This window comes from Bufo bufo, chromosome 10 (assembly GCF_905171765.1).
Source record: "Bufo bufo chromosome 10, aBufBuf1.1, whole genome shotgun sequence".
Classification (NCBI taxonomy): domain Eukaryota; kingdom Metazoa; phylum Chordata; class Amphibia; order Anura; family Bufonidae; genus Bufo; species Bufo bufo.
In genome coordinates this window covers 109948310-110092488 of record NC_053398.1, presented here as the reverse complement: position 1 = coordinate 110092488, position 144179 = coordinate 109948310, and the positions used below count along the sequence as shown (strand labels likewise).

At 44.0% G+C, this 144179-nt stretch overlaps 1 protein-coding gene and 1 long non-coding RNA gene across 2 annotated transcripts; one reads left to right on the top strand and one right to left on the bottom strand.

Annotated features, from left to right (window-relative positions):
• Positions 1-62364: 62364 nt before the first annotated feature.
• On the bottom strand, positions 62365-139298 carry LOC120981025. Its single transcript, XR_005774607.1, has 3 exons — positions 139259-139298; positions 62649-62764; positions 62365-62477 (listed from the first exon to the last, which is right to left on the bottom strand). It is a non-coding gene; the product is annotated as an uncharacterized LOC120981025 (long non-coding RNA).
• On the top strand, positions 98260-103690 carry LOC120981024 (leukotriene B4 receptor 1-like). The gene is made up of 2 exons (XM_040410477.1): positions 98260-98334; positions 102439-103690. Exon 2 carries the CDS (start codon positions 102488-102490, stop codon positions 103508-103510), a length of 1023 nt encoding a protein of 340 aa, XP_040266411.1. The 5' UTR covers positions 98260-98334; positions 102439-102487; the 3' UTR covers positions 103511-103690.
• Positions 139299-144179: the final 4881 nt, after the last annotated feature.

The following is a 144179-nucleotide window of genomic DNA, read 5'->3' as shown; positions in this document are numbered from 1 at the left end:
CCTGCTGCATAGGTTCAGTTATTAGGTTTACCTAGAGCAGTAGGGCTGAAGGAAGGGTTGCTGTTCCCCTTTTTCTATTAAAGAGGCAAATGGGGGGAGGGTTTTTAAGCTTGGATAGGTTGGGGTCATCTGGGCAGGGTGGGGGGGGTTGCCTGATGTTACGGGCGTATTCAGGGGCTCTTGCTCTAATGTTTGGAAGTTGGTATGAATGTGTGAGTGTATGGCTTGGGTGGTGCAGTGACTTCTGGGATTACTATCTCAATAGACCGCCATAATGTCCGTTTGTCGGTTTGTCTCCTGGAATGTCAGGGGTCTCAATGACAAAATTAAACGGTCTCTGGTCTTTAATTTTCTACGAAATCATAATCCTGACATTCTGGTATTGCAGGAGACACATCTTCAGGGGCGAAAGCTCTTAGCGTTGAAGAGGCCCTGGGTTGGTTCAGCATACCACGCGGTATATAATTCTAGAGCCAGAGGTGTGTCGATTCTGGTGGCGAAATCCCTTCCCTTTCAGGTGTATTCTGTGCATACGGATATAATGGGTCGTTTTGTGATTCTCCATGTGGCAATCAGGGGCATCGATTACCTTCTGGTGGGCCTTTATGTCCCCCCCCCTTTTCGTAGGGATATACTGGATGAGGTTATGAGAATGGTAGCATCTATGCCCCCGGCACCTCTGATTGCCTTTGGGGATTACAACGCGACTTTGGATCAGTCACTGGATCGTCTTCGCCCTAGTGATACCCATAATGAGGCGCTAAGCTCCTGGGCTGATGTATTTGATTTAACGGAGGGTTGGAGGTACTTACATCCGGGGTTGCGCCAATATTCCTGCTATTCCGCTTCTCATGTTACGCTTTCACGGATAGACTTAGTTTTTCTTAGCAGAGATCTATTACCCTCCCTGACGGTGGCTGATTACCTCCCCCGAGGTATCTCTGATCATGCTCCATTGTTAGTAGTTCTAAAACAACCTCTAGCGCCGGTGGAGAGGGTATGGAGACTCAATAGTAAATGGCTAGAGGTCCTGCCTGTTGTTTGGAGTGTACAGCAGGGTTTGAAAGACTATTGGGAGTTCAATGAGGGCTCAGCTAACCCGTTGATAGAGTGGGAAGCCTTCAAAGTTGTGATGAGGGGTACTCTGATTCATGCGATAGCTACGTATAGGAAGGAGATGAGGGCTACAAGGACTAAGCTAGAGGGGGAAGTAGTAGAGAGAGAACAGGCTTTTATTACAAATCCGGATGGAGAGGGTCGTAGTTTATGGGAGGAGGCCCAGAGGAAGCTCAATTTGCACCTAACAGAATATACCCAGAAGAAGTTATTGTATCAAAGGCGTGTAATATTTGCTGATGGTGATAAGAATGGGAGGGCTTTGGCGTTCCTGGCCAGGACTGAGTCGCCCCAGACGGTGGTCCCACACATTACTTGCGGGGATGGCTCAAGGGTATATCAACCGGAGGACATATGTGAGCAATTTGCTCAATTTTACAGGGACCTGTATAGCTCCAAAATTGCGATGACCCCAGATGAGATCCGGTCTTTCCTTCAGAACATCCCCCTTACTACATTGGCTAGAGAAGACAGTAGCTTTTTGGAGGCAGCTATTGATGTGGGAGAAATTAAAGCGGCAATCAGTGATATGGCAGCAGGGAAATCACCTGGTCCGGATGGGTTCCCAGTCGAATGGTACAGACTAGACGTTGAATTGTACTCTACACGTCTACTGAATCTTTTTAACTACGCACATGATTCTGGTAGACTGCCTCTATCCTTTGGCGAGGCTACCATTGTGGTAATTCATAAAGCTGGGAAGCCTCCGGACCACTGTGCATCATATAGACCTATTTCCCTGCTGAACACCGATGCCAAGATCTTAGCTAAGATCCTGGCCAAGAGGCTTAATCAGGTAATCTTATCCATTATTGACCCTGACCAATCTGGTTTTATGCCCGGGAAAACAACGGATATCAATCTTAGGAGGTTATTTACGAACTTGCAGGTCAGGCATGATAATGCAGGGTCAAGGGTCCTAGCATCTCTCGATAACGAGAAAGCCTTTGACTCGGTAGAATGGCATTTTATTTGGGAGACAATGGCCCGACTTGGTTTTCCTCACTCCTTCATTCAATGGGTCCAGTTACTGTATCAGGCACCTTCAGCGCGCATCAGAGTAAATGGGTCTCTTTCCCGACCATTTAAATTATACAGAGGTACAAGGCAGGGTTGTCCCCTGTCCCCGTTGTTGTTCGCTCTGATAATGGAACCTCTTACTCAATTGATAAATAATAGCTCCTTGATAGAGGGGTGGACGGTGGCTGGGATACAGGAGAAGGTTTCGCTATACGCGGATGACTTGTTGGTGTACTTAGCTGACCCTGGCCCATCCTTAGAAACTTTGCTAGATGTGGTGAATGGATATGGTAGGTTCTCAGGGCTACGAGTGAACTGGGCTAAATCGAGCTTATGTATAGTGGACAGTGAAGAAGCGATAGAGATATCTCCAGTATCCCCCCTGAAAGTGGTAGACAGCTTTCTATATTTGGGGATCCACATACATAGAGACCCTCGGAAATTTTGCCATCTGAACCTGAGGCCCACTATGGAATATGTCACACGCAAGTTGGAAGCATGGGAAAATCTCCCCTTGACTTTAATAGGAAGGATCAACATCTTTAAAATGGTGTTACTACCGAAACTGTTATATATATACAGAGCGGCTCCAGTGAGGGTACCGAAATCCCACTTTGATGTCATAGATAAGGTTATGTCCCGATTCCTATGGTGTCATCGGAACCCTAGGATAGCAAGGAAGACGTTGAAGGCATCCTACTTGCAGGGTGGTCTACAACTTCCTGACTTATATGTTTATTACATAGCGACACGCCTGATGTATGCTTCCTGGTGGATTAGAGCAGACTCCAATAATCCGGCGGTGGTGCTGGAGGCGGCGTTAGTGGGTTCGTATGAAGCTCTAACAAACTTGGTCTACAGGGGAGGTGGTTCTTTGTTGAGTGGGACGTACACAGAAGCGATGATAACGGTTATAGAAGCCTGGGCAAAGTTTGTAAATACACATATGGACACCCAAGCAGGGGATATCTGGTCTCCGTATATCCCACTATGGCGTAACAGACATCTCCCTGAGCTTTTACACTTACCAGACTTTGAATTTTGGCCTAGGAAGGGGCTTAAATATCTGACGCAGCTATTCCAGGATGGGGTCTTTCGCTCCTTTGGGGATTTGCGGTCGGACTTCCTGTTGCCACAGACGAGCTTTTACCGGTTCCTCCAACTGAGACACGCTTGTGAGAAACAGTTCCACTCCTTGTCCCTAAGCTTGGAGTGTGGTCCTCTGGAATCGATAGCCAGAAGGAAACAACCATATAAACCAATTTCTTCCTTTTATGGTGAAATTATTAAAATGCAGGACTCTCCTATCCAGCGATCATTTGTTAAGTGGTCGGTGGATATCCCAGAGTTGGAGGATTCTCACTTGGAGGAATGGCGTCTAGGGTGGAGGAGGTCTGTCGTGAGCTCTCGAGATCAACTTATTCAGGTCAAATGGATGCATAGGGTGTACCTGACTCCGGTACGTTTATATCAGATGCGGCAGATACCAAATCCTGGATGCGACAGATGTGGAAGCGACAGAGGATCCTTTTTCCACATGGTTTGGTCCTGTCCGGCCTTACAAAATTATTGGAAGGGGGTGTGTAATTTCATTAATGTTAAACTGGGTTTACCAGGGATATGTGATCCTATTGTTTGTGTTCTGGGGCTAGTTGCTGATGCGACTCCTTCCAAATATTGTAGAATTCTCCTACGGCTCTTAATGTTCTATGGTAGGAAGAATATACTCTTGAACTGGAAGCCTCCCAAGTGTCCCACGATAAGCCAATGGGTACAACTAATTAACAACGATCTCCAGATGTACAAGTTGACCTATGAAGCGAGAGGATCCCCTGATCGGTTTGACAAAATCTGGGGTATATGGGTACAGGCGGAGGGCACAGTTTGAGATCCATTACTGGTTGGGGCTGTGCCACCCAAGTGTGTGTGTGGATGTATGGATGTGAGTGGGTGTGAGCAGACATCTATTTCCCTTCCTTTTTTATGACAACAAGAATGTTTTGTATCCAAATGCATTTAAGTCTCTTACTGTCGTATATTATGACACTGATGGAATTGTCTGATCTTGCTCACGTGTATGACTGTATTGCAGTATTGTTTTTTCCCTATGGGATTGTTGTACTATTTTAAAAATGTTAAATAAACGCTATTAAAAAGAAATCAGTTAGTGGCCTATTTTTGTCCAAAACAAGAAATATATACGTAGTTAACTTTTGATGTTATTTACACTGAAATCATTTCGTTGCCAATTTCAAACCCTTTAGTTGCTCAGTATCTCAGTAAAAAAAAAGAAAAATATATTTGTTGCTTTTAGGGGTGTTTTAATTAACTCTGTGGCCTAATCATACTGCTGCTGTCACCTCCACACTTTGTCATTTTGCCACTCTGTGGCCTCCTGATGCTGCCGCCACCTCCAGACCCTGTCATTGTGCCACTTGGTGGTCTCCTCATGCTGCTTACACCTCACCACTATGTCATAGGGCCACTCTGTGCACTTCTCATGCTGTTACTACTCTCCCCACTCTATGACGGGGTCGCTATTGTCCTTATTTGGCTTTCTTGAAATCATTTCTGATTGGTCAGAAGGAAGGAAAAATGAGACGCACAGCGAATCCTGTCTGTGTAGCAGCTGTAAGGCCTGTATGGTCGCAGAATTAGCTTATGATTTGGTAGTCAAAAGCAGGAGTGGGTACAAAACACAGAAGACATGCAAATATTACCTCCACCTGTCATCTCTGTTTTAGATCCACTCCTGTTTTTTTTGGCATTACCAATACTCATGGATTACTGAGCAAATGCTGACCGAGTGAAGGTGTATGCTCCCCAGACAGGATCTGTTTTTTGTGGGTTATAGTTCTGACGGATCAGAGAAAGGCCAAATTAATCTATGACGTCAACAAAAACTTACTGCTGACACCCTCTCCACTCTCTGATGTCTGTAGACATCTATGTGGAATCAGCTGATGAGGGTGTAAAAGGAGTGCGCTTCCTCTTGACACTAACATGGACCTGTAAGGCTGAGTTTAAACTTGAGTTACAGTATTTGGTCAGTTTTGGTGAATTTAAGTATACTTTCTTATAATTTTAATCAAATTTTGGTTCAATTTAATATTAAATATTTAATGAATTTACTAATAAACATTATATGTTGCCCAAGAAAAGAGAGAATCGGTCAGTCTTCTGTTTATTCAACGACGTGGTGTTGCAATGGAGAAAGCATGCAAAGAAAACAATTACTCTCCACCTGTAACGAATCCTGTCAAGATTGCTGCAAGTGGGGTATTGGCTGCTCATCGACCAAGATACCTCTGGGGGAAACCTGCCTGGCATGAACAGGCCTCCAGTAGCTATAGACAATGAGAAGACAAAGCTTAAAGATAGCTTGGAGCCCGGAAGAGTAGCGAAGTTACTCAAGAGTCAAACCAACCAACCAGACCCTGGTCTCTTCGTCCGGTGAAAACATCACGGGTTCCCAGTCATCATGGAAATCAAAAGGAGGGCATGCCGTGGTGCATGGAGATGGAGAGGGTCTTCTCATTCCTCCTGCACTATATGGACGTCTCAGAAATGAATTGCTGACACCCTCTCCACTCTGTCGTTTGATAGAACAGGTTCTGTAGACATCTATGTGGAATCAGCTGACGACGGTGTAAAAGCAGTGCGCTTCTTCTTGACGCCAACATCGACTTTTAAGGCTGAGTTAATACTTGAGTTATTTGATCAGTTTTGGCCCCATGACTGCCCAAATAAGTGAAGTGTGCAGTGATTCTAATAGCGACTCCTGCCATCTGCATGTCATACTGAATGACAGTATTATTTCACCTCAGCACACTCCCTATGCGTGTTACTGCAAGGCACAGTGTTCTACACCCATATAAAGGCTCTATGCAGCCCGGAAATAGACGTTTTGAATCGCGATTCGTCGCGAATATATTCGGATCTAAGCAAATTTTTTCGGAAAATTCAGCGAACCAGCCAAATCTAATTTTCTAATCATTAGGGTGACAAAAATTGTACATATTTTTTTTGGGATGCCAGCTAACTCTTCTCTCACTGCTTAGGAGGGCTGCATAAAAATTTTCAGTTTTCTAAATGTCCTAACATTTATATTCAATAACCTTTCTATACTGTTTTGTCATGTAAACTCATTTACATAAACATGGGCATATGGGAAAGACATGCAAATTAACAGAATCTGCCTTGTTTTTCAGCTGAAACACTATTTGCATGTCTTTCCCATATGCCCATGTTTATGCAAATGATTTTACTTGACAAAACAGTATAGAAAGGTTATTGAATATAAACGTTAGGACAATTAGAAAACTGAAAATTTTTATGCAGCCCTCCAAAGCAGTGAGAGAAGTGTTAGCTGGCATCCCAAACATTTTTTTTTTACAGGTTTTGTCACCCTAATGATAATGATGTAGGTGCACAGGTCCCCCAAGCCATCCAACTCAAATCAAGTAACTTTGAGGCTGTAAGACTCTCTTCTGTTTCACGGTCCACTGGGGCTCCTAGGAATTCTTGTGGGGCTCAGCCTGCAGGTACCCTATTGGAGTAGCAGGACAGGTCATGCGGATTCTTTGGTTCTGACGCCTTTGCGGGCGGATGTGATTGTGTATCCATGCTGGGCTGCTTGAGAGGAGGGTTTTCAAAGGGTTACTCGGTTGAACATACCTGCATCTTATTCGCTACGCTGGCTGCTGATGGGAAATATACCTGTACATAAACTCTAGTAGATTAAAAGACAGGCATGGGTTAAGTGATCAATGACCAGCCAAGGCCGCACAAGTGTAAGGGATTAGGATAATCATATGGCCTATGAGGAATAGACACATGGCACTCAGTGATTGGCTAGCAGGTGTTTAAGAGGTGATCTCCCTGCCTGGTCAGTGCCCACTGTTGTTTTGACAACCCGGGTGTATGTTGCTGTTCACATTCTTCCAGACTATCTGTGCATGACCTCTGACTTCCTCAATCCACCTCTAGAGACTGCCTGTGGGAAACTTCTATACGGAACAGTTTCTCTCGTGTTGGACCTCGGATCGGACCCTGGAAACTTCTCGTCCCTAGGTACAACGTTACACGGACTATTTCTGTGCATATGGACTTTGGCCTGGTCTGGCCGTCCCTTGTGAGTTTTCCTGCACAAGTTATTATTTGGATTGATTACCTGCATATGATTTCTGGTCTGGACTGTACTGCTGTCATTTAATAAATCCATTATTGTTTAAACCCTGCCTGGTTGTTTGGGGTTCTGCACCATTACAGAGGCTTACTGGCTCTCAGATGAGAGCTGGTCTTGAATGTCTCATTGCACACAAGGCTGCCATTGTAAGGTATGCTGACTACCTGTCTCATGAATAGATTGTTGGCTTGCACATACCCAGCTTTTGGCATACAGCCTTTGTGTGATTGTCTGTTACATGTTGTCTAATGTATGTTATAGGTAATGATTTATTTTAAAAATAAAATATAGCCTCTATAAAAAGAAATGATTAATGATAGGTAGGAAAATATTTATAATAAAAGTTAATTAATGATAGTTTAAATAATAACTATAAAAAATAAAAGTATGGGTGATAGCATAATAAGGATAAAGAGAAGCTATATAAAATATGTGGAAAAAATATTATAGCATTATCTAGTGATAAAAAAAAAATCTAGAATATTCGCGATTACGAAGATATAGCAGAAAAGCCCTGCCATATTCTTAAAAAAAATAAATAAATAGCATTTTATGTTCATCCCTTTCCCAGCGGCACTAGTCCAGTCCTTGCTGCTGCTCATTTACAAACTGCAGCGGAGATGTGCTGGTACACAGCAAACGTTAGTCTGCTGAGGACAGTGGTTGGCAGCTGCAGTCATGTGCCATATACCAGCAGGTAGTATATATAGTAAGCACTATGGTCCCAGAAAAGACACGGTGCACGTGGGCAGGTACAAACCAAAGTAGTTGGACAAAAAAAACTGGCACTCCCTGATAAGATGCGATTTAATCTTCTTTTATTCCTTAGCGTATATAAGATTGCATTTTTGGCCTGTGTGTGTGCCTGTCCAAAACGTGTCCTGATATGCACTATGGAATAAAAGAAGATTAACAACATCTTATCAGTAACAGTACTAGGCGTGTATGCGCCATATACCAGCACACTGCCGCTGCAGTTTGTAGAACCAGACTCCGCAGAATTTTTTTATTTTAGACTATTACAGGGCTTGACTGAGAAATGTAATTATCTCTCATAAGCTCATTAAAGAAAATTTGTAACCTCCCCTGATGTCTATGTTTTAGTAATGGTCATTTATGAAGCTGAAATACGCGTATATTAGGCGTATTTCAGGCGCAGATTACAGCGCAACGTAATCTGCAACTTTCTCAGATCACACCAGGTTTAAAAAAGTCGGCGGGGAAGGGGTCCGTCTCATTTACCATTTTCTACGCCTGTTTCCGCCTCTTCATAACTCCGGTGGATCCAACGCCAGGTATAGTGGTTTATTAAGACTGGCGCCTAAAACGCCGGTTATAATAAATGACCCCCTAGATGCCTTCCCCATGGAATAACAATTCTCTAGTATCTTTTCTTGTAAATGTATGTTGTTATTATTCATGTAAGACATTTACGGCGAAGTCGCAGATAGCGCCTGACATTTATGCGTATTTCAGTATAATAAATAACCCCCATTATCCTTTTAAAAAGCATTACTTTAGCATCATACTGTGGCACACATAATACCTGTAGCTACCTAGTAAGAGGTGCAAGGACTACGTGCGCTGCCATGTGAATGTGACCTTTTCTGAGGCCACATGAGCGGCCGTGTGCTATCCATGTTTTTTGTGGTTAGCACGCAGAACCATTCAATTCTTTGGGGTCATGCACACATACGGGATTTTTGGGGATCCTTCTGGCCATTCTGCAAATTATAGAACATGTCCTATTCCGGTCTGTACTGCCGTACTGGTCTGTATTGATGGGAGTTAGAAAAATGCGGAATGCACAAGGAAGATATCCGTTTTTTGCGGACCTGTAATATGTATACAGACCTGTGCATGAAGACTGACTTTGTGAGCAGTGCATTTTTTTTAGAGTTCTTTCTGCATTTTTTTTAATTAAAATGAATGTTTTAATCAATTATTTTGCTTTTATTAAAATGTTAAAATTAAAGATTGGTTTATAATTCAAAAAAACCTATAGAAAATAAAAAAAAAAAATAAAAAAAAACTATAGCTGCAATAAAGCCTTACGATGTGTGACCTATAGCTGAAATGCCTCTTGTTACCTCTGGAGCACAGCAGATGGTGCTAGTGTAGCAGGCACTGCCGAGGAACGCATTTAGCCAGGTCACATTGAAGACACTTTACACCATTTTATCACTTTCGGTGCATTGCTATTAAAACTTGCAATCCCGTGCAAATACCAGACATAACAAGCTGCGGTGTAGCAGACGTTCACTTTACCATCATTCAAGGCTCAACCTAAATGTGAAAATAAAGTCCTGTAATTGCAAGAAGCATACAAATAAGATATATAGTGTTGTTTACAGTAACTTTAGAATGTCAATTTTGAAGCAAAAACAATAGTGATAAAAAAAATTGCCCTTTCTTCTTTGTATTTTATAGTAGCGTTTGTCCTAATATTCCTTCTCCCGTGAATCAATATCGTAGTCCTGGGTATTAGATTCCAAATCATGCAGCCGCTAAGGGTCCCAGCTCCACTGTTAAAGGGAGCTGGGCCCCATAAAGGAGATGGATAGTAAGGCCTCAACCATATTTTTCCCCAGACCTGGAGTTATCTGCAATATTTAATGTGTGAGGAATTGAGTCAGCACAACCTGTCTGTAGGTGCAGATCACTATGGCGAAATACATATACAAACGGAAAATGCAAATGTGATCGCACTCTACATCCAGTATTCTGCCCTGCCTCCATGCTGGATAAGACATTGGTGTACATTTTGGCCAAAGCGTAATAAGCCACTCACCACGTCAAGGTCGCCTCATTTGAGTGGTCCCTAACACTAGTTCCTACCTGTTTATGGGCCATGACAGCCACACAAAGTCCAGGGAATGCAGGTCAGCATGCACGCCAAGCACACTCTGCTTTTAACCCCGTCCGGTGCCATTACAGCTTTCATCGGATCCAGGGATGCAAGTACCAACATGCACGCTGAGCCCACTATATACTTCTCCTGGAGCCAGATGGCTACTGGTAGGTTCTATACAAGCAGACTCAGTTTTATACTGACTTTAAAACCAGCCTCCAGGACAGATTGACTGGTCAGGTGTGCAAGACTCAAAGGAGATCGCCACGTCTCCAATATATACTACAAAGAAAAAATGTGAGGAATTGAGTCAGCACAACCTGTATGTGGTGCACATCACTATGGCGAAATACATATACAAACGGAAAATGCAAATGTGATCGCACTCTACATCCAGCAGGGCAGAATGCTGGATGTAGAGTGCGATCACATTTGCATTTTCCGTTAGTATATGTATTGTTATGTATTTTTATGTATTGACCAGGTATTCCGGCTAGGAAGAGTATGGTTGGTAGTAGTGGGCTGGTCCTACTTCCTGCTAGGAGGTGCAGTTTTAGTTGACACCGAGAAGGGAGAGAAGCATATATGACAGCTTCTACTCCTCTGGACCAGATCTTATTTTCCTGTGAGACCAACACTCCAGAGAGGAGTTGTCAAAATCAAGAATACTGCTTCCAGAAAGCATCTGTGTGACAAGAAAACAAAGTGATCAGCAGTATTAGGCCCCTTTCACACGGGCGAGATTTCCGCGCGGGTGCAATGCGTGAGGTGAACGCATTGCACCCGCACTGAATCCGGACCCATTCATTTCTATGGGCTGTGCACATGAGCGGTGATTTTCACGCATCACTTTGCGTTACGTGAAAATCGCAGCATGTTCTGTATTGTGCATTTTTCACGCACTCAGGCCCCATAGAAGTGAATGGGGCTGCGTGAAAATCGCAAGCAAGTGCGGATGCAGTGCGATTTTTCACGCACGATTGCTAGGAGACGATCGGGACCTGATCTTTATTATTTTCCCTTATAACATCGTTATAAGGGAAAATGGCATTCTTAATACAGAATGCATAGTACAATAGGGCTGGAGGGTTTAAAAAATAAATAATTTAAAATTTATCTCACCTTAATCCACTTGTTCGCGCAGCCCGGTTTCTCTTCTGTCTTCTTTGAGGAATAGGACCTTTGATGATGTCACTACACTCATCACATGGTCCATCACCATGGTAAAAGATCATGTGATGGACCATGTGATGAGCGCGGTGACGTCATTAAAGGTCCTATTCCTCAAAGAAGAAGACAGAAGAGATGCCGGGCTGCGCGAACAAGTGGATTAAGGCGAGTTAAATTATTTTTTATTTTTTTTTAATCCCTCCAGCCCTATAGTACTATGTATTCTGTATTAAGAATGTTATTATTTTTCCTTATAACCATGTTATAAGGGGAAATAATACAATCTACATAACCTTGAACCCAAACCTGAACTTCTGTGAAGAAGTTCGGGTCTGGGTACCACATTCAGTTTTTTATCACGCGCGTGCAAAACACATTGCATCGTGTGAAAGAGGCCTTAGAGCATTACAGTACTGCTAAAGGTGAGGGACAACACCTCAGACACCACCACCTACCTAAACCATTGCAGACCAGACTAACATTAAGCCTGTACTACAGTGGACACCTATATCCACAAGTACCTGCTAGTTCCAATGAATAGCCATCCAACCAGCCACCATACCGTCCTCATATGGTGCCAGAAATCTATATTTTTTACTTTAAAAAGCTGGATGTGCACTAAGTAAAGAGACTTTTATACATTTACTTTTGGTCTGATTTCTTTAAACTACATTTCTACTGCACCGAACCCCAGAGAGCAAGGTCCTGAGGAGTACACCATGATGCAGCATCTCATCAGGGCCACTACCACTCCCATCCTCTGCACTGGCTCCTTAAGGGCTCGCTGCACACACATCTATTTTTTTTTTCATTGCACATATTAGCTGTTTTTCAAAATCCATTATTTGGGGACCCAAAATGGATATTGCCGTATGCATGAAGTCTACGTGATATGAATTAATACAGGTAGATATAGTAGAGTGCCTAGCTGAAGGTGGGTAGAACATAGGCAGATGAAGGTAGGACAGACACAGTAACAGTGAAGACTGTAATAACTATAATGTCATTGAGTTTGTTACCAATGCTTTTTTAAAGTGAATTTAATTGTCAAAATAACAGAAAATCTTTCATGTCACCTAATAGAACCTAATGATATGTTCTTGGTTAGTCTAGGAAATATCTAAATATGACCAAATTGCCAGAACCCTTTAATGGAGCTCAATTTTATGAAATGTCCCGAAGGTTAGTAAAAATGAAGTGATAATTTTTTATCATCTCTTGTGTGAATGTATAATGTTTTTAACCCATTAAAGGGGTTTCCCTGGGCAAAAGATATTGATTACCTATCCTCTGGATAGGTTATCAATATCAGTGAATGCGGTCCGACACCAACACCACCATCAATTAGCTGTTTAGGATTGTCATGGCAGCGGAAACTATACAGTGAACAAAGCTGGAGGCTGACAGCTCTATATACTGTGTAGTGGCTGAGGTACTGCAGTTCAGTTCCCATTCAAGGGAATGGAAGCTAAGCTTCAATAAACTGATCTCTGAAACCACACAGTGTATGGCGCCTTCTGTTTCTGCTCCGTAAAATAGTCTCCTATACTCGAAAGAGCTGATCTGTGGGGGATGCAGGTGTCAGAACCCACCGATCTGATATCAACGACCTATTCTGAGGATAGGTCATCAGTACTCTTAGCCTGGAGAACTAAGCTACCTTTGGGATGCAGCAATGGTTTCATTTTATCCCAACAGTGGGGCCAAATAATAGCGATCAGTGATGGCAGTCGACCTGCTAACTTCATTTTCTGGGTCAGTAGATTACAACAATACCACATTTAAATAGTTTTTCTTGTGTTTTAATACTGAAAATATATTTTCTTTGCATCATCATATTCTGACCCCCATAACTTTTTTTTTTTATAGTCTGTCTACAGAGCTGTATTTTTATTGATACTATTTTGAGGGTGTATGACTTTGATTACTTTTTATTACATTTGTTTTGGTAGGTGAACTGACAAAAATTTATGAATCAGCCATTTTGGTTTATTTTTCTGTTACAGCGTTCACCGTATGGGATGAATGTGCTTATATTTTATAGTACAGGTGTTTTTGTTAGAGGCACCTGGGTTCTATGGTGCCCGCTTAGCTTCTGAGAGGGGCCATCTTAAAAAAAAAACAAGCATGTAGGGTGCATGTCGCGAAGGGGTAAAAAGATTTGTCACGTTTGAAACACTTCCCCACTGGATCTGTGGAGAGAAGTATACTTATCTGCTCCGTCATGCTCAGTTCCAGCTCTTTGATTCATCAAACTCTGGTACCAGTCCCTGCTTATCAACTTCTGGAATGGATGGGCGTTATGAGTGTGGTTCAGCCAATGACTGCCGCAGTGGTGTCGTGGGGAACTGAAGGAGGCAGGTAACTATGCTTTCCTCCACTGGTCTGGGGAAGGGGCTTCCCAAAAGTGTTTCAGAGCAGACAATATATATCTTGCAAAATATGGTTTTGATTTGTTAACATTTTTCTGATGTTACAGGTGGAATAGATGAATGTAATTCCTGACCTTTTCATTCATACCACTTCTAGAGTCCCATTTTTCATATCTTTCCAGTGCCGTATGAACTGTGACTTTAATATTTCAATAACTATATGAAAAAAAGTACTATATTAGCTATGGCTAATTCACCAGGTAGTGCTCTCATCAATAAAGAGCCTTCATTTCTCTGGTGTTTAATCTGTAGTTAATTAAAAGATGAGAAGCTTATTTACTCACTGACTTTATCTACTACAGTACGTCGAATGAAATTACCAGTCCGGGGTACTGTGGTGCTATTAAGTTCCAAACTGCGTGGAAACTAGAGTTTAATGACTCACAAAGCAATGCCGCTTCAGCATGAGGAGAAAGCGCGACTAAAGAAGTAATTGTTATGGGGTTGTAGTTTTAATCGAGGACTTGTTACACTTATTAATGGCGTACATGCGAATAAACCAAAAAGTCATGTACTGGCAAAACTACCAACACATAATGACCTATAGGGTCCTTATACACAAGTGTGGCTCTGCCATTTTTTTAGCCCTAAAAAAAAAATCTGAATAAGTTCAGTGCCGTTTGTATGCATTATTTATCTGGGCAAGGTGTGCTCTATCTGGGCACTGTCTTCACACTTGTGCTTGTATTGTATGGTTTGGCCAGCAGAAAAAAAGTGATGTAATGTAATCTCTATGCCCCAAATATGCCTTGTGTTGTGATTAAAGAGTCGCTGTACTTTCACACAATTAGAATTTATTTAATAGAGAATGGTGTAACTAGCAAATTTCTAAATCACTTCCTTTAAAAAATATGCCTACATCCACCTGAAAAACAAAACTGTAAAGTCATGGCCACTAGGGGTCTCACTCCCACCTAAGTTGCAGTCCTCTGCCTGATGTCAGGTAAGATCGGTCCCTACTTAACATAGACACAGAAGATGGCAGAAAGGAAGTGGGGGCATGACAGCTATGGTAGCTAAGAGCCTGAACCTGATAAATGAACTGATTCTACACTGCTTCTGAATTCATAGAAGTGTCCTACCTTTCTGTAAGTGTGATCTCTCCCTCCTTACAGTGTCTGTTCTGTGAGCTCCGGAGCTGGAAACAAAGATAATAGGAAGTAAAGGAAAGGACAGCACAGAAGTACTGTGCTGGCAGATTCCACAGAAGGAAGACTCCCTCTGCTTCTGAAAGAAATGCATCTAGCTGTGCAGCTGAAGAGGGGAATAATTAGGAGACATTAGGGAAGATTAAAAAAGAACTGTTCCTTCACAGATTGTACAAAGAAGCACAGCTATTATGCAAACTTAAAAAAAAACCTCAGGTATGCTTTAAAGGGGATTGTCTCATCAGATAAGAATTACCATTCAGATTCTTAGAACTCCTGATTAAAAGCCGCTACAACATTGTATATGTGACGTCTATTATAGCAGGATTGTCACTAACTGTCCACGATAGGTGGCAGGAAGATCGGTGAGACTGGCAACACGTGGATTGATCTGACAGGTTTTCCGTTTGGATCAAATTCGTCTGTGTTGTTTCTGGTGCTTTGCCACACCTTCTTTCCCAGGTGTGGCTATTCGGGTCATTTAACCTTCTCTATTTATAGTTGCTTCTCCCACAATGCTGTGCGATTTATAGCTTCTGTTTGGACCTTTGGATATATTGTGGTTGGATCTCAGCTGAGTTCCTGGTGCTTCCATTGCTCCTTTGAAGTAAGTCTTTCTTTTTCCCTTTTGTATTTTTGTTTGGGTTCTGTGTGTTGCATTTTCCTATTGTTTGTATTAGGACTGAAGGAGACTCCTGTTCATCCTTCCTTTTGGAGGAACAGGTAGTCTTGTCCCTGCCATTAGTACCAGGGTCCTATAGGGCTAGATAGGACTCTAGGTATTCCTGCGTATGAACTCCCCTACCTCTGGGGTCTGTTCATATTAGTAGCCAGTAGTGTTAAGCGAGCACCAAAAGTGCTTGTGTGCTTGAGTAGAAACACTTTGCGATGCTCAGGTGTTCTACTGAGCACCCGAGAACAATGGAAGTCAATAGTAGAACCCCAGGCACCCCCTGCTCTGAAGAGGGAAGGGTGTCGGGACTCTAGTTCAGCTTAGGGGTCCCTACTCTGACTCCATATATAGCTATGTCCATATATGGTGTCAGTGCTTGGGCACAACCCAGTGTATTTAAAAGCTATTTAGCCTGTATTTCAAAAAAGTTTCTGCTGAGATTCGAACTCACAACCTTCTGTATCAGAGGCAAGGCACTTAACCATTCAGCTATAATAGCTGCATAGTTACAAAAAAAAAAAAAAAAAAAATTCTACTGTACTGTACTTCTACTGAGACCTATACAGTAGAAGTCTCTTTTTTTTGATTGGCTATATAGTTTAGTGGTTAAAGTTCTGGACTGCTATGCAGAAACTGAGTTCAAATCCTGTCACAAACTTTTTCATAATAGATTCTAAACTTAATTTAAATTATATAATACACACACACACCACACACATACACCTATCCGGCAGCACCCCTCACTTCAAGTGATGCAATGATTCAGGTGCCAGCGTTTTCCCCTGGGTCCTGGGGTCCAAACAAATGTAATGCAGCACTCTTGGAAAAAAAGTGAAAAATACAAAATTTATTCACATGTTGATACAGGCAACATTTCAGCTCTCACAGAGCCATCATCAAGCTTTCGCTTGGCTTGATAATGGTTCTGTGAGAGAGCTGAAACGTTGCCTGTATAAACATGTGTTTGAAAATTTTTTGTATTTTTTCACTTTTTATCTAAGGAGTGCTGCATTACATTTGTTTGGATTATATATATATATATATATATATATATATATATATATACACACACAGTACAGACCAAAAGTTTGGACACACCTTCTCATTCAAAGAGTTTTCTTTATTTTCATGACTATGAAGGCATCAAAACTATGAATTAACACATGTGGAATTATATACATAACAAACAAGTGTGAAACAACTGAAAATATGTCATATTCTAGGTTCTTCAAAGTAGCCACCTTTTGCTTTGATTACTGCTTTGCACACTCTTGGCATTCTCATGATGAGCTTCAAGAGGTAGTCCCCTGAAATGGTCTTCCAACAGTCTTGAAGGAGTTCCCACAGATGCTTAGCACTTGTTGGCCCTTTCGCCTTCACTCTGCGGTCCAGCTCACCCCAAACCATGGGTTCAGGTCCGGTGACTGTGGAGGCCAGGTCATCTGGCGCAGCACACCATCACTCTCCTTCATGGTCAAATAGCCCTTACTTTCAAAGTTTTCCCATTTTTTCGGCTGACTGACTGACCTTCATTTCTTAAAGTAATGATGGCCACTCGTTTTTCTTTACTTAGCTACTTTTTTCTTGCCATAATACCAATTCTAACAGTCTATTCAGTAGGACTATCAGCTGTGTATCCACCTGACTTCTCCTCAACGTCACTGATGGTCCCAACCCCATTTATAAGGCAAGAAATCCCACTTATTAAACCTGACAGGGCACACCTGTGAAGTGAAAACCATTTCAGGGGACTACCTCTTGAAGCTCATCAAGAGAATGCCAAGAGTGTGCAAAGCAGTAATCAAAGCAAAAGGTGGCTACTTTGAATAACCTAGAATTTGACATATTTTCAGTTGTTTCACACTTGTTTGTTATGTAAATAATTCCACATGTGTTAATTCATAGTTTTGATGCCTTCAGTGTGAATCTACAATTTTCATAGTCATGAAAATAAAGAAAACTCTTTGAATGAGAAGGTGTGTCCAAACTTTTGGTCTGTACTGTGTGTGTAATATATATATATATATATATATATATATATATATATATTATACTGTGTGTATATATAAGTTTTTAACCATAATATATTTACACATATTTGTATAATGATATATGTAAATATTATGGCTAAAACATCAAGTAGTAGTTTCCCACATATTATGCATTCATATATATCAGAAGTATGATATATATTAATTTTTTCTAGTAATTACACATTTATTTTGTGCCATACATTTTTTACAATTACAATAAGAAATATAAAATATATAAATCTAATTTAACCTCTTTTTAAAAAAAGTTTGTGACGGGATTTGAACTCACAGCTACTGCATCATAGCCAAAAACTTTAACCACTACACTATATAGCTGCATAGCCAGTCACAAAAAAAAAAAAAATAGGATATGAGACTTCTACTGTATATGTCTCAGTAGAAGTACTGTACAGTACAGTAGAAGTCTCATTTAAAAAAAATTTTTTTTAAGTAACTGGCTTTGCAGCTAATATAGCTGAGTGGTTAAATGCCTTGCCTCTAATGTAGAAGGTCGTGAGTTTGAATCCCGGCAGAAAATTTTCTGAAATACAGGCTGAATTAGATTTAATTACACTGGGGTGTCCCCAAGCACTGACTCCATATATGGACATAGCTATATATGGAGTCAGAGCAGGGACTCCTAAGCTGCAGACTCACACTGAGGGATTCCCTCACTGTACAGCGATCTTCTGAATAGAAATAGAGGCTAAATTAGATTTAAATACACTGACTCGAGCATCGCGTTCGAGCACACGTGGTGTTCGGCCGAGCATGCTCCCTTAACACTAGTAGCCAGTTAGGGTTTTTACTAGGTGTCCATCTTCCTTCCCTAGTTCTCAGGCCTGATTCCCTGTTTCCCTCCCACACTGAAGCGTGAGAAGTAGTGATGAGCGGTAGGGGCAATATTAAAATTTGCGATATTTCGAGAAAAATTTGTAGAATATTTCGCATATATTAGCGAATTCGCTATTTTCTTGATTGAGAAAATCGGCAATGTAATATTCGCTTAAAGCACGCGCAATACAGGTGTGGGTCACTTTTGCTACATTTTCCAAGCTGCTAGAAGTTTCCTGAGACTGGAGAAAATGGTTGGCACGGCAGAACATTGTAATAGCTTTATATGCAGATAGAGTGCTCCAATATATTCGCGATTGCACTAATCTGCAATTAATGATGTGCATATTTTGTCGCAATATGCAAAACTTCACATTTTAGCAGGTCTGACTACATATTACTGATTGGTGCACTAAGTATTGTTGTGTCATCACAGCGCTATGTCTGTAGCATGTATGTATGGACAGCAGAACCTATCACACTACCTAACACCCTGCACTGCAACAGCTACACTCTATTAGGATATAACCTACACTGACTATCTGTAATACGGTGTATATATATATATACCGTATTTTTCGCTTTATAAGACGCACCTAGATTTCTGAGGAGGAAAATAAGAAAAAAAAATTTGAACCAAAAGGTGTGCTTTTGGTGGGTTTTGAACTAATGGTGGTCTGTGGATGACGCACTGTTATGGGGGGACCTGTGGATGACGCACTGTTTTGGGGGGACCTGTGGATGACGCACTGTTTTGGGGGGACCTGTGGATGACGCACTGTTTTGGGGGGACCTGTGGATGACGCACTGTTTTGGGGGGACCTGTGGTTGACGCACTGTTTTGGGGGGACCTGTGGATGACACTGTTATGGGGGGACCTGTGGATGACGCACTGTTATGGGGGGGATGTGTGGATGATACACTACTACGGGGGATGTAGCATCATATATAGCATCTTATGTAATGGGGGTCACTATTCACACAGGGACAATATACTGTGACACATATGATACTGTGACCAGCATAAGATGATCTTATGCTGGTCACAGTATCATATGTGTCACAGTATATTGTCCCTGTGCGAATAGTGACCCCCATTACACCACAGGGCACACAGTAGACTTTATATGTAAAATATTTTAATGGCTCTGCTTTCTTCTATACCAGTACTCACTATAAAAGCAGCAGTCCGGCCAGCACGTGACGTCACTCACTTGGTCAGTCACGCTCCTGCCAGCTTCATTAATGAAGTGGGAGGAGCATGACTGAGTGAGTGACGTCACGCGCCGGCTGGACCGCTGCTTTCATAGTGAGTACTGTTATGGAAGAAAGCAGAGTGTAATGAAGCAGTTTTCATATGTAAAGTCTATAATCTTCAAGCAGTATCTCTGCTTTAAACTAGGGCAATTCTCTGTAGTAGTACAACTCACTATGAAAGCGGCAGGCAGGGCGGCAGCGTAACCTCGCGATTCTTATTCATTCACGCTCCTCCCACTTCCTTCCCATGAATGAAGTGGGAGGAGCATGAATGAGTGAGCATCGCGAGGTTACGCTGCCGCCCTGCCTGCCGCTTTCATAGTGAGTTGTACTACTACAGAGAATTGCCCTAGTTTAAAGCAGAGATACTGCTTGAAGATTATAGACTTTACATATGAAAACTGCCGTGAGCGGGGCCCGATGTATTACAGTACAGTGACTGCATTGGGCCCCGCCGCGAGTGTTGCCAGCCTCCATCCCCTCCTCCCACCCCTTTGATACATCGCGGCTTGCGATGTATCAGCGTCACCAAAGTAAACATGGCAGTGTTCGCTTTATAAGACGCACTGCCATTTCCCCCCCTGACTTTTGGGGGGAAAAAGTGCGTCTTATAAAGCGAAAAATACGGTGTAATATATATATATATATTTATATATGCTATCTAACTATCTATCTAATGTAGTGTGGAAAGCACAGAGCACAGCAATAACACTGCTTTCTCTCAGAACTTTAAAAAACTGTAGAAAATGGCTGCTGGGGAGTTTCTTATATAGTAAGGGGTAGGCAACGTTCTTATTGGTTGCTAGGGATGTTGCTAAGCTCAGACAGACATTGCAGCCTTCTCATTGGCCCACAAGCAAGAAGCAGGGAGGGATCATGGGTTCAGATAAAAAAAAAATATCTTGAATATTCGAAAATATGAATATATATCATTATATTCAAAATATTTGCGAATTCTCGAAGTGCCAATAGTTCATAGATGACATATGGGTAGGAGTTGACCCTTTCGCAAATATGGAGCAAGGAGTATTAATTTGCATGCTCTTGTATTTACAGGGTGCGAAAAGGTAACTGAAATACAATTAATTGACAGAAACGTGAACCGTTAGATTTCTTTAAAGCGTTAAATGAATCTGGGCTGCTGTGCCTAACGATGTAAAGGATAAATGCAGTGGCACTTCATCCTGCTGTGGCTGCTAACAGATGGCAACAATTCAACAGCGTGTGATTAGTTTCAAGTAAAGGCTAAAGAAACCAAACGTGCTGATTATGCAAATCATTACACTGCAGCAGTGATTATCCAATAATATTTCTGTCCGACCATAAAGGCAGCGCCTATCGCTACACCTAATCCTCCAGATTTAATCACTCGACACTACAGCAGACCAATTAACAGCATTTGTAACCATTATAGTCAATTTGAGACTTTTTTTTGTGAGGAATATCAGTAAATGAATGCATTAATTAATACAGTTTGCATTCAATTTACAAATGAAAAAGAATCTCTGGATGAGGGATATTGTTCGGTATTTCCAGTAGTATACTACAGAATTCTTATAGGGGTTTTCCGGGATTACTAACAGATATGCTCATGCAGTTTTTTACCTCTTGTACATCTTCTCTTTTTTTTCAATTTGGATTCTCCTGACCTCTATTCACCCTGGTTTGTTTCTATCCTGTTCCTGTATCCAACCCAAACCCATGATGCACTTCTCCTTTCTCTGCCACAATAGCTCCTCCCACCCCGCTAGTTACATAGACACTCCCCTATCACTGCCCAGCTAGTTTATAGCTCCTCCCACTCAGCTAGTTACATAGACACTCCCCTACAACTGCCCCTGTTGCTGCTTTGATATGCCTATGGACATAACCTCACAAGAAATAAGAAAGACACAGTCATGTGACCTCAGCCCAGAACGGTAGATAGAAGCAATAAAGGTAAAAATAATAAAAATTTGCTAAATTACAGCTACCTTTTCAACTGATTATTTTAAAGGATATTGATGCAAACCGGAACATGTGCAAATGGTAGCATGCCCAAACCTAGTAGTATTGCCTACATGCAGTATTTCTGGTTGCACAAAGCTCCCTATTGATCACTTGGTCTATGGTGGAACATGAAAAACATGTCTTATAAATGCCAACCCTGTCCACGTGCTCTGATAAGGTATATTTGTGGTCGGATCGGCTATCAGAAAGGTGAACCTAACCTATCAAACCCTATCTACAACAAGCAGTGGCGTTATGCCATAACTGCTGTGGTAGGGCAGCCTAAAGGGGCCCACCCTAATGTGAAGTGATTGTAAGATGGTGTGGGTGGGTGGGATCAGCTGAATCGGCGTCAGCCTGGGCCCACAGGTGCCTATAAATTGCCTTGTAATCAGCCTCCCCTCCCACAAATGCAGCAATATATTTGCTTAATACTTGTGGTCAGATCGGCTATCAGAAAGGTGAACCTAACACTATCTACAACATGCAGTGGAGTTATGCCATAAATGCTGTGGTAGGGTAGCCTAAAGGGGCCAAAAAGAGCAGACCTTAGTTTAGAGTAAATATATACATACCGTTACGACACCCACTTTTGAATGCATAAGACCTTTCACGATGAAGGTGCGGAATATACCGTATATATCACAGTGACTTCCATCTACCTTACCTCTTTGTCATGTGCACCGGCACATGGTTCTTGGAGGTGGCTAATGCTGATGCGATTGAAAGAGTGGCCGGTAACCAGAAACGGTTTACTCCTATGTTGACTAACAACATATGACCATATAACGAGAAGGTCTGAATCCTGAGAGCTGCAGACTGAAACAAACAATGGTGAATCTGTTGGAAGGGCCTAAATGAACTCAAACCATTCGCCAAGGGCCCTGATCGGACACCAACTGTTCCTGGTGGCAAAATACTTCACCTCTACTTATTCCCCAGGCCACAGACCCAAAAGTTAGAACAGGGCGTATGCCGTCTTACTCTAGTAGTAAATTAAGTGAAATGTGTAAACCCACCAGGCCTGGGGAACCATAAACAGGAATACATGGCTATTTCGATTAACGAGCTAATGTTGCCTGTAATAAGGACAGAACGTACACACCATACCTGCAGTTGTCACAGGAAATAAGCTTAAGGTCGTGATAAACTATGTATGCTGCGCCTGTAGTCGTGATAGGATTTGTCGTGTCTGTAGACCTGACAGACTTCGTAAATTGCGCCTTATTACTGTACCTCCTACTGGAAGACAGACCGATACCCAGGACTTAGGCCGGACACCAACACCCTCAGCCCGAGTTTGTAGATGAAGTAAGCATGCCTGGGAGAAGGTGATGTCCGCAAAGGCAGGCTTGGGATGGCTGCTTATAAAGAAAACAATGAAGACCCAACAACTTAGAAAATAAAAGTCAGAAAAACAATAATGTGAGTGAGGCTCCAATGGCACAAGCCACACGTGCGAGCCACCACAAGAAAAATTGTATTGCGAGCCACAGATGACCAAGCCATGCGAGCGGGTCTGAAGGCAGAAAACGACATGGAATCTACTTGTGGTGGGACCACGCAGCCGGCCTCGAATGGCGGAGTTATGTGTGTAAAATTTAAACGGAGAAGCCATGCGCGGGAGACTCTAATGGCTGAGCCATGTGTGAGGGACTCTAATGGCGGAGCCATATGTGTAAACTAAAACGGAGAAGCCATGCGTGAGAGACTGTATTGGCGGAGTCATATGTGTAACACTAAAACGGAGAAGCCATGCGTGAGCGACTCTAATGGCGGATTTTTTTATTTTTATTATTATTTATTTTTTAAATATAAACCACTTATGCAGCACCAGTATGACTTGGGGACTCGCATAACCATGACCCTCTCCGACAATAAACCTAGGACGCTAACCAGCCTACAACCATATTGTACCCCTAACGAACAACATGAAGAAGCCATGAGGCCCCCCGAAGCCAAGAGACTGAACTGGAAGACCTTACAGTGACGATAAGTAATTAAAACGTGAGCCAGACCTAATGGAAAATGCATAGACATTAGTGATCCGAACCACGTGCATAAACGAAACATTAAACCAACCGCGAACCATGAAATTGAAACAGATGGGAGAAAAACAAGAGCCAGAGGCATTGCAGTTCGCTAAGAGAAGACCCTTGTCGTGACAAAACGAATGAACAACTGTGAAAACATAGTAGGAACTTACTCCTATTGGCCCACTGACCGCTAGGGAGCTATTTGGTTAACTGGGGCAGGAGACCAATCTGAGTGAATGTGAACCAGAAGTAAAAGGAGACCAGTCTGAGTGAATGCAAACCAGGACTAAAAAACACCACAAAAATATTTATTTTATTTTCGAAGTTAACAGAAAAGGTAGGCCTATGGAATGTAACAAACCACCGAGGAAGAAACGTAAGCCTGAAAAGAAAGCAGCTATGTTGATCGGAAGAGCAGTATTAGAGCGGTGTGCTGATTGCCCTTGTAAGAATACTGAGTAGCCATAATGTAGCAATGAAAAGAAATGCAACTTTAAGTGGAAGCAGAGTATAACACATGATGTAAGAACAAGTGGGTGGATGTGAGTGGTGCCTAAAAACATGGTATGGGCACAGGTCTGAGTATGAGCATGAAGAGCATGGTATAAAGCAGCCGTATGAATGCAATCTGAAAGTGAGCAGAGTATTAATGTAATGCAACAGCGAAAGCATGAACGCAGCTCTAATAGTGAATGGCGTATAGGACAAAATGTAAATGTAGACACACGGACGTAGCTTTGAAGGTAACAATCCTAACCACAATCATTCGACCATTAACGCCCAACCCCCTTCGCCCCAAAGTGCTACAAGTCACGGACCGTGTAACCAAGTCCGATCCTACCGTGAATGCCAGCACTCGCCTGGCAGCTTCTGCCATTGCCCAGGCGCGAACGAACCTCCACATGATGCTGCAGGAGTGTTTTTATTATATATATTTTTTTTATATCGATGGTCACCACAACACCACCTCGTATTGGCCTAAGAAAAACATAAACGTGGTTGAAACATAAACCCTGATGCAACGCCAATTAATTGACATATAGTGTACCTATAAACATAGCACGGAACCGCTGACACATGCTTGCCCATAAAATAATGTTTATAGAAACAGCCGGGCAACAATCCTAACCACCATCATCCGACTATTAGCGCCCAACCCCCTTCGTCCCAGAACACTGCAAATCGCGGACCGCGGTGTGAGTCCTGTGCAGCAAGTCCGATCCTACCGCGAGCGCCAGCATTCGCCTGGCACCTTTTGCTGTTTACCCAGATGTGAACGAGCTGCCACACAATGCTGCGGGTTTTTGTTTTTTTTACGACCATTCAAAAACTAAATGAATAAAATACCATCACTTAAACACAGTGTGCGTAGCTTGGAGACGCGCGTCCCGTATGTAACAGGTATCAGAAAACATGCGACCATACCTATTCTAGGCACATGCTTACACCAATAACAATATGCAATAGCCCCCAACAAGCCCCTAAACAGCCGGACAAAATATAGTAACAGTCATTTGACCATTAGCGCCCAACTCTGCTTCGTCCCAGCGTATGCGCAGACCGCAATGTGGGTCTCGTGCAAACAAGTCTGATTCTACCGTGAACACCAGCACTCGCCTGGCACTTTCTGCCGCTGCCCAGGCGTGAACGAGCCTCCGCACGATGCTGCTGCTGCATTTTTAATTTTATTTTTTCAATCGACCATTGATCCACCTTTACCATCACTTAAACACAGCATGCATAGCTTGAGCCAACTGCGGACACGCGCCCCGCATGTAAACCAGGTATCAGAAAACATACAACCATGCCTACTCTAAGCACATGCTACCCCAATAACTGTATGCAATGGCCCCACCAGGCCTCTGAATAGCCGGACAAACAATACAAACAACCATCGTTCGACCATTAGCGCCCAACCTCTGCTTCATCCCAGAGCGCTACATGTCGCGGACCGCAGCGTGGGTCCCGTGCAAACAACTCCGATCCTACCATAAATACCAGCGCCCTCCTGAGACATTCTGCCGTCGCCCAGCCGTAAGGAGCCTCCACACCATGCTGCTGTATCCTAGAGCTGACCCAGAGGTAGTGAAATCAGCTGGATCGGCATCAGCCTGGACCCACAGGTACGTATGAATAACCTTGTAATCAGCCTCGCCTCTCATAAATGCAGCAATGTATTTGCTTAAAGCCTCATGCACACGACCGTTGTTGTGTTCCGTTCCGCAAAATGTGGTTCCGTTGTTCCGTTTCCGTATTTGTTTCCGTGTGTCTTCCTTTATTTTTCTAAGTCAAGTTTGCCATGCAAATGATAGAAAAAAAAACGGACGCGGACGCGTATGACAATCTTATGTGCCTCTGCATTTTTTCACGGACGCAGATGACAAACGGTGCATTAGCCGAGTTTTCAACGGACCCATTGAAAGTCAATGGGTCCACAGAAAATCACAGAAAATGGAACAACGGACACGGAACACAACAACAGTCGTGTGCATGAGGCCTTATACAAACATCATAGAAAGGAAATGTCCTTGCTCTCCTGCTCTGGAAGAACCGGATCCTTCATGTTTTACTAGTGTCCGTATTGTGGTCAGACAGACACCTTCCATGTGCAATTTGTATTTTTCTCACTCCTATTACAAGAAATTACTATTCTTGTCCGCAATATAAACAGGACTAGGACATGTTCTGTAAGCAGAGGAACAAACGCACAGATGTGGAAAGCACGCGGATTACATCTGTGCGCTGTCTTTTTTTTTTGTGGACCCATTCAAATAAAATAGTCTGTGTGCAATCTGCAAAAAATACGGATCGGACACGGATACAAAATACGGTCCTGTGCATGAGGCCTTAAAGATGTTGTCTCATCTCAGAAAATGGGGCTTATCGCTAGGATATGCCCCCATTGTCTTATAGGTGCGTGTCCCAGCAGCTAGATCGAGAAGAGAGTGGGCAAAGTGGTGGCTAGAGGACTCCGGTCCGGCCACCACAGCGCACAATCGGCCACCGCTCCCATTCCCTTCTATGGGCCTGACGGAAATAGCCAAGCCAGCGCCCGCCACCTAACGGCTCATTTGCATATATTAAAACATAATTTTTTCAGCAATGCGGGCACATACGAACGTGGGACTAACACAGATGTCTTCAGCTGCCAAGCGCACATGTACCAGGTCAGCCAGTGTCATAGGGACAAATCTACTGACAGATGCCCTATAAACACTTGGACAACTCCTTTAATAGGAATTATTCTCTTGTAGGTAGATAAGCATTTTTATAGAAATATTTCCAAACTCCAGAAATGACTTGTACGGCTCATATAGTTACGATCACTTCGACCTTTAGCTCTCTTTACATTCTTTCTTTCAGGATGCAAAAAACTACCGTAACTCTCTCTATATTTTAAGGAAGCAGCTATTTCTATATATTCATATATTCCCAACAAGAAAATGCTTGCAATCTTTTTTCGGTTTATTCTTCCTGAGGGAGTACACTTTAGTCTTGTTACTTTAGTGTTTATTCATGTCAGGGAACCAGGAGATCCTGAATATTCCACTTGGGAGATTCCTAATGCAAGCCTCTTACAGAAAACATTGAGCTTTTCCTTTAGTTTACAAACTCAAGCATTCTGTTTTGTCAAAATGAACCTTTTATAGGAGCAGCTCTGAATACCGATGGAATTTTACATGGTCAGACATGTTATTACAACTCTTTTGGATTTCTAAATATGCAAATATGTTATTTTGCAGCTAGAAAAAAAAAATTCTATAAAACTGGTATTTTAACATGTTATGCTTATTTTTTTTATTTTTGTATATGTTAAATTTGATTTTTTTCTGCCTTTATGACAAATAGTGATACCTCACAAAATAGTTACTAATTGACCTTCACCATATGTCTGTTGCATGTAGGCATCATTTTGTAAATGTCATCTTATTTTTTTTAGGACGTTAGAAGGCTTAGAATTTTAGAAGCAATTTTTCAAATTTTTAGAAAAATTTCCAAAACAAACTTTTTAATAGCCTAGTTCAGTTCTAAAGTTCATAAATGACCCCATTTCAGAAATTACACCCCTCAAATGATTCAAAACTGATTTTAGAAAATGTATTAATCTTTTATTTGTTCCATTGGTATTAAAGGTGTTATCCATAACTTTACAACCCACCCACCTGGTCCCTGCTGCCAGTTTCCTTCCTGCAGCCATCACCACATCTCTCCTGCAGTGGTCACGTGACCCCTGTCAATGGATGTTGTTGTCTGCAATCAGGGGAGATGCAAAGATGGCCGTGGAACAATCAGGAAGAAAACCGGCGGAAGGCATTGTGGGGGGAATTGTTAAGTCTTGGGTAACCCCTTCAAAGGAAAATTAAAAAACATTTTTTGTGCAGATTTACTATTATTCCATCCATTCTGTAAACTGTTTCTGCAGTTTACAGAAACACCCAGTGTCTGGTCATAAACTGCTGTGTGGGCACACTGCAGGGCTTAGAAGAGAAGTAGCGCCGTTTGGCTTTTGGAGGGCAGATTATGCTGGGATGGTTTTTGGGCACTATGTCACATTTCAAGAGACTCTGAGGTATTTTTTGAAATTAGGACATGAAAACATTTTATTTCAATTATCTGCAGTTTTAGCTTCAAATGTTTCACTTTCATATATGGTGTGGCCGCTATTAGCTGCGGCACCTGAGGGGTTAAATGTCCAGAATTGGCATTATCGCCTATCCCAGTCATTGTGGCCATGGTGCCGGCTGTATTCAGAGCCGATTCTAGCTTTTCTGCTGCCTGAGGCGAATAATGAAATGGAAATGGTGCAGGGGTGCACCTAGCCTTTCTGCTGCCTGAGGTAAAAATTTTAACGTCCCCCACATGCTAAATTCTCAACCTAACCCATTCCCTCCAGATCAGCTGTTTGAAGTGATTGCAATGTTCATATTAGAGCTGCCTTCTCTGTTCTGTTCACCTGTTCGCCACAGCATTTGCAGTGGTGAGCAGGTAAACAGAGCAGAGAAGGCAGCGCTCATATGAAAAAAAAAAAAAAGCCGACAACAACCCCTTTAACCACTTAAGGACCACAGGTTTATACCCCCCTAAAGACCAGGCCCTTTTTTACAATTCTGCACTACACTACTTTCACCGTTTATTGCTCGGTCATGCAACTTACCACCCAAATGAATTTTACCTCCTTTTCTTCTCACTAATAGAGCTTTCATTTGGTGGTATTTCATTGCTGCTGACATTTTTACTTTTTTTGTTATTAATCGAAATTTAACGATTTTTTTGCAAAAAAATGACATTTTTCACTTTCAGTTGAAAAATTTTGCAAAAAAAACGAGATCCATATAGAAATTTTGTTCTAAATTTATAGTTCTACATGTCTTTGATAAAAAAAAAATGTTTGGGTAAAAAAAAAATGGTTTGGGTAAAAGTTATAGCGTTTACAAACTATGGTACAAAAATGTGAATTTCCGCTTTTTGAAGCAGCTCTGACTTTCTGAGCACCTGTCATGTTTCCTGAGGTTCTACAATGCCCAGACAGTACAAACACCCCACAAATGACCCCATTTCGGAAAGTACACACCCTAAGGTATTCGCTGATGGGCATAGTGAGTTCATAGAACTTTTTATTTTTTGTCACAAGTTAGCGGAAAATGATGATTTTTTTCTTACAAAGTCTCATATTCCACTAACTTGTGACAAAAAATAAAAACTTCTATGAACTCACTATGCCCATCACGAAATACCTTGGGGTCTCTTCTTTCCAAAATGGGGTCACTTGTGGGGTAGTTATACTGTCCTGGCATTCTAGGGGCCCAAATGTGTGGTAAGGAGTTTGAAATCAAATTCTGTAAAAAATGAACTGTGAAATCCGAAAGGTGCTCTTTGGAATATGGGCCCCTTTGCCCACCTAGGCTGCAAAAAGTGTCACACATCTGGTATCTCTGTATTCAGGAGAAGTTGAGGAATGTGTTTTGGGGTGTCTTTTTACATATACCCATGCTGGGTGAGATAAATATCTTGGTCAAATGCCAACTTTGTATAAAAAAAATGGGAAAAGTTGTCTTTTGCCAAGATATTTCTCTCACCCAGCATGGGTATATGTAAAATGACACCCCAAAACACATTCCCCAACTTCTCCTGAGTACGGCGATACCAGATGTGTGACACTTTTTTGCAGCCTAGGTGGGCAAAGGGGCCCATATTCCAAAGAGCACCTTTCGGATTTCACAGGTCATTTTTTACAGAATTTGATTTCAAACTCCTTACCACACATTCGGGCCCCTAGAATGCCAGGGCAGTATAACTACCCCACAAGTGACCCCATTTTGGAAAGAAGAGACCCCAAGGTATTTCGTGAGGGGCATGGCAAGTTCCTAGAATTTTTTATTTTTTGTCACAAGTTAGTGGAAAATGATGATTATTTTATTTTTTATTTTTTTCATACAAAGTCTCATATTCCACTAACTTGTGACAAAAAATAAAAACTTCCATGAACTCACTATGCCCATCAGCGAATACCTTGGGGTCTCTTCTTTCCAAAATGGGGTCACTTGTGGGGTAGTTATACTGCCCTGGCATTCTAGGGGCCCGAATGTGTGGTAAGGAGTTTGAAATCAAATTCTGTAAAAAATGACCTGTGAAATCCGAAAGGTGCTCTTTGGAATATGGGCCTCTTTGCCCACCTAGGCTGCTTGAAAAACAGTGTCACACATCTGGTATCGCCGTACTCAGGAGACGTTGAGGAATGTGTTTTGGGGTGTCTTTTTACATATACCCATGCTGGGTGAGATAAATATCTTGGTCAAATGCCAACTTTGTATAAAAAAATGGGAAAAGTTGTCTTTTGCCAAGATATTTCTCTCACCCAGCAGGGGTATATGTAAAATGACACCCCAAAACACATTCCCCACCTTCTCCTGAGTACGGGGATACCAGATGTGTGACACTTTTTTGCAGCCTAGGTGGGCAAAGGGGCCCATATTCCAAAGAGCACCTTTCGGATTTCACAGGTCATTTTTTACAGAATTTGATTTCAAACTCCTTACCACACATTTGGGCCCCTAGAATGCCAGGGCAGTATAACTACCCCACAAGTGACCCCATTTTGGAAAGAAGAGACCCCAAGGTATTCGTTGATGGGCATAGTGAGTTCATGGAAGGTTTTATTTTTTGTCACAAGTTAGTGGAATATGAGACTTTGTATGAAAAAAAAAAAAAAAAAAAATCAGCATTTTCCACTAACTTGGGACAAAAAATAAAAAATTCTAGGAACTCGCCATGCCCCTCACGGAATACCTTAGGGTGTCTTCTTTCCAAAATGGGGTCACTTGTGGGGTAGTTATACTGCCCTGGCATTTTCCAGGGGCCCTAATGTGTGGTAAGTAGGTAAATGACCTGTGAAATCCTAAAGGTGCTCTTTGGAATATGGGCCCCTTTGCCCACCTAGGCTGCAAAAAAGTGTCACACATGTGGTATCGCCGTATTCAGGAGAAGTTGGGGAATGTGTTTTGGGGTGTCATTTTACATATACCCTTGCTGGATGAGAGAAATATCTTGGCAAAAGACAACTTTTCCCATTTTTTTATACAAAGTTGGCATTTGACCAAGATATTTCTCTCACCCAGCATGGGTATATGTAAAATGACACCCCAAAACACATTCCCCAACTTCTCCTGAGTACGGCGATAGATGTGTGACACTTTTTTGAAGCCTAGATGCGCAAAGGTGCCCAAATTCCTTTTAGGAGGGCATTTTTAGACATATGGATACCAGACTTCTTCTCACGCTTTGGGGCCCCTAGAATGCCAGGGCAGTATAAATACCCCACATGTGACCCCATTTTGGAAAGAAGACACCCCAAGGTATTCAATGAGGGGCATGGCGAGTTCATAGAAATTATTTTTTTTTGGCACAAGTTAGCGGAAATTGATATTTTTATTTTTTTTCTCACAAAGTCTCCCGTTCCGCTAACTTGGGACAAAAATTTCAATCTTTCATGGACTCAATATGCCCCTCACGGAATACCTGGGGGTGTCTTCTTTCCGAAATGGGGTCACATGTGGGGTATTTATACTGCCCTGGCATTCTAGGGGCCCTAAAGCGTGAGAAGAAGTCTGGAATATAAATGTCTAAAAAATTTTACGCCTTTGGTTTCCGTGAGGGGTATGGTGAGTTCATGTGAGATTTTATTTTTTGACACAAGTTAGTGGAATATGAGACTTTGTAAGAAAAAAAAAATAATAATTCCGCTAACTTGGGCCAAAAAAATGTCTGAATGGAGCCTTACAGGGGGGTGATCAATGACAGGGGGGTGATCAATGACAGGGGGGTGATCAATGACAGGGGGGGTGATCAATGACAGGGGGGTGATCAGGGAGTCTATATGGGGTGATCACTACAGTCATTGATCATGCCCCTGTAAGGCTTCATTCAGACGTCCGGATGCGTTTTGCGGATCCGATCCATCTATCAGTGCATCCGTAAAAATCATGCGGACATCTGAATGGAGCTTTACAGGGGGGTAATCAATGACAGGGGGGTGATCAGGGAGTCTATATGGGGTGATCACCACAGTCATTGATCATGCCCCTGTAAGGCTTCATTCAGACGTCCGGATGCGTTTTGCGGATCCGATCCATCTATCAGTGGATCCGTAAAAATCATGCGGACGTCTGAATGGAGCTTTACAGGGGGGTAATCAATGACAGGGGGGTGATCAGGGAGTCTATATGGGGTGATCACCACAGTCATTGATCACGCCCCTGTAAGGCTTCATTCAGACGTCCGGATGCGTTTTGCGGATCCGATCCATCTATCAGTGCATCCGTAAAAATCATATGGACATCTGAATGCAGCCTTACAGGGGGGTGATCAATGACAGGGGGGTGATCAGGGAGTCTATATGGGGTGATCACCACAGTCATTGATCACGCCCCTGTAAGGCTTCATTCAGACGTCCGGATGCGTTTTGCGGATCCGATCCATCTATCAGTGCATCCGTAAAAATCATGCGGACATCTGAATGGAGCTTTACAGGGGGGTGATCAGGGAGTCTATATGGGGTGATCACCACAGTCATTGATCATGCCCCTGTAAGGCTTCATTCAGACGTCCGGATGGGTTTTGCGGATCCGATCCATCTATCAGTGGATCCGTAAAAATCATGCGGACATCTGAATGGAGCTTTACAGGGGGTTGATCAATGACAGGGGGGTAATCAATGACAGGGGGGTGATCAGGGAGTCTATATGGGGTGATCACCACAGTCATTGATCACGCCCCTGTAAGGCTTCATTCAGACGTCCGGATGCGTTTTGCGGATCCGATCCATCTATCAGTGGATCCGTAAAAATCATGCGGACATCTGAATGGAGCTTTACAGGGGGGTAATCAATGACAGGGGGGTGATCAGGGAGTCTATATGGGGTGATCACCACAGTCATTGATCATGCCCCTGTAAGGCTTCATTCAGACGTCCGGATGCGTTTTGCGGATCCGATCCATCTATCAGTGGATCCGTAAAAATCATGCGGACGTCTGAATGGAGCTTTACAGGGGGGTAATCAATGACAGGGGGGTAATCAATGACAGGGGGGTGATCAGGGAGTCTATATGGGGTGATCAGGGGCTAATAAGGGGTTAATAAGTGACGGGGGGGGGGGGTGTAGTGTAGTGTAGTGGTGCTTGGTGCTACTTTACTGAGCTACCTGTGTCCTCTGGTGGTCGATCCAAACAAAGGGGACCACCAGAGGACCAGGTAGCAGGTATATTAGACGCTGTTATCAAAACAGCGTCTAATATACCTGTTAGGGGTTAAAAAAAACACATCTCCAGCCTGCCAGCGAACGATCGCCGCTGGCAGGCTGGAGATCAACTCTCTTACCTTCCGTTCCTGTGAGCGCGCGCGCCTGTGTGCGCGCGTTTACAGGAAATCTCGGATCACGCGAGATGACGCCTATTGGCGTTAGTGTGACCTGGGAGCGCCGCAGAAATGACGCCTTTCGGCGTTAGCGTGACGGTAAGTGGTTAAAGACACACTTGGAAAACATTACATACAGCACTACATAACATACAGGGTAATACAGCCCCACATACCTCTTACATCCAGTGTCGTCTCCTCTGATGTAGATGTTCTCTTTCCTCATCTTCTCTAGACCAGAGTTTGAAAAAAAAAGACATCTTAGTTTCCTACTTTTCCATCATCCTCCCACTTTCTCAACACCCCACCCTGCCACCTCCAATACTGTGTATGCTGTGCCCCCCAATACAGAAACAGTGCCCCCGAAAATACTGGTACCACACAGATAGTGCGCCACTACAAAAAATACTCCTTACCTTTCAGATTAGTCCCCCATATTAAACCTCAGATGAGACCATCTCAGACCAAACCTTCTTTAGACCTCTAAGTCAGACCCCATATCAGACCTTAGATCAGACCCCCATTAGACTTCCATGTCAAAAAACCCCATCTCAGACCAAACCCCCCATGTATCAGACCTCAGATCAGACCCCCATTGGACCTCTATTTCAGAGCCCCCCAATATCAGACCTCAGATAAGACTCCCATTAGATCTCCTTGTCAGACCCCCCCCCAATATCAGACCTGAGCTTTAGACCCCCATTAGACCTCCAGACTTTCCCCCATATCAGACCTAAGACCAGATCCCCATCAGACCTCCATATCAGACCTCAGACCAGACCTACAGACCCCCATATCAGACCCCTATTAGACCTCCAGACCCCTATAAAAGACCCACATTAGACCTCCAGACCACTATATCAGACCCTCTTTAAATTTCCAGACCCTCATATCAGACCTCTATATCAGACCCCATTAGACCTCCAGACTCCTATATCAGACCCACATTAGACTTCCATATCAGACCTCAGACCAGACCTCCAGCCCCCCACTAGACCTCCAGAGCCTCATATCAGACCCCCATTAAACCTCCAGGCCCACATTAGACTTACAGACCCCTAATCAGACCCCCATTAGACTTACAGACCCCCATATCGGACCTCAGATCTACCATAACAGACCTCAGATCAGACTGTAAAATAAATACATTAATTAACTTACCTCTCCTGCTCTGCCGCCACTCTACCCGGCTCTCTTCTCTGGGCACGCTCTTCAGTCACCTGACTGCCTGCAGCATCAGGTCAGAGTGCGCTCAGTACGTCCAGATGCTGTAGACAGCCAGGACACAGCAGCTCAGGCCCCAGGAAGAGCCAGCACAGAGGAGGGGTAAGTACATCGCTCGCAGTGCTTCACTCCCCCGCCTCCTGCATACTAGTGAGCTCTTCCATAATGTATTCACTAGTATTCCCTTTTAAGATGAACTGCATCTTATAATGGGAAATATACAGCACTACTGGCAAGGGGGCAGCGGCGTATCTAGAACTAACTGGGCCCCACAGAAAATTTTTGTATGGGGCCCCCTCTTCATGACCATTATGGCATTGCAGTTGAGCATATGTAAGGGTGGGCTCACATCACCTTTTTACCATCTGTTTGACGTATAAGTTGGAAAAAAGTGATACAAAAATGCAGGACACCACGCTTTTGTATCCAGTTTTTGAGTCTGGCAAGAAAATGTTAGCTATTGTCATAGTTGCATACTTTCCAACTTTTGAAAAGTCCAAGGAGGGACAACAGCAGTGGCACATGTAGCATGCTGTGACAATCTTTTTTACACTAAGCCACACCTTTACTTCTGCCCAATGCCTATCTTAACATGCCCAATCCTGCCCAGTCTACATAGTGCCCCCTCAGAGTAGTTATTCTCCCTTACTGCCCCGCACAGTAGAATGTCCCCTTTGTACCCCTACACAGTAAATACATCACTTTTGTGCCCCACACAGTAGTTATGCCCCCTCTATCACCTCCTTAGTGCCCCCACACAGTAGTTATGCCCCCCATGATATGTCCTGCATGTGCAATGTTAAAAATTATTATTGATGTGTACAGGTCCTGTGTACACAGGGGATCGACCCCCAGAATCTTTTTCTTTTATGGGTCCAAGATCTTCAATCTGACACTGCCTACATTGCATTTAAAGGCTTGTAAAAATCTCAAACACAACTCAATAGGAGGAGGGAGCTTCATTAAATGGGTTGTGCAACCAGTACATATTGATGACCTTTCCTCAGTATAGGCCATAAATATCTAATTGGTTAGGCTCCGACTCCCGGCACCGCTGTTTGAAGAGGAGGTGGTGCTCGTACCAGATTTGTTTCTTCTTCAAGATTACACTGCGCGTCGTCTTGCTTGCAGTGACGGCTCAGTGTAATTACAAGCGCATGTCCCATTCAAGTGAATGGTGTCCCATTCAGTTTGTTGGTGTGTCTAATAAACTTTATACATTTTATTATCTGTTTATTACTGGATGTGCATTTATAGGGTGGTTCTTGTGACTCTCTCTTGGGTCAAGCGTCTCTTGTACACTGCCAAGACTTCTCGCAGTGTAATCTTGAAGAAGAAGTACCATTGCCTCATCTTCTGCTGATCGGCAAAGGTGCCTGGAGTTGGACCCCCCACTGATTGGATATTGATGACCTATCCCGTGGATAGGTCATCAATATGTACTGGCTCCACAACCCCTTTAAAATGACATATACCTCCTACACTATCCCACACCTATGTCAAACACATTCAACACAATCGAGAATTATGAAGCGTTAGAACATCCAGAAGGTTCAACTGACCTGGAACATGATATAATATAACTCTGCCCAGACCTCAGAGCACACAACCTTCTTACCGCGGCTCGGAGAAGAACCTTAAGAAGCTACAGTATCTTCCATATTAGCACAAATTTCCAGTTGATCAGATCCTTACTTACTATTAAAACCTATTCATTTTTCAGACAGCACACATTATCTGTCACATCAAATGAGTATATTAGGCTTAGTTTCCACAGAGCAATTCAGTGGCGCTCATGCTCTCAGTCATTAAGCCATATGTTACAGCTTCTCCGTAGTTTAATGAACACACCTGGGACGGAGCATGAAGCAGAAATTATTAGACGCAATAAAAAGTTAAAAGATGATTCAAGTGATTTGGCAAAGGCAGTTAATGGCTAAAAAAGTGGAAAATTGCTGATTCGGCTTAGAGAGAAAATTGACAGTAGTTTACAGGAGAGCTGGTTGTCATAACAGAAAAGTGGCCACAAAGCTGCTGCTAACGCTCGCTTTACTTATTACGATCTTTATAATGTTAATTGTTATAATGGTAAGTTCATCTAGGAGGTAGAACAGTAATTTGCTATACATTATGCGTATCCTTGTGCAACTTCAGGTTGTCTGGGAAACATTTCCCTTGGTAATACCGTACATAAGAACTTCCATTGTTCTTTAATAGTATTTAATAGTGCAGTATCAGGTAGCATATTTTGTAAGGAATATTGTCCGAGGGTACTTAGCTTATTTCCTGTGTTACTGTAGGTCTTTTCCCTTCTTATAATGACGATCCGGTCTTGAGTACTGTATGGAATGTACATAAGTCCAGATTAATTTTTTATAATTTATTGTGGTTGATAGTTGATACTCTTTTTTTATGCATATATGTTACATTCTAAAGTACTGGCTGCCCGCTGTGGGCATTTACTGCCGTTTCTGTGGATTTTTGGGGTTCTAGATATTGATGACCTATCCTCAGGATTCCACATCAATATTAAATCAGTGGGGGCCTGACAACCGACAACTCCACTGACCAGCTGACCTCAGCAGGCACCCAGCACTGGAAAAAACAGAGGATGAAGGCAGAATTAAGCCTTATGTACATGATCGTGCCCGTGTTGCGGACCGTAAACCATGGGCCCGCAAATCACAGGGCACCGGCTGTGTGCACTCCGCATCGCGGTGCGGACCCATGGATTTGGGACCATGTTCTACAAGATACGGCGAAAGTTAGAACATGTCCTATCTTTTGTGGTGCAGAGTCACGGACACAGAAGCCCATGGAGAACACAGACAGCACATTTCTGTGAATCGCTGATGTGTCTATAAGGCCTTAGAAAGACGGCCACGCTGAGTAACTGCAGCTAAATTCCCATTCACTTGATGAGGATAAGATATTAATATCTAGAACTCAGAAATTTTGTTCTATAACGGTATGAAAAAGGCTGTTCAGCTCCCCCTTGGGGTGGCCAAAGGTAGGCAAAATTGTAAGAAGATCAAAACTTATCTACTATCCCCTTATGCCCTATCCCATATATCTCCATTACAGTTTCACTGGAAAACTTTGTTTGGACATTCATTTATCAACCTTTAAGGGGCTGTTCAATGAGATGTTAAAGAGTCCCGCTTTACATTCCTTGTTGCCTGGGTGCAGGAAGGGCCCAAACTAAGTTTTGCTATGGGACCCTGTGAGATCAGTGCACAGCACACCCATGTTTTATGGATACTTGTGTCACAACAGTGCTACAGTGTATGTATTAAGATTAGGGAAATAGTCATGTCAAATTGGTGAATGAAAAATTCACAGGTATTTAATAAATGTAGAAATGATTGTAGATGAATGTAAGTACATTAAGTAGAGCCTCTAAGGTTCCCACCTTCTTATTGTACTACAAATGATAGAAAATCCCACTCATTTTCGTTTCTGTGGCGGAATATCAAGAAACAATTTAACTCTATGGGTGGAGGCAGATGTTAGGAGTAAATATGATTACACAAATATTATGGTGAAAAATAGAGGGGGTGTACTTCTAAAAATCAAGAACAATAAATCAAAGGCCCAAAGGGGGCAAAAAGAAAGCTAAAATATAACTTTTAATGAATACAATAAAATGTCTGGGTAATACCAGCTATCAAAAAAGACAAAACACATAAACGCCAAGTATTAGAATCCAATATTGGAACTGCAGGGCACCTGAAGTCCTATAGCATATACAGGCAAGATACGTAATAAAAAAGGAACAGTCTTACCAGTTTGAAGTGCTGCAGTTGAGGACGATCAGGTATCCCTCAAGAAACCCTGAAACCTAGTTTTATAGTCCAACAGGGTCGTGGAGGACTATAAGTGACTGTGAAAGACTCTCAGTGCAGATAGGACGGGAACAACTATCCCTACAAACCCCTAAATCATGGGGGGGGGGGGCTGGGGTAACCCTACCTACCTACACAGAGCACCTGCCCCGAAAGGGGCGACCCCTTCCGGATACCTGTCCCTAGTCCGGACGGAATTCCTGATAAACCCTATAGGATAGTTCCCTTTCAGGGCAGGTGCTCTGTGTAGGTAGGTAGGGTTACCCTATTCACCAGCTGCTATTACCCAGACATTTTATTCATTAAAAGTTATATTTTAGCTTCCTTTTTGCCCCCGTTTTGGCCTTTGATTTATAGAAGTAGATATGAGTGAAGTTTTGAAAAATTCAATTCGGCCAATTCAGACGTTTGCCAAGAAATTTGATTTGTTCTGAATTAATTAGTCACAAATTGTTATAAATCAGGAATACCCATGCCTCTCTGCCCGATCATATTCTTCCCAGTGGTTAACCCTTTCCTGACTACCGACAGTAAATGTACGTTAGCAGCCGGGCATTTAAAAATGGCTTCCGCTGTCTTGTGCACCACCGGGTATCTGCTGTGTCTGCCGGGTGAGTAGACATCTGGCACTAACGTTCGCGACCGGTGGTAATTCCGGTTGCAGACTTTTAACCCTCCAGATGCCATGGTTATCTTTGTGTGCTCCGGCTCCCACCAACGGATATCGGGGGAGCCGGAGCGTGTATGCAGCAGCCCCTCTCCTCCTGTGGGAAGGTATCGGAGATGGTACACAGCATTGAGGCGGAAAAAACTTCCTCAAAGCAATAAAATTGACGGATTCACAACATCACAGGGAATGGCTACCTGAGGATTAGCTGTGTCACAGTGGGCTGTCATTTTCCTATAATTTTGTATATATCTGGTCAATGTGCTTCTTCTATTAGTCAGTGTGTGTTGGATTTCGTGACAGGCTAGCTGCATGGCATAATGGATCATATCACGTTCCCGGGCTTCTTACTTTCATTTTGTCACATGTGCAGCTGCCATTTTAGGAAAAACAGATTTGTTACCACGAAACGCAGGGAAATTCGGTTTTGTGTTGAATTGAATTTTTCCCAAACTTTGTACTGAATTCTGCTTCGGATGCTTCGATTCGCTCAACACTAGTTAGGAGTAAATCTGCTGTTTGAGAATATTTAAAACCTTAGTATTTCTACATTTACCATTATTCTAGAATTCAAGTCTAGGCATACAGATGTACGGTACACTTAGGCATTATTCCTTTCATGAAACAAATGACCTTTGACCAAAAAGATTTCACTTTGTTATAGCCTTAAAATATATTTCTAATTCTCATTAATATACCAAGCTGTCTCAATTTAAGGGGTTAGCCCATCTCAGACTTCGATGGCATATCACTAAGAAATGCTATGAAAGTCAGATAGGCGAAGGTCCCACCTCTGAGCCCATTCCTATCTCCAGAACAAGGCCCTGAAGTGAAGCATGTACGGGTGCTCTCTATCACTGCTATGGGAGTTCCGAAAAAAGCTGAGAGTGCACACTATTTTTGGAAGAAAGACTGCCTCTCAGTTCACCTCTATGGAACTGCTGGAAATAGCCCAACCACAGCTTGGCTATTTTCAGAACTTCCATAGTGATGAGTGGAGGGTGGCCACGCTTGCAGTGTGCTCCCTCCTTCGCCTGTTGTGGAGATAATTGTGGGTCCCATATCCTAGTGATGTGCCATCAATGTCTGAGATGAGACACCCCTTTAAGCGCTCTTCTTTATATTGACTGTAGCAGAAAAACTTCACAATAAGCAGGGAACATTTCTTTTGTCTACAGTTTACACAAGGGAATGTGTAATTTTCTATGAAATGATCTAAAATTGAAGTAGTGGAAATTGACAAATCCTCAAAGAGCAAATATAGCACATGATATGAAACCCACATACCTTGCTTAGTGCAGATTTAAGATTACACAGCTTTGTGTTTGTGTGCTATGTCCATGTGTGTGGAGCTGAATCAAGAGGGGAAAGAAGACCTTTTGCTATGTATGAAGAGATCAGGAAACTAAAGTTCATATTTTGATTGAAGTCCTAACGGAGTATGGTTCTGCTATTATAGACAGGGTAGACTTAAAATATGTTTTCAGGGTAAAAGAAACAATTTGTGTAATATATGTGTCCATCATAAAATAGCCCATACCAACTGGCAATGGTAATTTTTCACAAAGACATAATAGGAAGTATTGTAGTCCTTAATGTGCCATGAAAAGGAGCCTGCCAGGCTGAGACATCATATTTCTGTTGTTGAAGGTCATTTTATCTAATGATTTGCTTTGACACGATTGAGATATGGAAAGGAACCTAATAACAAAGATTTATGTTCTCTCAATCAACTCAAGATAGAAGAAAGTCAATAAAGAAAGAACGAAGCAGACAGCACCAAATATATATAGGCAGCACACTTCAATATATGAAAAAACGCATAAAGGTCTTTTATTCACCCATAGGAGTGCGACGTTTCAGCTCAACAATAGAGCCTTTCTCAAGCTTGAGGAATGTTCCAATGTTCATATGTGACCACTTTGCTGAGAAAAATTATGTTTTAATATATGCACCTTTAAGAGCAATTTACCTTTACTCCTAGAGGCTCTGCTGCAACTGCCTCACTCTCATCACTTTGATTGACAGGGCTAGGCATGGGTACACCACCAATGAGGCCAGCTGAGGCAGCACCAGGTAGGGGCAAGAGGGGGGGGGGGCAGCGGAAGGGCCATGGCCAATGAGCGCTTTCATTGTGGCAAAGGGGTTAGGTTAAGAAATTGGCATTAGGGGTGCCATTTCAGTTTTCGCGTCAGCCAGCAGAAAGGCTAGGTGCACCCCTGGGGCTAGTTGTTATGATGTTTTCACTTACTGGCCCTGTCAATCAAAGTAGAGAGGGTGCGGTAGTTGCAGAGAGAGCAGAGCCACTAGGTATAATAGCAACACCTCCGTTGCTCCTAGACTAGATGCTCATTTGCATATATTCTCAGCAATATGGGTATAAACATAGGACCAACACAGGTGCCTTTAGCTGCCAAGTGCACATGCAACAGGTCAGCCAGTTTCATAGGTATAAATCTGCTGACTGACGCTCTTTAAATGCAAACCGGCCCCTTGCTCTTAAATCATTGACAGTTTCCTTTAAAAAAAACTCTTGTCACCATGTCCTCATTGTTCCTGTATGGGTAAGATCTGAATTGGGGAGAACTTTGGATGTTCTGGAGTGAATACTGTAGCTGTGATATCACATATATTTCTACGATATCCTTGAATGAAATAGGCTGTCACATCATTGTAGCCCATTGTGCTTTTTTTAACGTACACAGTGTAATAAGCAGGCCCTATCAGAAACCAACTACATGGGACTTCCAAAAAGTAAGAACCACAGTGGTCATCAGCAAGCAAGGAACTATAAATATCCTCAAAAACAGTGTTCCTCAACTCCAGTCCTCAGGGCCCACCTGCCGGTCATGTTTTCAGGATTTCCTTAGTATTGAGCAGGTGATATAATTAATGTCCAAGCATCAGGAGTCAGACTTACCACATTTATTTATTCTGTGGGATATTCTCATGTCATGGCCAACAGGTGGGACCTGAGGACTGAAGTTGAGGAACACTGCGCTAAAACATTAGCTATTGCTTTAAGGGCAACACTAGCTGTCTAGGTACGTATAGAGTATGATGATGACCAATCATTTACATAGCATTTACCCCTTTGTGACCTTAGTTGTTTTCATATAGAATTTTTTGCGAGTGTTATTACAAGAAAGAAAACTAAGAAAGACGAGAAGCTGAGATGGAAGAAATATCCCCGAACAATCATTTGCACGTGTTTATGCTATAAATAAGAGGAAGTAAATCAACATATGACTGTTGAATAATTGCCAATGTAAGAAGAGGTTATTCATTGTGATAGAAGAAGTTATACAATTTCCCACTATAATCCCTGCATCGATCTGTCACAATTTTCAAGTTTTTATGGGTTAAAGGGGTTGTGGAGAAAGTTAATACAAGCTACTTACTAATGTATTGTCATTGTCCATATTGCCTCCTTTGCTGGCTTGATTCATTTTTCCATGGCTTCTTGTATCTGCGCTGCAGCATTGGTTGGGATGGGGGCTGCTGAGCATGCGTGCCTATTCACGGTCCTGGCCACCAGAGAGGCTGACACCTTTTCCTATAATGTGCAAGTGTGGCTACCGATGCAGCTCGGATACAAGGTGACTGGGTCAGGAGCTGCGGCTCATGTGTGCTTATGCTCGCTCCCACTGTCCCAGCCACCCAGAGAGGCCAGCACTTTTCTTCCTATAGTGTGCAAGCACGACCACTGCTGCTGGATTACAGAGTGGTCATAACCCCTGGAAATGAGCAGAGCATAATGTGATTGAAAAATAAATCCAGCCAGCGAGCCTTGTATTAAAGGAGTTATCCAACCCCTATAATGACCCCCTAATACCCATACACCTCATATAGGTTATACTAACCATGCTCCCTGGCACCCGCATCACTCCTGATCCCTGCACCGCTGCCGCTGCCTCTCCCCGTCGTGCAGATCAAAACATCCGGAGATGGGGAGCAGCCAATAGCAGGTCGCGACAGGGACGGGCCTCCCTAGTGTCACCCGCGATGCTAGGGAGGCTCGCCCCCATCGCGGTATGCTATTGGCTGCGCTCCCCCAGCCTCCGTCGCTGGATGTTTTGATCATGAGATCCAGAGGCGGCTGTGCGGGCATCAGGAGCTTACACGGATGCGTAGTAAGTATAATCTAATTCCAGCAATGTCAATATACATAAATATATAATGGGGTAAATAGTTGTAAACAATTCCAGCATATAGAGTAACCCCTAAAATAAGTATAATCTATATGAGGTGCCCAGGCATTGGGGGGGGGGGGGGGGGGGTGTCATTATAGGGGTTGGATAACGCCTTTAACTTTTTCTACATGATAAATGCCATTTGCTGAAGTGAGACAATCCCATTAATAAAAGAGGCTGTTTTCTCCCAAAATCAGCACCACATGTGTCCACAGGTTGTGTGTGGTACCATAGCTCAGCTCCGATATGGGCTGAGCTTCAATACCACTCACAAAATGTGAACAGGAGTGGCACTGTTTTTTTATTAAAAAGCAGCCATGTTTTGTTAGTCCTGTGCCACCCCTTTAAGGGTACTTTCAGACAGAGTGGTTGGCCACATATGGCTAAGCCATGCCCACCATAAAATCGTGCAGTCATTGGCTGCCGCATGGCTTGGCTGTGTGTGGCCGGCCACACCATCTGGTCGTGCAGCATTGTATCATTTGTTAAACAGCAAATGCATTATGTCTCTTTGATCCAAATGAGTTGAACAGCGTAATACAGCTGCTTAAGCTAATTTTCCGCAGCTAATAACCTCCAAATTATGATAAGGCCTAATGATTATTAAGTAGCTTTATGTCAGCACATTTTAGCAAACGATCAGTCTGTGCAGATCATCCCCGTCCATATAAAGCCACGCTGGGAAAAAGCACAAAGCATTTATGATTACAGCAAATCATTTCAGCAGCACTTAAAGGGAACCTGTCATCAACTTTATGCTGACCGTACTGAGGGCAGGATAAAATGGTGACAGAAATGCTGATTTCAGAGGTGTGTCCCTCATGAGCTAATAGTATGTTGTTGCCAAGAACCAGCATCATAACCATTGCAGTCCTGGCCTGGAAAAGAGTCCAATCTACCTGAGAAGAGTCCTGGTTATTATAATCTCCTGCTCTCCCCGTCCATCTGCTGATGATTGGCAGTTCTCTCCTAGAGAGAAAGGGAGAAAACTAGGTAGAAGACTGTCAGTCATCAGCAGGTGGGCAGGAGAGCAGGAATTCATGAATAACCAGGACTCTTCTCAGGAGGCCGGGACTCTTTTTAAAGGCCCAGTCTGCAAGGATTATGATGTTGGTTCTCGACAACCACTTGCTTTTAGCTCATGAGTGACACACCGCTGAAATCAGCATGATGGGGGTATTGGTCATATTTTGCTCGCCCCTACTACCACTACCTGTTCTCACCTGTTCAGCCCCCACCATATACCAATATACTCAACCATCCCAAAAAGACTCAGACACCTGTTGGAATATATTGGCCACAGCAGCCGTTTATTAATATAAATACAAACATAACATAAACCATAACAATGACTCCTCCTAACGGGGGAGGTCCTTAGAGCCCCACAAACCCCCCAGCTGCTGATCCGGGGTGAGCCATTTTGCCTCCAGCCGTGACCCCCAGCTCGGAAGCACCACAGAATGGCCCCCCCCCTCAACAGCTGGGCCACCATGGGAGTCCAGCCCCAACCGTGGGGGCCCTCCCAATGTCCTCCAGCTCCACCGTAACCAACTCCAAGGACCCCCCACCGCCACCAACGCACAGATTAGACTCCTCAACTCTGTGCGTTCCTCCACATCCTCAGGGCCACCTCAATACCCTCCTGCAGCGCCAGGCTCCACATATCCACCCCTACTGCATTCAGGTGCACCCCGTCCGCTCTCCAAAAGGAACCAACCCCGCTCTCCAAGTCCCTATGCCTGACCACCACTGCCCCGTTCCGTGCCATAAACCGCCCAATCGCCCGATTAACTTTAACCCGAGCCTTATTTACCGCCTCCAACGACCTCGCCTCCCTCCAGACTCGCCTCGGTACTATGTCCGACCACACGGTCACCAACCCAGGGAACAATGACCACAACCGCAACATGTCCCATTTTATATCTTTTACCAGCTCCCTGATAGGTCTCGCAGCCAAATCATTTCCACCCGCGTGGATCACCAACACATCAGGTGCCCTATCCATCAGAGCAAAACGATGCACCTCAGGCAGCACCCCTCCCCAAATCATGCCCCTGCGCCCTATCCATCTTACCACCACCGACGCCCTGTCGAAACCTAGTTGCTGACCGTCCGGCCGAACTGCTGCCTGAACGGCCCCCCAGAAAACATAGGAGTGTCCCAAAATCCACACCAGGGCGGGTGCTGCACCTGAAACGAGAAAAATAATGCAAGAACAACACTGCCAACGTAAAGCAAAATATCATCCACCCCTCTTTTCTTTTTTTTTTTTTTCTTTTTTTTTTTTTATAAACGATTCAGACGAACATATGACCTAAAACGCATAGATTCCCATCGTCCTATGCGTTTTATGACCTCATCCCCCAAACCCAGCCTTGCTGCTTCAGTGGCTGCACCAATCCTAAACGAATGACTGGAGTACCCCTCCCGATCCAGCCCCAACCCCTGCAAACATTTTGCAAACACTGCCGAAAATTGAAAACGGGACAAATAGGACCCATCCGTGTGAACTAACAGTGGACCTAGCCCCACCTCTACCCGTGAACCATACTACCGAAGACAGCTGACCGGACACATATCACAATCCGCAACCGCAAACAACACCACCCTACGACCCCGACCCTCCACATCGGTCTTTGATCTATGGATAACGAACTCCACCCTATCCGGAAACAAATCCACATCATCCCTCATCAACCCCCCCGGTCTATACATCGACGGACAAACTAGTTCACCCAAACGAAGCGCCCCAAAGAACGCCAGCGAAAAAGCCAATCTAAACAAACGGACCTCCTTCTCTGAATTACACACACCCCTCAACTGCCCCCCCAACTCCAACAATAACGCAAACGATACCGGCCTCCTGGTATCCACCCCTGATCGCAGCCTACGCCATCCTTTTAACGCCTGCACCACCAGAAATGACTTAGTAAAATCAAACATCCGTCTCATTTTAAAACCGAAAGACAGCCCAGCCATATAACCATTAATTTTACTAACTGACCATCCCTCTTCCTTACAATGACCCAAAAACATCAACAACGCTACCTCCGAATCCTCCATCCTTGCCCCCAGATCCACACACCAAGCCTCCCAATGATCCCAAGCTCTGACATACATAGCCCACGTACCGGGCGCCAACGACGCTTGAATGAGCCCATTCACTGTTCTTCCAGCAGATCCCACAGGCAAGCCGGACAAGGTAGGCCCGTAGCTTCCGCGTCCGGAGCCAACTGACGAAAACGATCCCACTGTGAACGAGAGAGGGCGTCAGCAATACAGTTCTCCACCCCCGGGACATGCACCGCCACCACCCAGGCATTAAGCGACAGGCACTCCAACACCAACCGCTGAAGAAGCCGTACCACTAAAGGCGAAGACGCCGACAAGCCATTTATAGCCTGCACCACCCCCATGTTATCACAGTGAAAACGAATCTTCCTATTCCAAAAACGGTCCCCCCACAATAACACCTCCACCACAATTGGGAAGAGCTCCAATAACGCCAAATTCCTCACCCAACCGCGCTCAAACCACCCTACCGGCCACTGCCCAGCACACCATTGGCCACCACAAAATGCACCAAAACCGGAACCACCCGCCGCATCTGTAAACAGCTCAAAGTCAAACGAGTCCATCACCTCCCCCATAAATAACGAGTGACCGTTATACTTTTCCAAAAATGACAACCACACCTTTAAGTCCGCCCGCAATTCCTTCCCCAGCCGAATGTAGTGACGAGGCGAAACCACACCTGCTGTCGCCCTAGCCAGTCGTCTACAAAAAACCCTTCCCATAGGCATGACCCGGCAAGCAAAATTAAGTTTCCCTAACAGTGATTGAAGCTCCCGTAGCTGCAACTTCTTCTTCCTCTGGGCATTCACCAAATTCCCCCTTAAATCCTCTAATTTATCTACTGGCAGTCTACACTCCATCTTTTCGGAATCACAATCCCCAAGAAACTCAATACCGTTACCGGACCCTCCGTTTTTTCCGCCGCCAACGGAACCCCAAACCAACCAAAAAGCGAACGTAACGTTTCCAACAACAAGGAACACACCCGCGAACCCGGGGGGCCTATACACAAAAAATCATCCAGGTAGTGAATCAGAGATGCACAACCTGATGAGTCTATCACAGCCCATTCTAGAAACGAACTGAACGTTTCGAAGTAGGCACATGACAAAGAGCACCCCATGGGCAAGCATCGGTCCACAAAGAAACCCCCCTCCCAAAAACAGCCTAACAAATGGTGACAATCCGGATGTACCGGCAGTAACCTAAACGCCGCTTAAATATCCGTCTTTGCTAGGAGTGCCCCCGCCCCAAAGCGCTTCACCCACGCGACTGCTGCATCAAATGACGTATATACCACCGAACAAAGTGCGGGGTCAATACCATCATTGACCGAAGAACCCTTTGGAAAAGACAGGTGATGAATAAGCCGAAACTTATTCACCTCCTTCTTAGGGACCACCCCCAGCGGTGACACTCGCAAATCCGCAAAAGGCGGCTCCTGAAACGGGCCCGCCATCCGACCCAACAACACTTCCTTATTTAGTTTATCCGTCACCACCTCCGAATGCTCCCTAGCCGAACGCAAATTCTTTTTCAACAACACTGCCCCCCCTGGTACAAATGGAATCCTAAACCCCTCCCCAAACCCCGCCTCAAGCAATACCGCCGCGGCCCTATCTGGATACCTAGTGAGAAAAGGCACCATCCTTTCCAGTCTGACCGGCGTCGCCCCCTTTGCTATTGGCGTCCCCTTTCTGCTTCCCGCCCCTAAAGCATCTTGCCGCTACATGGTTCCCCCCACAACCTGAGCATTCGTGTTTAAATTTGCATTTAACCCCGAATCTACAGTTTCCTTCATTAAAGGCAAAGCACAAGCCTCTTGCTGAGGCCGTCCCCATGCTGGAAGACCCCCCGCTCCCCCCTTCCCCACGAAAGGGCTGCCCAGATCTAACAGGTGCCGTCACCTTCAGCCATAAGGCAATATCTTTGTGATCCCACCTCATGTCTGGATGCACCGCTTTTCTCTGCCGGAATTGTTCATCGTAACGCAACCAGGCAACCCCCCCGTAAACCCTATACGCTTCGCCTATAGCATCGAGATAACAAAACAGCGCCGAACAATTCTCCGGCGCCCTCTCCCCAATCACACTTGCCAAAATAGCGAACGCCTGCAACCAATTAGCAAACGTCCGAGGAATCAGCCTGAACCGTCGTTTTTCCTCCTTTCTTGTCCTATCTAGATTAAACCTCTCCAGGGGGAGCAAAGAAAAAATCTCTACGTACTCCCCCTTCCAAATCCGCTCCCGCACCTCCGCCTTCAAATGAGCCCCCAAAGGCCCCTCAAAGCAAACATACACCTCTCCCTTTGCCTTATCGTCCACCCGCACCGTCTCCTCCTCCGCCTCAGCCCCCGCCTGCGTCTGCACTGACACCCCCACTCCCGGTAATGCCCGCCGAGGCTCACCCCCCACCCCGAAACCTCCCGACGGACCCTGTACTCCCCACGCCTGTAAAGGGGATCCCCCCGCCACCCCCCAACTGGCCATCAATCCCGCCAAACCCCCCAACAATTGCCCTAAACCCCTGCTGACATCCGCCTGCGGGCCACTACCCCCCCCCCAACCTCCATGCTCTGCACTACCTGAGCTAACGGTCCCCAAGTAATCTCACCTGGCTGCCTGGGTGCTGTGTCCCCATCAGCCGCGATTCCTGACTCCAGACGAACCGTCCCTTGAGGCAGATCTTCGGATCCCGCCGCCAATCCATCTTCATACTGTCCCCTGGAAACGCTGGTACCAGGGACGATGCGTCTCTCCACGACTGGATCCTGAGGGGCAAAGCTCTCCTCTTCACTCTGCCTCCTGGCAGAGCTGGAGTCAGCAGCAAGGCAGCACTCTCTATGGCAATCTGGATCCGTCCTGCTGCATCTTCTCCCTTCTGCCTGTCCCCTGGCCAGCCTCAGACCAGGGACGCTAGGGTTAACTGAGGCACGGTGGGCGGAGCTACTGTGGGCGGAGCTACCCCTCACACTCTGAACGGAGGGCCTGCTGCTCGTTTCTCCTTCCATTGCAGCAGCCCCGTATTGCAGCTTATTCCTCCCTGGTCCCGAACCCCCGCCGATGCCGCTGGATGAAGGAGATGGCCGGGCCCGGCCACCCCTGGGGCTCCGCCTACCAATTGGATTCCTTCCACGTCGGGGCCTTGAAGCAGCTGGCATCGGAGGCGCCCGACGTGAAGGGTCCTGTGAAGGGCTCCGGACACGGCGCTGAGCCAGAGGGGGGGATGAAGAAGGACTAAAGCGTGCCGGCGGCAGTGCCCGCCGCAGCCGTATTAAAGGTGGCTGAGGCAGGACAGGAGCCTCAGCCTCCCCCCTCAGCAACAACCGAACCTGCTCCTGAGCCCAAGCAGATCCGTGGACCGCTGCTGCCGCCCGCAGCTCCTGAATCGCCGCTTCCAACTGCTCCATCACGCAACAGGTCTGGCCAGCTTTCTCAGGTAACCAAAATGGCTACCGTCCACTTTCCCCCTACTCTATTTAACCCCTACGCTCCTCCCCTCCTGCTCAAACCCACCAATACGACCCCTACATTCACCCCACCCCCTGCTACCCCAATCCTAATCTCCCTGGGGCTCCCTAACCAAACCCCCCGTCATGTGGGCCTACCCTTAGGGGCCCCCCTTTCTCCCCCCTTCCAGTCCGGCCATTTCCTTTCTGTCACTACGTTATACTGCCCTCAGTACGGTCAGCATAAAGATGATGACAGGTTCCCTATAAAATGTACGACCTCCAGGCAGAACGTAAGTTAGCCAAATAGCAGCAATCTCTAGCAAAATAACTGTGATCCAATGAATCTGCGTATCGGCAAACATCGAATGGATTTAGTTGAGATATGTAGTTAGTGTTTCCTCTTCTATATTTTTAAGAAATGGTAGATAAGCGTAGTGACCATTATGTCTCAAGAGTGACACATTTTGACATTTTATAAATTTTGATAAATATTAACGTATGAGGCTACTTTCACACTTGCGTTTGGTGCGGATCCGTCATGGATCTGCACAGACGGATCCGTTCAGATAATACAACAGTCTGCATCTGTTCAGAATGGATCTGTTTGGATTATCTTTAACATAGCCAAGATGGATCCGTCTTGAAAGTCAATGGAGGACAGATCAGTTTTCTATTGTGCCAGTTTGTGTCATAGAAAACCGTTTGGCTCAGTTTCTGCAAGCGGCATTTTGGTGTCCACCTCCGAAGCGGAATGGAGATGGAACGGAGGCAAACTGAGGCATTCTGAGAGGATCCTTTTCAATTCAGAATGCATTAGGGCAAAACTGATCTGTTTTGGACCACTTGTGAGAGCCCTGAACAGATCTCACAAACGGAAATCCAAAACGCCAGTGTGAAAGTAGCCTAAGAGGAACTGTCAGCTCTCCTTTGTCATGCACTTACCTGTCTGCGAGCCCGCAGTGTCTGGCTGCAATATGGCGGTGTCGCTCTGTTGCTACGGCAACCAGCCCAGCCGAGACTGGGTCAGCTCAACCTATCAGGGGGCAAACAGGCTCTGTGCCAGCGTCGCATGCTTCTTGAGGTGGGCTATTTAAACAGGCAGCTGCTGGCCACAGGTGCCTGTCATTGGTTTTCTAAGCCTCAATAGCTAGCTGTGTGTTTGCTACTCTTGCCTCTGACGTGACCTCCTGGTATTTGACTCTGCTAGTTTGTGACCTTGCCTTTATCTACTGACTTTGTCTCTGATATTTTCTCCTGGTTTCCCTTGACTGTCTACAGAGGTGGACTGGGAACTTGTAGTGGCCCTGGAAAAATACTAAAAGTGGCCCGTTTTGTAGTTGGGTCCAAATTGATGGAAGGCAAGGCCAGCAATACCATACCAACAGAGCCAAAAACCACAGTCCATCACAAAATACGGGCAGCAGCACAAAATACATCCCCAAAAACTTTCACTGGCCGGCCGCAAGGAGGGCTCAGACGGCCCCCTGGGCATCGGCCCACCGGGAAATTTCCCTGTAAGGTCTATGGCCAATCTGCCTCTGATGGTCTATTTGTATCTGATTTTGGATCCTAATGTGGTCCTGGTGTGAGATTGTGAAACAGCTCTTCCTGTATAATGTTTGTGCCTAAATTGTATTGAAACTGTCATTTGGCATTCTGGGCACTAGATGCTACTGTTTTGTAGCTACAACCAGCACACTCTGGGATTTGCATATGTAAAGCAGGTGATGACTCATGCAGGCTGTTTTGAGTGAACAGGAAGCGTGAGCTGCTCTGACATGGTGGAAGCAATGTTCTGTGAGAGACTGAATCCGATACCATCTTGGCTTCCGTGTGTCCAGGAGTGAACGGGCATGCAGAGGAAGGAGACTAGTTGTTGTCCCTTACGTTAAACTTCCGACCGCTGCAGTAGCTGGGCGTCCTGCGGCGGTGTACCTCTGCATGAAGAACATGATCTGTATGCCAGCAGCCCCGTATTAGAAGCCGAGTTGGAAGGACGGAAGGTCTGCTGCCTAGTCGATACAGGGTCAGAGCGCACCCTTATGCCTCTGGAGTTCTTCGAGAGGCATTTCAGGCTGACAGCTGCCGATAACAGAGAGATGGATGTTCGAGGGATAGTCTGGATGCGGGTCTGACTGTTTTGGCAAGACATCGGCAAAAAGGGTGTCGTGCTGGTGGACCATTCGTCCCGGAAAGGAATGGACGTTACCCTGGGCATAAATGTACTGAGAGACCTAGACCATCAACTCTATGGCAAGGAAGGGCCGAAGTACTGGTAACAGGCCACCGCACACTGGCCTACCCAGAAGGTCTTACAACAAATGGTGAGGAGCTGTAGCCTGCAAAAGAGTAACCTGTTTGGTCAGGCCATTGGAGACATGAGGGTGCTACGAAGGACCCCGTTGAGGATCCCACCTCGACAAGAGCGAATATTGATGCTGCCGATGGGGGCTGGACCATGACTGAATGGACTGGAGGTCCTGATCAAGCCCGCTTATCAAGAAGAAATGCAGATTCGCTCACTGGTAGCCCGGGCCCTCGCCATTGTGAAGGACGGATGTGTGCCTATACGCTGCTGTAATGTTGAGGACTGCGAGTTAACCGTCCCCGCAAACACCCTGTTGCCCAAAGTTTATGTGTCCAAAGGAGGTATCGCTCGACGAAGGGGCTTCACGCTGCAGCCGGATAGGAGATCAGCCTGGACCTATGCTGTGGAGATCCATTCAAGGGAATCCCTAACCGCAGAGTGGAACGGTCGAGTGATCATGGCCCGAATGGGGGTGGACTGCAGAACCCTGACCCCGTGGGAACAAAAGCTGCTGTAAGACACCCTCTGAGAATTTCAGGAGGCCTTCTCGAGACATGATGAGGACTTTGGGTGTGCTACTGCCATCGAACACGAAATACCAACCAGCGATGCTGTGCTGATCAGGGAACGTTACCGGCAGAACCCACCTAAGATGTATCAGGAGGTGAAATATATGGTGGCCAGCATGTTGGAGAACGAGGTGATCCAGGAGAGTCAAAGTCCGTGGGTTGCTCCGGTTGTCTTGGTGCGGAAGAAAGATGGGAGTCTCCGGTTCTGCATGGGTTATCGAAAGATGAATGCTCAGACCGTCCGGAATGCCTAACTCCTTCCGCGGATTGAGAAGTCATTGTCAGCCCTAAGCCAAGCAAAGTTCTTCTCGACTCTTGACCTGGCTAGTGGGTACTGGCAGGTGCCGGTGGCCAAGAAGGACAAAGCCAAGACGGCCTTCATTCTACCTATGGGACTCTACTAGTTCAACCGGATGCCCTTTGGCCTCTCCAATGCTCCGGGAACATTCCAGCGATTGATGGAACACTGTCTGGGGCACTTTAACTTTGAATCAGTATTTGATATACCTGGATGACATAGTAATGTTTGGGGCTTCCTTTGAAGATCACCTCCAGAAGCCGCGACAAGTCTTGGGATGGCTCCGAGACCATGGGCTCAAGTTTAAGCCCAAAAAGTGCCAGCTGTTCCGACAGGAGATAGAGTACTTAGGACACATGTGGTCACCCAGGAGGGGGTAAAACCGGCCCCCAGCAAGGTGGAGGCCGTTCAGAATTGGCCCCGGCTAAGTACACTACATGAGGTACGGGCGTTCGTGGGACTGGCCGGCTACTACAGGAGGTTTATACCCAAATTTGTTCATCTGGTGGGCCCGTTAACCTCCCTGGCGGTATGATTATCTCAGGAATTTTGTACTAAAAGTGGTACAATTTTTTGCATGGAAATTTGGTTAGGTGCAGGATCATCGCCGTTGTCACTTTCCAGATCAGTGTCAGTGTCAGACGATAAATCTTCCCACGACTCACTATCGCTCAGTCGCTGTCACTCAACTGGTCCAAACACACTTTTGTAGTACAGTGACGCTTTTTTAAAGCCATGTTATAAATAAGCACAAATGGCAGTAAAATGGCAGGCAAGGGGCACTTTACAGTGATCAACTGTCAGATCTGAAGTGATACAGTGCAATCCTCTCAGATTACAATGTATTACCTCTTTTATGTGTGTGTGTCACGTTATAATTTAGAATTTCCCGCCCAGTTCCGCTCCCATGCGCCGCAGGTGCTCGCAGGGAACGGAACCAGGAAGTCAGATGCCGGCCGGCGCTCTCGCCTGCGATCACAGTGGAGAAGGTAAGGGAACTCTGCTGACAACTTTTCAATGTTACCCCGAGCGTGACTCGGGGTTACCGCTCCTGGCAGCAAAAATTAACCCCAAGTCACGCTCGGGAATACTGCTAGGAAGGTTAAACGATTTGCTAAGAGGCATGGCTGGGGGCCTGAAGAAATGTCCAGTTGACTGGGGGCCCCGACAACAAGAGGCCTTTGAAGCGGTGAAAGAGGCGCTGACCAATGCCCCGATCCTGGCTTACGCGCGGTTTGATACCCCATTCCTGCTATACACTGACGGAAGCCTACATTGTCTGGGGGCCATACTATCCCAAGTCCAGGATGGACGGGAGTCATCGCCTATGGGAGCTGGTCCCTAAGAGAGTCAGAACGCAACCCTGATAACTATAGCTTCTTTAGAATGGTACCACTGGCACTGGTGTGGGCCATGACCGAAAGGTTTGCAGAATACCTGACTGGTGCAGAAGTGACCGTGATGACGGACAACAACCCATTGGCATACCTGGAGAATGCCTAGCTCTGTGCACTTGAGCAAAGATGGTTGGCCCGCCTTTCTAAGTACCAATACCGCATCAAATTCCGGTCTGGTAGGGAGAACGGCCAAGCCAATGCACTCTCTCTCGAGTTCCAGTAGGACAATCAACTCAGAAAGCCGATGAGGAGTTAGAGGACACTGTAACTCCTGACCTTGGTCGCTTACCTCTGTTCCCGGATGTGGCAAATTCAAGCGGGGTGGCGTCTGGAATGACCCTGGTGCTGGGGAAAACGTTGACTGATTGGGAGAGAGTCTAGAATGGCTGCCGGAATTTGTGGAAAGTGAAAGAATGGGTTCGGAGCAAGATCTGGCCTCGGCCAGAAGAATGAGCCCGTCTGACCCCAGAGGGTCAGAAGTTGTTAAGGCAGTGGGACAAGCTGACAATTACCCAGGGCCTCCTGTGCCGGATCATATACTTACAGTCAGAGCTGCAGTACCGGCAACAGATTGTCATTCCCATGTCGTTGGTACCGGAGGCCGCCAGGGAAGTTCATGAAAAGGGAGCTCATTTTGGGAGCGACAAAACGTTCAAGTGGCTCCAACGGCTGGTATACTGTCCAGATCTGGCCGACATGGTGGCCGCAGTATGTCTTCAGTGTCGATTCTGCGGGCTGAGTAAGAGTACCGAACAACGGGCTCCTGTGCAGACCATCTGCACCTCAGCGCCCCTAGAACTTCTGATGATCGAGTATGTACAGATTGGGTACTCTACCTCGGGACACTCGTACTGTCTAGGCATGACAGATCACTTTACCAAGTAAGCGGTGGCTGTGCCCACCAGAGACCAAACCGCAGAGTCGGCCGCCGAAGCTGTCTGTAAACACTTTTTACAGGTGTTTGGGTGTCCACGGATGATACATTCCGGCCAGGGAGCATGCTTTCAGGGTACTCTAATGAATGAACTGTACCAGCTGTATGGGATTGAACGCTCCCGCACCACTCCGTATCACTCACAAGGAAACTGGGCGTGCAAACGCTTCAATCGCACCTTGCTTAAGATGCTGCAGACTCTGGAAGACAGTCAAAAAGCCTATAACAACCAGGTACACAGTACCCCCGTATACTCTCCACATAAGCTCATGTTTGGAAAAGCCGGACGGGAGATTGAAGTTCTCCACATGCCCAACCCGATGGAGCCCCCACCGAGAAGTACCACCGCATGGGTGCAGGAGCACCGCCGCCGGCGGAGAGCGGTCCACAAGGTTGTGGGTGAGCGCCTGGGACAGGTGGTACACCCTAACACAAGACCAGTGCAGAAAGATGGGTATGTCTCGGGGGATTGGGTGATGGTCAAAGCCAAACGGCCATCTGGGAAGTTGGATGGGCGGTAGGAGGTGGTTCCATACACGATGAAGAGAAGGGTAGACCCCTCTATTCCGATTTATGAGGTAGAGCCAGTAGGGACAGGGGACCCTCACTTAACTTACACTGTAATATGTTGAGACGTTGCAATTTTGATGAGCCAGTGTGCGTGGAGGGGGTGCCTCCTCACGCTCAGAGTATGGAGGAAAGTCCCTCAGATGAGGAAGAGAAGGAATGGTGGGTTGTCCCTGCCCAGGTGTCCACAGAGGTTCCAGCCGTGGCAGGTTTGCCACCCAGGTGTAATGCTGAACAGTCAACCGCTCCTCTCTTGTCATATATGCCTGATGTCCCCAGTATTTCTGAGCCCCCCAATCTGAGAACGTCAGCGAGGCCCAATGCTGGTGTGCCTCCACAGCGCTATCCACAGGATTAGTTTGTATGGGGAGAGTTGCCTAGGGTCAAAAACCTCTAGTGGGGTGGCATGTGAGATTGTGAAACAGCTCTTCCTGTATAATGTTTGTGCCTAAATTGTATTGAAATTGTCATTTGGCATTCCGGGCACTAGAGGCCACTGTTTTGCAGCTACAACTAGCACACTCTGGGATTTGCATATGTAAAGCAGGTGATGACTCATGCAGGCTGTTTCTGAGTGACCCAGGAAGTGTGAGCTGCTCTGACATGGTGGAAGCAATGTTCTGTGAGAGACTGAATACGATTCCATCTTGGCTTTCGGGTGTCCAGGAGTGAACGGGGATGCAGAGGAAGACCAGTACAGCATGTGGGCAGAAGTCTGACTACCAAGCAAGGCCGCATGGTTGCTGAGAGGTTGGTGGTCATCCCGAGTAAGCGGCATCCTCGGGCTCATAACGGACGCAGGTCAGTACACCTGGTTATTCATTGACTTATATTGAGTGGCACCTGAAGTAACAGAGACTAAGCCTAGGCCTAAAGTATTTAGCTAGCTAGTTAGGGTTATATGTTTTGCTAGGCCGTACAGAACTGTTCTGCGGCGCAGTATTTGACTTGCAGGCTCTTCTTTGTCTGCCACTGGCTAGGTGTGTCTTCTTCAGTGGCACAGCACGACTTGCAGGCTCTGCTGTGTGCGCCACCGGGCTAGGCCTGTCCCTCTTACAGGGACAGTGACTGGGAGCCTGGGATATAACTTGGTCTGTGTATACTTATATTGTTCTGTTATTACTATTGTTAAAGTAAAGTTTCTGTTCCTGCATATAAAGCTGGTGTCAGTGTCGCTTTCCTTGTCTGTGACTTCGCTGTATCCTGGGGAGCCCACCCCGATACACGGCTTACACTGGTTCAGCTCTTTCTGACTTACTACTCTTTTCCCATTTTGGTTTAGGTCCCTGCACTTAGCTAAGAAAGGACTTTCCTCCAGTTGTGGGGCTTAATTTAGGACAGATCGTGCAAGAAGGTAGGGACAGTGGTGTGGGTGGAGCACAGGGCAGCACTGTTCCCTACCCTTTCATTTTGAAGATCATTCATTTCTATGGGTCCACAAAAAATAAATAAAAAAACAGATAGCAGATGGATGTCATCTGTGTGCTGTCTGCATCTGCAAATTCTAGAACCTGTCCTATTCTTGTCTGTTTTACACAGAATAGGCTTTTTGACGATGAGTCCAATGAAAATTGCATGATGCCCATGGACTTCATCCGTACGAAGCAGGACCGCAAACGTATACAGTCATGTACCGGAGGCCTTAAAGAGTGCCTAGTAGGCTTAAGGATTTTAATAGGCCAGGCAAATTAGTTCTCTTTCCAAAAAGAAAAGAAAGCCATGCCTCTGATGCTACCAGATGTAAGGTAGCTATGCTATAAATTAATGCTCAACCTATCAAACAGGCCTTGAAACATAACTTAGGGTTATAGCTAAGCCAGTATCTCAGGTATTTATGTGCTATTATGTAATTGGCCAGTATCAACATGTGCTATGTGAACAGGTGCCTATATGCTTTGTAATTAATATTACTGTGTGCTGTGTGAACAGGTAGCTATGTGCTATGTAATTAGTATTAACATTTGTTGTGTGAACAGATATCTGCAGTATGTGCTATGTTGTTAGTCAGTATCAACTTGTGCTGTGTGAACAGGCACCAATTTGTTACATAATTAGCTAGTATTAACATGTGTTGTGTGAACAGGTATCCATGTGCTATGTAATTGCTATCTGATTAGATATTAAGCTTCTTTGAGGATTTGATTAGACACACATTTGTGGCCATGGGACCGGGCCAGTTTTTTTTTTTTACGGGGGTGAATATGAAGTCAATGTAATAAATAGGCAATCTGAAATGCGTAGACCTGACTGTGGGGTTCTTAATTTTGTATTATAGATTTTATGAAGATTTAAATAAATTTCTACATATTTTATTAAGCATCCGGATTTGGTGCTGGACATATCTCTCCTTGTTCAATTCTGCCATAGTTTTATGGGTTTCGTTTTTATGGCGTTCCCTACATGGTAAAACTGACCTATGCTTGCATAAATACATTTACATTTTCATAGTTTGGGCATTTTGGTTTGAATGTTTATATTTTTAAAACTTTTTTTTTAAAGTCTCCCTAGAGGACCTGAACATACACTACTGTGGTTTCATACAGTAATGTATGGGAAATTCTGTATATTTCTATGGAGCACTGCCACCTGCAGGCCTACATAAGAATATATCTGTGATAAGCCTGGTAGCCATGCGTAGGCTCCAGCCTTGCAAATGCTCCAGACTTCTGGAGTGGGCACCATTTTTAAAGTGCCGACATTGTCACAGTTTGGCGCATCTAGGGTTTCTACACTTTTTTCTGTCATTTCAGACAAGGAGTGGGGCTTAGCGGAAAGTGGGTTGGTGCATCATAGAAAAGGCGTGGGGCCTAAGATGCACGATTTTGTGCCAAAATTCTGGCTTTAAAATCTGTCTCAAAGTAAGCCAACCAATAATTGGTACAGAGTTAGAGAAAAGTGCTTATCCCTTCACCAGATTTATCATCCAGCCTGAGCCACTGTGATATATCTGGTGCAGGTATAGCCTTTCTAAGTTTACTCCGTCTTTAGGATTAGTAAATCTGGGTGAAAGTTTAAAAAAGGCAGAAATTAGTAAAGAAATATATACAGTCTGGTAAAAATCGAATGCATCATATTTATTAAATGGATTCTTCGGGAATGAAGAAAATGAAAATACCTAAATATTACTTTCTAATAAATATATTCCCAAATAAATTTCATTAGTTAGAATGACTTGTTTTGTCTAGGGAGCAATCATCAGGGGAAATAAAATGGCTGCCGTCCTATTAGTTCACACAAAACCTGTCCTAATCACACACCAGGACAAGTTACTTTACAACACTGAGCTAAAGAGCTGCCTCATCCTCCTCTCTGCTCTGCTTGTCAGGGATTATGATCCTGAATACAGTTTAATATGGACATACCCCCTACCCTATAATTAAACCCGATCTGGCCGCCATTTTACATTCAGTCTTATGGTCCGTGGTAGCGGAATCCATAACTCGATTCTTCGATAACCTGAACCCGAACTTTAGACGCCGAACTTGAAACACAAGTTCGCTCAACACTATTAGAGAGTATAGAGACACCAAACGCTAGCTAATAGGGCCATAAAAGTCCTTTTAAAGACTGGCATAGGTGTGCTATCGATAGGTGTGACATACTGAGGGGTGTGATATACTTATAACCAGTGATGGCCAGTTCGCATTGTTCGCCCGCGAACATATGCGGGCTGCCATCTTTTTTCACTGACCGCACTTGTTTTCAGACCGGCTCACGCACAGGCACAGGTAAGGGCTTACCTGTGCCTTTCCGGACTTGTGAAAAAAGATGGCAGCCCGCATATGTTCGCGGGCGAACAATTTGAACTGGCCATCACTGCTTATAACATACTTTCTAACATACTGTAGAAAGTATATTATAGTGCATTTGTATTGTCCAGCAGTTATGTGCGGTTCTGCTGCGATACTGCAGCTATACAGAGGGACAAACGCTATTGGAATAACTAATTGCAACTGGTGTGATATACAGATGGAGCAGGGTTAGCACTCCAGCTCTTATTCAAATTTCCTAACTCATCGTGTTATCTTGAAACAAAAGCCATTGAAAAGCAATTGAAGGTGTTTGCTTAGATTAGATAACACAACTCAGAAATCTCCCCCCCAAAAAAACAGATTGAGGCAGGGGTGTGATATACCTATAATATACTTTCCGTATAGTGCATTTGTAATTTGCAGGAGTTGTATGCGGTTATGCTGAGATACCCCAGCTATACAGAGTGACAAACGCTATTTGAACAAATAATTTCAACTGGTGTGATATACCAGTTGCCCCCCCAAAAAACTGATTAAGGGGTTTGATATACCTGCTTCTAGCAAATAATCATTAAGCGGTTCTATATACCTGCTTCCATAAATACTGCTCTTCTATAGAGACTTTGTCACAGGGTCATTTTGAATATGACAGGCAGAGGAAGAGGCCGGCCATTTTGCAGGGGAGGTAGGTGTCGGGAAGGTGGACCAGGCCGGAGCCTAAGTGGGAAGTTGGAGAAGGTGCGTGTGATTACGCCAAAGGATGCACCAGAGTTGGTTGAGTGGCTCACTCAGCCTTCTGCTTCGGCACCCTCCTCACTCTCTGCTGTGTGCACCCCCAAAGACACCACCACGACCACCACCATAGCCCCTCCACTCGAGTCAGAGTAATTATTTTCCCATCAATTCCCAGACCTTATGCAGCCATTCTTGGCATCGGATTAGGAAGAGGAGGTAGCAATGGCCACCACCTAGCGGTCTGACGACAGTACCCAGATCAGCCCAAGAAGGGTGGTGCCCGCTGTTGCTGCCACTCCGAGATCTCTAATGTCAGTGGTGGTAAAGGTGAAGATGATGACGTGTTGATGGACGTCACGTGGGTGCGCACAAGAGAGGAAGAGGAGGGGAGTTCAGAGGGAGAGACGGAGCAGCAGATAGGGTGGAGAAGGAGGAGAAGCAGGCAGAACTCGCAGTGCACACAAAGCAAAAAGCAGACTGCAAATGTATCTGGAGCGAGCCATCCAACATGCACAGTCACATCTTGCGCTCCCAAGCTCCGCTTTACTTTTATTTAAAAAAATCAAAAATTTACAGAAAGTGGGGAAAAATTATCAATTTTCAAAATGTGAATTTCTCTGCTTTTACAACAGATAGTGATACCTCACAGAATAGTTATTAATTAACATTCACCATTCTACTTTATTTGGGGATCATTATGTAAATGTAATTTAACATTTTTAGGACGTCTGAAGACTTCAAATAATAGAAGCATTTTTTTTTTCAAATTTTCAAGAAAATTTCCAACAACAAGGGCTAACAGCAAAACTACAAATTGATTGCCCTGATTCTGCAGTTTGCAGAAAGAACTCTTATGTGGTCATAAACTGCTGCATGACCACACTGCAGGTCTCAGAAGGGAAGGAGCACTTTATGATGTAGTGAGCATTCTGACCCACAGCTGTTTTACAGAAATGAATTTGTAGGGCATGGTGAAAAGTGAATATGTAAACTGTGCAAAGTGTAATAAGGTGGTAAAATTCAGAGGTTTTTGTGGGTGGGTGTACAGCTTATACATTTTAATACCATACCTAGCCCTCTTGCTGGGCAGGTATTGGCAGAATGTTATACTCTCTTTAAAATGTAAAAAGGACTTGTCTTGGAAGATGTTTTTTTTCAGGGGTGTACACCTCAGCCAACTTAGTGAAAGTGGTTGTAATGTAGAAATTGCTTCAAACGTTTGTCTAATTTCTATTTTTTTTTTAAACAAGGTCCATATGAAGCACGAACCCCCAAGACATGACAATCTCTGCTGCATTTACTGGGGTCCACTTCAGAGTTTGAGCAAATGTCCATGTGTAGTTTTGGGCAATATATTGCAGGGCATATAAATTAGTTTTTTCACTATTAAATTTGCAAAATCTTCAGAGAATTTTTTTTTTTAAACTTCTGTAAAGCCTTTAGTGTACACCTGGATTCCTGAGCTGCCCCCAAACTCTGGAATTTGAGGCTGATAATTCTCAGGGGCTGGGGTGTATATAAGATCATTTTGGGGGACTTCCTCAGCTGTTGTCCTTGGATGTCTCCTTGACGGTCTTTTATCACTTGATGATGAGGAGGAATGAAAGGACCTATTCATTGCAAAATGCAATGAGGGGAAAACATGGTGGCACAGTTCCTGTCATTGTATTCTCAATGAAATTATAGTGTTAATCTTACCTGGGTAATAGGTGTCCATGATCCAGTCTGAAGAATCTTCTGGTCTTGCATGAGAGAGAAGAAAGGATCTGGATTAGTGGGCAGCCTAACTGCCATTCAAGAAGAACCTATAAAAAAAGAGAAATAACAGTTAAGGCGCATTCACGTAAGTTCAGAAGAAAACTACAGACCTGCTTCATCGAGTTGAAGATGGAACTTCTAAAACAACTCATTTATAAAGAAGAATCCCTAGAAGGAGAAGAATGGCTGAGGAAATTCCTGAAGTCTGATTTCCTTACCGGAGATCCAGTTCCTTGCTCCTTTTGGTCAAGTCGGCAACGCAGGCAGGAGCACGAGCATCGAGTTAGCATACATCACTGTTGCACTCATGCGTAGTGACAATCCAGGAAGCCCTCTGCCATGGAAGAGAAAGAAGAAGGAAAGGTTGGCCTACACCCCGCTGATGGACACCGAGAATCGGTGGAGGGATCGTAAGCACAGTAAACAGAAGAAATAAAGATGACAACACAGCAACGGCAATCTCCAAACAACATCCAAAGGGAGGCGCCTGCAAGCAAAGAACTACAGCGGGAACGCAACAAAATGTAATGGAGATGCACTCTGTTCAAGTTTGTTCAGTTTTGTCCCTAACAACAACAAACTAATTTCCAAAAAGAGGAATCTGCTTTGCATTTAATGAAAACCTATTCCAATAGCAACCCAATGGCAAGTACAAGCACAAGGGTTCTTTTTGCAATAGATCACGTCCGGCATTCAAATGCTTAAAAAAACAAGGAATAACTTTTTCCCACACTAACAGAGAATACATTAATAAAGGATGTGACCCCAGTGAACAGAACAAGGTTAATCCAGTGGCTAGGACATTATCCAAACATGGAGATATTCCAAATTACTAATTAATGGTCTCAGTTATGGCTTTCTTGTACCTGAATTCAAAGGTTTTGGCTGCGTAATTGTTAAAAATATAAAATCTGTAAAAAAAAAAAAAAGAGAAATAGTTAGGAAAAAATTATAAATAAATTATAGTAGGTAGAGTTGCAGGTCCATTTGACTCACCACCGTTTGTAAATTTTAGAATATCCCCATTAGGTTTAGTCCCCATGAAAGAAATGAATTCATATAGACTAATTCACGTTTCCTACCCCAAAGATAATTCACTCAATGATGAAATTGATCAAAATAAAGCATCTGTCACTTATGCCTCATTTGACCAAGCCTTGGCTCTTATTAAACAATATGTCCGTTACGCTCTCCCTGCCAAAACGGATATTAAAGACTGCACCCTATTAATCCTAAGGGATACAATTTATTAGGATTCCACTTTGAGAACAAATTCTTTTACGATAAGGCTCTCCCAATGGGATTGACGCTGCCATGCTATTATGAGGCATTTGCCACCTTTTTGCAATGGACAGTTGAAGGCAATAGGAGGGCATATTTTACACTATTTAGATGACTTTCTATTTATTGACCAACATGACACAATAGAGTGTATGTCCTTACTAATGAAGTTTAAAGAGATAGCAGAATATTTTAAGATCCCATTAGCAGACGCCAAAACTGTCTACCCTACACACTGTATAACATTTCTGGGCATCGCTATTGATGCAGTAAATATGGAATTCATGATCCCTAAGGAAAAAATCTAATCAACTGTAGAGCTATTATCTAATTTACTTTTAAACAAAAAGACTACACGAAAAAATTACAATCAATTTTAGGGTCAATACATTTTTTAGCTTGGGGTATACCGATGGGGAGAGTATTTTCAAAAAGGATGTATGCAGCTAAGAATGGGCAAATCTTCACCGTTTGCTCACATAATGCTTACTATACAGTTAAAAGAGGATATTAAAATTTGGTTACAATTTTCTAAATGAATTCAATGGGAACACACTATGGCAGGATGAATTTATTGACTTAGACTCCCCTGACCTGACCCTGGCTCGCTTGGATACGGAGCATACTTTAATTAAATGGTCGGCAGAACAATGTCCGAATTCGTGGGTGATAACTGGGTTGACAAAAAATATATTTTTACTGGAATTATTTCTGGTCTTAGTAGCCGTTTCAATCTGGCAAACACACTCTCAAAATAAAAGAATACTCCTTTATTCTGATAATAAAATGGTTGTTTTCACTGTGAACTTCTTGTCAGCAAAATCTGAACCAGTAATACAAGAAAGGTAGTAGGGAGGAATCGGGCAACCATAGGCCAGTAAGCCTGACATCAATAGTGGGGAAATTAATGGAAACCATACTTAAGGAGAGGATTGTGGAACATCTAAAATCTCATGGATTGAAAAAAAAAAAACAGCATGGGTTTACTTCACGGAGATCATGTCAAACTAATCTTATTGATTTTTTTGATTGGGTGACTGAAATAATAGATGGCGGAGGTGCAGTAGACATCGCTAATCTAGACCTTAGTAAGGCTTTTGATACTGTCCCACATAGAACGCTTATCAATAAATTGCAGTCTTTGTGTGTGGACTCCGATATTGTTGAATGGATTAGGCAGTGGCTGAGGGACAGACAACAGAGGGTTGTAGTCAATGGAGTATATTCAGACCATGGTCTTGTTACCAGCGGGGTACCTCAGGGATCTGTTCTGGGACCCATATTGTTTAATATCTTTATCTTCGAAATTGCAGAAGGCCTCGATGGAAAGGTGTGTCTTTTTGCTGATGACACAAAGATTTGTAACAGGGTTGATGTTCTTGGAGGGATACACCAAATGGAAAAGGATTTAGGAAAACTAGAGGAATGGTCAAAAATCTGGCAACTAAAATTTAATGTTGATAAGTGCAAGATAATGCACCTGGGGCGTAAAAACCCAAGAGCAGAATATACAATCAGTGATACAGTCCTAACCTCAGTATCTGATGAAAGGGATTTAGGGGTCATTATTTCAGAAGACTTAAAGGTAGGCAGACAATGTCATAGAGCAGCAGGAAATGCTAGCAGAATGCTTGGGTGTATAGGGAGAGGCATTACCAGTAGAAAGAGGGTGCCGCTCTACAGAGCACTAGTGAGACCTCATTTGGAGTATTGTGCTCAGTACTGGAGACCATATCTCCAGAAGGATATTGATACTTTGGAGAGAGTTCAGAGAAGAGCTACTAAACTAGTACATGGATTGCAGGATAAAACTTACCAGGAAAGATTAATGGACCTTAACATGTATAGCTTGGAAGAAAGACGAGACAGAGGGGATATGATAGAAACTTTTAAATACATAAAGGGAATCAACAAGGTAAAAGAGGAGAGAATATTTAAAAGAAGAAAAACTGCTACAAGAGGACATAGTTTTAAATTAGAGGGGCAAAGGTTTAAAAGTAATATCAGGAAGTATTACTTTACTGAGAGAGTAGTGGATGCATGGAATAGCCTTCCTGCAGAAGTGGTAGCTACAAATACAGTGAAAGAGTTTAAGCATGTATGGGATAGGCATAAGGCCATCCTTCATATAAGATAGGGCCAAGGGCTATTCATAGTATTCAGTATATTGGGCAGACTAGATGGGCCAAATGGCTCTTATCTGCCGACACATTCTATGTTTCTATGTTTCTAAGGATTGAGGCACATGGTCTTATTATGTTTTAAACAGAACGTTTAGTGGAAAGCGAGATACACTGACGAGCAAAAGGGTAACAACGTTCTGAACTTTTGAATTTCAGGCTCCATATCTCACCATCCACTACATCTTCGAATGTGAGACTACCATCATTTTATAGACAACCTTGGCTACAAATCTCATACATAAATTAAACTTGCAACTATTTAGCATATGAATAGCAGATTCTTGTCATGTAACTGCATTGTTACTGTTTTGCTCCTGGTGGTGAAACAAGCTTTTTCTTCTTGCATACTACAAATTACAACCTGTTCTCACATTCCCTAATAGATCAGTCGATAGAAGTATCTCAGTCAAGAACATTTCCAAACTGCATCACATGAGCGCCATGACAGTTGGAAGAATACCAAATGAAATCTGACCATCCATTCCAAAGACAAGAGGTGGATGTCCAGGCCAAATATAGGCGTCAACAAATTGGCTCATCACAAGGTCTATCAGTTCTGGTGAGACAAACACGGCAGTGGAGGTTACTTGTATGCTTTGTAATAGTGAGATCACAGACGTCCATGCAAGCACCATGCGACGCGCATTACACAAGTCTGGAATGGTGGCCGAAATAAGGTGAAAAAGCCTCGACTTCAATATCGTCATAAGAAGTGTGGGCTCCAGTTTGCAAAAAAAGTACAAACAGTGGACAGTAGAAGATTGAAAACAAATGATTTGGAGCGATGAGATGAAATTCAATAGACTGGGCTCTAATGGGTGCAGATAGGTCTCGAAGAAACAAAGGAAAAGGGGGCTAACGGATCGAGAAATTGAAGGAACTGTCAAGTTCGGAGGAGGAAGCCTCATGATATTGGGTTGTTTCACAGCCAAAGGCGTTGGATAATTGAAAACAGGGGCGGGCTGACCATTCGGGCACTTGGGCATGGACCGAGGGCCTGCGGCCACTAGGGGGCCCCCTCAGGCCCCGCTGGCCACTGCCTCCGCTCCGCCGGCTCTGTGTGTGTCCCGATCCTATTCTTCACTATGCGAGTGGCATGGCTCGCATAGTGAAGGACTCACCGTGAATACTAATCAGCGCTTCCATTTTGAAAGCGCTGATGCTTACCGGAGGACCGGGAAGCGGTGAAGGATCGGTACTCACCGCTTCCTGGTCCTCAGCTGTGCAGGGCTGCGCACAGCGTGAGTCACTCTGTGACAGCAGGAGGAAGAAGATCGTGGTGCCGGTGAGGAGCGGCAGAGTCCAGGAGCAGGAGAAGTACGTGTTTTATTTATTTTTGCTGGGGGCATAGTGGCCAGGCGGCTGGGGGCTGAGGGATAATGAGGGCTGGCTGAGATGCATAATGGGGGCTGGCTGAGAGGCAAAATGGGGGCTGAGAGGCATAATGGGGGCTGAGGCATAATGGGGGGCCTGAGAGGCATAATGGGGGCTGAGAGGCACATAATGGGGCTGAGAGGCATAATGTGGGCTGAGGCATAATGGGGGGCCTGAGAGGCATAATGAGGGGCCTGAGAGGCATAATGGGAGCTGAGAGCGGCATAATGAGGGCAGAGAGGCATAATGGTGGCTGAGAGCGGCATAATGGGGGCAGAGAGGCATAATAGTGGCTGGCTGAGCGGAATAAGAGGGGGCTGGCTGAGAGGCATAATGGGGCTAAGAGGCATAATGGGGGCTGAGGCATATTGGGGGGCCTGAAAGGCATAATGGGAGCTGAGAGTGGCATAATGGGGGCTGAGAGGCAAGCTTTTTAATGTAAACACTGCCTTTTCAGAAAAAAAGGCAGTATTTACATTACTAATACAATATGATGGCTCACTTCAAGCGGATTATGGAGTCAGGTGCTGCCAACCCAAAATAGAGGGACACCCACCCTCTGGTTGTATAGTTAATAAATAAAAAGATAGTGGGTGAGCACTCAAGCACTTGGACTTGATAAAATTTGATTAAATCAATTTATTAATACATGTACTAGTCATAAAACCATTTAAGATAGATATAAAACATAACATGAATTATGATCACCAATGGGAATGAATATGTTGAGTTTCCACACTTAAAATGAAGTATTAAAATTGTCCAAGCAGTGTGGACTGCCACAGCAGATAACTGAGCACAAATCCACTGTCAAAGTGTCGATTCCAAAAATGTCAATCCTCAATTATGATTGTCAATCTTTATCCCATATATGGGACACATCAAGCACAAATAGATAGCCAAGGTATGATTGAGATAGTATTGTTTATCTCCTCCACAGGGTTGTCGGTGCAGTAGGATTAAACACAAGCTTAATGGCTATAGGTATTGATCATACCTTACGATGAAAGTCAATCCTTTGGGGAGGAATGGTTCTTACCTTCCTTCCTATTCACACAAACGGCTGACGGTGCAGGTTAGTCGTGGACTCGGTCACACCCCTGCACATCACAGGACCCGAACGAGACACAAGGAACACACATCCCCTATACACGACAGAGAATCACCTACACATCACTACAATCTGAGGCACAAACATTATCACCCAGCACAATCACTAGAAACCAATCACTATCACAATCACAGGGGTCCCCGAAACCAGTATCACCGAGAACACACAGAGGGAGAAAGACCAGGAGAAGCCACAGGAAGGGAAAGACAACACAGGAGACACCAATAAATGAAGACACCACTATAATTAATTTAAGTTCGGTTCATCTCACGAATTCACAATCACTATTACTACAAAAGGGTCTTAAGTTTGCACCAACTGAAAAATTGGACAAATTTTCAGTCTATATAGGGATCCAAAAATTTATACGGAACCTCTGTTTAAAAAAACACTTCCTAAAAAATCCTTTAGGCACAACTGACCCCAAGAATCAATCGACTAAAACTATCCTTAAAAATAGATCAATAATGTTTCCCAGAAATGAAATTAGTGCGGAAATGTCCACTTTTCAGAGGAATGTAGAAGTGGACATACGTAAACTAAATACAAAAGGTCTGGGACAGGGAAACCTAACTAGACACGAACGCCACTCCATAAAACAATTACAGAAAAATGGAAATATTACCATACGCCCCGCAGATAAGGGAACTGTAATAATGAATACGGCTGATTACAATGATGAATGTCTGCGACAACTTAGAGATGTGCAGACATATGAGATGTTGAAAAATGACCCGCTGGAGCATTTTGATGGGGAACTCAGGATGCTGTGTAAGAGGGGATTGGATTCAGCTGTTATTTCAAGTCAAGAACATGATTTTATCTTGGGGACACAGAGGAAGCTACCAGTTTTCTACTGTCTCCCCAAGGTCCATAAATGCATGCTGAGACCACCTGGTAGACCGATAGTCTCAGGTATAGGTTCTATATCTTCAAATTTGTCAAAATATATTGACGTACAGCTTCAACCGATTGTGAAAAAAACTAGTTCATATATTAAAGACACTACCCATATTATACAAACATTAGAAGAACTGACAGTAGAACCAGAGTGGATTATGGGAACACTCGATATACAATCTCTATATACCATAATCGATCACCAACAAGGGATGTCAGCGATTCGAGAACAAATAAAAAGAGACGGTACAATAAGTGAGAAACACATGGAGTTTATTATAGAGGGTATTGGGTACATTTTAGCCCACAACTATTTTTATTTTGAGGGCCAGTTTTACCTACAGAAATGTGGAACTGCCATGGGGACCAGATTCGCCCCGAGTTATGCAAATTTATTTTTGGCAGAATGGGAAGAAACCATCATTAAACCCAAACTCGGGGTGGATCTGGCCCTATGGCGTAGATTCATAGACGATATCATTTTTGTTTGGAAAGGTAATAGAGAGACACTGGAAATATTTCTGAATGAGCTAAATATTAACTCAATGAACCTAAAGTTCACCTCCAATATTATGGAAATGGTTGAATTCTTGGATCTTAAAATCAGGAAAGAGGGCAATAAATATATATGTAGTACATTTACCAAACCGACATCCAAAAATAGTTTTATTCAGTTCTCCAGCTGCCATCTGCCGAATTGGCTGATTAATATCCCTGTTGGCCAGTTCGGTAGAATTAAGAGAAATTGTACACAAGAAGGTGATTTTGAGATGGAAGCTGTAAAAATGAAGAATCAGTTTTTAAATAGACAATACCCAGAGAAAATCTTAGACGAAGCAATAGAAAAAACAAGAAATAAAGACAGACAAACTTGGTTCCAGGAGAAAGAACTAACAAATAAAAAGACACAAGAAGGAGGCATGATTAATACTAGAATGATACTTCCCTTCAGTAATAATTATAAGAGATTGCAGAAAATCATCAGAACCCATTGGCATCATATTTTGAGTGATCGGGTGATCGGCCATTTAATGCCCACTGGGCCTCTTTTAACATTTACGAAAGCCCCTAACCTGGGACTCAAAATAGCCCCATCAATCAAAAAACCAACAAAACAGGTCAATACAACCATGGATACCTGGATGAAATTAAAAGTTTTTTTCAAATGTGGCAGGTGCATGGCCTGTAAGATCTCCCCGACACCGAGGAAAATATCAACAATTGCCTCCACACAGAATAGATATAAATGGGAGATAAAGGAATGTCTGACCTGCAATACCGCTGGCGTGGTCTACCTGATCCAATGCCCTTGTAAAAGACAGTATATAGGACGTACCAAACGCCCCCTGAAAACCAGACTGGCCGAACACATCTCCAATATCCGTAAGGGATATGAGAAACATTGTCTTTCAAGACATTATAGAGATGTTCACAATAAAGATCCGTCCAGTCTCGTTTTCACGGCTTTGGAGAAGGTGGACATACACTGGCGTGGTGGGAACTACATCAAACAGATGTCTAGGATGGAATCAAGACGCATCTATGAGTTCGGATCTATGCTACCAGCCGGCTTAAATGCAGACCTCGAGATTTTTGGGTTCTTGTAGGCTGGGTGCCCCATATCCGACTCATACGCCGCAGTTGGGTCGTTTACCGACACTGCGTCGTGGACTCGGTCTGGGGCCCCCAGCCCCTATACATCCAATCAATACGACATTCAATCAATATGTCCATATGTCTTTTGTTGCACATCTACTTCGCATTCATCTGTCATTGTAATCAGCTCTGACTAGTGGAATTGATGATGATATAAAAGGGACACTGTTTTAATATAATGGTCGATCATGTCTCTGGGGTCCATACCAGATCCCCAATAAATATCCAGTCATGCTCTGTTGGATATATCCAATATGACATACCTATTTTTTATGTTACACAATTTTAAATGTTTTATGGAATTTTATGTATTTTATGTATTTATATTGAAATATTTATAGTTTATCATATATGTTCACCTTTGAGATGGTCAGAACAAGAGATGACAAATTGAACTGACCTGGATATTATAGAAGACATTACTGTTAATGAAATAATTGCCTAAGATGTTTTATCTTTGTTAAACAATTAGATATAACAAAATGCTTTCTTACTTCAAGTCCATATGTAACAGCAGAATTGTATAGCACAGAAAACGCATATATGCTCAATAAAACCGCATGAATACCGCATGCATAGAAATTGGAAAACGTATTCCAAAATGGAAATCCAGGAATCCACAGTTTTGGTGTGACATTCAGGATATAAAAGGTGGAGGTCCACAGGTGTCAAGGCACCACTGAGGAAGGGAAGGCTAATTCCCGAAACGCGTCTGGGCCGGACACCTGTGAGCAGCACCTCCGTGATTTTTAGCGTGGCCACGCTACTTCCAACTGCAGCCGCAGTCAACCTTATAGGAACAAACAAACACAGACCGAAGAGGTAACTTCTTTGTTCCAGCCGGAGGATTATCACACACGGACGCATCCAACTCCCGCGTTAGTTCGGGACTAGCAGCGTGAACAGTGTGGAGCGTGACGCCGGCATTAACCTGCACCGCTTGCGACCGAGTCCACGACTAACCTGCACCGTCAGCCGTTTGTGTGAATAGGAAGGAAGGTAAGAACCATTCCTCCCCAAAGGATTGACTTTCATCGTAAGGTATGATCAATACCTATAGCCATTAAGCTTGTGTTTAATCCTACTGCACCGACAACCCTGTGGAGGAGATAAACAATACTATCTCAATCATACCTTGGCTATCTATTTGTGCTTGATGTGTCCCATATATGGGATAAAGATTGACAATCATAATTGAGGATTGACATTTTTGGAATCGACACTTTGACAGTGCACTTTGACAGTGCAGTCTACACTGCTTGGACAATTTTAATACTTCATTTTAAGTGTGGAAACTCAACATATTCATTCCCATTGGTGATCATAATTCATGTTATGTTTTATATCTATCTTAAATGGTTTTATGACTAGTACATGTATTAATAAATTGATTTAATCAAATTTTATCAAGTCCAAGTGCTTGAGTGCTCACCCACTATCTTTTTATTTAGTATTTACATTACTGCCAAGGAACACCTCTAGTGGCCACTCATCAGACGGCCACTAGAAGTGCTTTCTATTCCAGTGTCATTCACGCTAAACACTCCTCATAGAAATGCATTGATTCAAAGCATTGATTCTCTATCTGAAAGCAGTGGGTTGGCTATTATATACTTACACACTGCACATTCCTGTGCATTGTATTGATGAGATGATCTGTAATACACTCACAAACTGCACATTTCTGTGACTTATATTGCTGTAGAGCTTGTGATACTCACACACTGCACTTTTCTATGCGTGTGTGTGGGTGTGGCTTAAGGGTGGCCCCATAATCCCCTATTGCCCGGGGGCCCCATGAGTTGTCAGTATCGATGGTGGTATGAATGCTGAGCTATATGTACTGTAAGTATCCTACAAGACGAGTTACTTTGTACACTCGACTACTATGGGTATTGTGAGGCGGTGACAGGAGTCATTTATGGGGAGAAATGTGTCACCCAAAATGTTGCAGGAAGTATTCTAAAGTGGCTTGCTTATACCAGGAATGTGTCACCAAGGTGTCCTGCCTTGGTGGAGTAAAAGCCTTAGTCCAGGTGTCCACTAAAGTAGTTGGGGGACCCATATAGATAGTGTAGCTGGTTCAGGTAGTTCAGTGAGGGGTTTTACTGGGAACAGGCAATGTGTTGGGTGGGTGCCTGTTCCCCAGGTTCCAGTCTGGGACTTGAGGCATGCTCATGTCTAGGGATCATATTTAATCCTGCTACTGGATCTTAGGTGTGTCTCAGTCTGGAGGAAAGGCAGACAGTGTGAGGTAACACTGTCCGAGTGTGCTATGACTGCTGGACCCGGCTGTGATCCGGATGTACTGGCTGTACTGATCTGAAAAGCCTAAATAAAGTGGACTTTTGATGAACGGTTTGGTGTCCCTGCCTTTGAACACTGGTCTTGTGAGTACGGTTCCCCACAAGTAGTGTTGGATGCGGGCAGATGACCAGTGAGGCAAACACAATTGTGCATATCCTTCATACAGCCAGCTAAGTTTTCCCTAAGACAGTGGATCAAATGGAGGCACTACTACAGCAGCTGCTCCAGGCTAATGCCCAACAAGCCGAGTGCAATGCACAACAGCAAGCAGCGAATGGCCAGCAACAACAGACAAACAGCCTGTTGATTCAAAAGATGGCGGCCATGCAAGCGACCCTACAAGCATCCCAGCAAGGAACCCCAACTGCGGTGACCCCGTTTCCGTCGGCTTCCAGAGATAAAGTCCGGTCAGCGCTGAGGAAAATGAGTCCTGAGGACGACTGGGAGGCATTCCTCGCTGTAATTGAAAGGACTGTGGATCAGGAAAACCTGCCGTCTGAACAGTGGGCTGAGGTGAAGCCCAGAAAGCCTATTTTGACCTCAGTCGTGAGGATGCCCAGGACTATGAGAAACTTAAAGGTGAGGTCTTGGCTCAAATGGGGGTTAACACGTATGTGCGGGCACAAAGGGTGTACCAGTGGGCTTTTTCAGAGACCCGGCCAGCCAGGTCTCATGCATATGACTTGCTGCACCTGGTGAAGAAGTGGCTCCAGGCGGAGACCTTGATCCCCTCACAAATTATTAAGCGGGTAGTAGTGGGACGTTTTGTGCACACACTGCTGTGGGCCATACAGCGCTGGGTGGGCCAAGGAGACCCAGACAAGCTTGATCAGTTGGTTAACCTGGTCGAGCGGTATATGGCGACCCAGGACTTGATGCAGGACTCTGCTCAGTTGAGAGAGACACGCCAGCCCCCCTGGAACAAGGGTCCGCCCTTCTATAGGGGGGAACGCTATCCAAACTCCTGTGAGGCGAGTCCCGGGGACCCGTGAGGCCACTGTGATTCGGTGCTGGCGCTGCCAAGGCCCGGGACATGTTGCGGCTGACTGCCCTATGGCTTCGGAACCCATAGTCTGCTGGTTCGCTCGCCGGTCCTCGTTATATGCCCAACCTTTGTGTGTTGCTGACCCTCTGCTGGCTGCTGATACGCCTCCCTTGTGCCAGGTCTCCGTTAATGGGTACCCGGGCAAGGCACTGCTGGATTCGGGGAGCCTGGTAACCCTTGTGCATGAGTGACTGTTTTCAGAAGAAATACCAGGAGAGCAGAAAATAGCCATAGTATGCATCCATGGAGACCTCTGGGAATATCTCACAACAAGGGTTACCCTGACCACGTCAGGCAGGGAAATGCAACATGTCGTCGGGGTGAGGCGACATCTCCCTTATGACGCCATATTGGGAAGATACTTACCCATTTTCTGGACACTGTGGAATTACGGTATGCAGTCTCTTAGTGAGGAAAACTGTCCAGGCCCAGAACCCGACGACCCCAATGCTGGGGTACCAGCCATAGGGGTCACCCCCACAGATATAGAGTGTAATCCCGATAGATTTCCCCTAGAGATGTTGGCTGGTGAAACAGTAACGACCCCATCCATCCCGGACCTGGAGGTGTCCCGAGAAATGTTCGGGACATTGGTGCGTGAGAGAGAAGGGGTAACTGTAATCAATAGTGTGGCTCTGCACCCAGGAGCAGAATCTATGTTTCCCCACCTGGTTTTTAACCAAGAACCATTATACAGGGTGGACACGGTGCAACAAGAGGTAATAGAGCAGCTGGTGGTACCCCAGCCTTACCGCCAGATGGTGCTAGACTTGGCCCACACGCATGTACTGGGAGGTCATCTTGGGGTGAAAAAGACCCAAGAGCGAAAAATTGCAGCATTTCTTCCCGCCCGGGATATATGAGGAGGTTAAGAGGTTCTGTCAGTCCTGTCCTGTGTGTCAGATAACTAGCCCCCAGCCCCATTACCATAGTCCATTGGTACCTATGCCAGTCATAGAGGTACCGTTTAAAAGAATAGCCATGGATCTGGTAGGCCCCATAAATAAGTCGGCCAGAAGTCACCAGCATATCTTTGTGATTTTAGATTACGCTACCAGGTATCCTGAGGCAATTCCCCTATGCCATACATTGACTAAGCTTATAGCCAAAGAATTAATGGGCATGTTTTCCTGGGTAGGGATACCTAATGAGAGCTTGACAGACCAGGGGACTCCCTTCATGTCGAAAGTCATGAAAGAACTCTGCCGGTTGTTAAATGTTAAACACTTACACACGTCTGTTTACCATCCCCAAACAGACAGACTTGTGGAAAGGTTTAAAGGGCTTCTGTCACCCCACTTTTTTTTAAAATCTTAGTCCACAACCTAACAGGTATAGAGTAGCATAAACAAGCGATATGTGCGAATTTAGAGAAAAAATGCATGGGAACCGCATCAAAACCACATGGGTTCTGATGCGTTTTTTAGTGTGGAAGAACCAACAGAGATGGATACATAATATGTATGGGAAGTTTTTTAAATATATTATTGCTTTATATGTTTTTAATTGTTTTATTTATTTTTAAATGCATATTTTATGTACAAAAACTATTAATATATGGCTAGGAATAAGGACGTGTATAAGACAGTGTATTGTAAATGTAGGCTATAACTAAAAAGGATAATGAAGTATAAGATTGAATGTAAATTCCAGAAAAGGCTTTATCCCAAATAGAAAAAAGATCCATGTCGGGTTTTGAGAATCTATCCTCTCACTATAAAAGGAAGGAATTTATGGGGGACTGGTAGCTACTGAGGAAGGGGCGATTAAATGCCCCGAAACGCATCTAGCCAAGACAGGACCCCGAACCTTTGAACACTGGAAATTGAAAGATATTGCCGGACTCTCACAGCATATTTTTGTTCATCACCACGTAAAGGGTAAATGAGAAAGAGACCTCGAAAGACCACAGTCTGCAGCAACGATCGGTCTGCACGTGTCAAAAATGTACCAACGTGGGAAGTGAAAACTACTATCGCTCGGATAAAACTGGTTTCTACACATAAAGAATTAATCAGTAGAGCGATTTTGTGGTGAGAAAAGTTATACGGTAAGACTTTTTTCGAACTTTTCCGGCAGAACATTTATTAAAATCGCAGTGTTAATATTCCAGTGGGACGCCGCTGGTTTGAATACATAGCGGGACGCCGCTACATCTTGCTGGTTTACTCCAGTGAGGGACACAAAATAATCAACGTTGCCCCCAACTACTATTGTACTGGACTTATTTCAGGACATTATGAACATTGTTGGCATTATTCTATTCTGGGATTATTTAGTGTCAGAAGCGAGTGAGCTATACGAAAACTGTAGCCACTACGTTCCCTGCGAGGATTTTATATTCGGATACGAATATTGCTGCTGTTTATGCGAATATTTATTCATCGATTTAAAGTATTATATAATCTTATGTTTTTATTTGTTGTGCATGCCATTTGGGTCTAGCTACTGGTGCACTATCCAGACTAGACAGTCTTATATACCACCATTTATTCAGCTAATACTGTACATGCTATTTATTGTCGAGTATTTATAGCCATTTTAACACGTGGGTATTATCCTTTTTACTGTTGTTTTTAATGTTGTTTAAAAGGTCAATAAACTTCTCTATGGTTTGCATATGTATTATTCGCCTTGCAAGAAGTGCTCCAGGCCTCCACTGGGTTCTCGCCCTTTGAACTATTGTACGGTAGACATCCTCGGGGCTTGCTTGACGTAGCTAAAGAAGCATGGGAGCAACAGCCCATCCCACACCAAGAGTGTTATCAAACACATAGAGAAAATACAAGAAAGAATAGGGACAGTTCTGCTGATTGTCCGGGAGCATATGGAGGTGGCACAACTGGCCCAGAGCCGGGTATACAACCGGGTCGCCCAGGTAAGAACTTTTAACCCGGGCTGGTACTTGTGCCCACGGTTGACAGTAAATTCCTTGCTAGATGGCAGGGACCATACGAAGTGATGGAGAAAGTAGCACTGAGTAGTGAATTACAAGGTATACCAGCCCGGTCGGCGAAAGCCAGAGCAAGTATACCATGTTAACTTACTAAAGCCCTGGAGAGATAGGGAGAGTCTGTTTGAGGACAACCCACTCTCTGTCTTGACTGCGGGGAAGGCTCCGGGGCCACCAGTGATCCCAGAGAAAGCCTTCTCTGTAGTGAAGATAGCGAATGGCCTGTCTACTAAACAGGTTCAGGAGGCCAGAGAGTTTGTCGGAATAGGGATGTGTTCTCCGAACCTCCTGAACACACCTCCCTAGTCCGAAATTGTCACCGAGCCCCAGGTAAAAGTTCGCTTAAAGCCATATCGGGTGCCTGAGGCTCGGCGACAAGCCATTTCTAAGGAGGTGAAGCCGATGCTACGACTAGGGGTCATTGAAGAGCCTCGGAGTGAGTGGGCTAGTCCAATAGTCCTCATACCAAAGCCAGACGGAACGTTATGGTTCTGTAATGACTTCCGGAAGCTCAATGCAGTATCAAAGTTTGACGCCTACCCCATGCCTCGGGTCGATGAATTGATAGAACGACTATGGCATGCCCGATACTTTTCAGTCTTGGACCTCACAAAAGGGTACTGGCAGGTGCCCTTAATGGAGGCTGCAAATGAGAAAACTGCCTTTGTCACCCCTGAAGGGCTGTTTCAGTATAAGGTGTTGCCCTTTGGCTTACATGGCGCTCCGGCCACCTTCCAAAGGTTAATGGATATCATTCTTCGGCCCCATCGTCAGTACACTTCAGCATATCTCGATGATATCGTAGTGTTTAGCATGGACTGGGAGAGTCACTTACCCAAGGTGCAGGCGGTGGTTGACTCTCTCCGGAAAGCAGGATTGACCGCCAACCCGAAGAAATGTATGATAGGGTTAGAAGAAGCTCGGTACCTAGGGTGTGTAATTGGACGGGGAGTCATTAAACCCCAGGTAAATAAAATAGAAGCCATACAGAACTGGCCCAGACCACTTACGACGAGGCAGGTAAAAGCTTTTTTAGGGTTAGTAGGATATTACCGGAGGTTTGTTCCAAATTTTGCCACATTATCGTCTCCGTTAACAGACCTCCTGAAAGGGCCGAAGTCTGTGAGGGTCCGCTGGACGGTTCAGGCAGAGGAGGCCTTCAGGTCATTGAAGTCGGTGTTGTGTGGGATCTCGATCCTAGTTACACCCAACTTCAATAAGGAGTTTATTTTACAGACAGATGCCTCTGAAGTAGGTCTAGGTGCTGTACTGTCTCAGGAGGTTAACGGTGAAGAGCATCCCGTTAGCTACCTGAGCTGCAAAGTAACGCCAGCCGAATTCAGGTATAGTGTAGTCGAGAGGGAGTGTCTCGCCATCAAATGGGCACTTGAATTGCTACGCTATTATCTGCTGGGGGGGTCGTTCTGCCTGGTGACCGATCATTCACCTCTCATGTGGATGAGTCAGACGAAGGAGAGGAATGCTTGGGTCACCAGATGGTTCCTTTCCATGCAAAATTTAAAGTTTACAGTGGAACACAGGTCGGGGACGCTGCAGGGGAATGCGGACGCCCTGTCCAGAGTCCACTGTATGACGTGTGTTCACCGCCACAGGTTTGAACAAAGGGGGGGGGATAATGTGAGGCGGTGACAGGAGTTATTTATGAGGGGAGAAATGTGTCACCCAGAATGTTGCAGGCAGTATTCTAAAGCGGCTTGCTTATACTAGGAATGTGTCACTAAGGTGTCCCGCCTTGATGGAGTAAAAGCCCTAGTCCAGGTGTCCACTAAAGTAGTTGGGGGACACCATATAGATAGTGTAGCTGGTTCAGCTAGTTAAGGGGGGGGGGGGTTTTACTGGGAACAGGCAATGTGTTGGGTGGGTGCCTGTTCCCCAGGTTCCAGTCCGGGACTTGAGGCATGCTCATGTCCAGGGATCCTATTTAATCCTGCTACTGGATCTTAGGTGTCTCAGTCTGGAGGAAAGGAAGACAGTGTGAGGTAACACTGTCCGAGTGTGCTATGACTGCTGGACCCGGCTGTGATCCGGATGTACTGGCTGTACTGATCTGAAAAGCCTAAATAAAGTGGACTTTTGATGAACGGTTTGGTGTTCCTGCCTTTGAACACTGGTCTTGTGAGTACGGTTCCCCACAGTATGAAAAGGACAACATAGTTTTCAACCAGGACAACAACCCATAGCATATGTCCCCAGACCTTAACCCAATCAAACACTTGCGGGTAGAGTTGAAGAAAAAGCTGTATTCGTACCTAAGTGAGTCAACCAGTTTGCACCAACATTAGGAACGTCTAGAAGATACCTACAGTAGGAACAGATTTTGGTTGAGACTTGCTTGAATCATGCTTACCCAGAAGGATTCAGGCTGTGTTGAAAGCCAAAGGTGGATTTACAAAATACTAACAAAATAATAAAATTTAGAATTTTAGGAGCAAAACAGTAACAATGCAGTTACATGCTAAGAATCTGCATAACTAATCATATGCTACATAGTAGCAAGACCAATTTATGTATGAGATAGCCAAGATTGTCTATAAAATGATGGTAGTCTCATGTTCGAAGCTGTAGTGGATGGTGAGATATGGAGCCTGAAAGAGAAAATTTTAAAACATTGTTGCCCTTTTGCTCATCAGTGTATATGCTGGTTTAATTAAATTGAACAAGTCCCCAAAAAATGAAATTACAACCGTGTGGAGATAGATCAAATGGAAACTGATGATTGAGGGCCAGGCTTGACCCTTAATATCACGTTATCACTCTCAGGTAAATTGTTGAATTACCTGCTGTAGGTTTGAGCAAATCGAGCTTCGGATCAAAGATCCGAAGTCGATTCATTCAAAAACTTTATATGAAATGCTGTCTCCATACAGCATTAAAACGTATTGACTCTAAGGAGGAAAACTTAATCTCACCTGAAGTTTCTTGAAACTTCGAAGAATGACTTTGGTATTCCTGTCTGCTTATTTAAAAACATTTTTAAATAGGAATCCGAAGTCAGGTTTGGTACTGGCTGGTACCTCAGTACCAAAGCCCACTTCGGATTCCTATTTTAAAATGTTTGACGCTTAATTTCACTCTATCATTCACAGGTATATTGTTGCACTACCCTGAGTATTGGTGTACTGATCACCTAAATGCAAGTTTAATTAAATTGAACAAGTCCCAACAAAATTAAATTACAACCGTGTGGAGATACAATAAATGGAAATGGATGATTGAGGCCTGATGCTTAAAGGGGTTGTCTCATCATGGACAATGGAGGCATATTGCTAGGATATGCCCCTATTGTCTTATAGGTGTGGGTCCCACCGCTGGGACCCGCACCTATATCAAGAACGGAGCCCCGCAAGGTGGAGGCTGAAGGACTCCAGTCCGGCCACCACAAAGCCGGTTCCTCCTAGAAGTGAATGGGATCGTACTGTGCATGCACGGCCCCCGCTCCCATTTATTTCTATGGGGCCGACAAAAATAGCCGAGCCAGTGCTCGGCTATTTTTGCCGCCCCCATAGAAAATGAATGGATGGTGGCTGCGAATACGCAGTGCGCCCTGCTTCACTTGGGGGGCTCCGTTCTCGATATAGGTGTGGGTCCCAACTGTGGGACCCGAAACTATAAGACAATGGGGGCATATCCTAGCGATATGCCCCCATTATCCATGACGAGACAACCCCTTTAATATCATGCTATCACTCACAGACAATGTGGTGCACTACTAGTGTATTGTTGTACTAATCACCTATATGCAGGTTTAATTAAATTCAATAACCCCCTCCCCCTATAAAAAAAGGAACTGTGTGAGTTTATTTAGCCCTAATATTATGTTATCAATCATTGATTTATACAGTTTTTTAAAAATGTAAACAACAAAAAAAAAAAATGTGTGAAATGACCTGACACATAGTTCTCACTAGTATTCTATATGCTATGCTAGATTTATGGTAGAACACATGTTGTACAGTTTTAGCTTATTGCACTCCCCTCCCCCCAAAAAAGCATTTCAGTGAAATTGAAAAAAATGAAAGGATGTCCTTGCATATAGCTGCTTACAGAAAACAAACATGTTAGGAGAGGTGATAGCTCCTCTTTAAAGTACAAAGAAAGATTAAATACATTCTATAAAAACAAAGGTTATTGAAAAGGCCCAATCATGAAGCGAAGATACAAGAGATTCCTTCCTCATCAAATGTCCCTTGGAGTTCAGACAAGTGGTCATTGAAAAACTGAAAGAACATGCACATGTTAAATCTGTCCAAGGCAGGTGGCCCTCAAAATTCAGCGAAGAAGGTCATCAAGACTCCTATGGCAACTCTGAAGGAGTAAAAAGCTGCAACAGAGAAGACTTTGCACAGGACAACTGGTCTTGAGGGACTTGACCAGTCATATGGACAATCACAATACATTAGTAAGAGCCTTGTATTACCTTTCTCTACATGATAAATGCCACTTGCTGAGTGAGACAACCCCTTTAAGTCTACTATGACTCAATGTAGCTACAGAACAAAACATGAACATATTTAGGTATACGGCATACATATTAGGACATCGTCAGACATCATCCACAACTCCATCCTTCGTCAGGCAAAACTCCCTCCTACCTCAGACTTTAGACAAAACTCCGTCCTCCCTCATCCAAAACTCCATCAGACCTCAGACAAAACTCCGTCCTCCCTCATCCAAAACTCCGTCCTCCCTCAGACATCAGCCAAAACTCCATCAGACCTCAGACATCAGCCAAAACTCAGTCGTCCCTCATCCAAAACTCCGTCGTCCCTCATCCAAAACTCCGTCGTCCCTCATCCAAAACTCCGTCGTCCCTCATCCAAAACTCCGTCGTCCCTCATCCAAAACTCCGTCGTCCCTCATCCAAAACTCCGTCGTCCCTCATCCAAAACTCCGTCGTCCCTCATCCAAAACTCCGTCGTCCCTCATCCAAAACTCCGTCGTCCCTCATCCAAAACTCCGTCGTCCCTCATCCAAAACTCCGTCGTCCCTCAGCCAAAACTCCGTCGTCCCTCAGCCAAAACTCCGTCGTCCCTCAGCCAAAACTCCGTCGTCCCTCAGCCAAAACTCCGTCGTCCCTCAGCCAAAACTCTGTCGTCCCTCAGCCAAAACTCTGTCGTCCCTCAGCCAAAACTCTGTCGTCCCTCAGCCAAAACTCCGTCAGACATCAGCCAAAACTCTGTCGTCCCTCAGCCAAAACTCCGTCGTCCCTCAGCCAAAACTCAGTCGTCCCTCAGCCAAAACTCCGTCGTCCCTCAGCCAAAACTCCGTCGTCCCTCAGCCAAAACTCCGTCGTCCCTCAGCCAAAACTCCGTCAGACATCAGCTAAAACTCCGTCAGACATCAGCCAAAACTCCGTCAGACATCAGCCAAAACTCCGTCAGACATCAGCCAAAACTCTGTCATCCCGCAGCCACAACTCCGTCACACATCAGCCAAAACTCCGTCACACATCAGCCAAAACTCCGTCACACATCAGCCAAAACTCCGTCAGACATCAGCCAAAACTCCGTCAGACATCAGCCAAAACTCCGTCCTCCCTAACTCAAAATATGCCCAACTACACAAACTCTTCACCTGACAGAGCTGCTAGCTGCTGGAGAGGCAAAGGACCTATGATGATGTCATGACCATGTGGCGAGTCACGTGTGTGGGAGGGGTCAGATGTGCACAGCAGCTGGTAGAGTGTACAGAACTGTAGCCATCAAATAGAGCTCTGTACTAGAGATGTGTGTGTAACCTGCATGTAGCAGTGTTGTGTACTGTGTAGCAGAGCTGTATGTGTAACCTTCATGTAGCAGAGTGGTGTACTGTGTAGCAGAGCTGTATGTGTAACCTGCATGTAGCAGAGCTGTGTACTGTGTAGCAGAGCTGTATGTGTAACCTGCATGTAGCAGAGCGGTGTACTGTGTAGCAGTGCTGTATGTGTAACCTGCATGTAGCAGAGCCATGTACTGTGTAGCAGGGCTGTACGTGTAACCTGCATGTAGCAGAGCTGTGTACTGTGTTGCAGAGCTGTATGTGTAACCTGCATGTAGCAGAGCTGTGTACTGTGTAGCAGAGCTGTATGTGTAACCTGCATGTAGCAGAGCTGTATGTGTAACCTGCATGTAGCAGAGCTGTATGTGTAACCTGCATGTAGCAGAGCTGTGTACTGTGTAGCAGAGCTGTATGTATAACCTGCATGTAGCAGTGCTGTGTACTGTGTAGGAGAGCTGTATGTGTAACCTGCATGTAGCAGAGCTGTATGTGTAACCTGCATGTAGTAGAGCTGTGTAGTGTGTAGCAGAGCTGTATGTATAACCTGCATGTAGCAGTGCTGTGTACTGTGTAGGAGAGCTATATGTGTAACCTGCATGTAGCAGAGCTGTATGTGTAACCTGCATGTAGCAGTGCTGTGTACTGTGTAGCAGAGCTGTATGTGTAACCTGCATGTAGCAGAGCTGTATTTGTAACCTGCATGTAGCAGAGCTGTGTACTGTGTAGCAGAGCTGTATGTGTAATCTGCATGTAGCAGAGCTGAATGTGTAACCTGCATGTAGCAGAGTTGTGTACTGTGTAGAAGAGCTGTATGTGTAACCTGCATGTAGCAGAGATGTGTACTATGTAGCAGAGCTGTATGTGTAACCTGCATGTAGCAGAGCTGTGTACTGTGTAGCAGAGCTGTATGTGTAACCTGCATGTAGCAGAGCTGTGTACTGTGTAGCAGAGCTGTATGTGTAACCTGCATGTAGCAGTGCTGTGTACTGTTTAGCAGAGCTGTATGTGTAACCTGCATGTAGCAGAGCTGTGTACTGTGTAGCAGAGCTGTATTTGTAACCTGCATGTAGCAGAGCTGTATGTGTAACCTGCATGTAGCAGGCTCTATGTGTAACCTGCATGTAGCAGAGCTGTGTACTGTGTAGCAGAGCTGTATGTATAACCTGCATGTAGCAGTGCTGTGTACTGTGTAGCAGAGCTGTATGTGTAACCTGCATGTAGCAGAGCTGTATGTGTAACCTGCATGTAGCAGTGCTGTGTACTGTGTAGCAGAGCTGTATGTGTAACCTGCACGTAGCATTGCTGTTTACTGTGTAGCAGAGCTGTATTTGTAACTTGCATGTAGCAGAGCTGTGTACTGTGTAGCAGAGCTGTGTACTGTGTAGCAGAGCTGTATGTGTAACCTGCATGTAGCAGAGCTGTGTACTGTGTAGCAGGGCTGTATGTGTAACCTGCATGTAGATAAAAAGAAAGAGACAGGAGGCAGCGCCTCGTGTGTAAAACCTGCATGTAGCAGAGATGTGTACTGTGTAGCAGAGCTGTATGTGTAACCTGCATGTAGCTGTCATTGCTGTCCATTGCCCCTGAAGAAGCCAGAAGACTGGCGAAACATGTCGGGGGACAGCTGTAGATTTTAAATTGCTCTGCGCCTCTCCACTGTATCAGCACCTAGCGGCCAGACATTGATGGTGTTGTGTCGGTCTCACTGTTAAATTAACAGGGCGACTATTGCTGGCTACTGAGTTGGCTGTAACGGTTCCCAACTTTGCTGCTTCCTCCTATCAGCAAAGCCCTGTGTATGTAGAGGGATTAATCACTACTCCCCTACTAGCTTATAAAGTTGTCATTACAACTACACTGTCTGTTACAAGTGAGCCACACATGGTGCTGTGGTAGTGTCATTTTTTCAGTGGAGTTACTAGTAGCAATTTGTGCATAACCATACAAGGTGGGAGATAGTGCACATCTCTCACACTTTCACTGTGCACTGCATGCCACTTACAGTGCAGAGGTGCATTGTGTTTTTAATTTATAATTTCTTGGTCTTGTCCTATTTCAATAAAGAGTATAATTGCACACATGTCAGTACAGTTCAATTTTTAGCGAATTATAATAAAAGTAAGGTATTAATCTGTACCTGGGTCAAGACAGGTTCTATTGCCTAGTTGGGCATCTGTAAATAGTATACCTGCATGTAGCAGAGCTGTATGTGTAACCTGCATGTAGCAGAGCTGTGTACTGTGTAGCAGAGCTGTATGTGTAACCTGCATGTAGCATTGCTTTTTACTGTGTAGCAGAGCTGTATGTGTAACTTGCATGTAGCAGAGCTGTGTACTGTGTAGCAGAGCTGTATGTGTAACCTGCAGGTAGCAGTGCTGTGTACTGTGTAGCAGAGATGTGTGTGTAACCTGCATGTAGCAGAGCTGTGTACTGTGTTACAGAGATGTGTGTGTAACCTGGGAACTATAAAAAAGTGTAAAAATAATAATAATAATTAGATCACCCCCTTTTCCCAAAATGAAAATAAAAGAACTGAAAAAATACACATCATGGGTGTCGCAATGTGTAAAAACACCCATTGTATAAAAATATATTCCCCATACGGCAAACAGCAAAACAGAAAAAAAAAGAGTCCAAATGTCCGATTCGTCGTTTTTGGTCGCTTCATTTCCTACAATTTTTTTTTATAAAAAGTGATCAAAAAGTCTTAAACACCCCAGAATGGTATCAGTGAAAAGTTCAGATTGCCCTGCAAAAAATGAGCCCCACCCAGCTCCGTACACATAATTACAAAAAAGTTATAGGGGTTAAAATATGGCAACAAAAAAAATAAATCAGATTCTGGAAATCTCCTGTCACTCCGAGTTACTCAGAATTGGTAGCCCTAATTAATAAATACATGCAACATGAATGTATATATGCCGCTTCACACAAAACTAGATCACAAGTGTTAGGCCTCTTGCACATAAACGTTGTTGGTCCATTCCGTGCATTAGGGACAGCAATTTGCAGTCCCCAATGCACGGGCAACGTGCGTGCAGCGGCCGGGACAGATCCAGACCTATTCAACATGAATGGGTCCGTGAGCATGTTCTACTTTTTTGCTGTGCGGAGGCACGCCAGAAACACCACGGAAGCACTCTGTAGTGCTTCTATGGGGATCCGATCCGTGTTTCCGTTCCGTTCAAGTGAATGGGTCGACATCACGGATGCGGGATGCACACGGCTGGTGCCCTGTGTATTGCGGAACTGCCGTATGTGGTCCACAATACAACCACAGGCACACAGCGGCCATGTGCAAGAGGCCTTACAAAGATGGGATTTATGGTGCACATCCTCTTATGCTTCCCATATTCCACAGATTTATATCACACAGCTACTTACAGTTGTGCTGATAAGTTTACATTCCCTTGCAGAATTTATGATTTCTTAAAGGGGTATTCTCATCTTCCCTTTTCATACTTGCCTTTCTTGAGCGCGACGTTCACTTCCTGGATTCTTTTCCCGGCCGGGCCGTGCTTGCGCAGAAAACTGAAGATTTTCTCCGGGCCGGGGCTCTCAATATCCTGAACGCGCACACCGCCACGCATGTGCCATAGTGACTTATTCCTGGCCTGTATAGTATAGAGTCGGCGTGCGCGTTCGCGGCTCTGTACTATACTGGCCAGGAAGAAGACATCATGGCGCATGCGCGGTGGCATGCGTGTTCAGGACATTGCACGGCCCGGCGGGATTCGACAGGAGAGGTGGCCGTAACCAGGGGAGACCAAAGACAACATCAGGTAAGAGGTGACTTATTTTCTAAAAAAGGGTGGGAATTGGGTAATAAAATGTATTTAGAAAAATGATCACTGTCAAATCATTAACAGATTTAACAGTGATCAATGTGATAGGAATACCCCTTTAACCATTGTTCAGAGAATATGAATGATAACACGGACACTTTTCTCTAGTTCATGGTTAGTGGTCGGCTGAAGCCATTTATGTCAAACAACTGTGTTTACTCTTTATAAATCATAATCACAACACAAACTCCCCAAATGACCCTGATCAGAAGTTTACACACCCCAGCTCTTAATACCATGTATTGCCCCCTTTAACATCAATGACAGCTTGAAGTCTTTTGTGGTAGTTGTGGATGAGGCTCTTTATTTTCTCAGATGGTAAAACTGCCCATTCTTCCTGTTGAAAATAAAAAAGCAATTCCACCACAGTTTTGCAGGATTTTTATTTACGACATTCGATGTGCGATAAAACTGACTGGTTACTTTTATTCTACAGGTCAGATCGAATCCGGCGATACCTTATATGTATAGTTTTTCTTGCGTTTTAATAGTGATAAAAAAATTAAATAAAAATCTGATTTCTTTTTTTGTCGCCATATTTTGAGCCCTATAACTTTTTTGCAATTATGTGTACGGAGCTGGGTGGGGGCTCATTATTTGCGGGGCAATCTGAACTTTTCACTGATACCATTCTGGGGTGTTTAAGACTTTTTTATCACCTTTTAATTTAAATTTTTGTAGCAAATGAAGCAACCAAAAACGGCGAATCGGACATTTGGACTCTTTTTTTTTCTGTTTTGCTGTTTGCCTTATGGGGAATATATTTTTATACAATGGGTGTTTTTACACATTGCGAAACCCATGATGTGTATTTTTTTAGTTCTTTTATTTTCATTTTGGGAAAAGGGGGGTGATCTGAATTTTTATGTTTATATTTTTTTTACACTTTTTTATAGTTCCCAGGTTACACACACATCTCTGTAACACAGTACACAGCCCTGCTACATGCGGTTAGACACACTGCTCTATATACACAGTACACAGCTCTGCTACATGCAGGTTACACATACAGCTCTTCTACACAGTACACAGCACTGCTACATGCAGGGTACACATACAGATCTGCTACACAGTACACAGCACTGCTACATGCAGGTTACACATACAGCTCTGCTACATGCAGGTTACACATACAGCCCTGCTACACAGTACACAGCTCTGCTACATGCAGGTTACACATACAGCTCTGCTACATGCAGGTTACACATACAGCTCTGCTACACAATACACAGCTCTGCTACATGCAGGTTACACATACAGCTCTGCTACACAGTACACAGCTCTGCTACATGCAGGTTACACATACAGCTCTGCTACACAGTACACAGCTCTGCTACAGCCAGGGTACACATACAGCTCTGCTACATGCAGGTTACACATACAGCTCTGCTACACAGTACACAGCACTGCTACATGCAAGTTAAACATAAAGCTCTGCTACATGCAGGTTACACATACAGCTCTGCTACACAGTACACAGCTCTGCTACATGCAGGTTACACATACAGCTCTGCTACACAGTACACAGCTCTGCTACATGCAGGTAACACATACAGCTCTGCTACACAGTACACAGCTCTGCTACATGCAGGTTACACATACAGCTCTGCTACATGCAGGTTACACATACAGCTCTGCTACACAGTACACAGCTTTGCTAAATGCAGGGTACACAGCTCTGCTACACAGTACACAGCTCTGCTACATGCAGGTTACACATACAGCTCTGCTACACAGTACACAGCTCTGCTACATCCAGGGTACACATACAGCTCTGCTACATACAGGTTACACATACAGCTCTGCTACACAGTACACAGCTCTGCTTCATGCAGGTTACACATACAGCTCTGCTACATGCAGGTTACACATACAGCTCTGCTACACAGTACACAGCTCTGCTACATCCAGGGTACACATACAGCTCTGCTACATGCAGGTTACACATACAGCTCTGCTACACAGTACACAGCTCTGCTACATGCAGGTTACACATACAGCTCTGCTACACAGTACACAGCTCTGCTACATGAGGGTTACACATACAGCTCTGCTACACAGTACACTGCTCTGCTACATGCAGGTTACACATACAGCTCTGCTAAATGCAGGTTACACATACAGCTCTGCTACACAGTACACAGCACTGCAACATGCAGGTTATACATACAGCTTTGCTACACAGTACACAGCTCTGCTACATGCAGGTTACACATACAGCTCTGCTACATGCAGGTTACACATACAGCTCTGCTACACAGTACACAGCACTGCAACATGCAGGTTACACATACAGCTCTGCTACACAGTACACAGCTCTGCTACATGCAGGTTACACATACAGCTCTGCTACATGCAGGTTACACATACAGCTCTGCTACACAGTACACAGCTTTGCTAAATGCAGGGTACACAGCTCTGCTACACAGTACACAGCTCTGCTACATGCAGGTTACACATACAGCTCTGCTACACAGTACACAGCTCTGCTACATCCAGGGTACACATACAGCTCTGCTACATGCAGGTTACACATACAGCTCTGCTACACAGTACACAGCTCTGCTTCATGCAGGTTACACATACAGCTCTGCTACATGCAGGTTACACATACAGCTCTGCTACACAGTACACAGCTCTGCTACATCCAGGGTACACATACAGCTCTGCTACATGCAGGTTACACATACAGCTCTGCTACACAGTACACAGCTCTGCTACATGCAGGTTACACATACAGCTCTGCTACACAGTACACAGCTCTGCTACATGAGGGTTACACATACAGCTCTGCTACACAGTACACTGCTCTGCTACATGCAGGTTACACATACAGCTCTGCTAAATGCAGGTTACACATACAGCTCTGCTACACAGTACACAGCTCTGCTACATGCAGGTTACACATATAGCTCTGCTACATGCAGGGTACACATACAGCTCTGCTACACAGTACACAGCTTTGCTACATGCAGGTTACACATATAGCTCTGCTACATGCAGGGTACACATACAGCTCTGCTACACAGTAGACAGCTCTGCTACATGCAGGTTACACATACAGCTCTGCTACACAGTACACAGCTCTGCTACATGCAGGTTACACATACAGCTCTGCTACATGCAGGTTACACATACAGCTCTGCTACACAGTACACAGCACTGCTACATGCAGGTTACACATACAGCTCTGCTACATGCAGGTTACACATACAGCTCTGCTACACAGTACACAGCACTGCAACATGCAGGTTATACATACAGCTTTGCTACACAGTACACAGCTCTGCTACATGCAGGTTACACATACAGCTCTGCTACATGCAGGTTACACATACAGCTCTGCTACACAGTACACAGCACTGCAACATGCAGGTTACACATACAGCTCTGCTACACAGTACACAGCTCTGCTACATGCAGGTTACACATACAGCTCTGCTACACAGTACACAGCACTGCTTCATGCAGGTTACACATACAGCTCTGCTACACAGTACACAGCTCTACTACATGCAGGTTACACATACAGCTCTGCTACATGCAGGTAACACATACAGCTCTGCTACACAGTACACAGCTCTGCTACATGCAGGTTACACATATAGCTCTGCTACATGCAGGGTACACATACAGCTCTGCTACACAGTACACAGCTCTGCTACATGCAGGTTACACATACAGCTCTGCTACACAGTACACAGCTCTGCTACATCCAGGGTACACATACAGCTCTGCTACATGCAGGTTACACATACAGCTCTGCTACACAGTACACAGCTCTGCTACATGCAGGTTACACATACAGCTCTGCTACATGCAGGTTACACATACAGCTCTGCTACACAGTACACAGCACTGCTACATGCAGGTTACACATACAGCTCTGCTACATGCAGGTTACACATACAGCTCTGCTACACAGTACACAGCACTGCAACATGCAGGTTATACATACAGCTTTGCTACACAGTACACAGCTCTGCTACATGCAGGTTACACATACAGCTCTGCTACATGCAGGTTACACATACAGCTCTGCTACACAGTACACAGCACTGCAACATGCAGGTTACACATACAGCTCTGCTACACAGTACACAGCTCTGCTACATGCAGGTTACACATACAGCTCTGCTACATGCAGGTTACACATACAGCTCTGCTACACAGTACACAGCTTTGCTAAATGCAGGGTACACAGCTCTGCTACACAGTACACAGCTCTGCTACATGCAGGTTACACATACAGCTCTGCTACACAGTACACAGCTCTGCTACATCCAGGGTACACATACAGCTCTGCTACATGCAGGTTACACATACAGCTCTGCTACACAGTACACAGCTCTGCTTCATGCAGGTTACACATACAGCTCTGCTACATGCAGGTTACACATACAGCTCTGCTACACAGTACACAGCTCTGCTACATCCAGGGTACACATACAGCTCTGCTACATGCAGGTTACACATACAGCTCTGCTACACAGTACACAGCTCTGCTACATGCAGGTTACACATACAGCTCTGCTACACAGTACACAGCTCTGCTACATGAAGGTTACACATACAGCTCTGCTACACAGTACACTGCTCTGCTACATGCAGGTTACACATACAGCTCTGCTAAATGCAGGTTACACATACAGCTCTGCTACACAGTACACAGCTCTGCTACATGCAGGTTACACATATAGCTCTGCTACATGCAGGGTACACATACAGCTCTGCTACACAGTACACAGCTCTGCTACATGCAGGTTACACATATAGCTCTGCTACATGCAGGGTACACATACAGCTCTGCTACACAGTAGACAGCTCTGCTACATGCAGGTTACACATACAGCTCTGCTACACAGTACACAGCTCTGCTACATGCAGGTTACACATACAGCTCTGCTACATGCAGGTTACACATACAGCTCTGCTACACAGTACACAGCACTGCTACATGCAGGTTACACATACAGCTCTGCTACATGCAGGTTACACATACAGCTCTGCTACACAGTACACAGCACTGCAACATGCAGGTTATACATACAGCTTTGCTACACAGTACACAGCTCTGCTACATGCAGGTTACACATACAGCTCTGCTACATGCAGGTTACACATACAGCTCTGCTACACAGTACACAGCACTGCAACATGCAGGTTACACATACAGCTCTGCTACACAGTACACAGCTCTGCTACATGCAGGTTACACATACAGCTCTGCTACACAGTACACAGCACTGCTTCATGCAGGTTACACATACAGCTCTGCTACACAGTACACAGCTCTACTACATGCAGGTTACACATACAGCTCTGCTACATGCAGGTAACACATACAGCTCTGCTACACAGTACACAGCTCTGCTACATGCAGGTTACACATATAGCTCTGCTACATGCAGGTTACACATACAGCTCTGCTACACAGTACACAGCTTTGCTACATGCAGGGTACACATACAGCTCTGCTACACAGTACACAGCTCTGCTACATGCAGGTTACACATACAGCTCTGCTACACAGTACACAGCTCTGCTACATCCAGGGTACACATACAGCTCTGCTACATGCAGGTTACACATACAGCTCTGCTACACAGTACACAGCTCTGCTACATGCAGGTTACACATACAGCTCTGCTACATGCAGGTTACACATACAGCTCTGCTACACAGTACACAGCTCTGCTACATGCAGGTTACACATACAGCTCTGCTACATGCAGGTTACACATACAGCTCTGCTACACAGTACACAGCACTGCTACATGCAGGTTACACATACAGCTCTGCTACATGCAGGTTACACATACAGCTCTGCTACACAGTACAGAGCACTGCTACATGCAGGTTACTCATACAGCTCTGCTACACAGTACACAACTCTGCTACATGCAGGTTACACATACAGCTCTGCTACATGGAGATTACACATACAGCTCTGCTACACAGTACACAGCTCTGCTACATGCAGGTTACACATACAGCTCTTCTACACAGTACACGGCACTGAAACATGCAGGTTACACATACAGCTCTGCTACATGCAGGTTACACATACAGCTCTGCTACACAGTACACAGCACTGCAACATGCAGGTTATACATACAGCTCTGCTACACAGTACACAGCTCTGCTACATGCAGGTTACACATACAGCTCTGCTACATGCAGGTTACACATACAGCTCTACTACATGCAGGTTACACATACAGCTCTGCTACACAGTACACAACTCTGCTACATGCAGGTTACAAATACAACTCTGCTTCATGCAGGTAACACATACAGCTCTGCTACACAGTACACAGCTCTGCTACATGCAGGTTACACATACAGCTCTGCTACACAGTACACGGCACTGAAACATGCAGGTTACACATACAGCTCTGCTACATGCAGGTTACACATACAGCTCTGCTACACAGTACACAGCACTGCAACATGCAGGTTATACATACATCTCTGCTACACAGTACACAGCTCTGCTACATGCAGGTTACACATACAGCTCTGCTACATGCAGGTTACACATACAGCTCTGCTACATGCAGGTTACACATACAGCTCTGCTACACAGTAGACAGCTCTGCTACATGCAGGTAACACATACAGCTCTGCTACACAGTACACAGCACTGCTACATGCAGGTTACACATACAGCTCTGCTACACAGTACACAGCTCTACTACATGCAGGTTACACATACAGCTCTGCTACATGCAGGTTACAAATACAGCTCTGCTACACAGTACACAGCTCTGCTACATGCAGGTTACACATACAGCTCTCCTACATGCAGGTTACAAATACAGCTCTGCTACACAGTACAAAGCTCTGCTACATGCAGGTTACACATACAGCTCTGCTACACAATACACAACACTGCTACATGCAGGTTACACACACATCTCTAGTACAGAGCTCTATTTGATGGCTACAGTTCTGTACACTCTACCAGCTGCTGTGCACATCTGACCCCTCCCACACACGTGACTCGTCACATAGTCATGACATCATCATAGGTCCTTTGCCTCTCCAGCAGCTAGCAGCTCTGTCAGGTGAAGAGTGTGTGTAGTAGGGCATATTTTGAGTTAGGGATGACAGAGTTTTGGCTGATGTCTGACGGAGTTTTGGCTGATATCTGACGGAGTTTTGGCTGATGTCTGACGGAGTTTTGGCTGATGTCTGACGGAGTTTTGGCTGATGTCTGACGGAGTTTTGGCTGAGGGACGACAGAGTTTTGGCTGAGGGACGACTGAGTTTTGGCTGAGGGACGACTGAGTTTTGGCTGAGGGACGACTGAGTTTTGGCTGAGGGACGACGGAGTTTTGGATGAGAGACGACGGAGTTTTGGATGAGGGACGACAGAGTTTTGTCTGAGGTCTGATGGAGTTTTGGCTGATGTCTGAGGGAGGACGGAGTTTTGGATGAGGGAGGACGGAGTTTTGCCTGACGGAGGATGGAGTTGTGGATGATGTCTGATGATGTCCTAATATGTATGCCGTATAGGTAAGTAAACTCGGCACCGGGGAGAGTATAGGACTGTGGGACTAAACATAATAGAAACTTGCACAGGTAGACGATGAGAAAATATAGAATTCTGACATATCTGAAATGTTTACATTTGGAGAGCTCCTTTAATCTTCATGAATGCAATCACTTATAAAATCCACCCATATATTAATCTATAAGTTATTCAAAGGTACAACATTGTTTCTTCCTGTTTCCAAATTACAGGGAACATCTAATATAAAATTATATGCTCACAAGAACACATTTATTCAGGTTCTTTTTGTATTTTAACAATTTGCGGACCCCTAATAATATCAAAAGTCACTTCATTAATACAATGCACAGGAAAGTGACATCTTTCTCTGCCGAGTTCCTTCTCTGTTCTCCCCCTCTTCCTCACAGCTCTGTGACGCCGCTGACACTAGACAGCTGAGATCACGAGTGTCACCAATAAGTGTGGTCTCTGGGCACGTGATCCCTGTGACATCCAGACACAGCCTTCACAAAAGTATTTTTTAGTAAATAGAAAACTGAAATATCTTTCTTTTTCTCTTTTTTCTTTCTTTCTCTCTTTTTTTTTGCTTTCTTTCTTTCTCTCTTTTTCTTGCTGGCTCTTTCTCCTTCTCTTTTTTTTTCCGTTCTGTTTCTTTGCCCATTTCTCCTTCTCTCTCTCTTCCATTTTGTTTTTCCTTTTTTATCTCTTTGCCTTTCTCTCTTTCTTTCTTTCATTCTTTCTTTTTCTCTCATTTTATTTTTGTGGTCATAATCAACTCTCTGTCTTTCTTTTTCTTTCTTTCTCTTTTTTTTTCTCTGTCTTTCATTTTTTCTCTGTTTTTCTTTCACTCTCTCTCTCTCTCTCTCTCTCTCTCTCTCTTTCTTTCTTTCTTTCACTTTCTCTCTCTCTGTCTTTCTTTCACTTTCTGACTATCTTTCTTTCTTTCTTTTTCTTTCTTTCTTTCTTTCTTTCTTTCTTTCTTTCTTTCTTTCTTTCTTTCTTTCTTTCTTTCTCTATTTCTCCTTCTTCTCTTTTATTTTCCCTGTTTCTTTGCCCATTTCTCCTTCTCTCTCTTTCATTTTGTTTCTCCTTTTTTTATCTATTTGTCTTTCTTTCTTTCTTTTATTCTTTCTTTCTTTTTCTCTCTTTCATTTTATTTTTGTGGTCATAATCAACTCTGTCTCTTTTTCTTTCTTTCTTTCTTTCTTTCTTTCTTTCTTTCTTTCTTTCTTTCTTTCTTTCTCTTTTTTTCTCTCTCACTCTCTTTCACTTTCTCTCTCTTTCTTTCTTTCTTTCTTTCTTTCTTTCACATTCTCTCTCTCTGTCTTTCTTTCACTTACTGTCTCTCTTACCTTTTTTTTTCTTTCTTTCTTTATCTTGCTCTTTCTTTCTCTCGTCATAAACAAACATTCTAAAATGTTTCAACTTGTGTTAAAACAGTCAAAACGTTTTTCCGCCTGCACAGAGGCTGCACTTCTGTCTATCTGTCCATCCAAGTAGCAATTCATACGCTATTATAAATGATCTTTAAGCAGGTCCAGTTGCCACATGAGGCACCAACAAGTCACTTTGCCTGGGCCAGGGTATTTAGACTGAGGGTGAGGGCAGTGAACTGGACATTTGACCCTGGTAGAGTAAAGTCTATAAAATATGACTTTATCATTACATTTATTATAATAATCATTTTATTTTGAGATACACTAATTTTATGGCATGTACAGATGTGAACAAAACCTACAGTGCTATTCTCTAAGCCAGCATGGTGGCTCAGTAGTTAGCACTAGTGCCTTGCGGTGGTCTTAGGTTTGAATCCAACCAAGGACAACATCTGCATGGAGTTTGTATATTCTCCCTGTGTTTCTGCGGGATGTACTTAGAATGTGTTAATAGCAGTTGAAAATAATGACTCTAAAGTGCTGTGGAATATGTCAGCGCTATAAGTAAGAAAAATAAATTATGACTTTACTGCATATTTACATTTTTGAATCACAAAGATTAAAATTCACTGCAAAAGTGTGCACAGGTGAGTACATTGCAATTGCGGTTATAAAGAAAATAATCATATATAGCTTTTCTAATAATTGCCAATGCCTGTATTATACTCTATGAAAGTGTGTATGTAACTTTAGCTTACTTAAAGAAGTACAGTATCCTTGTAGTCAATTATTTGGGGGCTACTATCTCTCCTTGGAGAGCGCCTTAATAGACGTAAGGAGGCTGGGCCATTCATGCTCCTCTGGAATTCTGGGAAGAAAGGGATGCAAATTAAGCTTTTAACAAGCCCTGCCTCTAATGCTACCAGATGTAAGGCAGCTATCTTATAAGTCAATGTTCAACCCTTTAACTAAACCTTGAGACATGACTCAGATATTAACTAAGCCAGTACCTCATCTGCAGACAGATGTTTCAGGGTGATTTTCCCTCATCAGTGCAGAGCAGAGAGTACATCTGGTGGCATTAGAGCTCATTTGCATTCATTTCTTCTTTTAGACAATGATGCGTTTAACTCCTGATATGCAGAATCTGCACAATTCTAAGAGGAACGTCCACATGGCAGGTGACCTTAAAAACATTTTAAAACTCTGACTCTGACCATCTCTGTTTGGTTCTCTGTGCACATAGTCCACTTATTTCTACTTTCACCTTTAACGCTCAATAAACTATCTGCTTTAAAACTTTGCTCTCTGTGACACAACAAACTTTTATTTAAAGAAGTACCAGAAGTGCCAAGCTTCTTCATCACTAGAGATGTTCAAATCGTTTAAAATTTGATTAACGTTCAATTCGGTCAATCAATTTGATTCATGTTCGAATTGATTCTACCCAAATTGAAAGTGCTGTGCTGGATCCTGAAGATTTCTATCTCTCTCTCAAAAAAAAATGTAGTCTTAGATCCAGCTTGAATTTTTACAAAATTGTAATTGAATCCAATTCGGTTAGAATCGATTCGCTCATCTCTAGTGGTGACAGATCCACTGTCATTGTAAAGTAATATATTTGTAGGTTACTTTCAGAAAATGTTATGTGCTGCTAAATACATTCTGGATGCTGGAGCTGAGATCAGGCACACATGTCTTGTAATGTGAACAGGAGTGGACTGGAGGAGGAGGAAAAAACTAAAAGTAGCCCCATGTTGTAGGCAACCCCGAATTGACAGAAGGTCAATATTATAGTGCAGAACAAAAAAAAAAACGCCTCAGCAGAACAAAATACCACAGTGCAGCACAAAATTCTGCCTACATTAATTAATGCTGAGAGCATCACATCTTTATGGACCTGGCTGGCAGCCCTCTGGGCATCGGACTATTGGGAAATTTCCCTGTGGGTAGTCCGCCCATGACAGTGAGACGAACAGTAGTCACGAGTATTCAGTGCTTGTCTATCCCCCGCAGTCCTATAGAGTTATATGGTGCGGCAGTGGACACCTGCGACCGCTGCTCCACCTGGAGCTCTGTCAGTCGGACCCTCACCTTTATTCTGTATCAAAAACTGCTTCCCGCTTGAAAATAAAATGATCTATTAAGGTTCTGAATCCAATAAATGTTTGCTTGTTACATAAAAACACACATGCCTTTGATGTTCCACTGTTTCTTATCAATAAGAATGAATATACTGGGATGTATATTTCCATCAGTATTTATCATTTTAGGGTTATTGTGTGTATATCTGAAGGATTTTTTAAAATTATTTTTGGACCTTTTACCATCTGTATTGACATACATGTAGATTGGCAGAAGAATAGAAGTATTTTCCATTAAAATGCACATGGCTAAAACTTGAAAGGTGGCCAGGTCAGAAAGAGGGGTAAAGCTTCTGGTCAGGAAGTGGTTAAGTTAAAATTAGATGAAATACTTTAGTTTCCTCTTTTCCTTAGTGAATATTGGTATGCACTGTTTTGCTTTCACAGAATTTTTGATGCAGCTCCGCTCATGGATGTGACCCGTCGGCTCTGGTAATTATTTTCTATACTACAGAATATTGAACAACCAGCGATCCAGACACATATATTGTTGGCTCTACAGATGTTTTCAGTGCTCCACTGGCTAAACCGTTCTTAGATGTTAAGGTTTGCACAGTGACAGTAAGATTAAGGGTATGGCCAGACATTGTGGCTGGCGTCGTAAGGATGTGTCTTGGACATGTGCAGCCAGCCACTCTGCCTGGCTATACTCTTGGAGTACCTTTTTAGTATACTGGGCTGGGATACACAATCTGCAGCCTGCAATGATGTTTAGTGCAGCCCATGACCCTCGTGAGAAAGAGAATGTTGTTGGTGTCCAGATTTTACAGAAAGATGTCGCTGTCAAAGTCCAGACAGAACCTTCAAATGAACTAACGGGGTCTGTGTTTGGGATGTGTCCTGGTGGTAAGGGTGTCACTGTCAGATAGGTGCGGGCCCCACCTCTGGGACCAGCTCGTACAGCTTATGTCCAGAATAGAACCCTAAAAGTGAAGGAGAGCACACAGCGCAAGTGAGGCCACTCTCCATTTACTTCTAAGGGAGGTCTGATAATAGCTGAGTGCTGGCTTGTCTGTTTCCTGGACTCCCATAGAAGTGAATGGAGAGGTGGCTGTTATTGCATGGTGTGCTCTCCATTCACTTCTATGGGAGTTCCGAAAATAGTCAAGGGCGCTCCCCTTTGTTTTGGGTCCCGTTTTGGAGATAGAAGTGGGTCTCAGAGTTGGGACCTGCACCTATCTGACATTGGTGGCATATCCTAGCAATATACCACCAACGTCTGAGGTGACACAACCCCTTTAATGGTAATTATATCTGTTAAGGCGGTACTGTAAGTTTCACTATTTTCAGGGCACATTGTTGGTGACAGTTATTGGGTCACTTTCAGATATAATGTACCCACAGATGATAGTTGCTAGGAGGACTCTTCAATAGGTAATTCATGCAGAAAAATTGCGGCACACTTCTTACAAGTATTAATGCGAAGACAGCTTTATTGTAGATCAATATAAGGTGACAAGAAAGGCAAGAAATCTGTTCCTTCTCGGCAAAAGGAGATAAAAAGGTACTGTAAATCCAAAAATCTAGTAGATTCAAAATAGTTAGTCCATATACAAAGACAGTGTATCCCCTTTCAGCATAGATAAATAGACGTAGCATCAGATTCAAATAGGCTGCAATATTTCGGCCAACATTAAGATCAATGACAAGCTGAATCTATAGTAGGAATAAGAGGGATCATCAATCGCAGCAGCCCTGCAGAAGGAATGCCTTTCGGGGCCTATTTACCTTAGTTTGAATGAAGCAATGATCCATTCAAGACCAATATTAGACCGCCACATCAGACCCCAATATCAGACCCCTGTATCAGACCTCATATCAGACCCCCATATCAGACCCACATATCGGACCTCAGATCAGACCAAAAATAATGAACCTACCTCTCTGGACAGCACCGCCACTCTGCACATCCAGCACTCTTCCTCAATTCTCTGCTCCATGTTCTTCTCTGGCTCACGCTGCACATTGACCTGATGTTGCACAGTATCAGGTCATAGTGTGCGGACTACATCCTGATGCTGTATGCAGTGCAAAGCGGTGCCCGGAGAAGCCCAGGGAGCAGTGAGTACAGCCAGCGCTAGCAGCACTTCACTCACCACTCCCCGCACCTACAACATGCTAGTGAGTGCTTCCGTTATGGAAGAGTTCACTAGTATTTACTTTAAAATACTTTATTATTTTTCTTCACTTTCTGGAAAAAAGTGCGTCTTATAAAGTGAAAAATATGGTAAATTGTCTTAATAGGAGAGCCCCCTTTAAATTCTCAGTACCTCTTTTTTTTTTTTTATTTAGTTTCAGGACTATCTACAAATGCCTAAGTATTTTTAGTTTATAAATAGCCATATTCACCAAGCTATCAATACTGCTTAACATTTCTCTAGAATAAGAAAGCCATTGAATTTTTCTTGTAGCCTTTACAAGGTGTACAATGGATATGTATAACACTGCCCAAAATGTCATTGCCTTTCCTTCAACTGTAAACTGCACAAATCAATGACAGTCACAATGAACCCTATTCCTTTCAGCTCATAAAAACTTTTTCAAATACTCTGCAGAGAATGTAATTTCCCCCCCCCCCAAAAAAATATGAAAATTATCTCTGCTTGGTACCAGAGACAATGCTTTTTTTTTTCTAAAAGAGAGCTAATTTTCATACATTTATGTGAAACATTGCATGGCCTATAAGACTCCTTGTGCCTACTATGTGGGCTCCATAAGAAGAAATAATAACCTGGATCCCAACATCAGTAAAATTGTCTGGTTTATTGTGACAACCCACCATTGACTCTTGATCCCTCCCATGCCTTACTCCCAATTCGCGTAAATGATGGGCATTATGGATGTCCTCAATCTAAAAAAAAATTTAGATTATTTTTACTTTTTAATGCGCTTTTCCATGCTAATGCTGCCACCCAGGATAGAAGGGTATTTGTTTTCTCCTTCAAGCCCTTTCCATGACTCATGGTCCAAGTCCCCACACCATGTTCGCCAACAATACAGTTCCTTAGAAACTGGAGTTTTGCATGGGCTTTAGCAATGGGGATTGTACCAGCCATAGCTGGGCACTCTCTTTCCATGTGCCTAATTGCAGCCTAATGGTCTGCCTCTAAGATGTTTGATTATATGCTGATGATTTTTGGATGAATATAAATGTCATTGATATTTGTTACATTGGTGGTTATTGTCCGCCACTGTACAACTGCTTCGGATGGGCACAGGAGCTTCTCCCCTCACCCCTTGTCTGTTGCAGTTCCTGCGGTCTGGCAGTGGCCCAGGTGGCAGTGTCCTGTGTGTCTTTTAATGGGGCTGTGCACCTTTTGGGGGAGGATTTTGGCAACGTCCCTCCTGTGCAGACCTTCAAATGAAAGCATACTTGCCTGCTGCTCGTCGCTAGCTCCCGACTCCTTCACTTCATGACTTGAGATTCTTGGCAAATACATTTTGTGCAAAATTATTTGTGCCTGTCTGCCGGCGTCAAGGCGATCTTTCTAGGACAGGAACCTAACACTAAATACTACTGGCCGCCCTAAAATACAGGGAATGCTGGTTCCACATGCATGCTGGGCCACTCTGCCTTTTGGTGCCATAATGGCCTTCATTAAATCCAGGGAATGCAGGTCCAACATGCATGCTGAGCCAGCTCTCATTCTATGCCTGAGCAATAGTTTTAATAGCTTGCTAGATCCTGCAAAGTTGCTATAATCTGCCTGTCTGCCTGTGTACCAACTTTTTCATGATTCCCAGATGCTGACCCTCAGTCGCCTGACCTAACCCATGCCTGATCACCTTACTGACCCTGTGCTGCCTGTCCCGACCTTTCATGGATTCGCACAAACTATGTCTGCCCTGACCTCAGCCTCTTTCTGACTACAAGCTCTGTCTGGTCCCTTGGTGCTTCGCATCAGTGTCTATGACCCCCGCTTGTCAGCTATCGATCAACCATACCAAAGGTAGCAGCCTGGTGGTTTCCCTGAATACCAGAGGATTGCCAGTATAACGCCCTTAGATTTATCCCAAAGTCAAACCGGTTGATTGGCGCAGCGAGTATGCTAGGAGTAAAGAAAGATATTGCTGCCGGTGATCTAGGATTTACAAAATCTCATACTTACAGTAGCCACTTACATTTCTATGCTCCAGTGCTGTATTTAACAAGTAAATCTGAAGGCATCAACCTATGATATGCTGGTCGCAGGCAGTATATTTTTGCTGTTGACGGACCATGGCATCAGTAAACAGATCCTATTAATTTCTATGGGCTGAATTGCTGCTGCATCTGTGAATGTTCTGTAGGAAAGGGCTTTTGAAGTCTGTTTATCACCTGGGATCCTATAGGAGCATTGTCAGTGTAAAATTATGGAAGCCCTAGAATTCTTCTCCTAAATTGCATTTTTAGCCAAATATATACCGGTATTTATATTTTTCTTACAGAATTACAGAACTTCCATCAGTCTTGATAAAATTAACTCATTTTAAGGTATTCAATAAAGAAAAGGAAAATTAACCAACATTTTTCCAATTTTTTTTTTTTTTTTTTAGAAAACAACAGGCTACACTTTGGACTTCAGAAGAAAGCCAACTTACAGAAATGTTAAAGTGCAATCTTTCTGTGGTGATAGATGAGGAGCCTCCCTCTATCTCTATAAGGAATGTTGGTTCATGCACTTTACTGTCCTTGGCTTTTATCATTGGGGCTCCAGGAAACATATCAGTAATGTGGAGCATATGTAGAAAGCTGAAGAACAGATCTGCCACTGTGCTGTTAATCGGAAACCTGGCACTTGCAGACTTTCTCATTCTACTACCTCTGCCTATTTGGATATACACATTTGCTGTCGAAAATTGGGTTTTTGGACTTGTGTTTTGCAAGATTTTGGTATATATGATATATTCTAGTTTGTATGCCAGTGTATTCCTCATAACTCTTTTGAGCATAGAGCGGTTTTTGGCTGTGTTTCGACCATTTCATCTGCAGAGATGGTCCAGACACCGGGTTTTTAAGAAAATTCCCATTTTCATTTGGATAACATCTGCACTTCTTGGTATTCACTCTCTTCCGTTCTATGATCCAAATCAAAGTCAACAACCCTTCAAGTGCATTCTACATGAATATGCCAATGATACTCAAAAGGTAATCTTTATACTTTTGGAGACCTTTGTTGGATTTTTGGTCCCATTCTGCATTATTGTCTTGTGCTATATCTGCTTATGGAGAAAACTCAGAGAAATGAAATTTGTTGGTAAACGTAAATCAGACAAAATGATCCTCATTGTGGTGGGCACGTATGTTATATGTTGGATTCCATACCACATATTCAACATTGCGGATATCATCTCTGTTTTACTGGGCGACTGCAGTCTAATGAGAACTTTGGACATTGGTGGCACAGTTTCGGGGGCTTTGGTCTTTATAAACAGCTGTTTGAATCCTGTTTTTTATTTTTATTATGCATTTAGAATAAAAAGCCCTAAAAAGAGCATCAAGCTAAAGATGCTTTTCGAGAACATTGGAGGAATGGAGACAGAACAGAAGCCAAGTGAAAATACTGAAAATACCGTAGAGAGAACGCAGAACAGTGCTGTGGTTACCACTGACTTTCATACGGCTTAATTAATGCTCTACCTGCAGTGATACTATCTCTCCTGGAGTTGACCCACAGTTCAAGTGTCACAAGTTTCTGCACACATCATATTTGCTCTGAAGAATAGTGCTACGTGCAGCACACCGGACTCCTCAGTGGAACCCAACAGACTTCATTAAAAGTTGATGGGATCCATTGGGCACTGGTGGTGTCCAATGTGCCGCAGTTCCAAAAGAACATTGTGCCTTCTGTTATATACAAAAGCCACAATGTAGATGTGAACAGAGTCTAAAAGTATTACAAACATAAAATGCAAAACACAAAAAGTAGAATAACTTAAGAGGTATTCCTATCTGTGATATTTATGGCATGCCAACGGGATATGCCAAAAATGTTCAAAAAGTGCTGATTCCACCTTTGGCATCTGCTCTCAAAAACAGGTCCCCGTCTCACTGTCTACATGAATGGACAGGTGGTGGCACATGTGGAGCTCTCCATTTACTTCTGTTGTAGTTTTGAAAATAGCGACTCAGCATACTTACTTGGCAATTTTCAGTACTTCCACAGAAGAAAATAGAGATAGTGTAACGTGCGCCGACACTTCTCCATTCATGGCAGCTGCAAAATGGTGCCCCGTTTTCCAGATAGAAATTTGGCCCAGAGGTGGGAGACACACCTATTGGACATGGCATAAATGTTCCTGATACCCCTTTAATCCAATTGTTTGCACTTTGCATTTTTTTTTTTTACATTTTTTGGTGAAATAACCAAAAATTACTAATGTCAGCGAAGTCGGTCATAAATTAAGCATATGAAAACTATTCTACCATGTTGGCTAATAAAGTATTACGTGTTATATACAGCATTTTCATTTGTTTTCAGTGCTATTTTGTAGCTTTTTGTGTCTTTTATGTAAAAAAACCGGATGTTACTTTAAAGTCTATGGTAAAATAGTATACATACATTGGCTTGTGTTATAAGAAATACAGTACAATAAAATGTATGTAATTTTTAAATGTACTTTAAAATGCAGACAAAACAGCATATAAAGCACAAAAAATGTTGTTGATGGAGATGTGAGCAGCACAATCTGGGAGACACAGAACCTTGTATGTTTCGGCACCTATAGTAAACTTCACAAGGGAATGTACAGTATCAGCAGAAAATAACTATTTAAATCATATTATTGTAATTGTTTAGGTCATTGCTTGATTAAAATCCCTCACCCAGACCTCTGATTGGAGGATGAGCTACAGCCCTGATTGGTTGGGCATCCCTCCTCTCTGATAGGCCAACCAACCATGGCTTGGCTGGATGGCAAGGCAACCTTCCAGGAATAGGAGATTGGCTGGCACACTAGCCGCTCCTGATCTTCCACAGCGCCACTGCATGGATGGCGGCGGTGGCTGGGTGGAGAGATAGGCAATGCTGGATTGTGGTTAGGTAATAACAGGTTCATGACAGCGGGATAATAAAACTTTAAGCGGTATGCATCTTTCCTGCCATTCCCTGGTAGGGGCTGCACTCCATCATTTCCTGGAGACTGTAATAATCTTGGATATTTCTCTGTCAATTGACTCTCATTCATTTCAGCTGTCATAATGCACACACACCATGCTGCATTCTATATAAGAAATGTAGGAATGAAATGCGTGTCTCCAGTATGGCTATACCAAGGGAGGTTTCAGGAACCCAAAATGAATGGCTGCAGCATTTAAGAAACTGACAATTTTTTCTCTTCTGCAGACATATAATTTAGGAAAACACATAAAGTACTAGCTTTTAAAGTACTAGTTTTGCTTGCTCTTCCATTTGTTCACCACATCACATGCTGCAATTAGTAACATAATTCTGGCATAATATGATAAGTAAGTTTCCCTCTTGGGCTTCAAATGTGTTCTACACGGTCAAGTCACATTATTATGACCACTTCCTATTTTTGACGTCGACAGCCTGTAGTTCATGAAAGAGTTCACGTGTGGTGAGCTGGCTCGGTGGGTATATAAGGTGCGTGATAGACTGTCTGCATACATATCCCTCATTGGTGTCATGGGTAAATGGGCGAATTATCCGAGCTGCAGAAAGGGATGTATTTCTAAAACTGTGCAGTGTGTGAACTGTTTGCGTGCTGCTGTGGTGAAAGATTATAATGGGTGGATAAACGGCACCATTGTGAATACTATATTTTTCGCCCTATAAGACGCACCGGCCCATAAGATGCACCTAAGTTTTTGAGGAGGAAAATAAGAAAAAAAATATTTTTAACCAAAAGGTCTGCTTTTGAACTAATGGTGGTCTGTGCATGACACTATTATGGGGGATCTGTGGATGACGCACTGTTATAGAGGGGATCTGTGGATGGCACTGTTAGGGGGGATCTGTGGATGGCACTGTTAGGGGGGATCTGTGGATGGCACTGTTAGGGGGGGATCTGTGGATGGCACTGTTATGTGGGGATCTGTCGATGGCACTTTTCATGGGGAGGGGCATCTGGGGATGGCACTATTATGGGGTAGGGATCTGTGGATGGCACTATTATGGGGTGGGGGATCTGTGGATGGCACTATTATGGGGTGGAGGATCTGTGGGTGACACTGTTAGGAGGGAGATCTGTGGATGACACTGCTATATATGTGTCACCCACAGATTCCCCCCATAACATTGTCCCCCAATACACCGGGCCCCGCCGCTCACAACAGTATTTCTAAACAGTAATCCTTAACCTCTTAATAACTTTAACTAAAGTTGCGTTCTCCCCTGTATCAGCACTTACTAACTAGCATCCGGAGCAGGCAGAGGCTGGCAGCGTAACGTCACTCGCTGACGTCGCGCGCCTGCTCCGCCTGCTCCATTCATAAAGTGGGAGGAGCAGGCGCGCGACATCAGTGAGTGACGTTACGCTGCCAGCCGCTCTGCCTGCTCCGGATGCTAGTTAGTAAGTGCTGATACAGGGGAGAGCGCAACTTTAGTTAAAGTTATTAAGAGGTTAAGGATTACTGTTTAGAAATACTGCTGTGAGCGGCGGGGCCCGGTGTAAGAGTACAGTGACTGCACCGGGCACAGCCGCAAGTTACCGGACTTGGTGCCGTGATGGCACCAAGCCCCTCCTCCCTCCCCGCTGATACATCGCAGTCTGAGATGCTGCAGCATCCCAGACTGCGATGCAAAATGGCAGCATTCGCCCCATAAGACGCAGGGGCATTCCCCCCCCACTTTTGGGGGGGGGAAGTGCGTCTTATGGGGCAAAAAATACGGTAAGTGATGTGGAAACTGCGGAAACCACATGCCATTGATGTGAGAGGTGAACATCGGCTACGAAGGTGTGCGAGGGCTGACCGACAAGCTACAGTGGACCAGCTCACTGCCAAAATGAACAAGGTGCTACCAGATGTGTGCCTAAAACAACAGTTCAGTGAACACTACTGTTAATGGGGCTCCAAAGCAGATGGATGGTCAACCACCTCTGCTAATGAAGTTGCATAGGCAGAAAAGGCTTCAATTTTCTAATTTATAGGATCTGGAGCTCTGCTGTTTGGCAAAGGATTATCATCTCTGATGAGTCACATTTTCTGCTTCATCAAACGGATGGACGTTGGCGTGTCAGATGAGAAACATCAGAAAACAAACACCTGGCAACAATTGCTGGAAGAACTCAAGATGCTTGTGGCAGTTATGGTCTGAAGAATGTTTTTGTTGCATTCTCTGGGCCCACTCAGGCATGTGGAGGAACCGATTTGGGTATGAATCCATCTTTGCAGATCATGTACACCCATACATGCTGATTGCCCTTCCTGGGGCAGGTGGGATCTTCAAGCAAGACAATGCGACATGTAACACAGCTAGAAATGTCCGACATTGGTTGGAAGAGCATGACCAGACCTGAACCCAATTGAGGATCCGTGGGAACACCTCAATTGTTTTGTTCACTCAATGGATCCTCCCCATGGACCATCGAGCAGCTATGGGATGCACTGCAGTCAGCATGGCTTCAGTTACCTGTGACAACCTACTAGAACCTAATTGAGTAATTCCCAATCTGTCTAGCTACTGTCTTGCTACACACAGAGATTATTCTGGATATTAGCTGGTGGTGATTATAGTGTGACTTGAATGTGTATTACTTACAGTGCTGCCCATAATTATTCATACCCCTGGCAAATTTTAACTTAAAGTTTTTTTTATTCAACCAGCAAGTAATTTTTTGATGGGAAATGACATAGGTGTCTCCCAAAAGATAATAGGACGATGTACAAGAGGCATTATTGTGGAAAAAAAACACATTTCTCAGCTTTTATTTACATTTGAGCAAAAAGTGTCCAGTCCCTTCTCAATAATCAATAGAAAAGCCTTTATTGGCTATTACAGCAATCAAATGCTTCCTATAATTGCATACCAGCTTTTTGCATGTCTCCACAGGTATTTTTGCCCATTCATCTTTAGCAATGAGCTCCAAATCTTTCAGGTTGGAGGGTCTTCTTGCCATCACCCTGATCTTTAGCTCCCTCCACAGATTCTCAATTGGATTCATGTCTGGACTCTGGCTGGGCCACTCCAAAACGTTAATGTTGTTGTCTGCTAACCATTTCTTCACCACTTTTGCTGTGTGTTTTGGGTCATTGTCATGCTGAAATGTCCACTGGTGCCCAAGGCCAAGTTTCTCTGCAGACTGCCTGATGTTGTCGTTGATAATCCCCATGTATTGCTCTTTTTTCATGGTGCCGTTTACTGTGATTAGGTTCCCTGGTCCATTGGCTGAAAAACACCGCCAAAGCATTAGGTTCCCACCACCATGTTTGACAGTGGGGATGGTGTTCTTTGGATTGAAGGCTTCTCCTTTTTTACGCCAAATGAAGGAAACTTTTGTTTCATCTGACCATAACACAGAAGACCAAAAGTCTTCTTCTTTGTCCAGATGAGCTTTTGCAAAGGCCAAGCGAGCTTTTGTGTGCCTTATCTGGAGAAGTGGCGTCCTCCTTGGTCTGCATCCGTGGAACCCAGCAGTGTGCAGTGTCCGTTGTATTGTCTGCCTTGAGACATTGCCACCAGCAGAGCCCAGATTCACCAGGATGGCCTTGGTGGTGATCCTTGGATTCTTTTTCACCTGTCTAACTATCCTCCTGGCCAGCACAGGTGTCATTTTTGGCTTCCGACCACATCCTCTGAGATTTTCCACAGTGCGGAACATCTTGTATTTTTTAATAATACTTTGCACTGTAGCCACTGGAAATTGAAAACATTTAGAAATGGCCTTGTAGCCCTTTCCTGACTTGTGAGCAGCCACAATGCGCACTGAGCTCCTTTATCTTAGCCATGACTGTCCACAAACCAACTGCAGAGAGCTGCTGTTTTTCACCTGTTGAGTTGATTAAAACAGCTGTTCCCAATTAATCAGGGTAATTAGGATGCTTTCGAACAGCTCGGACTATTTGGAATGGTATAGAACTTTTTATTTTCCCATAGACTGTGACAGTTTGTGAAGGGTATGAATAATTTTGGACTGGACACTTTTTGCTCAAATGTAAATAAAAGCTGAGAAATGTTTTTTTTCCCACAATAATGCCTCTTGTACATCGTCTTATTATCTTTTGGGAGACACCTATGTCATTTCCCGTCAAAAAATTACTTGCTGGTTGAAAAGTCAAAATTTGCCAGGTGTATGAATAATTATGGGCAGCACTGTATATGTTTTGTTTTTATTATAAACATATTCGTAAACATTTTATGCATTTTCTTGTTGAGGGGGAGGTTCTTAGGGGGTTAAATATTCCTAGAATGATACATTTCAGCAACTCCTGTTCCCTTTAAGTTGATTGTGTCTTTTAGAAACTTTGTGGTGATTACTTCCCCTTTCATGGTAAGACTCAATAGACAGTTTACATTCAATGGCATTGTGAAAAAACAATATCACAATATAGGAGGTACCGCTAGTTGGCTGCAATAAGCACTTGCATATTATAAGAATTAGTCGGGAAAAAGAAGAACTGTGTCTGTGCCTAATTTCAACACACATCACAGCACAGCTTTAAGTTGTGAAGAACAGAACACAAAATGAAAGCTGTAATTATTTGCTATGGACAACAAATGCAGTTTTTAAACAGTCTCTTAAAAGGGTTGGCTCATTTCATACATTGGGGGTATAAAACTAGGATATGCCCCCAATGTCTGTTAGGTGCGGGTCCCACCTCTGGTACCTGCATCTATCTCTAGAACGGAACCCGCAAAGTGAAGGAGAGCGGACAGCACATGGATGGCAGGCCTCCACTCAATTCTATGGGACTGCCAAAAATAGCTAAGCACGGGCTCGGCTATTTCTGTCATCTTTATAGAAGGGAATGGAGAGTTGGCTGTGCTTGTGCGGTGCGTTTTCCATTCATTTCTATGGGACTTCTGAAAATAGCCGAGTGCGGCACTCGACTATTTTCGGCATAGAAACTAATGGAAGGCGACTGTACATGTGTGGTCCACTCTCCTTCAATTTGCAGGCTCCATTGTAGAAATAGGTGTAAGTTCCAGAGGGGGTATATCCTAGGGATATACCCCCAATGTACAAGATGAGCCAACCCCTTTGAATCTGTTTCTCAGGTGTATGTCTTCACCAGGAACGTGAAGTACGATTAAAAAATAATAAAAAGTAAGCCAACTAATAGGTGGTGTAAAGGTAGAGAAAAGTGTTTAAAGATGCACAACATTTATCATCCAGCAGGTGTCACTTTGATAAATTTGGCCCATCTTTAGACTGTCTAGTTTGAAGGGCCCTGTAAATGGGCTGGCACAGCAGGCACTTATCGGGGATGAACCTGATAATTGCCTGCTCTTTTTAGAAGGTGAAAGCAGCCTTTCCATGCACTATTCACCTCTGCTCTATGGGGACGAGTGATCACCAGAGTGATTATTCACCTCCATACACATTAATTGTTTCTGGGCAGCACAATCTGCATCCCAGAAATGAAGATTTAGTTGTCTGCACCAGTAATGGCATCACCCAATGAACAAGTATTTAGTCATTCATCGGGTGATCTTTTAGACAGGAGGGAATGCTCCTTCCTGAAAATTGCCCTATTATTGGCCCTTTAGAGGCATTTAGTTTATGCTGTTCAAATATTAAGCAGGATTAGTAAATCTGCCTCTACTTGTCCATGTGACTTTATGACAAACAGATTTGGAAATTAAACCTTTATGATCAAGAAGGTTGATCCCTTATTTTTTGGTCTTGGACGTTTCAACCTCTACAGGGGCCTTTTTCATTCATGTGTCACTGTCTAAGAATATGAATAAAAATTTTAATATTAGACAAATTTACTATTCTGAAGCACGGCCACAGACCTTTGTAAACTTTTTTAGATTTACACTAGTATTCCGTTCGTGCTGCAAAAATTTGTCCTTGAGGCAGAATTTTGTCTGTGCACCAAAAACAATTTGACCATGCGCCAAATAAACTGTCTAATCTAAGTTTACGCCACCTATAAGTTGGTGCAGTTTCATTCTAAAAAATTCACCAAAATTTTGGCACACAGAGGTACCCCTTTCAAGCAACACCATGCCCCTTTCCTGTGAAGCAATGCCCCCTTGTCAGACAAGGGGTAAAATGCTTAGAAACATGTAAAACATTTAGTACGTAAATGCGATGCAAACGCCAGTTTTTTGGCGCAAAATGTGATAAAAAAAACTGCCACATTTTCAATAGTAAATCTGCCCTATAGTCTTTTTTTTCTTAAAATATTGGAGTTCTGTGGTTGACTTTGAGCCTTGCTAGTGATATACATCCTGGCACCCCAAGCTGCCAACATCTGTTGGGGTTTATCTGCTTGGAAGAGTTGTGCTGCTGATCTGTAATACATCCCCAATGCCATTTGTCATGAGATGAACATCTAACATCTTTTCCTTTTCTGAATGCTATTATTGTACCTGCCATTACTACTTCTCAGGTAGGACATTCCATATTTGAACTACTTTTACTGTAAAGAACCCTTTCTTGTTTTGAATAAAACTGATTTTACATTGTGGAGCCCAGAACAACTTCATACTGTTTAAAAGGCATCTGTCAGCAGATTTGTTCCTATGAAACTGGCTGACCTGTTACATGTGCACTTGGCAGCTGAAGGCATCTGTGTTGGTCCCATGTTCATATGTGCCCGCATTGCTGAGAAAAATTATGATTTATTATATGCAAATGAGACTCGGAGCAACGGGGGCGTTACTGTTACATCTAGATGCTCAGCTCTCTCTGCAACTGCCACACCCTCTGCACTTTGATTGACAGGACCAGGCAGTGTAAACATCATCACACCTGGCCCTATTGTTCAAAGTGGAGAGGGCCCCGCAGTTGCAGAGAGAACAGCCAACCACCAGTCAGTATTTTTTGTGTTTTTGAGAACATTATGTCTCGTGAATATTGTTGGATGAAAGGATCAGGTTCTGAAGAATAATGTTGAAGGGGGCTGAATGGAGAAGAGTTAGATTTTTTTTTTATGGATAACCAGTGCAGCGCCTGGCACAGGGTGGAGAAATCAGAGTAGTGGTTGGACAGATAGATGAGCTTGGCTGCTGTGTTCAGATTGAATTGGGGATGGTCTAGTGAGGAGAAGACAAATTAAGACAAAGTAATCAACTGCAGTAATTAATATGAGAACGGATAAGAGCAATAAAGAGAGTTTTTGCTGTTTCCACAGCAATAAAAGGACAGATTCTGAAGATGTTTTGAGGCAGCATGAGGAGCCAATAGATTGAATATAGGGGATAAAGGAAAGATATGAGTCAAACATTTCCCTAAGACAGCAGGTATGTGTGGTACTTCAGACCTGAGTGTACTACAAATTGTTTATTGTTATGCATTGCATTTCACTATTTGTTTCCTGGCTATTACTACAAGCAAGGAAGGTATGGCAAAGGTTGGCAGGAACAGGGTTAACCATCTTGTTCCCCTCCTCTTGGTGGGAGTGGGCTGGTCCTGCTTCCTGCTGAGAGGGAGAGTTCTTGTCTAGCTACAGTGTGGAGAGGATGCAGAGAAAATCACTACTAAATTGCCTCAAGGAAAGCCTTAAGAAGGTAAGGGCAGCAGAGTGAACTGCTATATTCAGCTTCTACAAACACTGCTGTGAGGTGAGATGAAATGGGCTAAAGACACCCTCATCACCAAACTACCACTAGGTCAGTATTACCAAAGTAATGAATTGCCACCAACTAACCTGCCTCCATATCCTTGCTGGTGGCAGAGAAGAATTGCACTAAAGCCTGCTGCTACTGTATGTATTTCAAGTTCTACTTTGCCCTTAGTAAAAAGGACTTTGTAACATTCAACTCTGACCTCCTTCTTCAGTGCTATGACTTTGACTGTAACGGACCCCAGAGAGCGACGGCTGAGGTTGAACACTGTGACACCACTACACTACATCAGGGCCACTACCACTCCCATCCTCTACACTGGCTCCCATGGGGGCTCGCTGCACATGTTGCCTAGGAGTTATGGTAGTAACTAGAGATGAGCGAATCGATGCTGACGAAGTGGAATTCGATCCGAATTTCAGGAAATATTTGATTCGCAACGAATGCGAATTTCCTCGCTCTTTGTCGTAACGAATTGCAATTTTTCCTAAAATGCTGACTACACGTGTGAGGACATGGGGCAAGGAACTCTGGGAAGGCGGGATCACCCAGATTGATTGACATGCATGCATGCAGCCAATCAGCAGCCAGCCAGCCAGCCCTGTGATGTCACATATAAATACTGCGGCCATCTTAGAGTCAGACATTTTCCAGAGTGCAGGGACAGACGTGAGAAGGCGCTAAGGACAGTAATAGGAAAAACCTCATTGTGAAAACCCCCCTGAAAAAACGATTTATATGTGCAGGAAAGGATAGGGAGGAATAATTTCACAGCATCTAAGTGCAGGGAGAGACGTCAGAAGGCGCTAGGGACAGTGCCAGAAAAGCGATTTACAAGTGCAGGGAAAGGATAGGGAGGAATCATTTCATAGCATCTTAGTGCAGGGAGAGACGTCTGAAGTCGCTTGGGACAGTGCTAGAAAAACCTCATTGTGAAAAAAAAGAGATTTACAATTGCAGGGAAACATTATTTCAGGATCCAAATAGCCATTATACAGCTCTGGCATTCTAGCAATTTGTTCTTGTTATTGGGGTGCAAGTGCTATGTTGAAAAACCTTTAGTGTCCTATTTCAGTACAAAAAGGAAAAAAATATACGCACTTCACTGTTGCATTTATTTGTGAAAGAGTTTAGTGGCCTATTTCAGTACAAAAAGGAAAAATATATGCGCATTTCACTTCTGCAGTTATATGTGGTGAAAGGGTTCAGTGTCCTATTTCAGTACAAAAAGGAAAAAAATATATGCACTTCACTGTTGCATTTATTTGTGAAAGAGTTTAGTCGCCTATTTCAGTACAAAAAGGAAAAATATATACGCATTTCACTTCTGCAGTTATATGTGGTGAAAGGGTTCAGTGTCCTATTTCAGTACAAAAATGAAAAAAATATATGCACTTCATTGTTGCATTTGTTTGTGAAAGAGTTTAGTGGCCTATTTCAGTACAAAAAGGAAAAATATATACACATTTTACTTCTGCAGTTATATGTGGTGAAAGGGTTCAGTGTCCTATTTCAGTACACAAAGGAAAAAAATATATGCACTTCACTGTTGCATTTATTTGTAAAAGAGTTTAGTGTCCTATTTCAGTACAAAAAGGGAAAAATATATACGCATTTCACTTCTGCAGTTATATGTGGTGAAAGGGTTCAGTGTCCTATTTCAGTACAAAAAGGAAAAAAATAAACGCACTTCACTGGTGCACTTATTTGTGGCAAAAGTGTTTAGTGGCCTATTTCATTACAGAAAGAAAAATATATACGCACTTCACTGGTGCATTTATTTCTGCTAAAAACATTTACTGGCCTATTTCAGTACAAAAAGAAAAATATATTCTCAGTTCATGTTGGCGGTTATATGTGTTGAAAGCATGGCTGGGAGTCAGCAGGGTGGCAGCAGTGGGAGGTTGGGAGCCAAACGTGCCCAGGGTAGACCACCTGCTCGCAGCAGCCTACCTACCCGGGAAGTAGTGGTGCAGGGGTTCACGGAAGTAGCAGCGGTAGCAGTCAATCAGTGCGGCGGTTATATGTGTTATTTTGTATTTCATTACAAAAAGAAAAATACATTCTCAGTTCACATCGGCGGCGGTTATATGTCTTGAAAGCGTTTAGTGGCCTATTTTAGTACAAAAATAAAAATATATTCTCAGTTCACGTCTGCGGAGGTTATATGTCTTGAAAGTGTTTAGTGGCCTATTTTAGTACAAAAAGAAAAATATATTCTTAGTTCACATCGGCGGTTATATGTGTTGAAAGCATGGCTGGGAGTCAGCAGGGTGGCAGCAGTGGGAGGTCGGGAGCCAAACGTGCCCAGGTTAGAACACCTGCTTCGCAGCAGCCTACCTACCCAGGAAGTAGTGGTGCAGGGGTTCACAGAAGTAGCAGCGGTAGCAGTCAGTCAGTGCGGCGGTTGTGTCTTATTTTGTATTTCAGTACAAAAAGAAAAATATATTCTCAGTTCACGTCAGGGTGGTTATATGTCTTGAAAGCGTTTAGTGGCCTATTTCAGTACAAAAAATATAAATTTATAGGCATTTCACTTCTGCAGTTATATGTGGTGAAAGCAATCAGTGTCCTATTTCAGTACAAAAATATATGCACTTCAGTGGTGCATTTATTTCTGCTAAAAGCGTTTACTGGCCTTTTTCTGCAGTTATTATTATTTCAGTACAAAAACAAAATACAGTCAGGTCCATAAATATTGGGACATCGACACAATTCTAAAATTTTTGTCTCTATACACCACCACAATGGATTTTAAATGAAACTAACAAGATGTGCTTTAACTGCAGACTATCAGCTTTAATTTGAGGGTATTTATATCCACATCAGGTGAACGGTGCAGGAATTACAACAGTTTGCATATGTGCCTCCCACTTGTTAAGGGACCAAAAGTAATGGGACAGAATAATATTCATAAATCAAACTTTCACTTTTTAATACTTGGTCGCAAATCATTTGCAGTCAATTACAGCCTGAAGTCTGGAAGGCATAGACATCACCAGATGCTGGGTTTCATCCCTGGTGATGCTCTGCCAGGCCTCTACTGCAACTGTCTTCAGTTCCTGCTTGTTCTTGGGGTATTTTCCCTTCAGTTTTGTCTTCAGCAAGTGAAATGCATGCTCAATCGGATTCAGGTCAGGTGATTAACTTGGCCATTGCATAACATTCCACTTCTTAACCTTAAAAAACTCTTTGGTTGCTTTTGCAGTATGCTTAGGGTCATTGTCCATCTGCACTGTGAAGCACCGTCCAATGAGTTCTGAAGCATTTGGCTGAATATGAGCAGATAATATTGCCCGAAACACTTCAGAATTCATCCTGCTGCTTTTGTCAGCAGTCACATCATCAATAAATACAAGAGAACCAGTTCCATTGGCAGCCATACATGCCCACACCATGACACTACCACCACCATGCTTCACTGATGAGGTGGTATGCTTAGGATCATGAGCAGTTCCTTTCCTTCTCCATGCTCTTCTCTTCCCATCACTCTGGTACAAGTTGATCTTGGTCTCATCTGTCCATAGTATGTTGTTCCAGAACTGTGAAGGCTTTTTTAGATGTCGTTTGGAAAACTCTAATCTGGCCTTCCTGTTTTTGAGGCACACCAAAGGTTTACATCTTGTGGTGAACCTTCTGTATTTACTCTGGTGAAGTCACTCCTGATTGTTGACTTTGACACACATAAACCTACCTCCTGGAGAGTGTTCTTGATCTGGCCAACTGTTGTGAAGGGTGTTTTCTTCACCAGGGAAAGAATTCTTCGGTCATCTACCACAGTTGTTTTCTGTGGTCTTCCGGGTCTTTTGGTGTTGCTGAGCTCACCGGTGCGTTCCTTCTTTTTAAGAATGTTCCAAACTGTTGTTTTGGCCATGCCTAATGCTTTTGCTATCTCTCTGATGGGTTTGTGGTGTTTTTTCAGCCTAATGATGGCTTGCTTCACTGATAGTGACAACTCTTTGGATCTCATCTTGACAGCAACAGATTCCAAATGCAAATAGCACATGTGAAATGAACTCTGGACCTTTTATCTGCTCATTGTAATTGGGATAATGAGGGAATAACACACACCCGGCCATGGAACAGCTGAGCAGCCAATTGTCCCATTACTTTTGGTCCCTTAACAAGTGGGAGGCAATTATGCAAACTAATGTAATTCCTACACTGTTCAGCTAATTTGGATGTAAATACCCTCAAATTAAAGCTGACATTCTACAGTTAAAGCACATCTTGTTCATTTAATTTAAAATCCATTGTGGCGGTGTATAGAGCCAAAAATGTTAGAATTGTGTCGATGTCCCAATATTTATGGACCTGACTGTATATTCAGCATTCACTTTTGCAGTTATATGTGGTGTGACACAGTGAGAGGTTTTGTCTGGCAAGGCAGGTATTTTCCTCCCAGCATGTGCTACTGAGCTTATTTACAGCCAGGTGAGGTCAAGTACCGGACCGGATTTTAAGTGCCGGTCCGGGTTTTGGCAGCACCTGGCTGTCCTTGTGTCTGGATGAAGGCTTGCTACCTGTTTGGCGTGAAAACAGGTTGGTGCTGCTATCAGCAAGGACTCTTTGAGGCAGAATTGCGCATGGTGTGAATTAACACCAACACCGCAAGGCGACTTTTTGTTTGATTATGACTGCTTGTTTTATCACTTGCCTAAAGTGTGAATAAAACATTGAACTGTTAGATCCAAAGAACTTGTTGTTGCCTCTATACTATGTCCGCTAATCCTGTCCACCAGAGTGAAACCCCACAATTGGTGGAGGATGCGTGCATGAGCAGAGAGGCTGGCGTGAACGCTGAATTTTTTTGATTTATGCATTTTTCAGGCACGGTTGTATGTCGTACATTAAGCCAGCTGTATTACAACCAGTGCCCCACGACAAAATGGAGGCTGTTGTGAAGGCCCTCATGGAAGCTAATCTGCAGCAACGCGGTGCTAATAAACAGCAGCAGGAGACTAACCAGTTGCTGCTACAACACGTGATGGCTTTGCAGACAGCAGGAGCAACCCCGAGCGTCCACGATGCCCGGAAAGCAGTCCGTGCCACACTTTGTAAGATGACCACCGCAGATGACATCGAAACCTACCTGGCGATGTATGAGAAAGTGGCCATCAGGGAAAAGCTACCCCGTGACCAGTGGTCTGAGGTCGTCGCTCCGTTCCTGGCATCCGATTCCCAGCGGGTGTATTTTGACTTTCCGGCCGATCAAGCGGCCGACTACCAGAAAGTCAAGGGTGAGATTCTGGCCAGACTGGCGGTGTTGGTCCGTGCCCAGTGGGTGTATCAGTGGGGGTTTAACCCGGCTGAGCCTGCAAGACCCCAGTATTATAAATTACTTCACCTCTTGCAAAAATGGCTACAGCCTGACGTGCTGAGTCCCACTGCTATGCTGAATCATCTGTTAGCTGATATGTTCTGGAGGGCTTTGCCATACCCTCTCCAGCACTGGATCGGTCAGGTGTCTCCTGGCAATGCCCTTGAGATGGTGGACCTGGTAGAACGTTATGAACCTACCAGGAATCTAAAGGAGGGTTCTGTTGGGAGGGGGGTTGGTAAACCCCGGAAATCTTTACCCCAGGCCCGGAGATTTGAGCTGATAAAACCCGCCCGGGAAGTACCCACGGCGGGCCTGGCTCCGATAGTCTGCTGGCGGTGTCAGGAGCCTGGTTATGTAAGGGCTGACTGTCCCCATTGAGTTGAGCCCATGGACACTAAATATGGCTACCGTCAGTCGCTATATGCCAAGAGGCTGTGTGCAATAGGTACCCCAGAGTTTCTAGATCACTTGTGCCAGGTGGAAGTGGAAAACACTGCGGTGGAGGCTCTGCTGGACTCAGGGAGTCTGGTGAACCTAGTAAGAGCTACCCTGGTGCGGTCCACTGAGAATACTGGCCAGAAAGTCGGGGTGATGTGCGTCCATGGAGACTTAAAAGACTATCCCACTGCGCTGGTGTCTCTAACCACGGTGGCCGGTAGATGGACCCACGAGGTGGCTGTCGCCACAAATCTACATTATGAACTCATAATAGGGAGAGACTATGAGAGTGACTGAAATACATGAGACAGGGGTAACCCTAGAAGAGTGGCCCGGCTCAGGGGGAAGACCAGAACCCTGGGAACCTGAGACCGAAGGGCCAGCGGTAGGGGTTACCGCCACTTTGGTGGAAGAGGGGGAGACAACCCCGCTAAGTGTGATGGTGGGAGACGTGGAGGACTTGCCGCCAGGTCCTGAATTGGCAGACCTCAATGTCTCCGGGGATAATTTTGGTACCGCCCAACGTCGGGACCCAACCCTATCCCGCATCTGGGAAAATGTGTTAATAGTAGATGGCGAACCACAACAACCTGGGGCAGAGTCAGTGTTTCCCCGTTTTGTGGTTCATCAGGATATGTTGTATTGGGTAAACCAACTATGGGGTGAGCCTATTGAACAGTTGGTAGTCCCCAAGGCACCGTAGTGCTTGGGTGCTCGGGCCGAACACATCGGGATGTTCGGGTTCTCGGTCGAGCACCCGAGTTTAATGGAATGGGAGAACCCGAGCATTAAACCAGGTACCCCCTGCTCTGAAGAGGTGTGGGTGCCTGGTTCATAGGAAAATGTCAGAAATTGATGGAAACACCACCGAAATGGTTCTGGAACAGCATGGGGAGGATGTCTAGATGCATCTTGTACTCGCAGGTCGCTGCTGGGAACGATGTTGTGCGAATAGTACGCCACTTTTACAGACTCACAATAATATGCACAAAACCGAAGAAAAAAACTATTTTAGAGGAAAAATTGATAGGAAAAATTCTTTCCTGTATATTTACTTGTATATAAAGTGCAAGTGCTGCCAAGTTACAAGGAAGAGGCACTCCGATACAACCTGTATATCACATAAAGGAGGACCTCATTCACATTGTTAAAATCCCAGTGCGTCGCAGTCCTCACTTGTCTAGTTTTATTTACTATAGTGTTGTCCAGCATCCCCTTCCTTAGTATGGGGTGACAGGTCGCTACTAATCACCACTGATGCGGCTGGCTGCGCGCTGCCAGCATGCTATGTATTCAGTGCTGCGATTCCCCTTATGCTGCTTGGGGCTGCGGACTGCACTGTGTTAAAACTGAAGCCTCACGCTGCCCCCCGACATGTTTCGCCGTAACCGGTGTCTTCACTCTGCCCTAACCCCTGAAGACGCCGGTTACGGCGAAACATGTCGGGGGGCAGCGTGAGGCTTCAGTTTTAACACAGTGCAGTCCGCAGCCCCAAGCAGCATAAGGGGAATCGCAGCACTGAATACATAGCATGCTGGCAGCGCGCAGCCAGCCGCATCAGTGGTGATTAGTAGCGACCTGTCACCCCATACTAAGGAAGCGGATGCTGGACAACACTATAGTAAATAAAACTAGACAAGTGAGGACTGCGACGCACTGGGATTTTAGGGGAATTGAGTCAGCACAACCTGTATATACAGTCAGGTCCATAAATATTGGGACATCAACACAATTCTAAAATTTTTGTCTCTATACACCACCACAATGGATTTTAAATGAAACTAACAAGATGTGCTTTAACTGCAGACTATCAGCTTTAATTTGAGGGTATTTATATCCACATCAGGTGAACGGTGCAGGAATTACAACAGTTTGCATATGTGCCTCCCACTTGTTAAGGGACCAAAAGTAATGGGACAGAATAATATTCATAAATCAAACATTCACTTTTTAATACTTGGTCGCAAATCATTTGCAGTCAATTACAGCCTGAAGTCTGGAAGGCATAGACATCACCAGATGCTGGGTTTCATCCCTGGTGATGCTCTGCCAGGCCTCTACTGCAACTGTCTTCAGTTCCTGCTTGTTCTTGGGGTATTTTCCCTTCAGTTTTGTCTTCAGCAAGTGAAATGCATGCTCAATCGGATTCAGGTCAGGTGATTAACTTGGCCATTGCATAACATTCCACTTCTTAACCTTAAAAAACTCTTGGTTGCTTTTGCAGTATGCTTAGGGTCATTGTCCATCTGCACTGTGAAGCACCGTCCAATGAGTTCTGAAGCATTTGGCTGAATATGAGCAGATAATATTGCCCGAAACACTTCAGAATTCATCCTGCTGCTTTTGTCAGCAGTCACATCATCAATAAATACAAGAGAACCAGTTCCATTGGCAGCCATACATGCCCACACCATGACACTACCACCACCATGCTTCACTGATGAGGTGGTATGCTTAGGATCATGAGCAGTTCCTTTCCTTCTCCATGCTCTTCTCTTCCCATCACTCTGGTACAAGTTGATCTTGGTCTCATCTGTCCATAGTATGTTGTTCCAGAACTGTGAAGGCTTTTTTAGATGTCGTTTGGAAAACTCTAATCTGGCCTTCCTGTTTTTGAGGCTCACCAAAGGTTTACATCTTGTGGTGAACCTTCTGTATTTACTCTGGTGAAGTCACTCCTGATTGTTGACTTTGACACACATAAACCTACCTCCTGGAGAGTGTTCTTGATCTGGCCAACTGTTGTGAAGGGTGTTTTCTTCACCAGGGAAAGAATTCTTCGGTCATCTACCACAGTTGTTTTCTGTGGTCTTCCGGGTCTTTTGGTGTTGCTGAGCTCACTGGTGCGTTCCTTCTTTTTAAGAATGTTCCAAACTGTTGTTTTGGCCATGCCTAATGCTTTTGCTATCTCTCTGATGGGTTTGTGGTGTTTTTTCAGCCTAATGATGGCTTGCTTCACTGATAGTGACAACTCTTTGGATCTCATCTTGACAGCAACAGATTCCAAATGCAAATAGCACATGTGAAATGAACTCTGGACCTTTTATCTGCTCATTGTAATTGGGATAATGAGGGAATAACACACACCCGGCCATGGAACAGCTGAGCAGCCAATTGTCCCATTACTTTTGGTCCCTTAACAAGTGGGAGGCAATTATGCAAACTGTTGTAATTCCTGCACCGTTCACCTGATTTGGATGTAAATACCCTCAAATTAAAGCTGACATTCTACAGTTAAAGCACATCTTGTTCATTTAATTTAAAATCCATTGTGGCGGTGTATAGAGCCAAAAATGTTAGAATTGTGTCGATGTCCCAATATTTATGGACCTGACTGTAGGTGCAGACCACTATGGCGAAATACATGTACAAACGGAGAATTGTGGGGATTTTAACATATAGTTAAGTTAGCAACTCGGTTTTACAGCATACTAATAAAAGTTAAATATTAAATATTAGGTATCTTGGAATAGGTGCTGGATTAATAGGTGCATATTAGTCCTCTGGACATTAGTAGTTATCATTCACATTGTGGTACAATTGTTCATGTAATGGGACTCCTACACTCATAAAGCCTATGCACTAAGTGAAAGGGCTGTCAAAAATTACAAGGAACCAGCACTCCAATACACCCTTTTTTACACATAAAGGAGGGCATCATACACAGCCTTAAAAAATTATGATTGATGACCTGCTGGTGACCCTCAAAAACATTTGGAGCAAGGACCTGCTGATCTGACCATCTAAAACATTATGGGCGAGGGCCTGTTGCCGCTTTGGTTACTCTAGATAACCTGGGGACGATCGCACATCTCCATGATAGCGACGATCCATTCGAATGTCTGCCCTATTAACTTTCAATGTTATTTTTAGCCAAAACCATGTAGACCATGGGTAATGTGGGAATCATGGTTCGATTCCGGAGAGGGAGCCTGACAAACAGCTTCAGCCACCACATCCAAGCAAGGCAGCATGCGCGATTTAACCTATTAGGTATAATTAGGTGAGGGCCTGAAGGTGAGCTAACCCTGTAAAATATTTTAGGTGCGGGCCTGCAGGTGAGCTGACCCTATAAAAGATTTTAGGTGTGGGCCTGCTGGTAAGATGACCCTGGGAAAGATTGTAGGTGAGGGCCTGCTGGTGAGCTGAACCTCTAAAAAATTATATGCGAAGGCCTGCAGCTGAGCTGACCCTCTAAAAAATTATATGCAAGGGCCTGCTGGTGAGCTGACCCTCTAAAAAATTATATGTGAGGGCCAGCATGTGAGCTGACCCTGTAAAACATTATATCCGAAGGGCATATATGCGAGGGCAGTATATGTGACGAATAAGCATGTTGATATGATGGAAAAGGAGGAGGAGGATGAGAAAAGGAAGATTCAGCCATATACCCTTGTTTGTGGTGGAAGGGGTGCATGGGAATACAGTGTATTCAGTACATTACAAACAACACATTTAAAGTGCCTTTATGTTCAGCCGCTTTCCTCTGGTGGAGTCGAGAAGTCATGGTCAATCCAGGCCTTGTTCATTTTTATAAGAGTCAACCTGTCAGCATTTTCAGTTGACAGGCGGATACACTTATCTGTTATAATGCCACCAGCAGCACTAAATACCAACTCAGACAAAACGCTGGCGGCGGACCAGGCAGGCACCTCCAAGGTGTAGAGCGCCCGTTCGTGCCATGTGTCCAGCTTGGACACCCAGTAGTTGTAAGGCACTGAGGGATCATTGAGGACACTGACACGGTCTGCTATGTACTCCTTCACCATCTTCCAAAATGTTTTCCTCCTTGTGACAGTTGGCTGCGCATCAGGGTGAGGGTGCTGGCGGGGTGTCATGAAACTGTCCCAGGCCTTGGAGAGTGTTGCGCTGCCTCTGTTGGAACTGATGTGTGTTCCCCTTGTCTCCCCTCCTTAGTTGGCCAAGGAGCTACGGACTCTGCCGCCAGCGTTGTCAGATGGAAAATTTTGGATCAATTTTTCAACATGGATTTTCTGGTATTGCACCGTTTTGCTCATCCTCTCAACCAGAGGAATGAGAGATGAGTAGTTCTCTTTGTAGCGGGGATCGAGAAGGGTGAACAACCAGTAATCCGTGTTTTCTAAAATGCGTATAGTGTGCGGGTCGCGGGAAAGGCAGCCTAACATGAAGTCAGCCATGTGTGCCACAGTACCAACAGGCAAGACTTCGCTGTCGTTATCAGGAGGATCACTCTAAATCTCATCATCCTCTTGCTCTTTTTCTGCCCACCCATGCTGAACAGATGGAATAAAACTTCCATGGGTACTACCCTCTGTAGTAGAGGCAACCATCTCCTGCTCCTCCTCCTCTTCATCGTTCAATTCGTGCGGAGAAGATGAACTAAGGGTGGTCTGGCTATCACCCTGTGTAATGTCTTCCTCCATTTCCACCTCTTCCACATGCAAAGTGTCGTCCTTAATTGTGAGCAGCGAGCGTTTGAGTAGACACAGAAGTGGGATGGTTACGCTGATAATAGCGTTATCGCTGATCACCATCTGTGTTGATTCCTCAAAGTTTCTTAAAACCTCACAGAGGTCAGACATCCATGCCCACTCCTCACTTGTGAATAGCGGAAGCTGACTGGAAAGGTGACGACCATGTTGCAGCTGGTATTCCACTACTGCCCTCTGCTACTCACAAAGCCTGGCCAACATGTGGAACTTTATGTTCCAGCGCGTGCTCACGTCGCACAACAGCCGGTGAGCTGGCAATTTCATGCGCTGCTTCAGCGTTGACAGACTGGCTTGAGCTGTTGGTGACTTGCAGAAATGTGCACACGCGCAGCGCACCTTAACCAGTAGCTCGGGCAATTTGGGGTTTTGAGAAACCGCTGAATCACATGGTTGAACACGTGGGCTAGGCATGGGATGTGTCTGATTTTGCCGAGCTCCAAAGCCGCCACCAAGTTACGGCCATTTTCAGACACAACCATGCCTGGTTCCAGGTTGAGTGGCGAGATCCACAGCACAGTCTGGTTTCTTATCCCCTGCCACAGCTCTGCGGTGGTGTGCTGTTTGTTCCCTAAGCATATCAGCTTCTGCACGGCCTGTTGCTGATTCCCCACTGCAGTGCTACACTGCTTCCAGCTACCAACTGATGACTGACTGGTGTCTGCACTGATGACTGGCCGAATGCACTTGCCCATATGTATGTGGTTAAGTGGACCTTCCCAATAACTGCGTTGGTCAGGGTATGGGTGATGTTACGGGACACATGTTGGTGTAAGGCAGGCAAGGCACACCGTAAAAATAGTGGCGGCTGGGGACTGTGTAACGAGGGACAGCCGCCGACATCAGGCTGCGGAAGGCCTCAGTGTCCACAAGCCTAAATGACAACATTTCCAGGGCCAGTAATTTGGAAAGTTGCACATTTAGCGCTATTGCCTGTGGGTGGGTGGCTAGGTATTTGAGCTTGCGTTCAAATGTCTAGGGGAAAGGACATTTGTTCGCTGCGCTGGGACACGGAATTGGATGTGGTAGCTGATGGTGCTTGCAAAGGTCCAGGTGCACGGCGGGATGCATCCGGGACTGTGCCTTTTACAGGGGATTGGCCAGCACATAATATAGGGGAAGAGGAGGCAGTGGAGTGACCAGCAGACACAGATTGTGGACCCAGGCATTTGTCCCACTTATTACGGTGCTTGGATGCCATGTGGCAGATCATGCTGGTGGTGGTGAGGTTGCTAGTGTTCACGCCCCAGCTAATTTTCGTATGGCACAGGTTGCAAACTACTATTCTTTTATCGCCCGCACTTTCCTCATAAAAGCGCCATACTGTGGAACATCTACCCCTTGGCAAGGGAGATTTCTGCAAGGGATTGCTCTGTGGAACAGTTGCAGGCCTGTGTGGTGTGGCCCGCCTTCTCCCTTTTGCCACCCCACTGCCTCTTCCAGCCTGCTGCAGTGCTGCGGATCCCTCCCACTCTGTACTGCTGTCCTCGCTCGGCTTTCCACCTTCCCAGGTTGGGTCAGTGACCTCATCGTCCACCACCTCCTCTTCCACTTCCTTGCTCGGATCATCCTCCTAATTTGTTGACCTAACCACAACCTCAGTGATCTGAGTCTCATCCTCTTCATCAACCTCTTGAGACAGTAATTGCGGTTGACTCATTGGCAACTGTGTCTCATCGTCATCCACCTCATTAAACGCAAATTGCCATTCCCCACCGTCATGTTCTTGTGACTGTGGATGTTCAAGAGGTTGGAAATCAGGGCACAAGATCTCATGTCTCTCTTCAAGCGTGCTTGGCGAGAGGGCCAAATCAAGTAATGGCAATGAAAAGAGGTCCTCGGAATATCCAAGTGTGGGATCACTTGTTTGGCCAGACTGTAAATGGTGGAAGGAAGGAGGATCAGGGTGAGGATTGTGTTGACCAGTCTCCTGTCTACTGAGACTGAACTTGGTGGAAGACAGGGTGGTGCTTAACCGACTGGAAGCATTATCTGCTGCAATCCAACCGACCACCTGGTTGCACTGGTCTGACTTCAAGAGTGGTGTCCTGCACCGCCCTGCAAACTGGGAGATGAAGCTAGGTATCTTGGATGATTATTTTTCTTGTGCTCTGGCAGCAGGCACTGTTTCTCCGCGCCCAGAGCCACGGCCTCTGCGTGCACCATCATGCACCAGCATCATGGCCACTTCCCCGTCCCTTACTGCTCGCCTTCTTCATTTTAAATGTTATATATGCTTGAAAGTATGTCACACGTACAGTAGCGTAGGATTTGGAAGTGTATGTGCAAAAAAATTTACAAAGGTATTTGTGATGAGGAAACGTTATAAAGGACAGGTACCACAGGTAATGTCACAGTTCGCAGTGCCTACGTAAAAAGTGCACTGGATGTCACTGATATATTAGGTATGCGCACACTTTAAACAGGAGATGTGGCACGGATAATTTAACTGTCCGCAGCGGACACCATCTACGGAAAAACTGGTATTCAGCCCAGCATGCTCGCACAACACTACTATGGACCTCATAGGCCCAGTACCGAAGTCCGCCAGAGGGCATCAACACATCTTAGTCATTCTAGACTATGCCACTCGGTACCCGGAGGCAGTGCCACTGCGACATACCTCGGCCAAACTTATAGCTAAGGAGTTAATGGAGATGTTTTCCTGCGTGGGACTACCTAAAGAGGTTCTGATCGACTAAGGGACCCCTTTTCTTTCCAAGGTGATGAGGGAACTCTGTAAGTTGTTGCACATAAAACAACTACGGACGTCCGTTTACAATCAGCAAACGGACTGTCTGGTAGAATGGTTTAACCAAACATTAAAAAATATGTTGAAAAAGGTAGTGTCTAAAGATAAGAAGGAATGGGACCTCCCTTCTGCCCTATCTCATGTTCGCAGTGCAAGAGGTACCCCAGGCCTCTACTGGGTTCTCGCCCTTTGAACTTCTATATGACAGACACCCTCGGGGTCTCTTGGACGTAGCCAAAGAAGCGTGGGAACAACAACCCACTCCACATAAAAGTGTCATTGAGTACGTTACCCAGATGCAAGATCGGATAGAGACAGTGTTGCCTCTTGTTAGGGAGCATTTGGAGGCAGCTCAGCGAGCCCAGAGTCGAGTCTATAATCGTCAGGCTTGGGTCCGGATATTTAACCCGGGTGATTGGGTTTTGGTTCTGGTGCCGACCGTGGACAGTAAGTTCCTGGCTAGGTGGCAGGGGCCCTACGAGGTTCTCGAGAAAATTGGAGATGTAAACTACAAGGTACACCAGCCAGGGCGGCGAAAGCCGGAGCAAGTTTACCATGTGAATTTACTCAAACTGTGGAACGATAGAGAAACCTGTACAGAAGACAGCCAGCGGCCGGGTTTTCTAGGAGAAGGGGTACTGGCCCCTCTGTGTGATGCAAGAGAGCCGGCTACCACAGAGAAAATTGCTGACAGCCTCTCCTCTAAACAGACTCAGGAGGCCAGGGAGTTTGTTAGTCGGAACACGGATGTGTTCTTGGACTTCCCTGGATGCACTTTCATAATCCAGCATGACATTGTCACTGAGCCTCAGGCAAAAGTCCGATTAAAACCATACTGTGTACACGAGGCTCAGCGACAAGCAATATTGGAGGAGGTGCAGCTAATGTTCCAGCTAGACATCATTGAGAAGTCAAAAAGTGAGTGGGCCAGTCATATAGTATTGATACCCAACCGGACGGGACGTTGTGGTTTTGTAACGACTTTCGAAAACTTAACGAGGTTTCCAAGTTTGATGCGTATCCCATGCCCCGGGTGGATGAGCTCATCGAGAGGTTAGCCTGGTATTTTGATGTTTTGGACCTCACAAAAGGGTACTGGCAGGTGTCCCTAATGGAGGCTGCCAAAGAGAAAACTGCCTTCATCACGCCTGAGGGGCTGTATTATAATAATGTCTTACCCTTTGGTTTGCATGGCGCCTTGCCACTTTTCAGCCACTAATGGACATTGTGCTTCGTCGGTACGCTTCAGCTTACCTGGACGATATTGCTATCCACAGTACCGACTGGGAAAGTCACCTACCCAAAGTGCAGGCTGTAGTGGACTCCCTTCGGAAAGCTGGCCTAATCGCTAACCCAAAAAATGTGCGATAGGGTTAGAAGAGACTAAGTACCTGGGGTATGTCATTGGGCGTGGAGTCATCAAACCCCAAGTGAACAAAATAGAGGCGATACGAAATTGGCCCCAACCTGTCACCACTAGGCAAATAAAGTCGTTCCTGGGAATGGTGGGCTATTACATGAGGTTTGTTCCCCACTTTGCTACTTTAGCCGCGCCCTTGACAGGACTCTTGAAGGGACACAAGTCAACGATGGTTCGCTGGGATGATCGGGCAGAAAATACTTTCTCCGCTTTGAAGTCGGCACTGTGCAGGTCCCCGGTTTTGGTGACGCCCGACTTCAAAAGGGAGTTTATAGTACAGACCGATGCCTCTGAAGTAGGCCTTGGTGCTGTACTGTCTCAGGAAGTCAACGGGGATGAGAATCCCGTTGTCTTCCTCAGCCGTAAGCTCACCCCAGCCGAGACCTGGTATAGTTTAGTGGAGAGAGAGTGCCTGGCTATCAAGTGGGCACTAGAATCTCTCTGCTATTATTTATTAAGGAGAAAATTTCACCTGGTGACTGACCACTCTCCTCTCAAGTGGATGAGCCAGGCCAAGGATAGAAATGCCCGGGTCACCCGATGGTTTCTCTCCCTACAAAACTTTACGTTTTCGGTGGAACACAGGGCAGGCCGGTTACAGGTAAACGCAGATCCCCTGTCCCATGTACACTGTCTGGCGTGTGTTCACCTCCTCAGTTTTGAACAAAGGGGTGGAGGGATATGTGACACAGTGAAAGGTTTGGTCTGGGAAAACAGGTATTTTCCTCCCAGCATGTGCTAATGGACTGATTTACAGCCAGGTGAGGTCAAATACTGGACAGGATTTTAAGTGCCGGTCCGGATTTTGGCAGCACCTGGCTGTCTTTAAGTAGACAGCTGGGCTCAGAAGCGAGGTCTCTGTGTTGGGATCTGGGAGCCTTCTGTATGGATGAAGGCTTGCTACCTGTTTGGCGTGAAAACAGGTTGGTGTTGCTATGCTCAAGGACTCTTTAAGGCAGAATTGCCGCATGGTGTGAATTACCACCAACACCGCAAGGTGATTTTTTGCTTGTTTATGACTGCTTGTTTTGTCACTTGCCAAAAGTGTGAATAAAACACTGAACAGTTTGATGCAAAGAACTTGTTGTTGCCGTCATACTGTGTCCGCTAATCCTGTATACCATAGCGAAACCCCACACTATCTATTCTCTCCTCCTCCCTATAAAACATTCTCACTGACAGTAACCCATTATCTGTATTCTGTATTTTACTATTTCTCTGTCAGATGTCTCCTCTATCCTTTACATTAAAACACCAGCATTTCCCGGTTGGGGTGTTGTTTAGTAGCCATGACTATTCCATTGCCTGATACCTATAGACCCTCATGACTAAGAGGTAGGGTTGTCTGCAAGGCATTATGGAGAAGCCTGCAAGACCACTGCCCAAGGTCATGTAATTCTTCTTCTTTGTCTTCTGATCTGTAAAAGGGCGGTCTCCATTTCGAGCGATTTGTGTGGGACGGTTTGCAAAAGTTTTGGATTTTCTGTAACAAATCCTATTCATGTCGAATTGATTTGCTCATCTTTAGTGATTATTTTTCCATTGAGGAAGAATAATGGGGTTTTGTGTTTCATTGTACTCATTTTGGGGTACAAAGTAAGCATCGTGCAACTTCCTGTGGCAACATCACAGCAACCACGCACATGCACTTTGTCATCCAATTAGGGAAACTATTGTTAATAATTTGACCTCCTCTTCTAAAAACGACATTTCAGATATAGGTGTTCATCAATTGTTTCAGTTCATTTATTTATAACATTTGTGTGATTGGTTAGGCTACTTTCACACTAGCATTAATATTTTCCGATATTGAGATCCATCATAGGGTCTCAATACCGGAAAAAAACGCTTCCATTTTGTCTCCGTTCATTGTCAATGGAGAGAAAACATAACTGAACAGAACGGAATGCTCCAAAATGCATTCTTTTCCGTTCTCATTCCGTCCTCGGATGGGTCGTCATGACCCACAATGCAAGTCAATGGGGATGGATCTGTTTTCTCATACACAATCTGACACAATAAAAAATGGATCCGTCCCCCATGTTAAAGATAATACAACCGGATCCGTTCATAACGGATGCAGATGGTTGTATTATCAGAAACGGTAGCGTTTTTGCTGAACTCTGCCGAATTTAGCAAAACACTAGTGTAAAATTAGCCTTACTCATGGAATTCGGTGATGACACAACTAGTTACGGATCTAAGCTACGATTCATTTGCCCAATTCTGTTAATTTCCTTCCCATTGTATGGTAATAAATGTGACACGAAAAAGAAAACCTCAATATCTGTAAAACGTAAGTGAAGATTACGTGGCAGGAATGTTAAGCAATTTACCTTATGTTGATGTGTAATATCCAGACTGCAACATAACCACAAACAAACATACATAGAAACAAATGGCATATATGCATTTGTCCCTCTTTACGCTTGTATTACTGCGTAGTTTCACCTCAAACTCCAGGTTGTACACGACAGGGGTTTGCTTTCCTATGGGATGCTGGTGGCTCCTTTGAGCTGGCTGCAGTGCACTAAATGACCTCTGCAATACACCTGATGTACCTGTAACTGGTGATAAGTTTTTCTAATATGAAAAAAAAAATCAGTTCTTAAAAGGGGTAATCCAATGTTTAAAATAAGCTCCCCAATGCCCGGGTCCTTCGTATACATTATACTTACCTCGTTCTCCGCACCCGCGATGCTCCTGATCTCCGCACGGCCGCCGCTGCATCACCCGCGATGCTAGGTACGCTTGTCCACATCGGGGCCTGCTATTGTCTGCTCCCCCCGTCGCTAGATGATTTAATCTGTGGGAGATGCACCAGTGGCCGTGCGGGGATCAGGAGCAATGCAGGTGTAAGTATAATCTATATGAGGGGCCCTTTTAAGTGGTAATCTATCTTTTATAGAACGTTTCAAGTATTATATCATTAGTTGTATATGTTTAGCTTTTCTTTGACTAAAGTCTTAATAAATCTCAGTCTTTGATAATATTGAAGGCATTTTGTTTACATATACAAAGTATTAAATATAACATCAATTATAATATTACCTTGTACACGATAAATAGCACAGCTTGTCTCCTCTGCTCAGTACTGGCTGGTTAGTAAAGCAGTAAAATCTTGAGGCCTTCCAGAAAAAGATAGCCTTGTCAGCTGCCCAGTTTTCTATTTGTAGACATTTCTGCTACCCAACATAATATATAATGCTGTATCCAACTTCCAAAGACAAGCTTTATTGGTTTATCTGATGGCAAACACTATAAATACAATGGGGCAGATTTCCTAATCCTATAGATGGTGTGAACTTTATAGACTCCAAATTTATCACAGGGGCTCAAGCTGGATGATAAATGTGGTGCATGGCTAGAGATTTTTGCCTAAGGGCTGTATTACACCAGCAGATTATCTGTCAATTTCTGTCCAATCAGACCAATAGTTGGTGTGTATAGCAAAAGATCTGCATGTGTAAATGGCCATCTGACCAATGATTGGTCAGAAAATGTGTCTAATATTAATCTGTTGGTGTAATACAGCCTTAATTCTATACCAACTATTGGTTGGAATACTTTGAGACAGATACAGTACATAAAAGTTAACAGGGGTGTTCAAATTTTAGGCAATAATAGCATATCCACAGGATATAGGTGCTAATCCCACTTGACCCTGTTCTTTCCATAACCCTCCTAGATTTCAATAGATATTGCCACACGCAAGTGCAGCAACTTTTTCATTATCATGTATGAGGAATGCAAAATGAGACCCACCACTATCAAACACTTGAAACGTAGCTGATAGAGATGAGCAAATCGAAGCTGATGAAGTGGAATTCGATCCGAGTTTCAGGAAAAATTTGAATTACAATGAATGCGAATTTTCTCACGCTTCGTGGTAACGAATCGTAATTTTTCCTAAAATTGAGGCTAAAATGGTGGCTACACGTGTGAGGACATGGGGAAAGGAACTCTGGGAAGGCGGGATGACTCATAATGCCATGCATGCAGCCAATCAGCAGTCAGCCAGCCCTGTGATACAGCCCTGTCACAGCCCTATAAAAATGGCGGCCATTTTGGATTTAGACATTTTCCAGCGTTCTGAATGCGGGGACAGAGGTGAGACGGCACTAGGGACAGTGATACAAAAACCTCAATAGGAATATTTATAAGTGGAGGATAAGGATAGGGAGGAATCATTTCACAGCATCTTAGTGCAGGAAAAGACGGCGCTAGGGACAGTGATAGGAAAAACCTCATTGTGAAAAAAAAGCTATTTACAAGTGCAGGGAAAGATTATTTGGGGATCAAAATAGCCATTATACAGGTCTGTCATTCCAGCAATTTGTTCTTGGGGTGCAAGTGCTATTTTGAAAAGCCTTTAGTGGCTTATATCTGTAGAAAAAGAAAAATATATACACCAATCACTTCTGCAGTTATATGTGGTGAAAGGGTTTAGTGGTGTATTTCTGTACAAAAATAAAAATAAATACTCATTTCACTGTTTCAGTTATTTGCGGTAAAAGCGTTTAGTGGCCTATTTCAGTACGAAAGGAAAAATATATTCTCATTTCACTTCTGCAGTTATATGTGGTGAAAGCATTTGGTGGCCCATTTCTGTACAAAAAGAAAAATATATACGCAGTTTACTGTTGCAGTTATTTGAGGTAAAAGCTTTTAGTGACGTATTTCAGTACTAAAAGAAAAATATATACGCAGTTCACTGCTGCAGTTATTTGCAGTAAAAGGGTCTAGTGGCCTATTTCAGTAAAAAAAGAAAAATATATTCTCAGTTCACTTCTGCAGCTATATGTGGTGAAAGCGTTTAGTGGCGTATTTCAGTAGAAAAAGAAAAATATATATACGGAGTTCACTTCTACAGCTAAAGTATAGGTGGTGAAAGCGTTTAGTGGCGTATTTCATTACAAAAAGAAAAATATATGCTCAGTTCACTTCTGCAGTTATGTGGTGAAAGCGTTTAGTGACATATTTCAGTACAAAAAGAAAAATATATTCTCAGTTCACTTCTGCAGTTATATGTAGTGAAAGTGTTTAGTGCCTTATTTTAGTACAAAAAGGAAAATATATTCTCAGTTCACTTCTGCAGTTATGTGGTGAAAGCATTTAGTGGCCTATTTTAGCACAAAAAGAAAAATATATTCTGAGTTCACTTCTGCAGTTATATGTGGTGAAAGCGTTTAGTGGACTATTTCAGTAAAAAAGATAAATATATTCTCAGTTCCCTTCTGCAGCTATATGTGGTGAAAGCGTTTAGTGGCCTATTTCAGTAGAAAAAGAAAAATATATTCTGAGTTTACTTCTGCAGTTATATGTGGTGAAAGCGTTTAGTGGAGTATTTCTGTACAAAAAGAAAAATATATATGCATTTTTATTTATTTAGTTCAGCTAACAGTATCTCAGACAGAGAAGTACCAGGCCCTGCACAGGGGAGTGGCAGAGGCATAAATGTTTTTGGCACAGGCACAGGTCGCAGCAGAGTAAGGGGGAGTGGCAGCAGGGGTTACTTTGAGGGGCCTAAGCTCCCAGTGTCTTGACCAGCGACCCAGCAGTTCTTGATTGGTTGACTCGATCTTCGACTTCGTCGCAAGTGATAGCAGCGTCAGCAGCCTGAGTCTAGAGTAGCTGATGAGCAGCTTTCTTTACCCGCATAGTGAAGAAACTACTCACCAGCAGGTAGACATAGAGCAGAACCTGAACCAGCAGGTGGTGGCAAACTTGGAGTGCACCCTGCCAACCGTCATTGAAGATCCGCTGGACTACTGGGCAGCCAAACTGGATTTGTGGCCGCAACTGGGCGAGTTTGCCCTGGAAAAGCTGTCCTACCCGGCCAGTAGTGTGGCATTAGAGCGGGTGTTTAGTGCGACGGGGGCCATAGCTACCCCAAGAAGATGTAGAGAGACTGACCTTTGTCAAGATGAATCTGTCGTGGATCGGCCAGGATTTCCACCCACCAATGCCTGATGCATCAGACTAGATCATCTATGGTGCCGCACCAGCAGTTTGACAAAAGAGATTGGTTTCTTCTGGCTATCTGACTAAGCTACTATTCTGATGCTGCCACACGCTTGATGCCACATATCTGATGCCAAGTGCTCCTTCTTTCTCCACCTTCATCGGCGGGTACTGGTAGTGCCACCCACCTCCCCACTCTGTCACCGGGTCACTCTGTCATTGTGCCGCTCTGTGGCCTCCTGATGCTGCCACCACCTCCACACTCTGTCCACTATTTGCCATTCATCAGTGCAGTCATATGTGGTAAAGCCCTTTTTGCCGTGTATTAGTGGCAAAAGATACCTGCTGTTCAGCTGTGCAGTTATATGTGCAGCAAGCCGGACCGCAGGGGCAACACGTGAGGTGACGGTGGGCCGATGGGGGTAGTAGTAGTAGTTTGTACTCACGGTTATCAGAGCCTCCCTGGGCCGGCAGTGCAGTGGAGGGAAGGACAGCACTAAATCCTCCGGGGAACTCTCTATTGCAGGGAACACCAGCCAGATGGAAGTTGAGGTGCCCTTGATGGTATAGGTGTTTAAGGTGCTTTGGTGGCTGGGCCCCTGTGTTTGTGACGCCAGCACCGTAAGGTGAAAATGTTGAGAGTAGTAAGAAGGATGAGGAGTCAGTTGTTGTAAAACAGTTGAACATTTGCTGAATCAATGGTCTCAGGACAGTTGGTACAGTTAATTTCTATATCAAAGGTAATAATCCAGATGCTACTTTAACTGGAATTTTGGCGTTTAGTGGAAAAAGATAATTCTGCACACTAATTATCCAGTTGTGTCCAGGTACTGTACCTTTAAGTTCCTCCTGGTCACTGGTGCTGGTAAAGTCCCTTGGCTAGACTCAGCTCTAATCTTCACTAGACCTGCATTATATCCATACTTAGACTCACTGTCTTGTGCTGGGCTTCTGTGACTCCTTGGTCTGTCATCTACAGGCTTGATTAGGGACCAGAGGAAATAAAGGCAGCTACATTGTGGAACTTGCCTGTTCTCCCCCTCCATTAACTTCCTTCTCCTCTCTCACTCCAACTAACTGCTTCACCCTGAATTAATTTTATTAACAAACCCCTGGCTATATATAGTATGTGGTGTCAGCACCACCTAGGGGCGAATAAATGTAATGACAATGCCAGCCCGATACTAGGAAAATACAATATATTAAATACATTGAATATGACATTTAGAAGCAAATTAAAGTGCCCACATATAGCATATAAGTGGGACACTGCATATGTGGTAAAGTCCTTTTTGCCGTGTATTATTGGCAAATAGAGGTGGCTGAACTCTGCTGCTCTGCATCTCTTGTGAAGTCAATGTCTCCAACTATGCCCCCTCTCTCGATTTACAGCAAATACATTATTTTCATGTAGAGATCCATAAATTATGTTGGAGGCATGCTGTATTATTGAAAACACTTTAAATAAAAAGAGATTTATAAAAAATTTGTGATTGTGAGGATTCGGATGCTGTTTTCCTGGAGTTTTTTTAATTAGAAACAATAAAGTTTGGAAAAATTTTAAGCATTGTCAGAAGTGACACTGACAGCTCTCTGGGCCTTCTCTGCAGATGTATGTGTAGGGTGGCCAGACGTACGGTTTTAGGCCAGACAGTCCAGTTTTTAGACTCCTGGTCCTCCTTCCAGCACAAGGCCAGGACAGATGGCCAGAAGTCCTCCTTTTTGGTTTTTATGGTCTGCTCAGACATGGTCACCTTAAGGAGGCAGGGCCCGGCAGCACGTTTCACCCAGTGCTCTTATGTGACAACGTCATTATCAGCGCGCTCTGCTGAACTATCTGGAAGTCGGGAACAGAGGAGCGTGTGTGTGCTGCGGACTGCGAGCATGGCACCGCACGTCCATAAGAGCGGCGCACCAATGCAGATGAATACACTATGCACTAACCCTGCACAAAAATGCAAACTAATTCACACCAGCCCACATCTATCTGCGGTATTGCTTACTGGACACTACCGGAACTTCTCTGCAGCAAAGAAACTGCACGAGCACAGCGTCTGGCTCTTCCAGCGCATATCTACTTCCTCCTCTACGACCCGTTCACTTCAGATCACTCCGCCTCAGGCGCCGGTGTTTTTTGAAACTGACAGCCTATAACCCTCTGTTGAAAAGCCTTTATTGGCGTATATACCTGGAAAAATAAAAATATACTAGGTGTTCACTGTTCCAGTTATATGTAGTAAAGCCTTTAGTGGCACATATCAGTAGAAAAATAAAAATATATTAGGCTTTCAGCGCTGCAGTTGTCTGTTGAAAAGCCTTTAGTGGCGTATATACGTGGAAAAAGAAAAATATACTCGGTGTTCACTGTTCCAGTTATATGTGGTAAAGCCTTACGGTATATACCTGGAAAAAGAAAAATATACTTGGTGTTTACTGTTCCAGTTATATGTGGTAAAGCCTTTAGTTGCACATATCAGTAGAAAAAGAAAAATATATTCGGCGTTCAGCGCTGCAGTTGTCTGTTGAAAAGCCTTTAGGGGCGTATATACGTGGAAAAAGAAAAATATACTCGGGGTTCACTGTTCCAGTTATATGCGGTAAAGCCTTTAGTGGCGTATATCAGTAGAAAAAGAAAAATATATTCGGTGTTCAGCGCTGCAGTTATATGTGGTAAAATCCTTTTTGCGGTATGGACCGAATGACGTCATGGTGAAATTTTTAATTTCAAAATAGTTTTTTTGGGGTAAAATTGATAAGAGCCTTTACCATCTATTCACAATTAAATCATGCAGCTTCAGTAAGTTGAAAATATTCATGTGCTGCCATCTCCACACTATGTCACCTTGCCACTCTGTTGCCTCCTGATGCTGTCACCACCTCCAGACTCTGTCATTGGGCCACTCTGTGGTCTTCTCATGCTGCTTCAACCTCACCACTATGTCATAGGGCCACTCTGTGGACTTCTCATGCTGTTTTCACCCTCCCCGCTTCATGAATAGGCCACTATTTTGCCTTTCGGCCTGGCTGACATCATCATTTATTTGACTCTTCTTCTGATCTGTCAGAAGGAAGGAAAAATTAGACACACAACGGATCCTGTCTGTGTAGCAGCTGCAAGGCCTGTATGGTCCCATCAGAATTGGCTTATGATTTGGTAGCCAAAAGCAGGAGTGGGTACTAAATACAGAAGACATGCAAATATTCCATTCACGTGTTATCTCTGTTTTAGATCCACTCCTTTTTTTGGGCATTAGCAATACTGATGGATTATTGAGCAAATGCTGACCGAGTGAAGGTTTATGCTCCATAGACAGGACCCGTTTTTTGTGGGTTATTGTTCTGACGGATCATAGGAAGGGCAAATTAATCAGTGACGTCAACACAAACTTACTGCTGATACCCTCTCCACTCTGTCGGGAGGCTCTACTTGTATAAGCGTTTAATAGGACAGGTTCTGTAGACATCTATGTGGAATCAGCTAATGAGAGTGCGCTTCTTCTTGACGCTAACATCGACCTGTAAGGCTGAGTTGATACTTCAGTTATTTGGTCAGTTTTGGGCCCGTGACTGCCCAAATAAGTAAAGTATGCAGTGATTCTAAGAGCGACCCCTGTCATCTGCATGTCATACTGACTCACAGTATTATTTCACTACCACAGCAGACTCCCTATGCGTGTTACTGCAAGGCACAGTGTTCCACACCCCTATAAAGACTCTCTGCAGCCAGGAAATAGCAGTTTTTTTTTTACGTAATTCGCAGCAAATAAATTTGGATCGAAGCAAATCTTTTTGAAAAATTCGGCAAACCGTCTGAGTCTAATTTTTTTGAAATTTGCTCTTCTTTAGTAGCTGAGTTTTCTAAAAAAAGTTTGCATTATGCCTGTGTTTTTTTGTAAAATTTTAACTGTGAAGGAACAGTTATGCTTGGGGTTCCCTAAAGTCTTATTCAGCCATATTATTCCCTGTTTCAGCCGCACAGCTAGATACATTTCTCTCAAAAGCAGTGGGTTGTCTCCTTATCTCAGTACTGTGACCTCACTTCCCACTATGTTTTTTTTTTCTAGATGGCTCATAAAGCTAATGAGGATAAAACATGGAACAGCAGGAGGCCCCTGTGATGTTTAGAAAAAGTTGTTTTGTCAGGCTCATGATCTCAGGCAGCTCCAACATGCTCCCACTTACTTTTAGTTGTCTTCTGTACCTCTGTTACCAGACAGTGGACTGCAAATTAGGTGGAAATGAAACCCCTAGTAGTCATGACTTTACAGCAATTTTTTCAGGTGGATGCAGGCATATTTTTAAAATGAAGTGATTTAGAATTGTGCTAGTTACACTATTCTTTATTAGCTGAAACAAAATTGTGGGAAAGTACAGCGACTCTTTAACATTTAGAATATGTGAACTTAGGCTACTTTCACACTAGTGTTTTTGCTGAATCCGGCAGGGTCGAGCAAAAACGCTTCCGTTACTGATAATACAACAAACTGCATCCGGTTGAACGGATCTGGTTGTATTATCTTTAACATATTTTTAACATTGCCAAAACGGATCCATCATTAACTATATTGAAAGTCAATGGGGGAGGGATCCGTTTTCTATTGTGGCAGATTGTGCTTGAGAAAACGGATCTGTCCCCATTGACTTGCATTGGGGTCATGACAGATACATTTTTCTCTGCATCCCCAGGACGGAAAGCAAAATACACCATGTTGTGGTTTGCTCTCTGGTCTGGGAACGCAACTGAAACGGAACAGAATGCATTTTCCGGAATTGAGCCCTTATGACGGAACTCAATACCGGAAAACTTTAACGCTAGTGTGAAAGTACCCTTACAAATGACAGCAAGCACTGTACATGCCCTCTTCAATCTCATTCGTTGTTCTTTAATTTTGTACTTAAAGATGTAGATTAAGCAAAGCATTCACAATAGTTTTCTGGCATAAATATATTGAACAATAACATTTTATGTGATTACAAAGTCATAAGACACATTCTACCCACTGGTTCTTTAAATGTTTCTTTTTCTAATGTTGTAATGTAAGTAAACTGTAGGCAGGAAATCTTGTAACATTTATAAACTTCTGCTTTTCAAATTATCATCTATTTTATGGACTTTTATGGACAAACATGTCAGACTTCATATTTATGAAAAGAACCTAAGTAAAGAAAAAATCTCTGGTGTATTTAGTACATTTTTATGCTTTTAGTAAAACAGTTGTCCAATGATATTCATTTTTATAACAATATAGCAGAACAACATTTCAATTTAGTTAAAAGGTTATTCTAGCAAAAACAAGTGTCACCTACTGATTGGATGTGTGATCAGTGGTATATCAGTACGGGTCAGTCTTCTGGGCCTCTCTACTCATCTCATTCACACTATTCCACCCATACCACTGCACTCAATTGTATGAGAATTATGTATCCTTACTTTGCTTTCTTTGTGACTGGACATGTTCCCATACATGTGTCACAAGATAATCTGCTATTCAAAACAATATGATTTTGCAATATTGTGTCATGAGATTTCTGTCCTATATGTATCTATGTGTGGCCACCCAGTGGTTGTGTTGGGGGAATTCCAGCCTGTCAAGGGTTTTACTAGCAAGTTGTGATATTGGGCAGAATTTTATCCATAGGATAGGGGATAACGTGGCAGAAGTTCATAGGAATGCTCGTTAGCGATCATCTGGCAGTCTAATACTGCCTCCAAATGCCCGATGAACAAGCAAACACTAGTTCATCAGGCAACTGTGATTTTTAAGCATGCTTAAAAATCACAATGATGTCTGCGGCATAATGAGTTTTGTAATAGCAATCTGCCACCAGCAGACCACTGCCCTGCATGAGGACGAGCGATCACTCCTCCCATGCATGTAATATCAGCTGTGTCCTCCGCTAGCTGACGATTGCCGGGGGGAAACGTCTCCCTCCTGACAATCGCCTGCATCATCGGGGTGTCTAATACACCCTTAAGCCATAGCTGGCCTTCACATGCAGACAGCATTGTCGTGAACCACCTGGGAGTTAGAGCAACCACTCCAGTCAACCTTGGAGTGTATTATAAGCTGATATCCAAGTGATTCATGTTATAGCAGCTTTAGTGTCAGATGGTTATTATTGCATTTATTTTTCATTTTAGAAGGAACATCATATCAATTTTAACTTTTAATTATAAAGTTAGAAGTATATATTTCAGCTTTGTCATGGAGAGCCTGCAGGTCTGTTTTCTTAATAGTATGTGATAAAGAATATCTTTGTTATTGCAAATACTTAGCATTGATATATACTACCTATGCCATTAACAGCCAATCAAGGTAAGATTTACTGCCCCTGATTGGGTGAACTGAAATGGAAACTAATGTAGAAGATCAACACATAGAAAACAGTGGTAATTGCCTGCTCAGCCAGTGATTGGTTGACCGAGTGTTTCCAGTGTGTCAAGCTGAGGACAATGATTGGCTTCAGAGGTCATGTGCCGCATCCTGGAACATCTCAGCTGCTGTATTTAAATAAACAGCATAAGTAGAACCAGACGAGCACCACAAAAATCAGCGACGGAGAACAGGAGTTTATGTTTTTATTTTAAGACATTTTAGGGCTAGATTTTAAATTTCTTATTCAAACTCTAAAATACGACTAAGTAAATAACTGATGCCAAGCAATTTGTATATCGCTATGCAAACGAAACACTTACATGGTGCCCTCCCTATTATATTTCAGCTGCTGTTCTTCCAATTCCCAGGCTACCCTTCTGCCATCCAAGATGGTCGCACTGCTTCTTAAACGATCTGGTGCTACTGTGTATTTTGTAGTGAAAGACACTTCCTACTGTCCTCTTATTGACCTCCACTGATTACATGACCAGTGCTGGCCAATCCAAGAGCAGGGCTGGACAAGTTGCACATAAATATGGCAGGGTATGAGGCCTAAACGGATATTATAACAGAAAAGTATGTTATATGAAACAGTCCAATAGGGATACCAAAAAACCATTGAGAGGCTCAGCTTTCTTTTCCTTTTGAAAAGAGTGCTAATTTGGACATCTTTCCCCCAGGAGTATTACCTGGCCTATAAGACTCCTCACATCTACCAGGTGCTCACCATAAGGAGAAATAGTATCCTTTAATCCTAGCCAAGTTATAAATTAGCTGGGCTTTGTTAGGGTGGTGCTGGAGTAGCTGTGGCAGAGAGAGAAGTGCATCATGGGTATGGTTGGTACACAACAGGAGGTGCTACATATAGGATGGAAACAGGAATGAAAAGGGGTTAGGGTGGGTTCACATCAGCGTTATGTATTCCGTTATGGCTTTCCGTTATAACCTGTGTAGTGTCCCACTACGTAAGGGTGGGCACTACTCAAGGGTCAATTGGGTCACGTTGTTCTCCACCTCCTGTGGAACATGGTTATGGTATTTTATATTGCATTGTAATGTATAATTTAATGTTATTTCCTGTGTACCAGGCCTGTTAGGGGTGTAGTTCCTCCTCCTAGGCAGTAGAGGGAGCTAGGGAACCCCCTAGTATATATAGTCAGGTCCAGTCCAGAGAGGGGTGTGTGGTCAGAAGCCAGTGTGTACTTTAACCAGAAGATAGCTGGGAAGCAGCTTCTGACATGCAGCTAGATAGCCCAGGTTCCTAGCTTGCACCCAGGAGAAGAAGTTGCCTCCTGAAGATATCTAGCACCTGGAAAAGTACAGAGCAGAGCCACTTTTATTCAGCTAAGTAGAAAGCTGAGGGGCAGAAGGATATTTACAGCAAGAGGATTTACACCAGAGGAAGGTTTCCCTACCCAAGGATAAAGCCAGCTATAGGGCATACGGGCCTTGGAGAAAGCCAGACAGGATCTGAGGAAAATACAGCCTGATCTCTAAGTGTTATTCCCTCTGAGTATCTTGCAAAGACTTTGACTGCCACTTATGTGAAGCCTGCCTGTGACCAACATTGTACATGTGGAACTAACTGAAACCTGTAAATAGTTGAACTGTTCAGTAAAAAGAAGTTCTGGTTCACTGCAACTTTGTGTACCTCAATTATTCCTACAACAAATTGGTGTGCCACCGTTACTGGCACTGGCGTCACGAACTAGAAGGGATCTTGCCACCGGCACATTAAACTTCCAACACCCAGGGCACCTCACCTACCACCTGGCCGGGTCCCTATACACAGAGAGTTCCCCAGAGGATTCATGTGCCAGCCTCTCCATCACTGCTGTACGCCTGCCCAGGGTAAATAAAAACTGTGAGTACCAAGAGCAACCCTCGGTTTGTTAACTACCCCTGTGACCTCATATTCGCTCACCCTGCAGGACTGACGCACTGCACATGGTTATAACGGAAAATAACGGAATCCATAAGACGAAAGTCAAAACAGAAGCCTTTAATAGGCATTCCATTTTGATCCTTCATAATACAAGTCTATGGGCATCATAACAAATCTATTATGCAGGAGTCCAGTCCTGCATAACGAAAACAAGGACGGATCCGTTATATTGTATTATTACGGAATGCAAAATGGAAGCCTTTAAAAGGCATTCCGTTTTGCTTTCCTTCATAATAAAAGTCTATGGGAATCATAACGGATCCGTCTCCTTCCCATTATGCAGAACGGACAAAAAAGCCCTGTCGACAGGACTTTGTTTCCCGTTTTGCATAACGGAAACCAGACGGATCCGTTATGATTCCCATAGACTTCTATTATGACAGATCAAAACGGAACGCCTCTTAAAGGCTTCCGTTTTGACTTCCGTCTTATGGATTGCGTTATTTTCCGTTATGGCTTTCCGTTATAACATGGTTATAACAGAATACATAACGCTGATGTGAACCCACCCTTAGGAGAATCCAAACTACAAAAAACAAAGGGAAGATGTACATGAGGTAAGCAACTACATGAACATATCTGTTAAAAACCATAGTAATCCCAGAAAACCCCTTTAACCCCTTGGTGACCTCCGCCATACATTCTCACTTCCTTTCTGGGATTCCCCACCATTCTGGGATTCCCCACCAATCCCTTGGTTGAACTTGATGGACATATGTCTTTTTTTAACCATATTAACTACGTAACATGTACAGCGGAAATCGCCACTTTAAAGATGGTGCGCACTCGAGCGTGTGGTGGGCACCATAGCTGCTGGGTTTCTGCTGTTTCAAACAGCAGAGACCCTATGGCTGATCGTATACATTTAACCCCTCAGATGCCGTGGTCAAATAAAACCACAGCATCTGAGCGGTCCGTAAGCGGGAGTCGACTGAGATTGGGGAACCTGTTACGATGCAGTAATGGCCTGATGCCTCAAGCAGGCTTCAGTAGCTATTACTAGTATATACCAATACAGGCCAGCAAGTGGTAGCACTGTATCGGTGTATTGTGAATAGAGTGTTATGTGATGGCTATTTAGACATCACAGAACACAATGGGCAATCTAATGATTGCCCATGATGGTTAAGTTCAAACCCCATTTACACTTCAAAACACAAGAGGATAGACAAATAGAGAATGGGCATTAAACACCATAGGTGGGCTACCTCTGCAAGGGACTTCCCTTGCACTCAAAGCATATATAAAATAATTTAAAGGGGCTGTTCTACCTTCCTGAGGTGGTCATACACATAAGTCTAACGTTCTATGAAAAATCTATGATTTTAACCAAAACGATTGTTCGTCAGATGAAAGTTACACCTTTGGGCGCAATATTTTTATTACATTGTACTCATTTTTTAGGTAAAAATCTTTTTTTTTAGTTGGTCTTTATTGAAAATGCGGAACCCTTTTCTCTGTACATGACTGAGATGCTCTAGTAGCTGTATCAGAATTTTCTTTCTGTTCCATCAGCCAGCTCACTTAAAGGGCTCCTTGTCTGTGATCTCTGACCTCCTAAATGCTCATTATGGCTCAATTCTTATCTTACTGATAAGAATGTGGCTTAAAAAAAGAGTTTATGATTTTTTTGTAATTTAGAGATAAGGGTTATCAGATAACCGGCACAAAGTTAAAGTACCGTACCATGCACACATCTAGACAAACAGTTAACCCTTTGTGACAGGACGGCTGAATATTTTATTTAATAAAGACCAATTGAAACAAATTATTGGTAGCCCAAATTAAGTAGAATACAATCATTAAAAAATTGCCTCTAAAGGTGTAAATAGCCTTTAATGATTGTTTTAGCCAATCAATGACAGACTATGATCATCTTAAAAGAAGTCAGCTGTGTTTGAAAATT

What these genes read in the sequence shown, in the direction of transcription:
- LOC120981024 (XM_040410477.1), top strand. Translation starts at nt 102,488, where the DNA reads ATGTTAAAGTGCAATCTTTCTGTGGTGATAGATGAGGAGCCTCCCTCT.